The sequence below is a fragment of the Marmota marmota genome, unplaced genomic scaffold (genome assembly GCF_001458135.2).
Source record: "Marmota marmota marmota unplaced genomic scaffold, marMar, whole genome shotgun sequence".
Lineage (NCBI taxonomy): Eukaryota > Metazoa > Chordata > Mammalia > Rodentia > Sciuridae > Marmota > Marmota marmota.
The window spans coordinates 7,431,638-7,575,816 of NW_026000000.1; the positions used below are offsets into that span (position 1 = coordinate 7,431,638).

Below are 144,179 nucleotides of genomic sequence, written 5' to 3' on the forward strand. Positions count from 1 at the left end.
TTCACAGTTTGCCAACTCTCATATAGATAGTTAACTATGCTTGAGTTATTTTCTCTTAAATTCTAATTTCAAAATATAGATGTATAAGAAGTTGCAAATATAGTACGGCAATCCATTTACCCTTCACCTAGTTTCCTCTAGCAATTACATTTTACATCACTACAGAACAATATAAAAGCCTGATATTAATACAATGTGTACTAGTGCAATTTTTTAAATGTGTAGACTTGTTTAACTAACACTGCTAACAATGTTGGTTAACAGTGAACTATCCATTCCACAGAGATCTACCTCATGCTAGCTTTTAAACTTTCATCTGTATGGTTGAGTCATTTTGAGAAAGTCATATAAATGGAATCACTCAGTAAGTCACCTTTAGAGATTGGCTTTCTTTTTTTCTTCAGCAAAATGCATTTACCTTCAAGAAGTAAGTTCTTTGTGTTCAATAAAGCTAAAAGCTGTAAGTTGAATACTCTATATGGACATGATTTTTGGCTTTGAAATAGAGTTGCTGGTTTACTTGGGACTTCCAAGTTCTCTTGAGGATAAATTTCTATAAATTTTGTGTCTCTGACATCTTTAATTCTTTGAAAAAGGAAAGGACGTGGGGTCTGAAACATCCAGGATGTGGATGCTACTTCACTTTGCCTGTCTCCCTCCAGCTAACTGCTGGAACTGGGTTTTCTTTCTTTCTTTCTTTCTTTCTTTCTTTCTTTCTTTCTTTCTTTCTTTCTTTCTTTCTTTCTTTCTTTCTAAATATATATTCTTTTAAAAAATACATATATATTTTCATTATAGTTGGACACAATACCTTTATTTTATTTATTTATTTTTATGTGGTGCTGAGGATCAAACCCAGTGCCTCAGGCGTGCTAGACGAGTGCTCTATCACTGAGCCACAACTCCAGCCCGTGAACTGGATTTTCTTGTATTGACATGTTTAACCAAAGGTTCTGAGATGCTGGCTGAGGAGTCAGTGGAAATGGGGGTTCACTTGCAGAAATTACAGCACAGTCCTTCTTCCACCCGCTGTGAGCCCCAGGCAGCAAGCCAGTGTTCCCTGTTAGACACCACATGGGTGGCTCATTTGGGAAAGTACACCAAAGGGGACTGGATCCCCTGGAGTGAGACCAGCTGGGGGACCATATTTGCTACCTGGGGGGAAATCTTCAGCTCCTCAGAACACTGGAATGAAAGGAACTCTTTGCAGCAGGGAGGCAAAGATCTCTGCTGGGCAGAGCCAGGTCCACAGAGCTTCCTTTCCGCACCGTCCCTGTCCCTGCCTGTTGGGTCTCAGCTGAGCCCCTATCAGGGTTGGGCAGTGAGTATTTACTTTCTGGTGTGGTGGTCAAGGTAAAGATTTGGGAATTAAATGGATCTTTATTTGATCCGGTTAAAATAAAATTGTAAAATATTTCAAATGTATAGACAAGAGACTATGAGAACAGACATCTTTATATCCATCAACCACTTATCTTGAACAAATCCTGATGTCTATGCCCTATATGCTTTACAAGAGTTTTTTTTTTTAAGACAACAAAGCATAACAGTTATTATTGAAACTCATACTTTTTCATATTGAGTTATAGAAATTGTTTGTAAATTTTAGAATCTGATCCTTGGTGGTCATACATGTTAGAAATATCCCTTTTTTAAATTGTAGCTTATTTCTCCATTGTTTTTATCCTATTTTTTGTTGAATAAAAGTTTAAAATTTTTCTGGTAGTCCAATTTATCCTTTGCTGATTTGGAAGCAATAAATATTGATATTCGTTTTATTATACTTTTTTATGGGTTTGATTTTATTGTTATTTAGTATTTCTATCCTCCTCCTTAACAAAGGAATTTTGCAAAATTTAACTACGCATTTAAAAACTCCCATTTTAGTCATTTTCAAAAAAACTATAAGCATGATTAAACACAGAAATTGTTATTTTAATATGACCAGATTTATTATTAATTAAATTTAATTACCTGTTTATTCATCACCTTTGCCTAATATTGTATCTTAAATCCTCTAATTTCTCTCAGTTCATTTCACTTTAACTGAAATAGAATCTTGTAATTTTGTTTTCTGTCTTTTCTGATGCCTGACATCTGGGGTCTTGCTAACCTTGGAGGGACCAGTGTTAGCCCACTTCTGCAGAGAGTCAACAGATCTCCTGAGAGCAGGTCTTTCTCATGCAAACCAACTAAATCAAGGACTTGTACCTCCAACTACCTCTTCTAGTCCCTCAGGGCCCAGAACCAAACAAGACAATCTCTATACCCCATAATTATTCACAGCTTGCTAAAATTATTCAAACTAGTGATCCTAAACCTGCTTACACTACCTTTCTGCTTCCTCCCATGGAAACCATTTTAAAGGATCCTGCCCACATTCCCCCCTCACTCCCTCTGCTGGCCCTGTGCTTCCCACGTGGCTGCATGGCCTGCTCTGTCTCCTGTTTGTAAGGATATGTGAGAATAGCAAACATCTTCCTTCATGACAGTCATTTCCATGTCTGTGTCTTTATCATGCTTGATTAAAACAAATCCCAGGTACCCCTAACATAAGCCATTACTTTAGTGTGAGTCTGTAGGTGCTAAACCCTCTGAATCTTTTAGGTATTTAAAAAAAAAAAAAAAAAGTCTTTCATGCCACTCACAAATGATAGTTTATCTGTCATAAAATTCTAAATTGACAAGTTTTCATCTTCAGCCCTTTTGAATGTTATGCTCGGATTCGGGACCCCCAAAAGACCACCAGAGACCAAGATCGATGTAAGCAGCAAAGAGGTGTTTATTGCGAGCTAGCTCGGTCCTCCACACACACACACAGCAACTGGTGACTCTGAGAGGCCCCGAGCCCAGGGTTTGTAGCAGTTTTATACACTCTTTGGGGAAAGCAGGGACTTCACATACATCATAGCATCTCTTAGCAAATCATCACACACCGTGGGAAAATCATAAAACAACTCTAAAACATAATTAGCACATTCACTGGCGGGAACAAGTTGGGTAAGGGTGATTGGTCAGTACAAGGGGGGGATTTGTTTGAACTGATTGGTTTAAGCTACGAGTGGAGTACTTGCTGAAGTACATGATTTCCCAACATGTTATCAACCATAAACTACTGGGAGGGTCATCTAGCATCCCAGGTATTTTCCCTGTCTCATGCTGGTTGGTGGTTGCTAGGGGGTTGCTATGGGTCCTCATCTAGCCTGAGTCAGGGATACCTGGAGCAGCAGATCTCTCCTGTTATTTGTAGATAAACAACTCAGCAGGGTGGGTATGTGTCTAGGAGTGCTCTTTCCAAGGACAAGGGTCATGCCCCCTTCCTTGGACATGCTTTGCTCTGAGGTAGAGGCTGGTTTTTCATGAAGAAAAGACTCCATTCTCTTTGGCTCTCATTTTTGTGGATGGAGAGTCTCCTCTTACTCTTACTATTGCTCAATTAGCAGTTTGTTTTCCCTGTATGGTAGCATTTAACATTTTCTCTTTCTTTTCTTTGTCTCTCTCTCTTGCTTTTCCATTGCTGGGAATTGAACCCAGGGCCTCATGCATCTTAGGCAAATGCTGTACCACTGAGCTGTACCTCCAGCCCGTCATTTCCTTTTACCCTTGATGTTCTGCACTTTTGTTACAATTTCTCTAAGTTTAGATTTCTTTTCTTTCTTTTTTTTTTTATTCTGTTTTATGCTCATTATGCAGTCTGAGATTGTTTTACTCAATTTTGGAAATTTCTCTTCTATTATCTTTTTCCAAATTATCTATTATCTTTTTCAAATATATTTCCCCTATATATTGCCTCTGTTACCCCTATCAGATAGATGTTAGAAGATCTCAAAGTAGACTTCAGGTCTCATAACTATTTTTTCAAATATATCTTTTAATTTCTGTCTCTGTACTTGTGTCATGGGTGAATTTTCCGATACTATCTTCCAATTCAGTAATGTTTTTCTCAAATAGTTTCAATCTAGAATTTATCCTCTTTAGTGAATGTTAAAAATTTCTGGGCATATACTTTTTAAAGATTTCTAAATTGTTCAAAGCTATTTAATATTCCAGTAGGCATTATTCATTTCTGCCTGTTTCAAAATATTTCCTTTTATTTTGATGACTTTTATAAATCTCTTTGAGCAGCTTATAATAATTTTGAACTATTGTCAAGCTGCTTTAAAAACTTAATTTTCTCTGAAGTGAATTCACGTTCCAATTGTTGATTTTGTTGGCTATATGTTTTCTGTATTTGCATTCTTCTTTTGTTTTGGAATGTTGATTTTCTGGCTTCTTTTAAGTGGGATGTTTCATTTTGTTTTGTTCTCTTTTTTCTCCTGCTTTATCTAGTGGTTTTTCATTTTTGTGGTTGTCTTCACTAAGCCACATTAATCATCCAGGACTGAGTTCTCAACAGCAGTCCCCCCTCATCCTTGGGGTATGCATGGATGCTTGAAAACTTGAACAATATATTGTTTTCCCCCTATACATACATAACTGTTTTACAGTTTAATTTATAAATTTGGCAGAGAAAGAAATCAGCAACAATAATTTACAATAGATCTTAGCAATCTCAGTTTATAATTTTTCTCTTTTCTTGTCAAATCGAGAACTTTTACTTTTTTGCTTTAAGGAAGCACTTTACAGCTTTCTTTGACACATCTGAATTTCAAGAATCACTACTCTTGAATTGTGGGGCCATTATTTAATAAAATAATGGCTAGTTGAATATAAGCACTGTAGTGACCAACAAGTGGGTAGTGTACACCCATGGATATGCAGGACAAAGGGATGATTCACAGCCCTGGAGGGCAGGGGCCAGATAGAGCAGACAGTAAGAGATTTCATCATGCTTCTGAGGAAGGCACACAATTTAAAACTTATGAATTATTTATTTATGGAATTTTCCATTTGATACTGTCAGACAGTAGTTGACTGTGGATAATTGAAACTTCAGAAAGCAAAACTGTGGGTAAGGGAGAACTACTGTAAATTAAATTTTATCATAGCTATGTGTAGTACAGGAAAAACAGAGTATGTATCGGATATGGACTATCCCTGGTTTCAGGCATCTGCCAAGAGTTTTGAAATGTATCTCCCATGAATAAGAGGCAACTACTGTAATGCAGAATATAGATCTTGTCTTGCAGTGATGATGCTAAAGAGATCCTAGGCCCAGACATGAAGCCAGCAGGGAGCCTTGATTAATTTAGCTTCTTTGCCCAGTCTCCTATTTAGGTACAGAACCTCAAATAAACCCATCTTCCAGGCAGTGCATCAATTTTGTTTTAGCCATATTTCCTGAGAAGCAGATCTGCATTTTGACACCTGACTTTAAACAAAGATACAGATGCCAGTCCCTCACTTCATATGAAATATCTTATGTCCTGTTACCCTATTAGAAGCCAGACTCCCAGATTCCTTCCCTGCTATCTCCAGTGCTCTGATGCCTTGTGGCTTCTGTACCATCTATTACATTGACCTTATGCCTTGTTTCTGTTCTCAAAGATATTTATTTATTTTTTCAAACTGACTATGTCTTAGAGAGCTCCTTTTTCAAAATTTTATCTGTCACTGTGATGTATTTGGGGTAGAGTTATGTGCTAAAGTAAGATGATTTCTTGAAGGATGTCTTAGAGCTTTTTTCATTGCAAGCCATAGAAATGACCTCTGGAATTTGCATGTAGAAAGTCTGGGAAGTAGTTCATGAGGTGGAGGGATGTGACCAGAATAGATCTGGGCATTTGAGCAGCAGGAGCTAATGGACATGCTCTGTTCCCAGGACGAATTCCTTGACTTTTAATCATTTTCAGTCATTTTATCACTTTTCCTAAACAGTTGAATTTGGGGAAAGAATATTCCTTTGGCCATTCATCTTTCTTGGGATAACTTGATTGACAGTTGACCTAAGAATATGTGTAATGAATGGGGGATAAAATTGGGGTATGGTTTTCAGAAGGAGGGATATGGATGTTGGGCAGAACAAACTGTAGGTGAGCATTCTATCTGGCCACTGAAGTGGTGTGAAAATAATAATAACAGTTGATACATATCATATATTTTCAACTCTTTACTATGTGTCAAATACTGTTCTGGGTCCCTTCTACCTGATTCGCTAATCCTTACCACATTCCATGAGGCATGTCTTATTTTCATGCCATTGATTAAGATGATGAGATTCAGAGACATTAAGTAACTTTCTGAAAGTCACGTAGTTGGGGATTCACACCCGGTTGACTATGTCTAGTCCTTTGAGGCCCTGACCCTCACTCTCTCTGGACTCAAGTGCTTCCTCATAAGGTTGTTGTGAGAACTAAGTGAGGTAAGGAGAGCACTGAGCCCATGGTGGCTACTTTATGCCCAGCCACATTGGTCAAAGTGGGTCTGATTGGGACTTACTAGGTTTTCTCCATACGTGGGGAACGGGAGAGAACAATGAAAGCTGTTTTGTCTTTGGATATCCAAGGAAACTTCTAACATAACAGGAGGGAAATCTCAACATCTGGAGGCCAGAGTGGAACTATGTTACAAATTATCTACCTCTGCATGCTGTTTGTCACTTCTCTTTCCAGCCAAAGTGCAAAATGAAAATATCCTGTGGGCATTTCCTTTTCAGAACTGCGGGACCCAGAAAGGCCAGAGAAAACAGATGCTAAAGCTTTATTGCAGATGATCCTGAAAACCAAACTTTATGCTTTTCCTGATGGTAGAAGTAATATATGTCCTTTGAGCACAAATGAGAAAGTACAAAAAAACAAAGAAGAATAAACACTGACTTTTACCGATGACTTACCAGTGTACCAGTGGGCGGTTATCTTTGTAGACTTTTATTTTGTCCTCATGATAGTCCCAGGGGGGAGGTGTTATTGCCACCTCCATTTTATAGGTGAGAAAACTGAGAAGTGAGAGTCCGAGTAATTTCCCAGTAACTCAGTAAGAGGGGAGCTGACATTCACATCCCAGCTCTGACTCTCCACCCCTGACCATGCAGATTGCGAGTTAACAAAGAAAGCAGCAAGTGTGTCTTTTTTTCATGCTCCATTTCATAAAATGATACAGACACTTTTATATGAGCAACCCTGAAAACATTTTTCCAAAAATACAAATGTGTCCCAGATTGTCTTGTTCATAAAGAGACTGGGGCACTTTTTGCTGGGATCATAGCCTCCGAAATGTGTGTTTTGAACAACATGGCAGCCATCCGTGCTGGGTGGGGTCGGGACTCCTACAACATGCAAGTGTGAAAACAGCAACAGTTGCTGTGGCAAACTGAGCAACATATAGGAAAGGGAGCTATTTTCCCAAACATACCATAGCTACAATCATTTTTCTCAGGAAAACCTTCACAACATATACTTTTTTCCTTTGCCAAAAGCCCTAACATGTTCTAACACCTTTTCTACTTCTAATTAAGTGAGTCCAAGTGTTCTCAGCCACCTCTGCTGCTTTCTCCCTTGTTTACCAGCAACCCCCTACAGGAGCCATTTTCTCTGCTCAGTCTGGGCCACAGAGACCAGGATTTGAGCCCTGTCTCTCCCCCTAGCTAGCCTTGGGCCTGTGGGCTGTTGCCTTCACTGTTGAGCTACTGTTTGTCTCATACAATCAACATAGCTACAAGAGAGAAATTTGTTTTCATCACAAAGAAATGATAAAGAGTTTGAGATGATGGGTAACCTAAGTGTCCTGAGTTGATCAATACACAATGCATAATTGGACTAAAACATCACACAGCACCCCCACAAACATGCACATGCCAGCTTTTTAAAAAGCCCAGATAATAAAGCTTGTTGCTCACAGGTTATAGAGAATTCATGATTGTATATGAAGAGCTTGGCATGGTTACCTCAGTCAAAACAGGCAACAGCTTCCAGAACTGTGGCCTATGTTCCCTGGAATGGAGTCAAGGGGAGGAGTTGACTGAAGAGAAAACTGAGGGAAGGGGGAGGCTGAGGACATATGGGGAGCAGGGAAGGGCTAGACTGGGTGGATGAGACAGAAAAGACCCTCGGGGGTAGGATGAATCCAAGGAAGACTTTTTTCTTTAATTTTTTTTTTTTTACTTTTAATTGACACATAATAATGGCACATACTTATGGGCATGGTGATGTATATATATATACATTGTGAAATGATCCAACCAAGCTAATTAATATATCCATCACCTCAAACTTTTGTAATTTCTTGGTGATGAGAGGATTTAAAATCTTGTCACTTAACTATTTTGAAATACGCAGTACATTATTGTTAATTACATTTATCCTTTGGGTTTGTCAGTGTGTATGAAGTTACAGTTAAATAAGAGGAATAAGTTCTGGTCTTCTGGGAAACACTTTTAGAGCATTTGCTGTGAGTATGGAATAGAAAAGCCTTCTCTTTTCTCCCTGGAGGGTCTTCTACAAATTCTGCTCTGTGTACAGAGGCCGTGAGAGAGTGGACTTATCTGGAGGTGCCCGGAAATGAGGGGAATGGCCATAGCTCCTATAGGAGTAGGTGATTGATTCAAGTTCCAGACTGGAGCAGGATGTGCCTGGAGCTGCAGGGAGCTGCCCCAGTTTCTGTGTGAAAAGTGGCCCGGGATCTGCACTTTGCTCTGGGTACCAGATGATTTCATCTTGCTGAGCACCCACTGTTGTGTTTAGTGATGGATTTATTGAAAAACATTTCGGTTCTAAATAATAGGAAATTTAATTCATTCTAACCTAAGAAAAGTTATGGCCTGGGGAAGGTGGTGCTCTGATTGGCCAGACACGAGTCTCAGCAGCAGCAGAGCTGGGCATGGAGTCCCAGGGACCATGTACACTGAGTACACCACTGTCCACCACAGTGGTCAAAGGATAGAACCGAGTCTCCCCATACCACAATCACAGAGATTTTCCAGCTAGCAGGACCCAATGGGGGCAGTTTCTTCCAACGGGTCATCAGATCCCCAAGGAAGATACTGAGAAGCTGTAAGCAACAATGTGAACTACACACTCTCCCCTCAAGGCATTTAGACACTTCCCAACATGCTTTTTGAATCAAGAATGCCTGCTGCCCCTCAAGCAAGTATAGGGTATCTGTTCAGGCCAGCAGGGTGGAATATTAATTGCCTTCAGGTATTGATCCATTTGATTGTGGAGAATTGATAGGCAACACATGCTGTGATAGGCTCTGGGGAAGAGGCACAAGGATGTAAAAGATGACTTGAATGCTGCTTTGAGGTGCTCTCTGACCCTCCCAGGAGACAGACACACAAATGCAAAGTGGTAGGCATTCACTCAGCCTATGTAGCATGAGGGCTGCAGGAGACCAGAGGAGGAGCCCACCATTCTGTTGGGGGAGATAGGCTGAAGGAAGATGACACCAAGAGAAGTTTGAGTTGGGCAGCATCTTACCTGGTGAAGCTGGGATGATGGGAGGGCAAAGACCTGTACATGTATAGGGTCCAGCTGCTGGTCTCTTAGAGCTGTGGGGTGGGCAGTGGGCCAGTGAAGCCAGATCATAAAGGGTCCTTTCTTTATAACCAACTGAAGAGTTTAGACCTGATTCTAAAGCCACTTAGGGATGTCTTGGTCAAGGTCTATCATTGTGGGCATTAAAGTCGACTCTGGCTGAGACAGGTCAAAAGGGAGTTGTTTGAAAGGAAACCAGGAGAATCAATTACCAAGAAATCTGGAGAAAGAAGCTGAATAAGAGACAGGGACAAGGAGAAGCTCTGAAGCCAGAGGGACAGCCCAAGTCACACCACAAAGTCAGGCCTGGGATGAGCCTACAGACATGACTATCAAGGTCAAACATGGCAGCTTGCACCATGGACCATGGTGGGACGTCAAGGTCATAGCATGCATGGTTGGTATGCTTTCCCAGGCTACACCCAGAAACCAAGCATAACTGTCACTGCCAGAATCACAGATTGCATCATCCATTCTTTCATTGTCCTCATGCCACAAGTCCCAAAGACAAGGTGTAGGGCAGGTGCACCCAACTGACCAAGTAGGCCATTTGCTCCTGTCGCTCAAGACTCTGCTTCTACCAAGATGCATAATGTGAGGAGGTCTCCACATATAACATGATGACAGGAAGCTAAAAAAGATTATTTTAGCAATCCTGTGGAGAGTGGTTCACAAGAGACCACAGAGACTGAATCACAAGCTAGGAATTGAGTGAAATAGTTCAGGTAGGAGATGTTGCAATTCCAACCTAGTGCAGAAGCATGGTATTATCAAGTGCTGTAGTTTGGATCTGAAGTGACTTTTAAAGGTCCATTTATTAAGGGCTTGAACCCTACAGAGGTGTTATTGGAAGGTATGGAAGGTAATTACGCCTTTAAGAGGTGGAGCTTAGTGGCAGGTGTTCTAGTCATTGGGGATGTGGGACCAAAGTCCCTTTCTCCTCCTTTCTTTTGTTCTCTGGCCTTGAGATGAATGATTGACTCTGTCACGCACCCTCACCATGGTGTGCTGCCTTGCCACAGGCCTAAAAGCAATGAGGCCAATTGATCAGAGCCTACAGCTCCAAAATTGTGAGCCCAAATAAACCCTTTCTCTTTGTGAGCTGATTATCTTGCCTATTTGATATTGTGATGGAAAGCTGGCTAAAACATTGAGGGAAGGACAGATTGGTGATCTTTCAGGAGGAATAATATGGTAAAGGAGTAATTGTGACTGTCCCCAACTTTCCAAACTAGGTCGATCATTGATCATAACTTTAATTAATGTGGGGGTTGTAGTTGGGAAAAAGAGCATTGGAGAGAAGATGTATTGGTTTTACTATGAGTCGTCTGTGAGTCAACTGTTGTTTGTGGCTACTCAGCCTCTCTTCTTTCTTACTCTGGAAACAGATCCACCATTCATTTTCTCCTGGAAAACTAATTCCTTTCCCACTATCAATTCTGTTGGTTCTAATAGGATTGAGTTTCCATCCTCTCTACCCCAGAAGTGAACATGTGGTTCAGACCTGGCCAACTCAGGTCACAGAGATTGGTCTTAAGTGGACACAGGACTGATCCAATCTGAGCTGATAAAAATCAGGCTGTGCTTTTATTGGCACTCTTGGGAAGAAAAGCTATTCTTTCTATTCAGGTTTCTCAGCCAGTGAAATGTCAGCCTGGGCCTGCTGGTGGCTGTCTTGTCACTACTTGGGGTGAGCTTGCCTGAGAACAAAGTCAATGCTGAGGACAGCAAACAAGCAGCGGAGACAGAGCCCTGCTATTGCTTATTGATCTCTTGTGTTCAGTTATGCTAGAAACTGGACTTTTCAGTTATACTAATCAATATATTTTTTATTTCTTGAAGCCAATTGCAGTGGGCCTAACCCATTTGAAGAGGAAAATTTCCTGACTTGGCCATTGAGATTTGGAATTTTGTGCTTTACAAAGGAGTCAGGGCTAGAGAAAGATCTCAGGAAGTTAGAGCTGAAACTGTGGGTGTGACCTCAGGATGTACGGGGGAGAAGGTGGTTGTGGAAAGACCCACAAGATGGGCCAATATTTGGGAAATACATCCAGAAACACCTCTAACTTCAAAGCACTGAAACCTTCTTATAAAGTCCTGGAAACTTCTTATAAAGGGCTAATGTTTGTAGCAAATTGAGAGAAACATTAAAATAGTTAAAAACGGTAAGGTTCTATTGGATGTTTTGGGAGCATTTTACAGAAAAAGGGAGAATAGATGACTCTTTAGAGACAGCTTCCAGAGTACCTCTACTCAAATGCCACTGTGCTGCCTAGATTTAGTGCTTCTCTGCTGCTTTCTTCAGAAAGTACAGCAATCAACAAGTAGTTTGGATATTTTTCCATTGTGAGTTGAGGCATCGAACTCATTTAACCCATCTTCCCAGTGATGCTGAGTGAATATTTAAATGACTGGCACATTTTGGGGGGTGTACTGGGATTAAATTTAACCACCGAGCCACATACCCACCCTTTTTATATTTCATTTTGAGGCAAGTTCTTGCTGAGTTGCTTAGGGCCTTGCTAAGTTGCTGAGGCTGGCTTTGAACTTGCAATCCTTCTGTCTCAGCCTCCTGAGACTAGCACATTTAAGTTTTTCCCCACACTTTTTATTGGTTAATTTTAGTTGTACATATTGATGGGATTTATGGTTACATATTTGTACATGCACACAATATAACACCATAATTTGGGAGATGGTCATATTTTAAAAGTAAGAATTAATCAACTCTTGGAGTTGCTCTGAGCCTCTTTTGGTGTTATTTAGGCTCTTGCTTAAATTTTGTTCATTTTTGGAATAGTTGCATGAACCTGGTTTGTTTTATATGGGTACTATAGCTGGATTATGTTTATTGTTGTTGAGGTAGAATCCCAGAAGTTTAGTGTTGAGAAAGTTGCAAAAATAGCTCTAGCCCCATTCTAACAACTAAAGGGGATAGAACAAGAAAATTTAGACTTGGGGTCCTAAGCTTGGACATGGACTCTACCCGCAAGCTTGGCCACTTTTTACCTAAATGTGCCAGCCTCAGTAAGTACCTCACCTCCACTAAAGCTCAGTTTCTTCATCTGCTATATGAAGAAAACATTGCATGGGGCTGTGTAAGGCTCTTGCAAGGGTTCAATGGCATTAGCCACATCAGGTGATCACATCAGCTTATGTATAATAGGCAAGGGTTGATAATTGATAGACATCACAGTAGAGGAGTTCACTTCTTGGCTTTGACAATTTTTTATTGTATACTAACAAAGTTCCCTGTGCTCACTGTAAAGATTTCAAACTATATAGAAGTATATAAAATAGAAAGGAAAGTTTCTCTACTGCTCTCCTATTTCTTTAATTTGTTCTTGGATAACTCTGGCAATAACATTCTTTCTGATATATTTTTCCTTGTGCAAACGTGTGTACATTCACTACATACAAACTGTTAATGTATTTGGGAAGCAGTACACAAAAATGGGTTGTTTTAGTTAGATTTTTTTGTTATGACCAAAAGACCTAACAAGAACAATCTAAAGGAGAAAAAGCTTATTTTAGTCCATGATTTCAGAGGTTCAGTCTATAGTCAGCCGACTCTATCGTTAGGTCCAAAATGAGGCAGAACATCATGGCGGAAGGGCATGGCAAAGGAAAGCAGCTCAGGACATGACAGCCAGGAAGCAGAGAGAGCCCTGCTCATCAAGAACAAAATATAAACTTCAAAGTCATGCCCCCAGTGACCTACTTCTTCCAACCACACCTATCCGCCTATAATTACCAGTGAGTTAACTCGTATCCACGTATTAATGCACTGATTAGGTATCAAAAAGGAATCCCTTATTCTTTAGCCATCACCTCTGAGTCCCCCTTCTGTTAGCCCTATACAATTACTTTCTGTCTCTGCATATTTGCCTATTTGGACATTTAATATGAATGGATTCATATGATATGTGGCCTTTTATAATTGGCTTCCTTGACTTACCATAATGTTTTCACGGTTCATTCCTGTTGTTGCATGTATCAGATATTTGTTCCTTTTTGTTCTAGAGTAGTATTCCATTGTAAGGAGACACCACATTTTGCTTTTTCATTCATCAGTTGATGAACATTTGGGTTATTTCCAACTTTTGGCTATTATAAATAAATGCTGCTTTAAGCATTTATGAACAACCTTTTGCATCAATACATTTTCTTTTTCTCTTGGGCATATAACTAGGAATAGAATTGTTGGGTCATATGGTAATTGTATATATTCCTTTTATAGGAACTGCCAGACTGATTTCCCAAATAGCTGCCCAATTAATAGTCCCACCAGCAATGAGTGTATAAGGGTTCTGATTTTTTTCACAGACTCAACAACATGTGTTGATTGTATTTGTCAGTTTTGCATTACTACAATGAAATACTTGAGGTAACTAAGATACTTAGAGAAAAGGTTTATTTAGCCCAAGTTTTGGAGGTTAAAAATCCAAACAGCATAGCACAGGTTGGGCAAGGGCCACCCTCTGACTGCATCACCTTATGGCACATGGTATGGCAACGGTAAGAGTGTGTGTCAGAAGCAAGCAATTACATCTCTATAAGGGCAGTTGGGGAAAAACTCAAGCTTTATAACAATCCTCTTGAAAGAACCACCAAGGAGTACCTTCTGAGGGCAAACATACAGTCATCTAAGGACTTCATTAGACTCCACTTATCAAAGATTCTATAGAGCACTTCCCAATAGCATCACCCTGGACACAAGACTTCAATCTGGGAGTTACTCAGACCATACCAAACCAAAGCATTGACTGTTTTTGGTAAAAGTCATCTTAATGGTGTAAAATGGTATGTCATCGTGATTCTTGTCTGCATTTCTCTGTTGACTAATGTAGTTGAGCATCTTTTCATGGGGCCTATTGACCATTTGTATATATATATATATATATATATTTTCTTTTTTAAGAAATACCTATTCAGATCTTTTCCCCATATTAAAATTGTTTTGTCTTTTTGTTATTTAGTTGTAAATGTTCTTTTTATATTCTAGATACAAGTACTTTATCAGATAATATGATTTGCAAGATTTTTCTCACATTTTTTGAGTTTTTACTTTCTTAATGATGTCCTTTTAAGGACAAGTCTTTTTTTTCATTTTGATAAAGTCCAATATATATATTTTTATTTTTACTGCTTATACTTTGGGTGTCATATCTAAAAAAAAACTATGGCCAAATATCAGATTATAAAGATTACTCCTAAGGTTTCTTTAAGGGGTTTTATGGTTTGGGCTTATATGTATAGATCTTTCATCCACTTTGAGTTGACTTTTGTATCTGGTATGAGGTAGAGGTCCACCTTCAGTTTTTTGCATGTGACTATACAGCTGTTTGAGCATCTTTTCTTGAGCCAAGTGAATTTTGAATATATATTTTTTCCAAATACTGAATTCTCTCTTTAGTTCAACACTCTTTCAGTTGCTTCTTGGTCTTCATGTCTTCAATGACCCTCTGCTATGCTAGAATCTGGTTTCTCTGTCAAGCTAAACCCAGATGCTTAATTTTTCACATTACTTTTTAATAGCAATATATGTACAATTTTAAATTTAAACACAAACTTAAAAGATAAAAGTGGTGTAGAGTTAAAGGTCTCCCTTTCATTGCTGTCCCACAGCCACCCTAGGTCTCCCTCTTTGGAGGTAGCTACTCCCTGTTTTTTGATATTTTATAGAGATCTAGCTTATATACATATGTTCTTTCTCATTTTTGCATAAACTGTAACATAATATAGATATACTTTACTATGCTCAGGTTTTTTTTTTCCTTTTTACTTAAAGCAATGTATTTTGGAGATCTTTCCATAACCATACTCCAAAGGTCTCTCATTCTTTTGACTGGACATGTTGACTTCACTGCATGAATGAAGCAGAGTTTATTTAATTGGTCTCTTGTTCATGGATATAGGGCAGCTTCCTTTCATTATTACAAGCCAGGCTCTAAAGAGTTTCTTTTTTCCTATGTAAATAAGTATATGTAGATGTAGAGCTTTAGGATAAGTCGCTTAAGGGGAATAATACTTAATCACGAGATACATGCTTATAAAAAAGAGATACATGCTTTAAATTTTTTGGCAAATAATGCTAGATGGCTCTGCAGACATTTTATCAACTTATACCACTCCTACTGACTCAGGAATGCCTGTTTCCCACATCCTCACCAACAGAGAGTATTGTCACTTTTTGATTTAGTATCTCAGTTTCAATTTGCATTGATCTGATTATAAGTGAGGTTAAACACTTTTTTCCTGTGTTTAAGATCCATTTGTGTATTCTTTTCTGTGAATGGTCTATTTATTTCCTTGCCTTTCTTTTCTACTCCTGTTGGCTGTTAGTCTTCTTATTGATTTGTGGGAATACTATATTGATTAAAAATAAGAGTTGAAAATACTTTTTCCCCACAGGTATTTTAATTTTTTAAAATATTTATTTTTTAGTTGGAGGTGGACATAATATCTTTATTTCATTTTTATGTGGTGCTGATGCCTCATGCGTGCTAGGTGAGCACTCTACAACTGAGCCACAACCCCAGACCGATATTTTAATTTTTGATGGCAATTTATCTTTTTTTGTTTAAACACAAAACCATATTTATTCTTATGGAATTGAATTTATCCATTTATTCTATTATGTCTTTGGTTTTTTGACTCATAATTAGAAAGGCCTTCTTTATTCCAAGTTTATAAAAATTTCAAGTTTATAATTTTATTTTTCACACTTAAATATTTGACTCATCTAAAATTTATTCCAGAAGAAGGGTAGGTATAAATCCTGCTTTCCTATAGATAGCTTTCCAATTTTTCTGACAATATTTAGAAAGAATATTCTTCCCTAGTGATTCAACCTTTATCATAAGATATGTTCCTTTGTGTATCAAGTTTGGATTTCTACTCTATTTTTTGGCTACTATTACTTATCTATATTTCAATACAAACTCTATAATCATTTTGTTTTATTTTCAAAAAGTCCTGTTGGTATTTTTACTGGGATAACATTAAATTCAGTTTTACTTAGGGCGATTTGATGGTTTTTCAGCAGCATGAGGGAGATAAGATGAGAAGGGTTTTAGAACTGTCTAGAAATGTTCCCAGACCTAAAACAGTTTGTCCGAAGACCAGCATCATAAGCCCTCAATGATGACCAGGTCCCCTTTAATACAGTAGCAGACAATCCGTGAACACCTACCAGAGCCTGCAGGTGGCAGAGGCTGCTGGCCTCCTTTCATTCACCATCCTGCCCAGCTACTTTATTAACATGGTGTTTTAGCAGTGCGTTGCAACTTAGCTGAACATCTCTAACCTCCAATTCCTTTGGAAGTAGGTTTAGCCATGTGAGTGGAGGATCAAGTGGGGCTTCTGAGAATTCTTAAAAGGGAGTGGGTAAGCTAGGCAAGGTGGTGCACAACTGTAATCCCAGCTACCCAGGAAGCTGAGGTTGAAGGACTGCAAATTGGAGCCCAGCTTGGGCAACATTATGAGACCTTATCTCAAAACAAACAAACAAACAAACAGGGAACATGCCATCTTCAAGCCCTTCTTGTCCCTTCCTCTTTCTAGCTGCCTGCAACACACACCTGATGACTAAAACTCAGTATCCATGATGAACCAGAGGGCTCCAAGCTGAGATGCCAGAGCAGAGGGTCAGATGGAATCAGGGTCTCTGGAGACTGAGGAACTCTAGACTTTCATACTCCGTGTTCTTGAGAGAAACAAACCAATAAGATACTTATATCATCTAGGGCTGGGGTTGTGGCTCACCAGTAGAGTGCTCGCCTAGCATGTGCGAGGAGCTGGGTTTGATCCTCAGCACCACATCAATCAATCAATCAATCAATAAATGTATGTGTCCAACTACAATTTAAAAAATTTTTTAAAAAGATATTTATATCATCTATATCTGTATCTGTCTTTATAACTATATTGATGTGGCATTGGCTTCCACAGTTATAAAGGCAGAGATCGTTTCACTATCTTCTATCTGCAAACAGGAGAACCAGGAGAGTCAGTGGTGTAGTTTCAGTCTGAATATGAAGGCCTGAGACCAGGAATACTGGTGCTATAAGTTCCAGTTTGAGTGTACAAGAAGACCAGTAATCCAGTCTGAGAACATTTGGCAGAGAAAGCAAATTCTCTTCCCTCTTCTTGTTCTATTCAGGTCTCCAATGAATCAGATGAGGCTCACTCACACAGGTGAGGAGGAAGTTTGCTTTACTGAGTCCACTGATTTGAGTGTTAATCTCATCCAGAAACACCCTCACAGACATACCCAGAACAATGTTTGACCAAACATCTGGGCACTCTGTGCCCGGGTCAAGCTGATTCATAAGATCAATCCTCAGAACTTCTCACCACCAACTGGTTTCAACTAATGTTATTTTGGATATTTTCTCAACAGGCTGCTGAACTTGATTCTATTCTTCAAGAGCACAAAGGTGGAGAAAAGAGAGTGCCTCATTGCTGAGCTGCTCCTGCAGAGGTGGCAGGGAATAAACCAGCATCTTCAGCTTGTGGCAGGAAGTACCTGCAAGGTTGTACCTGGTGCTGTAGGTCGGGGTGGAGTAGGGGCAGGCAGGGCTATGAGGAGGGTGTGATAGATGAGCCTCTAGGGATCTGAAGGCTTCTGTCAGCCAGAGAATACAGCATGGGTATTCCAAGAGGAGGCAGAACCAGGAGAAGAGCAGAAAAGAGTAAAAGCTATGATTTACTTGGAGGAATTATGAGAAACTTAGAGTAACCAGATCATATGTGTATAGGATAAGTCGTATAGGTCAGTCGTAGGACTTAAAAGTCCTGAAAAACCATAATGAATCTGAGGAACAATTTGTGATACAATATTGGAGCAGTTCCAAAGCTTAAAATAAAAGTTAATGGAAAAAGGAGTGCTTTATAAAAAATTTGTAGCCATGGTTCTTAACCTAGTTTTGCCCATTCAATGTATGATTGATTGCATTGGTATTAGAGGTTGACTGAGGCCGCATATTCATGCCCTGGATATATTATATCAATCTCCATCAGAAGTGTCTGCAGATTGAACAGGCTGAAATCTGATAGTCCTTGGGGAGGTTTCCCTCCCTCTCAATTTCACTCCTTCCCTCAAAAATCACAGTTCCATAGTGCCCTTTTCTCTAAATAAAATACAAAATAGGTCTGGGGATGTGGCTCAGTGGTTTAATGTCCCTGAATTCAATCCCCAGTAAAAGACCCACTAATATAAATGTATATTTTAACAAGTAAATGTGTATAGAAAGGTAAATGATTTTTATATGTATAACCCAAAGTCTGGCCCTGTCTTCTTGGTTTATGGGTACAAGTGAAAGGTTTATCCATAAAACTCCAAATTTGCTCAGAAGTATCCTTCTGCATGGTCGAAGGACAAATCCACATCCTCCAAGGTGCCCCTTCTCTGGACAGAAGTGGTAGGGGCTGGGTGCTCCCACACTCTGGGTGGCCTGCCTGTTTTGACCCACCTCTAGCATGTTCCAGGGCTACTGACTTCTGAGGCCACCACTGCTGCTGTGCTCATGTTGGGAGTACCCTTCCTGCTGGGCTTTGCCTCCACCTGAAGAGTAGACACAGCCTTTGCAAAATAAATCTTTCCATGTCACAGCTCAGTTGTTGCTGTAACTGTTAGCAAGAGCTGGCTGGAGGCTTAGGGACAATCAATCATGCTCAAAGAGCACCAACCACAGGATGATTGCCAGCCTAACCCCAACATATCTCCAAGCTCTGAAAGCAGCTTCCCTCACCCCTCAGGAGTATTTCCAAGCTTTCTAGGTTACCTGGAATCCAGACCCAAGAACATGAAACCAAGAGGGAACAAATAGCCCATTTCACTTATCTAGGACTAGCCTTCCCAGCCCTTCTTAGGCTGATTGATATAGGGCAGCTCCATTTTCCTTGGGGCAAGTGCCCATCTCTATTTGTAGGATGTGGTCGTGTCCTGACACCCCAGTGCCAACTATATCAGAACACAGATGAACTGTGAGCAGCAGAATCACCCAAAGCATGTGTTACAAAGGCAGATTCCTGGATCTTATCCCAAATCTATTAAATCAGAACCTAGGAATGGGACTTAGAATCTGCCTACAGGAGAATGTAAAGCCAGTACATTCCTTAGAGGTAGAAGTTTGGGTCGTAAGTGTTACATATTGGGGGCATCGATAGTACAATTTGGACTGAGCTCCTCCTAACTTGTCACTCCCATGGGAAGAGGGGACTGGGAATTACCATTTTTCTTCGGTCTTCTGGGTCTCAGTTCTTGACCTCCTCTGAAGGACCACTCAAACAAGAACACACATTATCACAGAGATCTGCGACTGTGTATGCAGATGTAGTCTAACACTTCACTAAGAGGCAGTCCCCATCAGAAAATGTGAGCCAAGAGAAGCAGCTCTGCCTAAAATGCCCTCCCCCAATAAAATGCCTTGATCACAGGAACAATAGACTTTCAGAGTCTCAGCTTTTCACGTGTTATTTAAGAGATCTGTACTCTTTGCTTTTTATTTGCATAACCAAATGGTTGGGTCAAGCGGTTTCATTGGAACAAAAAAGTGTCTACACACATCACCATTGTAGACAGGAAGGCTACCAGGGTAGAGAAACCTGTAGACAGGGGAGAGGGACCATGGAATTTATGTGGAAAATGATGCCCATACAATAAGAGGGAGAAGAGAGGTTCAGTGGATTAGACAATGGAGACTGAAGGGAAGGAAGGGGGGATGGGAGTAGGAAAGACAACAGAATACCGGACAAAACTTTTCTATGTTCATATGTGGATGCACAACTGGTGTAACTCCACATCATGTAATACCACATGAATGGGATCCTAATTACAATAAATTATACTCCATGTACGCATAATATGTCAAGATGCACTGTACCGACATGTGTATCTAAAAAGAACAAATAAAAATTAAAAGAAAAAAGAAAATGATGTCTAGACCAAAGAAGTATATTAGAGTGAATGATCCACAGATGCGCTTGTTTTTCACTTGGCATTACGTTTTTTTTTTTAAAAAAAATTGAGCCAAAAGTTTGAGGGACTGGGGGTATAGCTCAGTGATAGATGCCTAGCTTTCATGTGGTCCTGGGTTGGATCCCCAGTACAGACACAAAAAAAATGAAGTTTGAAATAGAAATCCAGATTCCTAGCCTTTTTGGAAAAATCCAGAAGATTGATACCACCAGACCAGTTTCCTCCTGCACAGAAAACAGTGGTTTTGGAGTTGAGGGGTGGTCACCCCCTCTAAGCCCAGGCACCTGTTCTGCTAGTTCATACCATTCCCCCTCCTCCTCACAGTCCCCACAGGAGGCGTTATTCATGGTCACTCCTCATGCTTTACCCCTGTTTTCTTATCCTAGCTTAGCACTCAGCCTGTTGCTGCCCGGACTCTGTAAGCCTTAGGGCACAGGGCCCCAGAACAGTGGTTCATAGCTGGTTACACTGAGTGCCTGATTACACCACAGTCTAATATGATCTTTTCCATGATCCTTTTAAATGTTCACACAGTTTGGCAAGAATCTCTCTCCACCCTTTATGTCAGACACCTGGGCTGGTAGTTTCTTGTCTTTCACCTGGATTTGGCCAGCTGATGTGTTTCTCCTGGAAACTTGGCATCCACAAGATGGACACACATTGTCATCTGGGATGTTCTTTCCCTATAACCCTGCAATGCCTGCTAGCTGGAGGTAAATGTCACTAGCTAGAGGTAAATATCTAAAGGAGGAGGATTTAAGCACCACATTTTACTATTACTTTGTCCAGAAGATGTATCAAATGGAGCAGCCTTTGCCACTGAAGGAATGAGGATTCTTTTGGGTTCTTCCCCCATCTCCCTACTGCTCCCTATCCCCAGTCCCTCAAACTTTTTTTTTTTGGTATTGGGAATTGAACATAGGGTGCTCTACAACTGAGCTACATCCCTGGCCCTATTTCCTTTTTGTTCTGGAACAGGGTCTTACAAAATTGCCCAGGCTGGCCTTGAATTTGTGATCCTCCTGCCTCAGCCTCCTGAGTAGTTGAGATTATAGGCATGCAGTGCTGTGCCCCATTGGGAACTGATTTTGAACACAGTTCTCTTCTACATGGCTTTTTCACGGTATTGGTTAAGATTCTATTTGTTTATTTATTTATTTATTTAAGATTTTAAAGGCCAAACCTAAGGAAGAGAGCAGGTATAGCCAGTGAGGCCCCAGGCAGCAGCCCTGGAAGACCCCCTGAAAAATTATTCTTTTTAACTGTTAAAAGCCAGAAGAAAGAAATGGAGCAATCCCAAATATCTTTTTAAAACTATTGAGAGTGATATTTCTAATTTTATTCTAAAACATCACTTTCTTTATATGTTCCACTAATAGTGGCATTGATTTGACATTTTATAAAACTTAAAATGTGATCTAATTAAGTATTGTTTTAAAAGTGTTAAATGTATCTGTGTGTCTAGGTTGTTAAGCACAGATCACTTTTCCCTTGATAGGGAGCAAGCTGGTGTTTCCTGGCCCTCTGAGGGAGGTATGTTCAAGGAGGCAGAAGATAGACGAAGGTTCTTCAGATGTTTCCAAAGAAAACCTAATGGCAGAGGAGGGTTAGATTACTGCTAGCTGGAGGTAAATGTCACTAGAAGATAGATGGCTTCTACATCAAAGTCTTAATTCTATTTTCAATGTTTATTTGAAAAGTACCCCTTCCAAGGTTTGGATATGGTTTCTCCTAAAGATCATGTGCTGGGAGCTTGATCTCCAACAAAATAGTGTGGAAAGGTGGCTCAATTTTTTAAAAAGAGCTGACTGGGAGGTGACAGGGTCATGACCGCTCTCATGCCCTCCCCTCCCTGAGTTCTTGGGTCTCTCAGGAGTGGGTTGGTTTCCTCAAGGTGGGTCGTTATGAAGAGTGAACCTTGTTTCTTGCTTTTCTCTCACATGTGATGCCATCTTCCATGTTGTGATATAGCCAGCAGCCATCACCTGACTCTGATGTCATGCTGTTTGAATTTCCCAGTCACAGAATTGTGAGGTAAACAAACCTCTTTTCTTTATATATTATCCAGTGTTGGGTATTTTGTTATAGCAAACCAAAGTAGATGAAGACAACCACTTACACACACTTATGAACAAGGAAAAATCAAGGCACTGAAAACATTTATGATGTGGAAGGAATGATAGGCTTACTCTCTCTTCCCCGTTCCACCCATTTCTTCACCTCTGTGACTTTTCCAAGTAATGTTGGATCAAACATCATTTGCCTCTGATCTCAACTGGAGTGCAGAGCCCTGGGCACAAGCATTTTCCAGAAGCTTTTTGTACTCTGTATTTTCTTATAATCTGCATGCAATTTTTCCTTACCTGCCCTTCAGTTCTGGACATGGAGGGACAGAATAAGGAGGCTGCATGGAGCACCTGGTACCAGTTCAACATTAGGGTTACAGAGCCCCCAGAGAGGACATGGGATTCCACAGTGCTTGGAGCTGACATTACCATTCCCAGGGCAGATGGGGGGAACACTTGTAATTTTAGTATTCAGCAGAAGTAGTTTTGGCAGTGAAAATGGGAATCATTGCACAGGAGGAAGAATTTTCCTGATTCAATGCCTGTACTCAGCAAAGGCTCAGTCACACAGGAAGAAAATCAACATAAAATGTTAAGTTAAAAAAAAAAGTACAAAATTGTGTACAGATAATGTGATCCCAAATGGGTAAAAATCAGTTTCTGTACCTGCCTATCTCTTTATGGACATTCAGACCATAAATAGAAGAAACCCAAAGTAAAATATATTAAAATGTTATTAAACTTTTCATCCTTATCTTACCTTTTCTTTAATGAAAACGTATTTTTCTTGTACTAAAATGTTTATATTGAAACAAAGATAGAATCCCATAGAATCTATAGAAACTGAAATTGGTCTTTGGAAAAAAATGAGACTGAATCAAGGGTCACTAAAGGCATGAAAATCAACACAAACACTGAGAGAAAGAAATTTTTTGAGCCTGTTTCTTACTAAGGCAATGATTAAATATGTTCAAAGGGTTCTAAGTGATTGGTAATCTGGGTCAGCTCTGGTAAGTGATGTTTGACCTGGAGTTTTAAAATTATATCTTCTATTTCATCAAAAAAAAAAAAACCTGTACAAGGGGTTTCATGGAGTGTCTGTTGGCCTTTGGAGTCTGGGGTGTGGGAGGGTTTGAGGCTGTCCAAGTTCATGAGAAGGCTTGCTCCCCAGGTATGTGGGTTCCCTACAGGCCTTGAAAGTCCTGCTCCTGCAACACAGGACCCAGTCTTCAGTGGGGTAATCTGCCTGTCTGAGGCCTTTTTAGCAGGACTTCACCTTTAATGTCATTAGACTGGTGTCTACATATCTCCCCTCTTCCTTACTCTATAACTAAGAATTTATCCTGCAGTTTGTGTATAGAACCTGGTAGCAAAAAGAATATCATTTTGACATGACTTATTTTTATCCTGACCATAGCTACAACCCTCTTTATACAGTGCTATGTTCCCCTCCAAAGGAATGGGCTGCTACTTCCTGCTTCTGCTCAGGACTCTTCCTGCCCTGTTCAGAGCATCCTGTTGGACTGGCTAATATAAGAGAAGGCAGATACTTTTCTTATTTTAAAGGAGGATAATTGAATGTTTATTTCAGTTAATTTTATATTATCAATTTAAAATATTTATTCCAGTGGGAACAGGAAATTAATCTATAGAAATAACCAGGTTTCCAAATACTGTACTGACATTGACTTTTGGTTCAGACTTCCAAAGGCCTAAATTCCTGCCCCTATCCCCAACCCCAACCTTTTCCTTCCCTTTAATTTTATCTGTTCCTAGCTCTTCACTTACTATAGAATGGAAACTCAAATGCTTCTGGCAATGATGCGTTATTAGTAAGGCATGGTGCTTTGTTATTAGATTGCATTTTATTATTTCCTTCAGCTCAGTATGTACCTGATATTGGAGGGCTATTCCTATGGGTCAAGATTGAGAGATGCTGCAAATGATGTGGTTTTATTATTTTTGTGGCCCCTGTGCAGCCATACAGGAAACCAGAGGCCAGCATCGCCTTGTTCTGATTGGTAGAGCCCGATGTCCATGTTCCGGAAGGCCACTTTGCTGGCATCCCAGAATGGCCAGAGGCAGCTGACATTGTCTGTTCCACGAAGGGATCAGTCGGCATTTAGCACGGCTATTCTGGCCTCTTCACACAGTGGATCTAGCTTACCATCACCTCCTTGGGAGAGAGAAATCATTTTCTTTTGGCCACCTTTACACTCAGTTTGATATTATATTAAATACAACTGGGGCTTACACCAGGAGTGCATTTTCAAAGGCCACAGGCATTTAAAATGTTAATTAGGCTTTAACAGAGTTAGTGGATTGTAAAAACTCTTACTTCTGAGCACAGGGATGCATGCATAGTGCCAGTCTTCCAGGCCAGAAGCCCTCCAGGGCAAAGAACTCCCTAGAATGTTGCTGATGATGCCATATACTACAAGCATATTGACTTTAATTGTCTTAGCAAGTTTAGATAGAACAAACAAGTGGAACAGAAATTAATTTAAAAGCAAATAATTATAAAACACACCTTATTAAAGAGCAGAAAAAGCTATTATCTTTAAATTCCCCATCATATATTTGAAAGCTCAGGGCTTAAGTTCATTTTTTTTTTCTTTTCTGTTTTCAGTGTTCTGGAAACAAGCTCAGTCACAAGCATTTTACTGTGTGTGGTTGGAATGCTCTCCTTCATGTGCTACAGGTTGCGGGGCTCTTAGTTTGAATTAAAAACTCAGAAAGAAGCTTACCAAACTCCAAGTCCTTAATGTTGCAATGGAAGACGATTTCTTCATTCACCATGAGTTCTACCACATTCCAGTCTTCTATCTTCTCTAGGAAGACATCATGTCCATCTTTGGTCAACACAGCTGGAAAAGAGAGTGAGATGGGGACATGCGGACAGACTCCAGACTAATCTGATTGTAGTTGTCCTCATGGATGACAACAGTTTGTTGGCCCGCTCATGGCTGTAAGTTAACCAGATGGTGAGCACGTACATGGACTGACCTAATGTGTACTCACCCTGACTGGGAAGCACAGCTAGACATGAAAAATTCAGATCTTGGTTACAAATTACTCCAGACCCAGAGGATCTGCTGGGCAGTAGCCTTTCTCTAGGAAAGGGTTACTGACCTTTCCACAGGTTTAATCTCATAGAGATGATGCTCAGTGTCAAGGGGGACTTAGGATTAGGCAGCTTCATTCTTACTGAAGAAATATAATTGGTAAACTGTCCAGATGGAAATTAACAAACCAAAAGCTTTAAGAAGCAATTCTAGTCTTTGGCCCAGGAAATGGCACTTAAAATAAATCTTTTCCTTTTTCCTATAAAGGAAAAAACTAGAAAAACAGGGAGATTTTGGCAACAAGATGTTCTTTCTTTCCATATTATTACAATGGCAAAACTCCATGAAAAAGAGAATGGTTGGGTAAACTGTGATATGTTCATAGGCTGAGATTTTATTTAGATGTTTGTGAACTTTTTCCCCACCTTTTTTATTGGTGCACTATAGTTGTGCATAATGATAGGATGTGTTTGTTGTTGTATATTTGCACATGCACACAATGTAACAATATGATTTGGCTACTATCGCTTCCCAGCATTTCCCCACTTCCTCCCTACCTCTCACCTCTTGGTCCCTTTCCTCTATTGACCTCCCTTTGATTTTTAGGAGATCCATCCCAACCTGTTTTCCCTTTTCCTCTCTAGCTTTTGCATATGAAAGAAAACATACAGCCCTCAACCTTCTGAGTTCCATTCATTTTCCCACAAATGCCAAAATTTCATTTTTCTTCCAGCTGAGTAAAACTCCATTGTGTATATATACCACATTTTCTTTATCCATTCATTCTTTGTGAACTTTTTTAAATAGCAAGAATAATACTTGTGATATAAACAAAAATCAGGCAATAAATATGTATAATTCCATATTAAAAATACATGCCCAATATCAATTAAAGTACATATTCAAGAAAGAAGAAAAATACCCAGTGGTTATCTCTCTGTGGTGAGCTGCGATGGAAAGAGAAATCAGATTGGGGACATATTTTTTTAAAAAATCTTAGCATTTCAATCAGTCTTCAGAGGAGAAAAGCAGACATTTATGTCAGTTAATTGCATTTAATTACAAAGACAATTGCTGTTTCAAAATGTTGGCGTGTCCACTTCTTCATCTTTCAATCAGTTCAAGAACATCTAGCCCCAACTGTGAGCATTTTAATTGTGTGATTTTAATTTCACTTGTGGAAAGAAACTTCAGAAAGACTCAGTGAGAATCTCTATTAACAAGATAACACTGCTTGGGCCCCTGATGGCAACCCTAATTGACCTGCGTCAGCTAATGCCTCTCTCTACGGAATGCCATGTCATTTTCTTTGGCATATTTATGTTATTGTATCCTGTTTAAGTGTCTTGTTCTTAAACATCTTTGAAGAAGGTACTCAGCTTGGACCAATGACTTGTTTAAATGAAGCAGTCCTGCTGGTGTGGAATGGTAGTTGATTATCTACCTTTGATTATTTGGGGAGACATGCAGGCAGGACAAAGCACAGGTTTTTTTGGGCTTACAGTTCCTCAAGCAGCACCCCCTGAGGAGAGAGCATCAGTGGAAAGGTACAGTGGGGCCTCCATGTTTGTTGGCTTTGCATTGTACTGCGGAGGAATGGACTTCAATCTGACAGGAAGGCATCAGGAAACAGCTCCCTCTTTGGGGAGCAAGGTGCTGCTACTCTCCTAGTCACACCCAAGGCCAACTCTCCAAGGTTTGAGGGATTCTGGAGAGAATGTTGGCCAAGGAACTTGGAGGAGGAGTCTAGGGGGCATGAGCACCCTGCAACTTGCCCATATTCCCCTCCCTGAAGGGCCTAGCTGACACAGCCTCACTTTGCACTTGGGTTTGGAGTTTGTTTTATGGGGACAGTGTCACTCTTACATGACATAGTGTAGACCTGGAAAGAAACAGGATTTGATCCACCAAATAACCCACCGTATGAGTTAGGGGGTGGTGCTGATTAATGCAGGTCCACCTTATCTGTGAGCAAATGAAGCTCCTTAGGAAGAACCCTCTTAGGAGAGCATCTCCTTTCACCTGCCTTCCATGGGGTTACCAGGAAAGGCTCTTTAAGAGCATGTGTCTCCCTCTCTGACCACAATCCCTTCCCTGCCCCTCCTCCAGGTGCCTAGTGTTAATACAGTCTCCCTGAGTAAACACACAGAACGATGCTGGGCATCAGCACCTGTTCTTGTGGATCAAGGGACGTAAGTCTGATTTGTATTGGAGTGATAACTGCAGCAGGGTCTACATCATACATTCAGCCTCAGGACACTTGTCCCCTTCCAATCAGTCCAGGATGTGATGCGCCCAGCTAGCTGCATGGCCAGGGCAGGCTTAAGGGATCAAAGAAGAAGAATCCCCAGAATTCCAGCAGCTCATCCAAATGCCACCGCTCTATGTGGAGGACCCATTTTTTTTTTCCTGAGCTGCTGTGTAGTTGTCTATTCAAAGAAAGGTCAGATAAACATACTTCCTGAAGCAAAGTCTGTGCAAAGGCAGTGGCTAAACTCCAGCATAAATCAACCAGAAGCTGTAAGGCCACCCGCAGAACACCCACCTCTTTGAAGTGGCACCACATTCTTCAAGAGGGATCTGGATAAAGTGAAGGGACTCAGGAAGAGCTCCATCCTCTTGCACCCTCAGTGGATGATTTAAATGCTGCTGGAAAGGAGGGCAAGGCATACAGACAGGTGTGGTTCTTTCCTTAACACAGATGCAATGCGAAAGGCCATTAATGAGTGCAGCTAATGTATAGCTAGGGATAAGAGAATGGCGCTTGAGGTGGCTTAGCTAAATAACAGTGGTTCTAATTTTAAGGGTCAGTTTCAATTCCTTCCAATTGTTTTGAATGAGTCATTTGGCAGATTTAAGTACAGCAGGCAGGGAGTAACCCTGGCCAGGACAATTACTTAAAACTCATTGTTAAACATCAGTATTGAGGCTAGAATGGAGACATTTTTGCTGAGCTATTATAACTCATGGATAATAAAGAAAGAACAAATCTTTTCAGATTGTTTAAGGCAAGGTAAGTTTCAGAAAAGATTGGGCATATTTCCAAAGCAGCAGGGCTTCAGGAAATAATAAAGGGTTATGAGTTTTTAAAAATAATACTGAGAATTCAGATGCAGATTTTACGGAGGAGGGCTTGCAAATAGATTTGCTTGCTGTGATGTTAGTGTTTGGCCTAAAGTGATGGTGTGGCTGGGTCTGGAGATGGGAGGGGAGAGCATGTGCCCCCTGCTTTGCTGCTATTAACACCCTGGCTCTTGTCACCTGTGGTGACTTGTTGGCAGCCTATATTAGATGAGTTATCATGCATAGATATACAGAGCTTACTTTACCAATCAACCACCTGCTGATACCACACAATCCTCAAATCTCCTTCAGCCATAAAAATGCTCCTCTGGATTTTAAAACTCTCCTTCCCCTCCATTACTGGGGGAGGAGCAATCTGCGCCTGTGGTCTGGGTCTTTGCCTTAGCTCCACTGACTCCTTTACCTTCTGCAGAATGTCCCTAGAGGAAACCACCCACATTCAATGACTCACCCAATTCTCCCCCACTCTTCTCTGACCATTCTCCTTTCTTAATTTTTAAAAGTACTTGTGTTGGGAAAAATTGGTTTTAATCTCTAAAATTTTTGTTGGACTATAAAAGTAATGCAGATTTGTGATTAAAAATTATAAAAATAGACAAAATTTTTTAATCATCCATAATTCAGCCCTAGTCTCCTCTTGGTCTAAAACAATAGAAATGGGGTGGTGGTATTCATGGTATTCAGGAACGTGCTTTATGACCTTAACACTATGTCATGGGGACCAAGCCCTGTCAATACACATAGTCCTGCATTATTTTTCACTTCCACATTGTACTTCACATGCTGAATGTGCTCCGATTTATTTAACCATTCCAATTTCTGGGCTTTTTTCCCTCCCAATTTTCACTATCTCCAAGAATGTTGCAGAAAACATTGATGGGCATACCTCCTTGTTTATGTGCAATTTTTCTTTAAAACAAGAAGTAGTTAGAAATGGAACAGCTGGATTCTACAGTATGGATTACATTTTAATAGACACTGCCAAGCTTACCTCCAAGGTCACTGTCCAATTTTCCTTCCCACTGAGAGAGTATGAAAGCACTCATTTTCTAAGTCCTTTTCTCAGCCATAAGTTCATATATCTCTCGAGATAACTTCTGCTCAATAGTTTGGTGTTCACTGGCCATTCTCTTCTTGAAATTCCTGTCTCACCTGCCTCCTTCCACATCCAGTGCCCATTCCTTCTCTGGCTTCTCTTAACACTCTGCCCCTCAGAGCGAGTCCTGTCAACATACTGCTGTCTGCTTGGTTCTGTCTTTCATTGCTTCATTCCCCTTCACCTCCTGAGATTCCAGCATTTGGCCTCATGCAGGTTGACTTACTTAACTAATCTTTATTGCTCCTTATGATATGCCTGGCAGAGTTCTAGGCACTGGGAGCTAGAAGAGAATGGAACAGACAAGAATCCCAGCTCCCTGAAGCACACATCCAAGTGCGCAAGAAGGATAATGAGGTAAATAGGTGAAATATATGTGGTTTCAGGTAGTTATGAACAGAAATAAAGGAGGAGGGACGAGACGAAAGAGAGAATCAGAAAGAAGAATTGAGATTTTAGGTGGGAATACCCAAAGAAGGCCCGCCCATGAAGGTGACTGTTGAAGAAGATCCAAAACCTGAGACAGTGAAAAGTGAAGAAAGTGTTGGAAACAGCTTTCCATGTGGAGAACTGCCAACACTTGGGTAGAAGTTTGCAAGGAGTATTCAGGGGTCCTCGAGGAGGTGGGTGTGGCTGGAGCCATAGGGTAAGCAGTGGTGGGAGAGAGTAGGTCAGGAAGGCCATGAGGAGTCTGGCAGCCATTGCAAGTTCTTGGCTTCTACCCTGAGTGAGCTGGGAGCCACTGGATGTTCTTAGAGGCAAAGGTCATGCTCTAACTCAGGATTAACAGTGTCACCTGGCTTTGATACTGAGACTGCAAGGGGACAAGCAGGGTCACAGGAGCCCAGTCTGGAGGCCAGCGCAGTAATCCAGGCAGAAGATGATGGAAGCTGAACAAAAAGGTGGAGGAGGGAGGTAAGAAGGGGCAAGAGGGCTGGATTGTGGACATGCCTTGGGATAGAGCTGACCGGACGGACTGACCCACTTGGTGGGGAGTGTGAGGGAAGGGGGAGTGAACAATGACTGCAAGGTTTTTGGCCTGAGTAACTGAAGGAGTGCAGCTGGCATGAACAAGACAGGGAAGCACCCAGGAGTTGCGGAGGTGAGTGTTAGGAGTCCAATTTGGAAACCTTGGACACACAGAGACTGAGCTGCCTTCTCAACATTCTGGCAATGAGAGCTCCTGATTAAAGATATAAATTGGGGAGTCATTAGTCTGTAGATGTCATTTAAAGTCAGGCACTCTTAATTCAAATTTCCTGCCTTCATTTTTCTTCTGAATTCCAGAACATAATTTCTAACTGAAGCTTAATTTTCCCCCCTCTCTTCTTTGTTTCTTGCTGGGAAGGAAGCAGGAAGCAAACCCAGAGCCTCACACATTCTAGGCAACTGCTCTACCACTAAGCTTCATCCTCAGCCCTTAATATTTTTTTAATAGTTCATTTTCCCCCATTTCTCTTGCCAGAAGCTTCACCTTCAGAATTGGCTTCTTAGAGGACAGTCCGATCTCATCATGCTTCAGTTCAAGAACCTTTGCTGGCTGTCCATTGGCATGGGCAAAACAGGCCAGACTCTCTTTCTGGACACTGTCCTCCATCCCCGACCCAATCACTTGCTGTTCCCCAAACATGATCCAAGCGGTCCCCTCCTCCCTTTCCCTAAGTTGACCTGCTCCCCTGGAATAATAAGAAATGACACTTGTTGAGCCCTTACTATGTACACACATTTCTTAGGAGAATCTCACTCCTTGAGGTGGGGATTCACATTCTTCTTTACCAATAAGTAAACAGAGGCTCACAAAGGCTAAATGACTTTGGCTTTGCCCACAAAGCTACTGATTTGATGGGGACAAGTTCAAAACCAGATTGGTTGGACTTCAGAGCCTCTGTTCATACTGTCTCCCTGCCCAAGAGTATAGGAGACAAGCGGCCAGGGAGGGGTGACAGGTAACATTGACAGGATTTGTGGACAAACTAGAGGAGGGATTTTTCCCCTCAATACTAATAAGTTGTATATTATAACAAAATGTTCATTTATGCTTTCTGCTTTAATGATTTTGGCATGTAAATGATCTAATTGAATTTTTATGATTGTGCCAATTATTGGAGGCAGTAACGAACACAATTAAAAGGGCCTGCAGACATCAGCAAAATGGCAGAGCAGATAGCCCAAAACTCCCATATCTTTGCAGTAACATAAAAATAGACAAAAATAATCCTTCCTCCCACCACTGAAACTGTGAGAACCAACTTTGTCATAATTCTAGAAAATAGTCAAAGGTCTATAGCAATAAAGTGAGCACTAATCAAGAAAAAAGCAACCTGAAAACAGTAAGCAAGCTTTGTGGCATTTTTACGTGTCCTTGACCACTTTCTCCCTGACTTGGTGTCATCTTGAAGACTGTAGCTCATGTTCCCAGTATGGACCCTCATCTTTAATTCCAGAGAATGCAGAGCAGATCCTATTGGCAGATTCTTGTGTTGTATGTTCTAATCTATTTGGGGACTTCCTGAAGGACTGACACAAGGCACTTGTCTTTGCCTAACTTAGGATTCACACAGGGTAGAAAAGCCATGAGAAGGGTTTAAAAACATTGTGAGGCAAATGGAAAATCTACAGTTGCCTGGACAAAAGTATCGGGACATACAATATAGGTCATAAAGTCCAAGAGGAAAAATCAGAGAGAGAGAAAGAATTTCTTTGAGAAGTTAGGGCTTTCAAAAGCATTCATGTATCTGAACAATTTAGAAAACAGAGTGCATGCCCAGTGTGGGATGCATGTTCAGAAAAGACTGAAGATCCTACCTTTCACCACTGATCTATAGGCTCAGTGAAAGCAGGGGGTAAAGGCGGAGGCAGAATTGTAGACAACCTGGATAAGTGCTAAAAAGTGTCTCAACCGGGCACAGTGGTGCATGCCTGTAATCCCAGTGGCTTGGGAGGCTGAGGCAGGAGGATTGCGAGTTCGAAGCCAGCTTCAGCAATGGCAAGGTGCTTAGCAACTCAATGAGACCCTGTCTCTAAATAAAATACAAAATAGTGCCAGGGATGTGGCTCAGTGGTTGAGTACCTGGGAGTTCAATCCCTATACCAAAAAAAAAAGAAGAGTTTCTCAACAGAGCAACCACACAAGAAATGGAAGGATTTTTGTTTCATTTTAAAGCTCCTGGCATTCAAGGAAATCTTTGTCAAAACACTGATTAAATATAGGCCAAGCCTTCAAAAATTAAGAAGAGCAAACTCTGGGGAAAAAAGGAAAATCTCATTTCCAGGAGGAATAAAATAAAATATTTGCTCTCTTGAGGGGGTGTGTGTTTGTGTTGCTGAGGGTGAATCTGGGCCTTGTGAATGCTGGACAAGCACTCTGCCACAACATATTATAACTTTTGGATGTGTGATTTTCAACAAAAGCAATAGCAATAACAAAGCATACACAGAAAGAGGAAACAAAACAAAACAATTGTCGAAAACTGTCCCTGAGGAATAGGAAGCATTGAACTTATTTTAAATAAATTATCATAATATTCTCAAGAAACCAAAGATAACTGTAAACAAAAACTAAAAGAAACAAGGGAAAATGATGTATGAACAAAATAAGAATATTATGAGGAAAAAACAAACAAAAGAAAGAAAGAAAGAAAGAAAGAGAAATAAAAAAGAGAGAGAGCCAAACAAAAGTCCTGGATTTGAAAAGTACAATAACTGAAATTAAAAATTCACTAGACAGTTTTGACAGCAGATTTGAGTAAGTAGAAGAAAGAATCAGAAAATCTAACGACAGATAAGAGAGGAGCAAAAAGAAAAAAGAACAAAGAAAAATAAACAGAACCTTGGAAAACTGTGGGAAACTTTCATATATGTATGTATGTAATGTAAATAACAGCATATTCATAATGGAAGTCTCAGAAGGAGAGGAGAGAGAAAGGGACAGAAAGGATATTTGAATAAATAACTGAAAGTTTCCAAATTTAATGAAAGCCATGAAGATACATATCCGAGAATCTTGACTAATTCCCAGCAGGATAAACTCTAAGAAATCCATATGAAGACATGATACAGTCAAACTGCCAAAAGACAAAGGCAAGCAGTGAGAGAGAGGAAACTCATCACGTATAAGATGTCCTGAATAAGATCAGTAGCTGATTGCACATCAGAAGTCAGGGCAGCGAGATGCTCACAGCAAGACTCATTTAAAGTGCCAGAAGAGGGGACTGGGGATGTGGCTCAAGCGGTAGCGCGCTCGCCTGGCGTGCGTGCGGCCCCGGTTCGATCCTCAGCACCACATACAAACAAAGATGTTGTGTCCGCCAAGAATTAAAAAATAAATATTAAAAAAAAATTCTTTAAAAAAAAAAAAAAAGTGCCAGAAGAAAAAAGTAAGCCTGGTGCATTGGTCAGAGTTCTCCAGGGGAACAGAATCAACAGGACACTACATTCATCATAAGTGAAAATATTTAAGTCACACAGGCACTTTATACACCCCACTGCCAAGCATTATAGCTTAGCAAAACAGTACACCATAGAGTGTCCGTGGTTTCCTGTCACGATCCTGTGGCTGACTGGGAACTGCCACTTGCTGCTGCTGCTGTCTAGCATTGCAAAGGAGTATCATCACTAGCCCAGGAAAAAAAGAAAAAGATCAAAGTTTAAAATTTGAAACACAAGTTTCTACAGAATGCATGTTGCTCTTTCACACTATTATAAAGTCAAAAATTTGTAAACCAAATCATTATAGATTGGAGACAATCATCTATGGAGAAGAGTTTTAAGGAATGGACTCAGAGACATAGGTATGGTTTCTATGTTGCGGTCTCAAGGAAAACTTTTTCTTCTTCAGGAAACCTGAATCTTTTTTCTCTTAAGGCTCTAAACTGATTGGAAGAGGCCCATCCACATTATGAATGGTAATCTATGAAGTCTAATGATTATAAATAATAATCACATCTAAAAAGATACATTGCAACATGTAGACTATGGTTTGACCAAGCAATTGAGCACCATAGCCCAAGTTGAAAATGAAGAATCACAACTGTCAGCCAGTATATCTGACAAAACTATCCTGCAAGAATGAATGAGAAGGGGAAAAGTCCTGGGGAATGATATTGGCCAAACTGTATTGTTATATTGTGTATCGTGGGCATGTAGGAACATGTAACAACAAATCTCATCAGTATGTACAACTATAATGCACCAATAAAAAATGTGAGAGAAAAAGTGAATGAGAAACCAAGACATTACCCAATAAATAAAAGTTGATGGTGTTTGTCATCGGTAGATCTGTGCTACATGAAATGCTAAAGGAAGCCCTTCAGGATGAATGAAAGGACATCGGAAAGTGACATGGAGCCAAACGAAGAAACAAAGAGGACGGGTAAAGGCAGTGATATAGATACATAGAGGAGCAAGTGTCACTTCACTTTTTGTTCATAACATCTCCTTCTTTTTGCCATATGATTAAAAAAACAAATCAATAACAGAGTAATTATAAATCTATGTTAATGGGTACATAATGTACAAAGATTGGATCTGTAACATAACAACCTAAAGGAAGAGGGACATGGGACACCAGGCATGGTGACACATACTTGTAATACCAGCATTTGGGGAGGTTGGGGCAGGAGGGTGGCAAGCTTGGCCAACCTCAGCAACTTAGCAAGATCCTGTCTCAAAAAAAAAATCTATATATGTAGGTTACTGGTAAAGAGTCCCTGGGTTCCATGTTCCATTCTCCATTTCCAGGAATACACACACACACACACACACACACACACACACGGGGGTGGGTGGGGGGGTGGTATTTGTATACTAATTAAAATTAAATTGGTATTATTTAAACAAAGTCTTTAAAAGTTTAGGATATTAATTGTAATCCCCAAATTAGTAACTAAAAACATGCCAGAAAGGATACAAAAAAAGTAAAGAAGAGGATCAAAGAGGTACATTACAAAAATACAAAAATAATAATGGAGAGATTTAGAAACAAAATCATGTAAGACATACAGAAAATAGCTGATTGGCAAAAGTAAGTCTTTCCTTAGTAATAATTACTTTAAATGTAAGTAAATCAAACTCTTTAACTAATCAATTTACTGCTAATAAATGAAATTAGCAAAGTTAAAGGATACAAAATAACACATAAAAGCAGTTTTATTCTATACACTGACAATGAAGAAATTTAAAAGGAAATTAATAATTCCATTTAAGATACCATCCTAAAGATAAAACACCTAGAAACAGATTTAAGCAAGAACTGGGGTTGTGGCTCAGAGGTAGAGTGCTCGCTTAGCATGCATAAGGGACTGGGTTTGATCCTCAGCACTGAAAAACCAGCTTCTACCTCAGAGCAAAGCCTGACCATGAAAGGGGGAATGACCCTTGTCCTTGGAAAGACCCACAGAGCACTCCTAGGCACATACCCACCCTGATGAGTTGTTTATCTACAAATAACAGGAGAGATCTGCTGTGCCAGGTGTCCCTGACTCAGTCAGACTAGGTGGGGACCCATAGCAACCCTCTAGCAGCCACCAATCAGCATGAGACAGGGAAAATACCTGGCAGATGACCCTCCCAGTAGTTTATGGTGGTTGATAACATGTTGGGAAACCATGTAGTTCAGCAAGTACTCCACTCGTGGCTTAAACCAATCAGTTCAGAGGAATCCCCCTTTTTGTACTAGCCAATCACCCTTACCCAACTTGTTCCCACCAGTGAATGTGCTAATTATGTTTTAGAGTTGTTTTATGATTTTCCTGCAGTGTGTGATGATTTGCTAAGAGATGCTCTGATGTATGTGAAGTCCCTGCCTTTCCTAAAGAATGTATAAAACTGCTGCAAACCCTGGGCTTGGGGCCTCTCAGCGTCACCAGTTGCTGTGTGCGCACCAAAGACCGAGCTATCTCGCAATAAACACCTCTTTGCTGCTTACATCGATCTTGGTCTCTGGTGGTCTTTTGGGGGTCCTGAATTTGAGCATAACAGCACCACATAAAAATAAAATAAAGATATTGTATCCACCTATAACTAAAAATTTTTTTAAAAAAGAAATAGATTTAAACAAAAAGATGCATGTCTTGTACACTGAAAAATGACAATAATTGCTAAAGAAAATTAAAGAAGACCTAAATAGATGGAAATACATCCTGTGTTTAGGGAATTAAAAGACTTAGTATTGTTAAGATGATGATACTACCCAAAGTACTGTACAGATTCAATGAGACCCCCATCAAAATCCCCTGGCATTTTTTTTTCAGAAGTGGAAAATTTATAGAGAATTTTAAAGGACCCAGAATAGCCATAATGAAACTGGGACTCATTATTTCTTGATTTCAAAACTTACTACAAAGCTACAGTAATCAAAACAGTGTGGTACTGGCACAAGGATAGACATATAAAACAGTGGAACAAAACTGAGAGCTGAGAAATAAACCTGAGAAATAATTGACTGAGGTTAATGATTGGACAATTGATTTTTGAAATGGGTGCCAAGACCATACAATGGGTAAATAGTCTAAGAGCAAATGGTGTTGGTAAAATTTGATACCCATGTGAATACCTCTTGAATGAAGTTGAATCATTATATTATACCATATACAAAAATTAACTCAAAATGGATCCAAGATTTAAATTTGGAAATTTAAAAACTCTTAGAATAAGACAGGGGGAATATGCTTGAACTTAGATTTGGCAATAGTATCATAAATACCAGAGCACATGCAACAGGAGAAAACTACAGATAAACTGGACTTCATTAAAGCTAAAAATTTTGTGCATCAAAAGACATTATCAGGTGCACAGGTGCAGCCTCGGGAGGCTGAGGCAGGAGAATGGCAAGTTCAAAGCCAGCCTCAGCAACTTAGCAAGACCTTGTCACAAAATGAAAAATAAAAAGTGTTGGGGATGTGTCTCAGGGGTTAAGCACCCCTGGGTTCAATCCCAGTACAAAAAAAAAAAAGATCAGCCATATTTCAGCAGGCAACCATCTCTACGTCACTGAGCCCCAATACAAACTCTGGACTTAAAGTTCAGGCAAATTTAACCTTGTTGGCAATATTCTGAGTGTATCGTCACACACTGTTGCCAGGAAAAATGAACACCACTTAATAATTCCACTGTGAGAAGAAAATTGGAAGCTTCACACTTGGAACTCTCCTGAACTTTGCCCTGTGTATCTCCTCCCTTAGCTGATTTTAGTCTGTATTCTTTCATTGTAATAAACTATGAGTAAAATTTTAAATATTTTTTTGTAAATCATAGGCTTAATAAGTATCCAGTATCCAAAATATATAAAGCACTCTTCCAATTCAACAATAGAAGAGCAACCCAATTTAAAAATGGGCAAAGGACCCACACAGACATTTTTACAAAGAAGACACACAAATGACCCATAAGCCCATGAAGGAGGCCTAGTATCATTAGTTATCAGGGAAACAGAAGTCAAAACCATGAGAAACCAATTTATACCTACGAAGATTGGCAATAATACAAAACAAAACAAAGAAACAAAATAATAAGTATTGGTGGAGAATGTGGAGAAACTGGAATCCTCATGCATTGCTGATAGGAGTGTAAAATGATATAGCTGCTCTGGAAAGTTCTTCAAAAGGTTAAATGTAGAGTTATCATATGACTCAGCAGTTCTACTCCTTTGAACAAAGGGACTCAACCAGACTCTTTGTAAGGTTCATAGCATCTCTGTTGGCAATAACCAAAAGGTGGAAATGGCTCACATGTCCATCAATGAATGAGAATGAGCAAAATCTGGTATATACATAACATGGAATATCATTCAGTCATAAAAATGAAATATAAATACATGCTACAACATAGATGCTAAGTTAAAATAATCCAGACACAAAACAACACATATTATGTGATTTTACGTATATTAAATACCAGAATGGACACATGCATAGAGACAGAAAATATATTAGAGAATTTCAGAGGCTGGGAATGGGAGATAGAGAGTTATTGTTTACTGCATATAGAGTTTCTCTTTGGATCTTAGAAATTTTTTGAAAACAACTAAGTGATGATGGTTCTATTACACTGTGAGTAGAATTTGTGTCACAGAGTTAAAACTTGAAATGCTTAAAATGTCAGAGTTTGTTATAAATATTTTACTCAATAAAAAATAGGAAAGAAAATAAATAGCTGAACTGCCAGAAAACATGCAGATGGGATGTGGAGGGTGAGCTTGCATACCTAGGACGGGGGCAAAGAGTTCTGCAGAAGTACAGAGTCTGTGGACAAAAGGAGAAAGTGAAAAGGGATAGAGATCTCTTGAATTCTTTTTCAGCAGTCTAAGATTCCTGCTATTTTTAGAGAAGCACTGTAGCTGCTCAGTCTTATCATTTAGTGGACTTTAGCTAGAGGTGGTTGCGAGGTGAGAGGTGGGTGGGGGATCTTATCAGAGGGGCAGGAAGAGAAGTCAATTATATAGGTGGGGTCCTTAGCCAAGACTACAAAACATTTTAAGCATCATCATGTAACAGTGCTGTGGACTGAATTGTATCCCCCCATAATTTGTGTATTGAAGCCCCATCTTCTTTATGACTGTATTTGGAGAAAGGACCTTTAGGAGGTAACCAACGATAAATGAACCCTAATCTGATGGAATTAGAGTCTTTATAGAAAGAAACACCAGTCTCCCCACCATGGGAGGGCAAGAGAGAGGGTGGCTGTCATCAAGCCAGAAAGGGAGCTTTCCCCAGAAACCAACCTAACTGGACCTTGATCAGGGAGTTCTAGCCTCCAGACTGAGAAAACAGACTTCTGTTGTTAAATCACTAGTATGGGGCATTTTGTTATGGCAACCCAAGGAGACTAATGTGCACAGTATCTCTTTACAACAGAAATGTCTCAGTCAACTGTTTTCTCAGAGCAAGTAACTTTCTCTGTCAATTGAAATTCTACTTGTCTATCAAACTTGAACAAAAAGCATTTCTTCTAGGATTGTCTTCCCTGAAGGCCATACCAAGACTGATTTTTTTTTTTTTTTTTTATTCTCTGGACTCCTACAGCATTTTGCCTGGAAGATCCTTACTTTGGGTCAAGACTTAGTCCTGGATTCCCTTTCATTTGGAATGTTCTCTCTAAATTACTGGTGCATCCCTTTCCATCTCCAGCTTGGGCTTTTTCTCTGAACTCCAGAACTGCAGATCTGACTGACTACTTTCATCTAGGAAGCTGAAAGCACACAAAATTTAATATGTCCAAAATGTTCCTCCAAATGTCTTTGGTGTTTTTCAATTTTAGTGACTAACACCTCCATTCATCAACATCTTCTCAAGCTAGACACAAACTAGATGTAGTTGGCATCCTCTTTGCCCTTGCCTACCACATCCATCCTCTCATGCAGTAGCACTACTTTTATTATGACCCATTATCCCCTTTGTGGCTGTCCTGGTCCAAGCTACTCTCATCTTGATCCTGGACCACCCTCAGCTTGTCCTTTCTTCCACATTTGACCCCTCTAATTTGACCCTTCTAAACAGTTCTCAGACCAACCTTGGTTTCGTCTCCCTGCCTAGAGTTTTTATGTGATCCTGGAGGATCTGGCCCCTGTCTATCTATCCAGATTCATTCCTTCAACAATTCTATCATTTTCCCATGCCTCCAACTTTTGCAGGTATCAGTGCTTCTGCCTGGAATGCCTCCCGCTACCTCCTGGCAGTGGTGAGGATTGAACCCAGGGACTCATACATGATAGGTAAGCACTTCACCACTGACCTATACCCCCAGGCCTCAGGATTTTTTGTGACTGTCTTTATCTGGTTAGTTTCTATTCATTCTTTTTTGAGGGTTGGAATTGGGGATGGGAACTGAACCTAGGGGTGCTTTGCTACTGAGCTACATCCCAAGACTCTTTTTATAATTTTTTATTTTGAGACAGGGTCTCACTAAGTTGCATGGCCTCAAACTTCCCATCCTCTTGCCTCAGCCTCCTGAGTTGCTGGGACTACAGGCATGCACCAATCATGACCTGCTTCTACTCATTCTGTAAATCTCAACTCAAATGTAATTCCTCAAATGAACCCTTTCCTCCACCCTATCTCCTCCAATTGTGGACAGACACTGGTCCCACTATGGGTAGGCTCCCTCCACTTTCTGTGCTTCGGCACACCTGTCATTTAATAGTCAACAATGAGAAGATCACTTAAAGGATATACAGCATGGTTCAACAGTGTATCCTAGGTACCTGGAAGAATGACCCACACATATTAGATGTTCAGTAAGTGTTTGCTGCATAAATGATCAAGGAACAAAATCTCAGCACTCCCATTTTCCATCCATTTGACTTGGGAAAGTCACTTAATATTCTTGATTCATAAAGAGAGTTTATTTAATTTTTAAAGTTTTATATTAAAAATTAAAGAAAAAAATAAAGTTTTATATTATTATTATTATTATTATTATTATATCAAGGTGGGCCTTAGGCTCGTGTTTGCGTCCACTCTTATGTCCAAACAATGAAAGCCAGAGGAAGCTGTTTAATCATCCTGGGTAGTGTGGGCTCTGGGAAGTCTTCCTGGGGGAGGTGGCACTTGGTTAGGGTCTAAAGGGGTCTAAAGAAATCTAGGCAGAGAGCACGCACTGCATGGATACTCGGAGGCTGCGGCTCACAGAAAGCCAGGCGTTGGGTGGCCCACCTTGCAGGCCCTCCAGGCGGAAGGTGCGGTGTTCCACTGAGAGCCCCGCCGCGCTGTATGGCCCGTAGCGCAAGATGACCACAGCGTTCCTCGGCATGGCGCTCGCTGCCGCCTGAGGCTGCAGCCTGGGATACCAAACAACGCGCGTTGCTGGGTAACCGCTCTTCCTGCCCCCAGAGGATTGGGCGAGGCCTCGAGTGGGCGGGACTAAGGCGGGGCCCGGGAATTCCACCCCAACAAAGCTCCAGCCCAGGGGTGGGTTCGTTCTCCCCACCCTTAGGGGCAGGGAAACCAAGGCAGTTTCAACCTGCGAGGCAGGTGTCGAGGATAAGTAACAATAACCGACATTTACGGTGAAGATATAGGAAGTTTGTGTCAGGCTACAGTGCTAATCACTTTACAGATTTGTCATATATATATATAATTTTTAATATATTATATATATATTTGTTTTATATATATATATATATTTTTTTTTCCTTTTTTCTTTTTTTTTTTTTGTCCCAGGGGATTAAACTCGGGGGGCATTCGGCCACTAAGCCACATGCCACATCCCCAGCCCTATTTTGTATTTTATTTAGAGACAGGGTCTCCCTGAGTTGCTTAACACCTCGCCTTTGCTAAGGCTGGCTTTGAACTTGGGATCCTCCTGTCTCAGCCTCCCGAGCTGCTGGAATTACAGGTGTGATTTCTTATAAATTTAACTATGATATTAACCCTATGAAGTAAGTTGCATTTTGTATTTTTTATTTAAAAAAAAAAAAAAAGCAGATCAAGCAACAAGCCAAGCAGGGGTTTGGTTTAGAAAATTTTTGCATTTCCTCTACTTTTTTGCCTGCTTTTGGATTGATTCAATATGTTTTTTTAATCATTCAGTTTCTCCTCGTTTGAAAGTTGTTTCTTTTCTCTAGTTAAAGAACAGAATGGTGAGCCCACAGCTCAGGTTTGTCCCAACTCTTGTATCCAAGCAGTGGAAGTCTATTTGGTGAAGACAAAAACTATAGGTTCCCCAAACTTCTATTCATTTGCTGGGTCCTGCCGGTTGGAATGCAGACCTAAAAGACATCCACTACTTCTAGCTCTGGCCTCTAAAACCTCTTCTGCACTCCTGCTGGCTCTCTCCTCATTGTCAGTCAGACACAGAGGATGCTAGGAGGACCTGGAGGTCCCATGGATTGAGGGACCCAAAACATGTCAGGCGACTGTCTCTCTGAATATCAGCACTGAATAAAGCCTTGCAAACCTGCATCAGTCTGTGACAGGAGCAAGAAGGAACATTTATTCTGCAACCACTGAGATTTTGAAGTTGTTTATTACAATGATTAGTGAAATCTAATAATTACACCCTTGAAATTACAACATATATCTTTAATTTCCAAAAATCAATGGTAGCTGTTATTTTTTATCCTCCTTTTGAACAGTAAAAAGATTTAAAAACCCTTTATCATTACTTTTTCTCCCAGCATATGTTCTTGTTTCTGTGTTTTAATTCTTTCTGTGGGTACAATCTGTCCTACTATGACACATATTTCTTTGAAGTTAGTTTATACATGTTTGGTAAATAGAGGGATGATGCCAGTAGAATTCTGAATTGGGGGAGGTCATAAATAGTTTCCCCCAGCACATTGTTTTCACCGTCAAATGACAGCAACTGAACTCACCAACAGAGTTGAGTGCAGTAAACTGGGGAGGAATGTGGAACTGTAGTGACATTGTTAATCTTCCTGCTGGCTCAGTATGGCCGGGTGTCCTGTCTTACAGGGATTCATATTGTCTGGTTCTAAGTTTTATATACTTTTTATGAGGCAAAAATCATCATTTCATTTTAATGTTTTTATTTATTAGAAATTTAACTGTAGCATTAACTTTGCTAAAAATTTTAGAAGTATCATTATTGCTTTGTTGTTGTTGTTACTGTTCTGTTTTCATGTTTATCACTTGCTTTCTACGATTTCACTGTAAGGTGCCTATGTATAAATTTCTTTTTATTTATCCTGCTTGGAATTTGTGGAGATTCTTGAGACTAAATGAATGCCCTTCATTAGTTTTTGGAAAAGTTTTAGGTATTACTTTTTTCTTCCCCATTGGTACTGGTGATTGAACCCAGGGGTGCTCTACCACTGACTCCATCCCCAGCCCTTTTTATTTTTTCTTTTGAGGCAGAGTCTCACACTAATTTGCTTAGGACCTCACTAAGTTGCTGAGGCTGACCTTGAACTGTGATCCTCCTGCCTCAGCCTCCTGAGTCCATGGGATTACAGGTTTACACAACCATGACTGGTTGAGCCATTAGTTCTTCACAGGCTACTTCTGTTCCATTTTTACATTTCACGGACTCTAAATATGCTAGACCTTCTTACCATATTCTTTATGTTTCTTCTCTTTGGTATTTTTTTTCTCTTTTTACCCCTCTTTCCCTGCTTTTTTTTTTCTAGAATGTATATATGCTTGTACACTATATATGTGCAATTGTTCATTTTTATATACAATCCAGTTTACTAATTTTCTTTTCATCTGTGTCTTCACTTATGTGAAAGCCATCAACTTGGTTATTTATTTTCCAATTCTAGAATTTTAGTCTGTTCCTTTTCAAATCTTCTGTGTCACTTTGTATAATGTTTCCCTCCATATGTGTTTGGTGTGTCCAGGAAAGTGGTTTTGTATTTGATTCTGCTGAGGTCCTTTGGGTCTTACTGACACAGGCCATTTTTTTTTTTTATGCCAGGTTTTAAATCCGGGACACTTAACCACTGAACCATATCCCCAGCCCTTTTTTATTTTGAGACAGGGTCTTGCTAAATTGCTGAGCCTGGCTTTGAACTTGTGATTCTCCTGCATCAGCTGGGATTACAGGTTTGTGTACCACTGTGCTGGGCCCAATTGTTGTTGTTTTTTTTTTAATTTTAGTCTTAGAGGTCCTACTTTACAAAGAAGGTGTGTTGATTCAAAGTCCTCATGTGGCACAAGTTTGTGGTTTTGATTTCTCATGATTGTGCTTCCTCCTCTTCTACAGCCCCAAGGACATGGCAGATTTCTTCATTGCTCCCTTGAGCCAATGGAAAGGGTTTTTCTGGGCTTTTTCACAAGGTGGGATACCTCTAGGAGGTCTTGGTTTTGTGGAGGGAGTTCCTAGCTGCTTTCCCCACCTTCCATGGGCTACGTGGCCTTTCAACTGGCAGCAAGGGTAAACCCCACCAGCCCCACTGCGGTCTGGGTCTGTCTGACGCACCTTTAGCTTCTGCTTATTGTTGTGTTTTGAACATCCTTCAGTTTATTCTGAAATGTGAAGATTCCTTCCTTCCTTCCTTCCTTACCTCCCTACGTCTTTCCTCCCTCCTTTCTCCCCCCCTTCCTTCTTTCTTTCCTTCCTCATTTTCCTGGGGATTGAACCCACAGTGTTTTATCTCTGAGCTACATCCCAGCCCTTTTTTCTGGGGATTGAACTCAGGGGTATTCAGCCACTGAGCCACATCCCCACCCCTATGTTGTATTTTATTTAGAGACAAGGTCTCACTGAGTTGCTTAGCACATCACTTTTGCTGAGGATGGCTTTGAACTCAGTATCCTCCTGCTTCAGTCTCCCAAGCCACTGAGATTACAGGCATGTGCCACTATGCCGGCCCCTTTTCTCTCTTGACCCCTATAGCTTTTATTTTTATTTTATTGTTTTTTTAAGAGATAAGTTCTCAATACAGTGCCAGATTGGCCTCAATACAGGCAGAGATACTCCTGCCTCAGCCTCCCAAGTATCTGTGACTACAAGCGTGTACCACTGCATCCAACTTCCCTATATCTTTTAGACATCTGCCACTATTGCTGGCAAAATACAGACAAAGGCCAAAGAATTGTTGATCCAGTTCACAGAATTTACAGCATTATATTTTATAGCATTTGTCAGTAGATACAATGACCGGTGACATCTTTCTTGGCATTAGGTTTTATTGAATACAGAGTTACGGTCTTTTAAATAAGTTGAATAGAATGCTTTCAATATACAGTCCTTTAATCATACATATATTTCTTTACAGCACAAAACTATAAATTAAGATGGAAAGGCTATAAATACACATGTACATATTGCCATAAATCTATAACTATTTTATAAAAATAGAACTCAAATATTAACTTTATATATTTTGGCAACTTAGCAGTATTGTAAGGTGGCCACATTTATTATGCATCATTGTTCCAATGACTGTCTCATTTTCCATCTCTTTGGGGACACATGGAACAATCTCCTTTCCCAGAGTCCCCACAGAAATGCCCTGGGCCATGGCTCAGTGTTGCCTTTGCATAAAGACGTAGTGGACCCATCTGTTCTTGGAGGGGGAAGACCAGCTTCCAGCCCCTTCCTCAGAAAGAAGAGGTGTTCCCTCCAGCCAAGTATCTGTCACCTATGATTCTCAAACCCTCACAGTGAATGGTTTAATATCTGAATATACAGAGTGAGTTCCCTTTCCCTATATTCAGAGAACAGCAGCTATGAACTTGGTTCTGTCTGAGCAGTGTGAACAATGCCTGCTGGGGAAAGCCATTCTGAAGGTGGGCGTTACTGTCCACCTGCCACACGAGACCTTTGCGCACGTGGTCTCCATCCCTCAGAGCCTGGCAAGATGGGGAGACTGTTGTTCTCATTTGACAATGGAGGGAATTAAGTCTCTGGGCATTTAAATCACTTGGCCACGTTCAGTGTGGCTGCCTGACCCTACTGTCAGAGAATTTTGTCTGCAGAAAAATCCACTGAGGGAAACTGGAAGAGAACTCAGATCTGGCACTGAGGTCACTGAGTGAGATCAGACAGGTGGCTAGCATTCAGAAGGTAGACTGCAGGTCCCCAGAAACCCCAGGAGTCTTTGGGCTGCAAGTTGCCAAGAGAAACTGGAAGGTAGGCATCAGGGGAAGCCACAGGGATCTACAGACCAGTGGCTTAAGTTTAAATGTTAGAAGCCAGTGGCCAAATCTCCCCCATCATCCAATAGGAGCTCTTCCTCCTAAAACCAGGGTCTCAAGGACTCCTCTCCTTTGGGTTGCTTGTGTTCTCAAATAGCTAAGCAAGGTCAAATGCCTGCCCCACCTTAGCCCACCTGTGGCAACCCAAAGCCAGGTGCAGACAGCTTTCACAGTGGCACAGAGAAGGGACTCTTGTAGTATCCCTGGGTCAGAGTGGATGGAGCGCTTAGAATGACACAGAGCTCACCAGGATTGGGGAGGGGGCTTTTCTAGGAACTCTACAGGAGGGCACAACAGCATAGTAGGGGGTGGGCTCTGCCTGCTCCTTGTACTTTAGATGTTTTACTTTCCCATTCTGCGTCCTCTGCCATTTAGACTTCCAACTAAAAAAATTGATCTGATTTACAGAAGCTGAGAGTAGAATGATGATTCCTAGACATAGAGGAGGGTGGGAGAAGGAAAGAGCAGAGGCGGGTCACCAGGTACAGGGTTATGGTCAGACAGAGGGGTGAGTTCTGGTGTCCTGTTGCACAGGAAGATGACTGGAGTCCATAGCACTGCGTGGTTTACTTCAAATCTAGAAGAGGGGATTTGGAATGTTCGTACCGCAAAGGCGTGATAGGTGCTGGAGGTGTTAGATCTGCTAATTACCCTATTTGATCATCACATAGTGTATACGTGTATTGAAACATCACATTGCATCTCATAGTAAGTACAATTATTATCTGTAACTTAAAGAATTTTAAGGTGCCTCTCACACCTCCTGTACAGTCACAGCCCTGCAGGACAATCGTAACCTCACCTCCCTGTCTGGCTCTCTGTCAGCTGTCCCCTCAGGCCCCAGAGGCCAGAGGAGAGCCTTGTATTGGGCTCCTTCAGAATCCCTGAAGGGGAATCTTCCAAATAAAGAAGCCCAGACACTTAAAGGTATCATGCTTGAGCCATGGAGGTCATTTCTGAAATTAATGTCAATCTGATTTTCTTTTTCTTTTCATCCACCCCCTCTCCTTATCTACCTCCCTTTTTGGTACTGGGGGTTAAACCCAGGGACATTTTACCACTAAGCTACATCCTGTCCTTTTTATTTTTTTTTATTTTGAGATAGGGTTTCACTAAGTTGCCAAAGCTGGCCTCAAATTTTTGATCCTCTTGCCTCAGCCTCCCACATTGCTGGGATTATAGGTATGCACTGCCATGCCTGGACAGAATGGTTTGCTTAAAAAAACTCTCTTGAAAACAAACAAAAAAGAGTAAGGTGCAGTGGCACATGCCTATAATCCCAGGAACTCTTTTGAGAGGCTGAGGCAGGAGAATTACGAGTTCAAGGCCAGCCTTGGCAGGTTAGAGAAACCCTATTTCAAAATAAATACAAATTTTAAAAGACTGGGGATGAGCTCAGTAGTAGAGCAACCCCCCTAGGTTCAATCCCCAGTACCACAAAAATATGTTTTTAAATAAAAAGTTTTAAACAAAAGATAAATAATAAAATAATAACAACAATAGAAAAACCTAAAGCAACTCTCTTTGGCCTCCACCTATTGGCACCAATCACACACTGGGCCTGTTTAGTGTGAAGCAGGGGTGAAACAAATAGAAAAAAAAAACTGCAAAAGGCATGACCTTAGGAAGTGAACCTGTCCTCCACATGTCCACTCTGCCTGCTCAGGGCCACATGGTTTGCTCACTTTGAACCGTCCCTGATGCTGCCTGAAAAGCTGAAGAGTCACAAGTCACAGGGTCAAGGGAGACAAATTTTTTTTCTTTCTGAATAGCTGGATAAGATTTTTTGAATGCAACAGAAGGTTTCTCCCAGGGAGTGAAAGGAGAAATGTGTTTGGGACATAGGTCACTGTATTTTATGAACTTGGGGTGTGGTGTGTGGTGTGTGTGTGTGTGTGTGTGTGTGTGTAGAGGGTAGAGCAGGCCTTGCAGGACTGTATGGCTCAATGGAGATGCTGTGAATGCCAAGGTCTGATACTTTAAATCTGAAAACAAAGCCCCCTGTCCCTCCCCCAAATAAAAGAGGTAATAACCCAGAGCTAGCCTCTGCCTTCATGCTTCATTTGGGTACACTGCATGTAACTGAGTGACTCATTATTTCATTGGGCAGAAACATTACCTGGGCACGCTACGTCCTGCTGGGGAGGGACACATGAGCATTAAGCTTCTGAGGACTATGGAAGGAAGACCTTGATGGGGATCTCCTACCTCCAGGCCACCTTCAAGCCAGTCTGGTTTCCCTTCCCAGTGCACAGACCAGAGGGCACCTTGATGAATAGTGATGATTCCCATGCATAACGAGGGACCCTTTCTTGCTAACACTGCAGCCTTGTGTGATGCCTCTTGGTGACCTGTGGGTTGGGTCCTGAGGAGAGGGGAGCTACAGAAAGCTGGAGTGAGGGATGGGAGCAGGGATTTGGCAGGGTCTAGCAGCCTCAGAAGGCTGGGCTCAAGGAGCTGAAACCGAGTGGCAGGAGTCAAGGCTGGTGCCCCTGGCTGGGCCTCATGGCTTTTTCCTTTGTTGCCAATGACTTGCCGTCAGCTGGCTGCAGCGAACTGCAGAGGTCTCTCATGTCGGTAAGGCTTGCTCCCACAGCTTTTGCAAACTCTGTAGAAGAGGTTTCCTTGCAGTTGTGAAAACTGGAGATGCAGAAGAGGATGGTCTCAGGCTGAGGGTTGTAGCAGGCACCGTAGCCATTGGGGACCACAGGACCATAGCAGCAAAACATTTCCATGGTTGTGGGCACCTGAAGAAGAGATCAGGTCAGCAGCAGCTTGTTCTGAAATGCAACCTGTGAACCTGCTAGAATGTGGGGCGTTCCAATATCCCGGGGCCTCTGCTGAGTATTTGCGTCCATATTTTCCACTCCTGGGGTTTGACTGAATTAACCAAATCAACTGATTGCTTCAGCATGGGTGGACACAGCCAGAGTCATAAAAACAAATGCATCTAACTGCATGATTTCAGAGGGAGAGGGACCCCAAGCCCACTCCCCAGTGTACAATCTGCTCTACTTGTGGAATTGGAAGCTCCCAGGATGACCTGGTGCTGGGGCTTGGGCTGAGTCTCTTCTTCACCTGGGGGCCATTTGAGGCACAGTGGCAATCAGGGTAATTTACTAAATGGCACCCTGGTGGCACCCAACTGTTAGATGGCTTCCCACAGGGAGTAATTTATGAACTGGAGGAAATCTGGCCCATCTTCTCTGTTGATTTTCCCCAATCCTTAATTACTGTCAGTATTGCCTGGCTGGTCTGATTTTTCTCTCCACAGCCTGGCCATGCACAATTACCCAGGATCGGGCTTTTAAAAGGTTGCCATCAGCTGGAGTTTTAGTTTTGTGCCTGATATGTTTTAAAGTCAGAGTGCTAAGATTTTGTAATCTGGATCATAAACACAGTAAGTGTGTTTCAGAAGGCATTCAAGTCATGAATGCTACTTTCCAGTGGGAAAAACAACCATCAAAAAACCCACACCCTAATTAATTAATTAAATTAGCTGTCCCTAGGTGTGGGACAGGGTTTGTTTTTAAACCTAACAGGTTTCTGGTGCTGAGTTCTGGTGCTATGTTCTCTGCCCTTCTTTAGTGATACTGGCCATTTTAATGGGGCAGAGCAAACCATTAGTCTTACTAATAGAGTCACCGCATTGTCAGATAAATTTGCCGTGCAATAGCCGAAGGCCATAAAGCCATTCCAAAGCACTTTTTGCCCATGGATGGTTTCCTGAAGAATTTATGTTGTTATGTTCTGTCCTCGTTTATTCATGTCGGCAAGCTCACTGCCGTAATGACAAAATCAAATTACTGAGTGGGCTTTTATCCTCAAACACAGCTTTATCAGCCCCTTTTATTGCCCATGTCCAGCCGTTCACAGATGAGGTGGAGTTTTAGTAAATTGACGAGTGTGGGGGTATTCCTCCCCTCGACTGCTGCCTCCCGCTAATGGATTTCATTCTGTCTCTGTGACAGTGGTCCTCCAACAGAAGGGGCCTGTCTGTAACACGGATTAGAAAATATTGGGCTGGCCACTCACCTTCTGCTATTGGTGGCATGACCCTTTATAATAATGCCTGTGACTTGTGTGGAGGGCCCATTTAAGCCTGTTGGGCTTCAAAGTCTTTGGTCCCCATGGTGGGACACTACCTCTCAGGTTGAAGGCAGTGCCGCATAATGGTTAGAGTACCGGCATGGGTCTGTGTCTACCTTGGCTAAAATGGAGTCTGTGGTTATTCTCATTTAGGAGATGGCAAACCAGTACTCTGAACTTTTAGATTATTTTGCCAAAGGTGACATAACTTGTAAGAAGCAGAGACAGGCAGAGGAGGGAGGGATGGAGAGAATGGTTAATGGGTATGGGGTGAGGGGGTGGTTAGATAGGAGTAATCAGTTCTAATGTTCTATGGCACAGTAGGGTAGATGGTTGACAACAATTAATGAAATATTTCAAAATGGATAGTAAAGAAGGTTTTCAATGTTCCCAACACAAAGAAATGATAAATGTCTGAGGTGATAGATATGTTAATTATCCTGATCTGACCATTACACATTGTATATAAGTACTGCATTACACATTGTATATAAGTACTGTACCCTGTAAATATACATAACTACTATGTGTCAATTAAAATTTTAAAAAAAATTTGAAAGAGGCAGAGGTAGAGTCAGAACTTGCCTGACTCCAGCCAGTGGGCTCTCAACTACTGAGCCCTCTAGAAAGCTCACTGCTTACACTCTGGGTTCTCTTGAGTCATGACTGTGCATACAGGGGCTGTACCTGGCTAGTGGAGAGGACAAATCGGTTGCTCATCAGATATGTCTCATCTGTAAACATCTCAGGTGGCTCCTTGTACAGATCCCAGGCCAGCTCCCGCAGTGCTAGCAGGTGGTTGTCGATGGCCATTCCTGTTATGGCCTGGGTGGTTGGGGACAAAGAACAAGAGATGGGACATGGGCTCCTCTATGCATCCTTTTCCCTTCCTCTCTACTCCACAACACTAATGGTGACTCCAACAGTCATGGCTCATGCTTACCCAGTGCTTGCGGCAGCCAAAGTATATGAGTGGCCACTTAGTATCACCACTTTACCTCTGCCCCTTGGGCCCAGTGCATTTCTGCAGGTACAGGATGAGTCCAGAGCAGGTTGGACTGTACCCTGAGGATGTCTGAGTTAAAGGTCATCAAGCATCCACTATACACCCACATCCACATGGTGCTCTAATGGAGGAGTGAGGTTAACCTGGCCAACCCAAGTACCAACCTGCTCAGACCTGGGAGGGAGTTTGGGGAGAAGGTTGTGTGCTGGGTCCAGGGACTGCTGAGCCCCATTCAAGCATTGGGAAGGGTGTCTCTGATTGTCGTGGTGGGGGTACTCTCTGATCACAATCAATGCTTCATCCTTTAGCAGGAGACTAAGGAAGGCAGGCCAGAGAGCAAAAGGTCTGTTGCTGAAATCTTCGCCACTTTGTGGGCCCCAGATCAATTCACTTTATCTAGATTCGTAATCTAAGAAATCATTTTGAGTCAGGAGCTAGATAACTTAGCAGAGGCTCTGCTGACATTTTCAAGGGGAAAGAGCTACTTGAATAATGAGATATTTTCTCTCTCTCTTTTTTTTTTAAAAAAATTACAAAGACAAACTCTTATCAAATCATAGGCTATAGAGCTAGGGCTTCAGAATTTTAATGCAGGAGGGACTCAGAGGGATGGTGTGTCTGGAAGTGGGACCAGGGCACTAGTTCTGGCCTTACTTTATTTGCATACTGTTATTATTATTATTATTTATTATTATTATTATTACATGTTTATCTGGGGGCAATTGGGGGACTGTGGAGACTTGCAAGGAGGGCTATCCCATCCCTATAGCAGTAAACTTCAGATTAACTTCAGGGTAAATGTAAATTTGGGGGTTTCATAGTTCATAAATTGGCCATTTCCTGCTATAGCCTGTCACAGGGGGAAAACTTCCTTCCCTGTAAACTTTGCTTAGGTTTACAAAGCACGTTTTTGGGATTTGACAGCTGTTCTCTTTCAGTTGAGAATGAATGCATAAAGATGATGCATAAGGTCTTTCGCTAAATCTTGGCCACTTTGTGGGCTCCAGATCAATTCACTTAATCTAGATTCATAATCTTCAGAGGCCCCAGGCTCTCTAAAGGCACCTAGTTAACAGTCTGAAAAGACAAGGTATACAACCAGCTCACTTTATATGTTTTATTTATTTATTTATTTATTTATTTACTTGTTTGTTTGTTTTGCAGTGCTGGGGATTAAACCCAGGACCTCATGCATGCTAGGCAAGCACTCTACCACTGAGCGACACCCCCATTCCCCCATCTCACCTTAGATGTGCTCCATTAGGACAGACAGGAAGAGCTATGAGCCTGTCCATAAAGGAGATGGCTCTTTTCATTTCTCAGGCTACCTCTATTTAAGCTCTGATTTGTGTTGGTCCAAAAAAGCAGCCGCTTTCTAGAGCAGCTGATCCACCTCTGTTTCACCAACTCTGTATCAACTGCAGCAAGAGCTGAGTTAACAGGATGTTTAGATTAGAGCCATGAATAGTTATGAGTAAAACGACTCATTTAGGGAAACTTTCAGTGCCCACCATATGCCTGGTACTGCGAGGTACTGAGCAACAATGGAGAACAGAGGAGTCAAAGTCGGAGCCCTCATAGAGCTTATGGTGTAGTGGGGGTTGGGGGACAGGGAGCCACCAACCAACAAAAAACATATCATCATAAATGAGGAAAGAGATGGGAAGGAAAAGTATAAGGTGATAAAAGAGTTCATGAGAGGGCACCTAAACCACATTGTCTCTGTTATCCAGTCTCAGGTATTCAGTTATAGCAGTTAACACTAACAAATCAACAGCCCTCTTCTTTTCAACCCCCATATCCACCCTGTTTTGGTGAGTGTCCACAATGCCTGAGACACCCCAAGGCTCTGCAGTGCAGTTAATTGGGGACCCTGGCTTCTCTTGCTGTTTGCTAAGTCAGTTGCTAGCTGTTCTATTTCTAGCTTGGACACTATGATGTCACCTTCTTTCCCATTCTCTTTGCCCTTCTGTATTTATGGGTCAAAAAATTCCTGTCTTTTTAGAGAGTTTCAGAGTGAGTGCCTTAAACCCTTGTGTTCAGTTTGGCATGTTAAACCAAAAGTTTGCGTTGTCTTCTTTAACCCCTCCCCACGTTGCCCAATGGAAGCCCTTAATCAATTCTCCTTCGGTGTCATAGAGCTTCCTAATCAGCATTTCTGCTGGTTGGCACACCACCTACCAATCCCACTGGTCCTTTGTATACTCCATACTGGGGTAAGCTTTTAACAGGAAATCCAACATCTCCTGCTCCTCTGTCCTTTGTCAGCTGTACACACAGAGCTACTTTTAATCAAATGTATCTTATTCTCCCAAGACTCTTTGCCTTTGCACCTGATGTTCCCTTCTTGGGTTATCCTCTCCTCTCTTCATCCTTCAAGTCTCATGTGAAGCGCCACTTCTTCTGGAAAGTCTTTTTTGGATTTTCCAAGCAGAGGAAAGAGCTTCCTTCTCCATGTTTGCTATTTCCTCCTGAGTGCTCTTTTCACAAGGGATTGGACTTGACTTTGAACAGCCTCTCCTCCAACTATATACTAAGCTCCCCAAGGATAGGGTTTATAGGCTTCATTTTTGTTTTGTTTTGTTTTGTTTTTTTAGTACCTAACACTTCTCCTGGCCTATAGCAGGAAAATACAACAACAACAACAACAACAACAAAATATCCACTGAATACAGAATATAAACTTGCTGTAATTTGAATCTGAAATGTCTCTCAAAGGCTTGTGTTAAAGGCTTAGTCCATAGGTTGGCACTATTGGATGGTGGAAATTTTAAGAGGTGGGCTTCATGGGAGGTCTTCTGGTCACTGAGGAAGGGGTGTGTGCCCTTACCAGGGATAGTGAGAACCCAACCCCTCCTCCTCCTCCTCTTTCTCTTTTGCATTCCACCATGAGGTGAATGGCTTTGCCCCACTATGGGCTCCCATCATGATGTGCTGTCACCAAAGGCCTGAAAGTCATGGGGCCAACTGACCATGGACTGAAACCTCTGAAACTGTGAGCCTAAGCAAATATTTTCTCTTCCTATATTTATAATCTTGGGCATTTTGTTATAATAATGGAAAGCTGAATAGCAGAGTATTTAATTTTTCCCCTACAGAACAAACATAACTCTTCAGATAAAAGGGACATAGCAACTGAGAAGAAGTTGCTAAAAATCCAGAGCCAGGTACGGTGGTACACACCTGTAATCCCAGTGACTCAGGAGGCTGAGGCAGGAGGATCACAAGTTCAAAGCCAGCCTCAGCAAAAGCGAAGTGCTAAGCAACTCAGTGAGACCCTGTCTCTAAATAAAATACAAAATAGGGCTGGGGAGGTAGCTCAATGGTCAAGTGCCCCTGCATTCAATCCCCAGTACACCCCCCCCCCAAAAAAAAAAACCCTCAGAAATGTATTATAGTTGCTTTCAAATATATAGAGTAAAATTTGATCAAAACTTTTCATATTATCCTTCAAAGACTGTATTGGAATGATTTTCTATCAATATATTGATTATCAGCCCAAGCAGATGCTTATTCTCTATTGTTTGCATGCAAGTGATGTCTTTGCAGTGCCAGAAAATAAATTATTTCCCTAAACCAGGGAAAAGGCCCCCTTACAGTTTTTTTAAATATTAATTTTTTAGTTATAGGTGGACAAAATATCTTTATTTTATTTTTATGTGGTGCTGAGGATTGAACCCAGTGCCTCATGCATGGTAGGCGAGCACTTTACCTCTGAGCCACAACCCCCACCCTTCCCTTACAGTTTGAATTCATGATTAATTTTCAGTGCGGGTAGCATAAATAAACACATGGAAATTAAAAGCAAAAATCAAACCTAGGTGGGAATAAATACTGCCTCCCTCGCAAATGCAAGTACAATTATGAAAGGTACACAAGCTGCTTCCATTTGTCAGCCCAGAACCCCGTTCCCTCACATTTGACCTCTTTTGTATAAACTGTAAAGTTCTATGTATATTATATGTTATTATTAACATTATGGTTGTTTCAAAGGACTCCTAATACTCTTATAAAATCTGAGGAAAATAAGGAACAGGGTGCTCTCTATGTTCTAAAAACAAGAAAAGAAGACTCTGAGAGGGAGGTGGCCAAACCACTGGCAGTTGGAGATGCTGTTCTCACCCAGGGTCTTGTGCCACAGCCCCAATCCTGGCAAGCTCTGGCTCTGGGCACAGACTGTGGTCACGAGGAGGCACAACATCACTCACCATGACTGTGTACTCAGTCTGGGCTCGAATGGCATCCTTTAAAAGCAGCAGTTTCTCAGAAGCCTGTCAACAGAGCAGAGGGTCAGCACACAAGGCTTTAAGGAGCTGATGTCCAGGAGCCCAGCGGATGGACAGCTCACAGTGGCCTCAATGTCTCCTTGTATCTCCTTAGGATGGTATGGGACTTACTGGAATGGCAGCCTTGTGGTCAGTCATGGCTCTCACAAAAGTCAATGCCTGTGGGGTGGCAGATCTGATGTTGTCCACTCGCCCCTCCCGGAATCGGCGAATGGATGCACTCTCATAAGTGGGCACCAGTCTCTGGTGGAGCCTGCAGAAGATAAAGGATGAATGGCAAATGGTAATTTATTCTCAAGGAATCATAAACACTGAAAGAAAAATAGCCTTGGCAGGCTTTATTTTTACAGTCCTGACTTGACTTGGCATAGTATTTCATTTTAATGTTAATAGAATTCTAGAGGAGAATTCCCGAAGATGAATGCTAGGGGGTCTCTAATAGGAAGAGCTGTGTACATTTTTATACATTGGAAATGCTGTGTTGATATAAAATAAGAGATGACTGGTTGCTTTTTAAAGAATTCCCAATCTGTTGGAAAACCTGGAATTTCTGGTGAGACCTGATGAGTGAGTGATTAATAGCACAGAATGGAATAATTGCACCATTAATCATTTACACCCAGGAGGGAATCCTATTTTATTTAAAACAATTCAGCCATGGCCTCTGCATTAAGGCAGGGAGGGGTTTTAGTGATGTTGAGTGTAAACTGCTGCCCAGGTCACCCTTTCATAGCTGTACCTCTCCTTTCTTCACAAAGCAGACCTGAAAGAGGTCGTTCACTTGACCCACGTAGGAAGGTGTGTCTGGCATCTGTATGGATTATTTTGACAACCTGGTTATCCCAGCAGAGCTCATGATAGTGGCCAGAATAACAGTAGCTACTCCCCACGACAATCAAGGGACACTTCTTTCCTTGTGTGTGAGAACCAGGTAAGGATCCTCAGGTTTGCAGCTTGGCTGGCACACCCCCTTTCCTACCAGTCAATAAAATCCTTAGTGTTGAGGGTGAGAGAGCAAAAAAGATACAGAGCTCAGAAAGGGATAGGGATCACCCAAAGTCACACAGCAAGTCATGCCCCTGTATCTTAGCCCTCCTGCACTGGGTGGACTTTTGAGGGGACAATGAGGTATGACAGAACTGGGTGGCAAGGGAGAGCCCAAGGTGGCTACTTCAGGTAAGAGTGTCCAGACAGACCTCTGAGGGCTGACACTTGGGCTGGAGGTGACTGGGGTGGGAGGGCAGAGGCATAGGCAGGGCAAAGTTCTAGAACTAGAAGAGAGCTTGCAGGAGGGTCTGAAGCATGGTGGGAAGCCACCAGGAAGTTTCAAGGGGGTAAGGGATGAAGTCTGGTTTGCAGATTTCATAGTTCATATTTCATGAAGCGGGGGTTACAGGGGACAAGAGGGGGAACAGAGAGCCCTAGGGAGTGTGCTGCAGTGGGTTAAGCCAGGGATAAAATTAGCTTGGGAGGGGCTGATGGCAGTGGCAGTGGAGGGCAGAGAATGGGCTTGAGAGACATTTGAAGAACTGACATGGAGAAGTGGCAGGGTTGGGGGTGGGGGTGAGAGAAAAGGTAGAATCAAGAATTAGTTCCAAATCCTTGACAGGACCAACTAGGGGACTGTTGGTCCCATTTCTTTATCAAGGTTGGGGAACTGGGGAGGAGCAGATTGCCCCCACAGGAACTCAGGTGGGCTGGGTAAAGTCGAGATGCAGAGCAGCATCCATAACTTTGTGGTCCTCCTCACCTGCCTGGCTCTCCTTAGCTCTGCATGCCAGGCCCTTTGAGCTCTGTGCCATGGCTCAGGCATGAGACATGAGACAGAGACACCCTTCTTTTTCTTTCCTGAGGTTGGATTTTTACTCAAAACCCAGTTCAGTGGCATTTCCTCTATGCAGCTTGCTTTGGTCATCCCCAGCCCACTGGGCCCCCAGAAAGCCAGCTCTCCCTCTAGACTCCAGAAGCACCTTGTCCATCAACTCACTCGGACTCAGGTCCATCTCATCTTTGCTCACCTGTAGAAGGCCAGCTGTAGGGCCACCTGGATGAAGGCATCAGGGCTGCATTTCTGCTTCTTAATGAATGTTTTCCCATAGTTGTCAAACTTATAGACAACGAAGTCAAGATTCTTTACTATTCTGTAGGAAAGAAAAGATACTTTTATTGCATGTTAAAATAAAATGCATATACCACAGAGCCCACCCAAGTTTCTCACTCCTGGCTCACATCTTAGTCCTCCAGAAGATGAGGACACAGTCCCTGTCCACCAGGAATATGCTGGGGTGTCAGAGACATGCCTTGACCTATATAAGTGTGCAGGACCAGGGCTGTCCTGGGCAGATGAGCTCAGCTGGACAGGGGGTGGCTCTGCTCTGGCAGGGACATGGTCCTAGCTGCATAACAAGGCAGGGAGAAGCATGGGGAATTAGCGATATTTGCATAGGCAGGGCCAGCACTGCCCACAAACCAAATCCTAGCAGCCTGCTGCCCACAAAGTAGGCCTACAGAGGCCATTCATTTGACCCAAGTAAGAAGGTGTGGCTAACATCACTGTGGACTCATCTCTGGCTACCCTAGCAGAGCTCATTTCTTAACTGGCTGCCAGCAGCGTTACCTCACCAAGACTCATCCTCAGTGTCCTGTAGGGAAGAAGGTCCTGCAGCCTGCCTGACTGCTTGTCACAGTCACCTTAGTAAGGGTTACTCATCTGGAGCTTTAACAGTGGCTGAAAACCTGGTTTATCCATGATATGCCCGGGTCTTTATCAGAGTAATAGGAAACTTCCCTAAGTCTACATGAGAATCTTAAGCTCCAGCCACCCTTAAATAAACCAGTCTCCTCTTTCAGACTGCCCAAAGGAGCACTGTCCAGCAAGGTCCACACCTTCTACCCCTATTCTTGCCTGAGCACAAAGCGCTGGGAATGCCGCCCAACCCCTGCTCAAACCCTCCCTTGGGCCTTAGTGTGCTCTCTTGGGCCTCCTTGAATTATCCCTGCCTCACAGGAGCTCAGCTCTCAAGGGGCTCCATCAGGTGCTGGGGACACAAACAGACTTAGAGGGGACCCAGTTTCCTCAGTATTTGCCCCTCAGCCTGGCCTTTGACAAACTCTTTGGACAGACTGAGCTCTGTCACCATAGCCACTTGGAAACCTCCTCCCCAGGGCTCTGCCCATTCAAACCTCATCCCCCTTCCAGGGGCTGCTCAGGACCCCCAGGGATCCTCCTGATTCCCCACCCACAGACCTTACCTTGGTCTCCAGAAAGAGGAGCCAGGGGCCTTGTGAGCACATGGGGCCTGCTTGGGGACCTGAAAGTGAGCAGGCTCCTTCTTCCCCCAGGACTCATAGGCCCACCAACTTATTCCTCTGGCAGCCCACTTATCCCCCGAAACCACCCTGTGAAATTGAGACGTCAGGATCATTCTATAGAAATCCTGAGACCTCTGCTCTGCCCTGCTAAAGCTAAGCAGCCTCCACAGCAGCTCTCAGTAAAACAATCATCTCCATCTTTGGGCCTCCCAGCCTGACCACACCCTGTCCTTATCATCTGTGCTATCCCCACAGACTCCTTCCTGGCTCCTGCAAGTTTCCCCACACAAGTTCCTCCAGGGGCTTATCACCTCCAGCAGGGCAAGCTCCAGAGCCCATGATATGAGGACAGTGCAGTTCTCCACAGTATGGCCCCACTTTCCCTTCTGTGCCCTAATTCTGGCCATTCTGCCTTTGCTGATCTCCAGACCAGCCTGGATATTTAAGAACTGGTACAAGCTTGAACAATCTTCCTTTCTACCTCTTCCCCATCTACCTGCCCCTGGAACTCCTATTCATCCTTGAAGGCCCACTTCTGCAAAGCCCTTGCTCACTGTCCAGGCACAGTTCAATTTCTGTCTCTCTGTGGGTTCAGGTCTATATGCCTCTCTTTCATTTGGGCACTTATCTTCCTACTTCACACGTTTGGTCCTGGAATCTGCTTCCTCCACTAAAATTATAGGCTTCATGGCACATTAATTTCTGTGTTCCCAGAGCATTGCCACAGTTCTGGCTCAAACTAGAGCTTTGCACATGTTTGATGAATGAATAAGTGAGTTGATGAATGAATTCCTACATTCATACTCACTTACTGAATGAAGAAATGAACAACTACAGTTGTCCAGATATGGTTGCCAGTCCCCAGCTCCCACCACACATTACAACTGTCCTTGGCCAAAGCCCACCCAGAAGGGCTCACAGCTGTCCCTGGCCCTCCTGCCTGGCTCCCTCCTGCCTGGCTCCCTCCTGCCTGGCTCCCTCCTGCCTGGGTCCCGTTAGGGCCTGAACCACCCTCTCCCCTCAGGGAGAAAGGCCCCCCTTGTCAAGTTGTAGTGTAAACTCAAGCAAATTGAATAGCTTGGATTCAAATGACCTATTCAAACCAGTTGTTTATTACTCTCCCAAAGCAGGGGATGATTTCCTGGCCTTGACTCTGCTCAGTCAGGTGAAACCTGCAGAAAAAAATAGCTCCACGTTTGCATTTTATGGAAATGACAGATACTTCAGCAAGGTTATTTCCTGAGAGTTATAACTCCCTTTTAGTTTGACTACATTTCCATGAGGGGTGGGGGTGGGGTGGGGGTGGGGTGGGGGTGGGGTGGGCCCTGGAGGGGAGGCCGAGTTGCTGGGGTCTTTGGAAACTTCCAGGGTGCATCAGCAGCTGGGGGAGGGGCAACTCCGGGCAGCCCCTGGAGGATGACCCTGGAGGAGACCTTGAGTTTCTCTTACCGTTGAAGTTTTTCAGCGGAGGAGGCTAGGTGGCCTTGAATTTCTGGAGAACATTTCCACCTCAGCCTCCTGGGAGCTGGGAGCTCACTGACAGAGTCTGCTCGGACCAGCTTCTTGCTGTTCTTCATCCTGTGAGCACAAAGGGACCACCTCCTGAGGCTTGGAGGGCTGCAGGACAGCATGGTTCCTCTGCCACTGCAATCATCTTAACTATTGGTTGGTGCAGCCTTGGAGTTTCAGAGGGTATAAGCTGCCCCGAACTGATAGGTAACAGATAGCTATGAGTGGTGGGAACTTGAAGTTAAGGGGATAATCTAATAAACTGGGCCTACTGTGCTGACCCCCATATGCTTTCTGTTAAAAACCAATTTACCTGCAGCCTGCCAGTCTTAAGTCAGAAGCATGTTACATTCCCCAGCAAACAACCTGTTATCTGCAAAAGAAATGCAGGCCCAAAAAGCCAATAAGAGGAACACAAGTTATCTTAGAGGGGGGGATTTTGTGACCCTTAAATAGGGAACTCAGGGAGATAAGGATAATTCTCCCAACCATAAAATCTATAAGAACAAGTTCTAATTAGAACCAGTCAACGTGGACCAAAGCAACCTAGAGTTGCCCTGGACTGTTAACCATGCTCAGTGGGGACTTGGAAGTTTGAGGCAATCCTGCTGTCAGTCAAAAGTCAAGGGATAGACCTGGGTAGGACTTTCTAGAAACATCTCTGGGACCCCCATTAAAACTGGAGGGTAAGAGTGGGTATGAACTTCCTTCTCATCTCTGAGAGGACCCACTCTCTCCCTTGAGAGTGTCCCCTTTTCTTTTTTCCTAATCTTTCTAATAAACTCATGTCTACTACATAAAGTGTCATGTCTGAAATTTTTCTGGTATGATTGCAACAATTCATGAGAGAAGACTGCTATGGCTGCCTTGGCTCCTTGGTTCTGCGGCAGGTCCTCGCTCTGTTAACAAACCACTGTACAGATGAATAAACTGAGACTCAGAGAGGCCACCAAAATTTGTAAGAGGCAGAGCATGATTCTATTCAGTTCTGCCTGACTACAAAACACATTATTTTAATTTTTTTCCTGTCAGTCATGTCATACCAATAAGATTTACATAAGACTTGGAGAGAAATATAGGAGCAAGCTGTTGTTCTATTTTCAAGGATTGGTTTGGGTTCTAGTGATCCCAGAGAGTTCTGTGAAAGAGATTGAGAATTTAGAACCAGGGAGAAGGTGCTAGAAGAAAATGATCAAAACTAAAAGGAAGAAAAAATGCAGTGTGTTGAAGGAATAGAGAAGCAGAGTTCAGAGGCTGGGGAAGACCCAGGCTGGAGAGGGAATAGTTGTCACTCAGAGACCTCCCTCTGTGTGGGTCAGTAGTTGGCCCAGTCCTGACTCAGGACAATCAGCAGGTATTGGTCTGAGCTTCCTGGACTACAGCAGATGTTCCTGACAATTCTTTGCCCACCTCTCCCTGCCGGCCCTACATCTCTTGTCCGGTTTACAACTTCCATCTGGCCCACATTTAAGCTGCTTTCCCCCCAAACATCTTTTACTAAGCCATTTTCCAGATGGACACAGAGCCCCTCTCTGGTGCCACCCCAGTTTTTCCTGGCCTGGTGTGGCAGCTCTGGGTGATCTTCCTGTGTTCTGCCCCTGGACTCACATGTGTTTGAGCAGATGCTCTGTGCACTGCACCAGAACGATGCCATCAAATGGGGAGTGTTCACACACCACGCCACAGGTACCATCTCGGCCCACCACAAACTGCAACAGGGAAGAGAGAGGTGAGCCTCTGGGAGTCGGCCTTTCACACCAGCCCCTTGGTTCCAGGTCGGGTTCCCCTGGCGTCTTGGGGTACCTCTCCTCCAAGGTACTTTATTTCCTAAAGAGAATGTTGCATGTGATTGCAGTGGCCTGAGCCACTGCATGTGAGTCTCAGACAGCTCTACACTGGGCGACCTCTTTACCACAAAAGCTAAGTGCAAAGGAGACCCCCATGTTCCCCGAATGAGGCAGTCCAGGGGTTCCTAGTGAGCACACGTGGAGCTCCTTCTCTGCCTCGTTTCCCCTTCGTTGCACACGTCACAGACACCATCTTTACTGTGATCTTTGCCCGATGAACCCTGTTTGTTTTGGCCACCACTGATTTTATTCCCAGGATCTAGACCCGTGTTCACTCCAGAATAGGTGCTGGGTTATTGCAATGAACAAATGAATGAAGATGATGATCTGATCTGGATAGTAAGCAAATTCCTAGGGAGAAATAAAATACCCCTTGACAGGGGTGAAGGCAAGGTATACTGAGGATGCTCTGCTCCTCGCTGTCAGGAACCCGGTTCTCAGTTCTGCTGCTGCCAGGGGAGTGGGGAGAGCTTCAGCAAGATGCTTTGGATCTTTGGACTTCAGATTGCTTCACTTAATACAGGCCCAGCTCAGCCCAGCTCGGCTCAGCTCCCAGGATTAAGATGAGATTAGAGAAAAGGAGTAGGATCCATAGACACCATAAAGATTACTTGACTTTTTTAAAATGACTTTACAAAACTATATTTATCTTACTTGTGAAAGGACCATAATCAGTGCAAAAGGTATAGGAGGAGATGATAAGAGAGATAAAATTTGGTTCTTAAAATTTAACTCAAAGTGGGTCTGGCATGTGGTTCATCACACCGAGGAGACACAAGTCCTTCATCCATAATGGAACAAACAAACAAATAAAAGCTCACTGGGTGCCAAAGTGCACACCTATAATCTCAGCAGCTCAGAAAGCTGAAGCAGGAGGACTGCAAATTCAAAGCCAGCCTCAGCAACTTCGTGAGATCCTTTCTCAAAATTAAATACATAAAAAGGGCTGGGGTGTGTGGTTCAGTGGTTAAATGCCTGGGTTCAATCCCTGTTACAGAAAGGAAGGAAGGAAGGAAGGAAGGAAGGAAGGAAGGAAGGAAGGAAGGAAGGAAGGAAGGAAGGAAGGAAGGAAGGAAGCCAACAAGCTCTTGAAATCTCTTTCAGTGAACCAGAACATATCACACACACCCCAGGGCTTCTTTCCAGTCTTTCCTATTGAATGCCACATACTGGAATCTTTACTACTATTCTACAAATGAAAAGAAAATTAACTAACTTCCCACAGAACTTCTCTCAAAAGACATCCCTTGCTGACTTTTCTCTTTCTTTCTCCTACCACTCCCTGCCTTTCTGTGCCGAGACTCATCCTTCATCTTCTCAAATTCAGATTGATGGAGCTTCTCTGGACTTCCTGGCTCATCTGATAAGCTGTCCTGCCTATGAAAGCCACTTGGAGGCCAGCACAGACTCTCCACATTAATGCCTTCTGTCCCTGCCACTCAAAGGAAGGAAGGAAAACAGTATCTTTTAAAAACTGCTCATTGCTGGGTGAGGTGGAACATGCCTGCAATGCTAGCTCTCAAGAGGATTATGAGTTCGAGACCAGCCTCAGCAAGATAGCGAGATTCTATCTCAAAATAAAAAAGGGCTGGGGATGTAGCTCAGCAGTAAAATGCCCCTGCTGCATTCAATCCCCAGAACTGAAACAAAACAAAACAAAAAAGATGCTCCCAAGGCTTATTATGTTCCTCATCCTGGGCATCCATTATATCATTTCATTCTACAGCTGCTCCATGAAAGATCACAAGCAGTTAGCTACACTGTGACAGCTAAAACAGCCAGCACACTGGCAGGAGAACCCATCAGAAACAACAGAATTGACAACGCAAACCAACAAAAAGGATAACACAGGAACAGAGATTGAAAAATGAGGTGTTCCTAAGAAGTGCTCACCAAATTGAGCCATGCCAAGCCGAAGAGGAGCCATGGTTTGCCTGCTTTTTAAAATGGTTTACTGAGTATAGTAGCTTTAAAACTGCACACGAGCAGATCTGGGAATGGTAAGTTGAGGGAAGAAAAGATGGAGAACAGGAATGAATGGCCTAAGTTCCACTTCTTCCTCACCTGCCTGGGGGTTTTCCTTTAGGTGGAAGTACATATTGTGTTCTAGGATGATGTCATGTGAATGAGAAAACATGAATTATTTGGTTTCATTTGAGGACTTTTCTTCTGCATGGATGCTAGGCTGCCCCATTTCTCAAGGATTAAGTAAGGTATGTTGAAACCAGGTGGTAGCCATTAGGAAAAGCTGACATGATTCTCGATCAATGTGCTGGGGATTTATTTGGTAGAAATGTGGCAGTCTCCCATCGCTTTTATGTTCCCACCTTACAGTGTATGATGGGGGTGGGGGATGAGACCCAGGTGTGACCCAGATCTTCCTGGCACAAGCTGCAGGAGGCTGGGATTTTCAGCTGGGCTCAGTTACTTACTCCTGGAGAGCTCCGGCCAATCCAGAGGTGACAGCAATAGCACATCTCAGGACCCTTCAGCTGCCCCACCCCCACCAAACCCAGCACCCTGGGTACAGAAGCCAGTGGATGCACGTGCTGGCTGACAGTGCTGGACTTGGCTCTGCAGAAGGGGACACTTACCTGCAGGGACTTGTCATACCAGCGGTTTGCCCCATTCTTGCTGCAGCCTCCTCCATGAAGGAGCTGGAGTGCCCTGTTGGTGTCACTGAGTTCCCCACCACCTGGGGCATCCAGGCACACCAGGCAGATGCAGCGCTCGATCATGTCCAGCGAGTCCCGGTTGGTGGAGTCTGTAGGACAGGCAAACATGGCCTCAGCACCTGCCCCAGGCCTGGGGTCCCCCTTCCAGAGCCCACACACTGAGGACAGCCTTGAAAACCTTAGGAGGGCAGTGAAGTCAGCTAGACTGTCCTGAACCTTTATCCTACCCTAGTGGTCTCTGCAAGAGTCCTGGCCTTCAGCTGTGGCCAGTTCTACCTCCAGTGTGTGCACCATTGGTCCTCCCTATTAGGGTAAAAAGAGATATACTTGGACCCTCAGTTCAGCCCCCGTTGCAGAGGGACCCTAATTCATCCTCCACTTGGGCACCCTTGAGCCATACCTATGCATAGGCATGTTTATTTGTCTTGAACTATGATTTTCAAACATTTAAATTAGTGGTTGAAGTTTTAAAATTAGGCAATAATTTCATGCAAAAATCTGAAGGAAAGGTTCTGCTTGCCCCTCTCTCCAGTTCATGGTTTGGAGTCAGAATCATAGACAGAAGGGCCAGGCTGCCCCTGAACCTGCATCTGGATGATCATCTGGGGCCATTTCAGGCATGTGGAACTAACTCATCAAGACAAATAAACTAAAAGCCACTAGGTGTGCAGGAAACATGTCACTTGGGAGCCCCAAGCCTGGCCTACAGCTTGCTTTAAAAAATTCTCAGGCTGTTGGGCATTATCCTACAGGAAGGGCTTTTTGAAAGCCATGCAGGCCCCCAAATAGTACTCCCCCCCACCACCACAGTGGCACTGGAGGAACTTAGACAAGGATGGCTCCTCTGGAGGGGGAGTTAAGCACTGGGGTCTTGACTTCTCCACAGAGGATACTGAGCACAAGGTTATTCCTGGAAAGTGGAGTCAGGCCAGCCAGAGGGGCTACCCTGTGATTCTTCCACCAAACATAGGTTTTTTTTTTTTTTTTGTTGTTGTTTTAAATCTCCTGATGGGGCCTGATTACAGATGCCAGTGGCTGCTGCTGCTGGAAGTGTTTGCCCTTCTTCCAAACTGAAGTCTCTTTTGTGTTGGTGCGTGCTTTCTCCACCATCCCATACTGAGTGAGTGTGGGAACAGACAACCTATCTTTTGGTTGAAAGTCCACCAAAATTTTTAAAGTCCACTAAAATCAAAGTTTAATATTAAGTTCAAAATTCTAAGGAGCCACATCAAGACCCACAGGACAGGGCTGCACATCTCCCAAGATCCTGAGCTTGGGGCTAGATACAGTGGTAAGATCTGGTGCAGGGAAACTAGCCTCCCTCAGCCCCAGGGAAGGGCTGGGAGTGCTCTATGCATGGGAAGACAAAGTGCATGGTATTGGGAAACAAATGGCCATTGTGTGGCAGAGATTCCTAGCTGCATGCCAGGCCTCCTTTCTCCCCTTATTCATAGGACCCCTGGTACTTAGCTTGGCACAGAAATTACCAGTTAAAGCTACATTTCCCAGTCTCCTTTACAACTAGGAGCTACCAAGTGTCTAAATTCTGCCAACAAGATCTAGAAATACTATATTACAGCTTCTAGGAAATCTCCTTAAAGGTAACTAGCCCGCACTCTCTGCCCTTCTTCCTACTTTCCTCCCTCCTGCTGCTTGGAACACACATGTAGTGGCTGGAGCTGTCACCTCCATTTTACCTTCTTCAAGCATGCGGTGTACACCTCCCCTCAACCCCCAATGTGGTTGCTCGATCCTAATTTCTTGTGATGGGTCTTCTCAATAGCTGCTGGATATGTGGCCACCTGTGCTGGTTCCTGCTCTGCCCAGGTGATTTCTTCAGGTTCATGAGAGGTGTCCACAGATGTCCTTGAATGAAAGGTGTCACCAGTCCCCAGTTATTCCTTTACTCTATTTGCAAATCTTTGGGGAATGAGATGTACCCCACAGCAGGCCTTCCACTTTGGGGAGCCAACCCATCTTTGGGACATCCATTCATCCATTCCTGCTTCCTGTCTCCCTTGTCCCATTATACTCCTGCATTGACCTCATGGTCAACCACCTGTACCCCCTGGTCACCTGTGTACATTCCATTTCCTCACCAGGGCCCTTCTCCTATTCTGCCTATCAAATCCTGCTGGTTAATCTCTTTTGAGCTCCCTGATCCCCTAGCAGTGCTGGCCCTATCCTCAAGGACTCCTGACACCCAGAATACAACTGTCTCTGCAGCCAGCTCAGTACAGACATGAAGGCCTCACTTTACCAGCCAGGATGGACTCCCACAGTACCTGAGTCCAGGGCTGGACCAGTTCTCTCTATGCCCACTTCCTCCTACTGTATGGCATGTGACCCTGCCAGACCCACAGCCCCACACTTCAGGCAGTCACTGCTGTCCAGCACATGCAGCCCCCTGAGCACTGATCTGATGCCGTTCCCATGTCTGTGAGCTCACCAAGGACAAGACCTGGACCTCTATACAAGGTTGGCACGGAAAGTGTCCATGGTTCGTAATGGACTTCAGTGTGCTTCTGTTGGTCTGGCCTGGGTGGGGCTGAGATGTGTGAACTCAGCACAGAGAAGGGCCTGGAGGAGCTCTGCTAGCTAATGAGAAAGGTCCATGGTTCTTCAAGAACAGGAAAACACTATATTTGGGGCATCAAACATCAGGGATGGTGGGGGAGTGCAGGCTGGGGGTGAGGCTGAAAACAAGGTAGGGATTCCCTTTCCTCTGCAAAGTTCCTCTGCCCCCTGCCCCCTCCCCTCCAGTAGGCATCTCTGCAGATGGCCATGGTGCTCAGTCAGTCCTGCACCAAGCTCTGTGCCGGGCATCCCCTTGGGCTTGCAGACTAGCCTGTGCCTTCACAGTATGGTAAGGTCTTGGACAGGCCTCAGTCAGATTCAGAGATGCAGAGAGGAAGACAGTGATGTGTCAAGAAGGAGAAAACAGTATGGGCAAAGGCTTGGGGGACTGGGAGCAGACCCTTGGCTTGCAGGTAGAGCTTGGCCTCCAGCTTATGGATGGAGGCTAGAGGATTTAGAGGTGACTGGAAAAACAATGATGTGAGGCTATTAGCCAACCTATTTGAGCACCTATGATGTGCCAGTACCAACCTAAGCATGCATGTTGGTGAATATGCAGTAGACATCATTGTCATGTCTCATCTGCAAGTGAGAAACAGAGAAACCAAATATCTTGACCTTAGGCAATTTCCAAGGCCTCACTTGTAAATGGGGGATGATAATAATCATCCAGTAAGAGGGAGGAGTAGGTTTGATCCCAGGCATTGAACTCCAATGCTTGTGTTGGGAGCAGATCATCAAGGGCTGTGAATGTTAGGCTCAGCAACAACAGGGAGTCACCAAAGAAGATTGGACCAAGGTTAAAATGGTCAGAGTAGAGTCAAAAATGCCTGGCAGCATAGGAAGGGTGTGGACCTGGAGGCCAGGCAGGGACCATGGGCAACTCAAAAGCTGCACACCTTAGCCCTGTTGGCTATGCCTTGCTGAGCTCCAAGAGCCTGCTGGGTATCTGGCCTCACCAAGATTTCTTGGAAACAGCCCTAAGATCAGTGTGGGGTGGACAAGCTGCAGCTCCCTAGAAAGCCCACAGCAAGCCTGACCTGCTAGGAGGCTGGAGTAACCTGATACAACCCTGGAAAGTAAAGGAAAGACTTTCTGGGCATCACAAGGCTGGCAGCAAGAAAGGACTGTCCTCTGGGCATCAGTGCCCCAGCCTCCTCCAGGCAGGAGAAAAGGATGCCTGAGGAGTGGCTGAGGTCTTGCCATCTCCTGCAGGCTGTGCAGGGCCCAGCAGCTCAGTGCTGCTCAACAGAAGCCAGGTTCTGGCTCATTAGACAGAGTGAAATGGGAGCAGGACAGAGCTGAGAAACCAGGTGGCCTTGCAAATGAACTCCCTGCATACAAGTGCTGATCGTTCAAATGCTGACAAGTTTATCGTGTAAGGCAGAAAATGAACTACACCCAAACCCATCCACCATGACTCTGGCCCAAATGTAATGGAAACACAGGGCGGTGGGATGAAGGCACACGGCAGGAGCTGTTTGTCTTGTGGCATCCTCATGGAGCATATCGGGGCTCACTTAATGTGGTAAATCAATCTTCTTCAAGGAGGCCCTGCTTAATAGTGAGGTATGTGAGTTGAGTAAAAAGAGGAGCTTGCCCTGACACCCATACTCAGGGCATTGACAGCTTCGATGGTGCGGAAATTCCAGAGACTAAAAGGCCTTGGGAACCCCTGAGGCTTCTGTTAGAGGTCGAAAGCTTTAAGACTGACTCAGGTGAGCAAAGATAACAGGCACATCTAGTATCTCTGTCTTTGGAGGGCTGCATGACTCTGTGTTGCTGCTCTTTAACATGCACATCTGTGCATGAGCACATAAGGACATACATAGTCCTCTCTAGGACACTTGTCATCCTTGATCTGTTACCAGGGAAATGGGCACAGGTCAGATTTCTACTATGCTGACTGTCCCCCATCACACAGGGAGATGGAGGTACTGACCTCCTCTTCAAAAGCATAAAGCTTCTAATCCCTTGGCAACTCCATCTGAACAGCTTTCTTCCCCTGGTGAAGGAATTGTATCACCTTTGGGGAAGTAAATCTACCATCACAAGTCCCATATTCTTCCCTGCTCCATGGCCTGGAGGGTGATTTTTATGTTCCCAATAATCCCCAGAGACTGACAGTCCAACAAAATTATTTCTTGCTCATTGCAAATGGTTCTTGCAAATTAGAACTGCATTGACTTAAGTTACAAAAGCACCCTTTAGAAAGTTCAAGGCAGCAGGTCTTTGGCTTCCAGGAAGATGGAGTAGGCTTTTCTCTATTCCTCCCACTGTAAACCCTGGATGTTACACTTTTTAAAAAATATTTTTTTAGTTGTAGTTGGATACAATACCTTTATTTTATGTATTTTTATATGGTGCTGATGATTGAACCCAGCATCTCACATGTGCTAGGTGAGTACTCTACCGCTGAGCCACAACCCCAGCCCCCCCTGGATGTTACATTTAAAACAAACATGAATCTGGAAGTCAGAGGAAGGAAAACAGACCAGCCTGGGACCTCAGGACCAAAACAATATGGAGACAGTTCTGTGGGTGTAATGGACTGAATTGTGTCTTCTGCAAATTCATATATTGAATCCCAGACCTCTAATGTGAGTGCATTTTGAGGTAGGACCTTTACAGTGGTAATTCAAGTTAAATGAGATCATAAGGGTGGAGCTCTAATCCACTAGGACTGGTGTCTATAAGAAGAAGGAAAGACCAAAGATGTGTGCACAGAGAAGGGCCATGTGAAGAGATTGAGAGAAGACAGCAAGCTAAGGACAGAGGCCTCAGGAGACTCCACCACTGCCAATACCTTGATCTTCAACCTCCAACCTCTAGAACTATAAGAAATGCATCTTTATTGTTGTTTAAACCACCCAGCCTATGGCATTTTTGTGATGGCAACCTGAGCACACAAATATACAGGGTATTTTTCCCACTAAAATACCCCACACTTGGAAGAGGAAAAGCCAGCAACATAAACTCTCAAGTAGGCATAGAAAACAAAATGGAAAAAAAAAATCTCAACAAAAGCCTGTTCTCCATGTCCAGGGAACAGGGGGTTGGGTGTGATGGGAGGCAACCTGGAAAGATATAGACTTATAGATAATAGCTATTCTTGTTCAGTTAAATATCACAGGAAAGACTGTCATTCTACACAAACACACACACACACACACACACACACACACACACCTCAAATCCCAACCCTCCACCATTTACTGCCAGCAAAAGCCAGCGGGTAGCCTAGACTTTGTACCATCACTGGTCCATAATGAGGCATCTCAACCTCTGGGGCTATCAGAGAAGGCATGATATCATATGGAAACTTAGACTTCATCTCTACTGGATGGTAATTAGTCCCCTGGACCCTGTCTGACCAGTATTAATAGAGACCACATAGGGAGCAGGAATCCCCACTCAGCAGCAATAAGAACTACCTGTCCTAGAGTATTGATAGAGCCCAAGTGAAGACCCTGGATTTCTGTTTTTACCTGCTGCAGCAGTGTCAGAGTGAGCGAGCTTAAAAAGAGTAGGTTTCAATAAGCTCTAGAGTCCCAGAACATCATACATCCAAGTTTCAACTCAACAGAGATGACAGATATGTTAGACTATGTGACAGATATGTTAGGACTATGTGACAGATAATTCTAAACCAATAAATATAAAAAAATGTCAAACAATTCTGAAGAAATTTGAAACATATGAAAAAAACCATAAAGTCTCGGCAAAGCATTATAAATCTCAGCAGAGGGTGGGAGAGGAGATATAAAGAGTCAAATAGAAATTTTAGAAATGAAAGATATGATAACCAATGTAAGAAGCTCAGTGGATAGACTCAAGAGTAGAATTTAGGGGGTGGAGAAGAAAATAGGGAGGTTGAAGCTAGAACAATGGAAATTACCCAATCTGAACAACAAAGGAAATAGATTAGAAAAATAAAATATAAATAAATAAACAAATAAGCCTAAGAAAACTGCGGCACACAAGATTTAGCATCCATGTCATCAAATTCCCAGAAAGAGAGGAGAAAGAGCAGAGTGGAAAAGTACACAGAGAAACAATGGCAAAAAATGTCCCCAAATTTGTCAAAAGACATCATAAACCTATAGATTCAAGAAACTGACAAAACCTGAAACAGGATATGTTGAAAGATGTACATATTAATAAATATCATAGTCAAACTTCTGAAAACCAAAGACAAAGAAAAATTTTGAAAGCAGTGAGAGAAAAATGATACTCTGTCGACAGGAGAAAGCAATTGGAATGACAACAGATTTCTTAGTAGAGGACAGAAGGACGAGGCACACATTTTTCAAGTTCTGAAAGAAAATAACTGTCAACACAGAATTCTAAATCCAGGTAAAAATATCTTTTGGAAATATCTTCCTTAGAAGGCTGGGCTCAGTGGTGCATGCCTGTAATCCCAGCAGCTCAGGAGGCTGAGGCAGGAGGATCATGAATTCAAACCTAGCTTTAGCAACTTAGTGAGGCCATGGGCAACTCAGCAAGACCCTGTCTCTAAATAAAATATTTTAAAAAAAGAAAAGAGAAAACAAAAATTAAAAACAAAACAAAAACAAAAATTTAAATGCCAGAGTTTAGCTCTTACATATAAACTATTGCATTAAGTGTAAATTATCTAAATATACCAATTAGAAAACAAATATTGGTAGATTATATTAAAACATTACCCAGATCTGTGCTGTTAATAAGAAACTCCCATCAAATATGATGATATAGGTTTGTTGTGAGTAAAAAGAAAGAAAAAGATCTATCATGCAAACATCATGAAGAAAGCAGGAATCACTATATTAATGGCAGATAAAGTAAAATTCAGAATAAAGAAATGAATCAGTCATAAGGGGAAAATAATTTTAAAAAAGGGTAAGTCCATAAAGCAATCATAAATTCATGTGTACCAAAAATATCACAAATGTGTGAAGCAAAAACTAACAGAATTAAAAGAAGGAATAGATAAATCCACTATTGTAGTTGGAGACTTCAACACCTCTCTGTTGACAACTAATAGAACAACTAGACAGAAATTTAGTAAGGACATAGAACTCAGCACCATCAATTGACAGGATCTAGTTGACACTTATGGAACATTTGTTCAGTGACAGCAGAATGCATTTTTTTTTAAGCATCCATGAAACATAGGTTGAGATACTACCTCCAGGGATAAAACAACCTCATAAAATTGAAAATAATTTAAATAATACAAAATGTGTTTGTTTCTGATCATAGTGGAAGCAAAGTGGAAATTTAAAAAAAACTGAAAAATAACATGAAAAATGTTTAACATTTAGAAACAGAACAACACACTTCAATAATCTGTGAAGGGAGATTTTAGGGAAATTTTAAAAATACACTGAAATAAATTAAAATTAAAATATACATGTCATGTCAACATTTGTGAGATGAAGCTAAAATATTAAGATAAAGGAAATTTATAGTATTAAATGCTCCCTTAGAAAAGAGGAAAAGTCTCAAATCAACAATGTAAGTTCTCACCACAAAAACCTAGAAAAAGGGGCTGGGGTTGTGGCTCAGTGGTAGGGCGCTAACCTGACAAGTGTAAGGCACTGGGTTCAATCCTTAGTACAACATAAAAATAAATAATTAATTAAAATAAAGGTACTGTGTCTATCTATAACTAAAAAAACATTTTAAAAAAAGAACTAGAAAAAGAAAAGTAGGAGGAAAGAAATCATGGAAAAGAGGGGGAAAAAGAAAGAAAGAAAATCAATAAAAAGAAAATAAACTTGGTTCTTTTAGAGGATCAATCAAATTATTAGCAAGACCAATGAGAGAGACAAGAGGGAGAAGAGGGGGAGGCGGGGTCAGGGGGAGGGAGAGAATGCATTACCTATATCAGGAACAAGATGGAGGATATCACTTTAGGTCCTATAGATACCAAAAGTGAATAAGAGAATACTTTGAACAATTCTGCACATAAAAATCTGATAATTAAGATTAACTTTAAACTTCTACCATGCACTAAATATAAAACAGATAATTCATGTATGTGTGTGTGTGTGTATGTGGTGCTGGGGATTGAACCTAGGGCTCTATGCATATTGGCAAGCACTCTACCACTGAGATACCCTTCTGGACCTCTATAGCTATCAAGGAATTGAATTTGTCAGTTTAAACCTCTCCAAAAATGTATCTCCAGGCCCAAATGATTTTCACCAAAAAAAACTCTACCAAACATTTAAAGAAAAATTAACACCATATCTGCACACTCTTTTCTAGAAAATATTACAGGAGGGAAAACTTCCAATTGATTTTATGAACTTGCTATTACCCTAATGCCAAAACGAAACTAACATAGTACAAAAACAAAGCAACTATAGACCAATGTCCCTCATAACCATAGGTGCAAAAGTACTGAATAATACATTAGCAAATAGAACTAAGCAAATATAAAAATAATTATACACGATGTTCAAGTGGTGTTTGACTCAGGGATGCAAGGCTGTTTTAATACTTTAAAAAAATCGATGTAGTTCATCATATTAACAGATTAAAAATGAAAAATCACATGAATATTAACTGTCATAGAAAAAACATTTAGCAAAATTCAACATCCATTTATGATAAAATCTCTTAAGAAACAAAGAATAGAAGGGAACTTCCTCAATTTCATAAAGAGCATCTGCAAAAAAAAAAAAATCTATGGCTAACATCATATTCAAAGGAAAAAGAAGGTATCCTTCCCCTAAAGATCAGGAATAAGACCAAAATATCTACTCTCACCACTGGTACCCAACATAGTACTAGAAGTTCTGGCCAGTGCAATAAGGCACACACACACACACAAAGGTGGGGTGGGGGGGGGAAAGACTTACATATTAGAAAGGAAAAAATAAAATTGCCACTATTTTCATGTAACACAATTTGTTACATAGAAATTCCTAAAGAAGCTACAAAAGCAAACAAATAACAACAACAACAACAACAAAAACCCACCTAGAATTAATAAAAGAATTCAGCAAGGTCACAAGATACAAGATCAACATATAAAAATCAATTATATTTCTATCATTGACAAACACAGAGACATTAAATTAAAAAATACAGTGCCAATTCTTATCATTCAAAAGAAATTAAGTTTTTTTAGTGTAAATCTTGAAAAACAACATATAGAACTTGTATACCAAAACAAAACACAGAAGATATAAGTAAATGGAGAAATACACCATGCTCGCACTTCGAAAGAGTCAACATAGTCAAGATTTTAGTTCTCCTCAAATTGACATACAAGTTTAGCAGTTTCCATCAAAATTTCAGTAGGATTTTTTTGTAGATACAGATGATGTTGTTCTAAAATCTATGTGAAAAAGTGAAGAAGCTAGAATAGCTAAACCAATTTTGAAAAAGAATAAAGTTAGAGGAATCAGTATATCTAATTTCAAGATTAATTATATTAAACTATTTTATCAAGCATGAGTGATACCGGCAGAGGGATAAACACATATCTCAGTGGAAGAGAACAGAGAATCCAAATATAGACCCACAAAAACATGCCCCATTGATATTGATTAAGGTACAAAGATCATTCAATGGAGGAAGGATGGCATTTCAATAAATGGCACTGGACCAACTGGACATTCACGGGCAAAGAAAAGAAAAACCTTGACATAAAACTCATACCTTATATAAAGAATAAATTTAAATGGATTGTTGGCTTAAACATACAATATAATACTATATAACTTTCAGAAAAATATGAAAGAAAAGCTTTGGCTTTTGGTGAAGAATTCTTTTGGCAAAGAACCTTAGATAAAACCAAAAACATGATCTATAAAAAGAAAAAAATGATAAATTGGACCATAACAAAATAAAAAATTTTTACTTATTGAAACACTGTTAAGAAAAAGGAAAGATGGACTGGGAATGTATCTTAGTAGTAGAGCACTTGCCTAGCATATGTGAGTCCCTTGGTTCCATCCCCAGCACTGAAAATAAAAGAAAAAGATGGAAAGACAAGCTATAGAAAAGGATAAAATATTTGCAAAATACATATTCAATAAAGGACTGGTACCTAGAATATATAAATAACTCTTAGAACTAAAAATAAAAAAATTCCAAACAACCCAATTAAAAAATGGGCAAAAGAATATGAAAAGACATTCAATGTTATTAGTCATTAGGGAAATAGAAATTAAAACCACAATAAGATATTACATCACTTCTCAGAATGGCTAAACAAAAATAGTGACCACACTAAATACTGGCAAGGATGCAGAAAAACTGGATTGCACCCACATTGCTGATGGGAACACAAAATGGTACAGTCACTCTGGAAAACATTTATCAGTTTCTTAAAAAACTGAACATGTAACTATCATGTGACCTACCAATTTCATTCCTAGGTATTCTTCCCGGAGTGAAAACTTATGTTCCCATAAAACCCTGTACATAAATGTCCACAGTTGCTTTATTTGTAAATAAACATAGCCTCAAACTGAAAACAACCCAGGCATCCTTGGATGGGTAAGTGGTGGAGGAAACTGGTATGTCATACCATAGAATACTACTCAGCAATAAGAAGAATGAACTATTGACAAATGTAACAACTTGAATGAATCTCCAGAGAATTATGTTGAATAAAGAAAATCAACCCCAATAATCATACATAACGTGTAGTTAAAATGTTCTTTTTTTTTTTTTCAGTACAGCCATTCTCTCTGTTCTGCCTATAGGTCAGGCTGCTGTCTCCATGCCACAGAGCATTCACCACTGAGCATCCTCGGCCTCTATTTTATTTTATTTCTGATACAAGGTCTGATTCAGTTGCCCAGGCTGGCCTTGAACTTCCATCCTCCAGCTTTAGCTTCCTGAGATGTTAGGATTGCAGGCATGCATCACCATACTATGTTTTCGTAATATTCTTCAAACAATAAAATTATAAAAGTGAAGAACAGATCTGGTTGCCAGGAACTAAAGAGGGGTTGAGTGGGAGAAAAGTAGGTGTGGCTTAAAAGGGCAACTTGGGGCATCCTTATGGTGATGAAAACGCTATAAATCTTGACTCTGTCTATGTCAATATCCTGGTTGTGATATTGTCCTGTAGTTTTGCAAGACGTTATCATTTGGAGAAATTGGGAACACGAACAATCTCTATTATTTCTTACAATTGCATGCCTATTGACAGTTGTCCCAAAATAAATTTAACTTAATTAAAAAAAAAAGAACTCAAGAATCAAGATGTTCTTTTTTCTTTTCTTTTGCTTCTAACTACCCTTCCCATAAATACAGAGGATATGAAGATCTTTCACTCTTCCAGAACTTGGGAGAAGGGTGGTAGGTGATAATAAAAAAAAGCACTTCTCAGATGTCTTGTGCCCCAGGTATTATTGCACTGCACCAAAAAAAATGGGAGAAAAAGGCCACAGTGATGGTGACCAGGGAAAAATTAAAGAAAACAGGTATCTGGTATGTGGGCATACAGAGCATGTGATATGTGAAGAGTAGGGGAAGCAAAATTCACCCTAGAGATAATGAGGTTGATTAAGGCTAGGACTGCATGCAAGGATCAATGACCCTCTACACCCAAGGCCCAGGGTCACTGTCTTTGACCACATAGGTATTGCCCATTCAACAGGTTCCAATTTTCAAGTTTGCCAGATTTTTTCAGAGAGGTTGAGGGCATTGGGCAAAGTATCCCCAGAGTATCTCCCTAAATCTATTAAGAACTCTCATTTAGTGAACATTCTTGGTGTGCCAGGCACCAGGCCATCTGCTTAGCAGCCATTCCCTCTGTTCTGTCTATAGGTCAGGCTGCTGTCTCCATGTCACAGGCCAGGAAGCCTGGGCTGCGGGAGACAGCAACAGGGGCAGGTCAGGACAAGCCCTTTTGCCCTGGACCACTCACCCCTCCCTGTCTGAATGCTCTTATCCATGAAGACCTCAGTGCTTCTACTGTGGGGGTGAGGAGGAAGCATGGCCCCAGACCCCCCACCCCCAGAGAAAGAAAATCACATTGCCTAGAGAGTGCAGCAGGTATTTCTAGGCCAATTAAATCAGAGAGGCTGTTATTGCTAATGTGTAATTGGTTTTAAAATCAGCAGACTTGCCTAGCTCTGGATGACAATATTTAAACAGCAAAATGCCCCCATCCTGAGTAGTTCTTGTAAACTATGACCATGGCCTTCTGCAGCTGCAGCTGCCTTCTGTCAGTTCCCTCCTTGAAAGCAGTGGTTCAGCTCTAATTGGCTGCTGGGGATAAATATTTACGGCACTGTGTAAACGAAGAGCATCTGCCTGTGAGGTCTGTTCACAGGATCTCCACGCAGCATCCAGGAAAACCAGCGGGCTCGGGGGGCCTCTCCAAGCTGGCCATCCTTTTCCTACAAATTGACAAGTGCTGCAGTCTTCCAGACTCAAGGCCGAATGTCTAATTAAATTTCCAGACCAGGATAACGGTGTTAACTCCTCCTGGGTTCAAGAAGGCCACAGCTTCATGGCTCAGTGAGGAGGGAGGTCCTAAGAGGATGTGCAGGCCCCCTCTGAGGCCCCTAGCTCATCTTCAGAATCCCATCACCGCCTGCTGGGCGTGCAGACTTCAGGTGGGGAGGTGGATGTCCTGGCCCTACCATCAACTCTAAAGGTGGGGAACTGCTCGCCCCATGGGAGATGTAGCTGTCTATGCTATTCAGAGGGAGGAAATCTCCACCTCCCAGAAGACTTGTGACAATACTGAACAGAAAACACTGGGAACAGAATCACGCACAAAGGAAGGGCTTGAAGCACAGCGGCTGCTAGTATCTGAGTAAGTGGGTCCCAACCTGGGCTGTACATGAAGTCATCAGGGTTCTTTAAAAATAGATTCCTTGGCCCCACTTTTGTCCCACTGGAAAATCACTGAGCCCAGGAATCTATCTTGTTTTTAATGGAATGCTCTAGATGATTTTGATGTCATCAGCCAACCCCAGTCTGCAGCTAGGGCTGAGTCACGCTGACCTCAGCCCACCTGGGCTAGGCCTCAAGTTCCACTTCCTCCTGGGCTAGGACAGGCCAGAAATGTGGCCTCCACAGCCCTTCAGGACTCTGTCTGAAGTGCCCTTTGGTATTAGCCTGGTACCCTGGGCATATGACCCTGTAGGAGGGCACTTGTCATGGTTTGTGGATGCTGGAGCTGCTGACCGTAGTAACCACAACGTGCATACTTCTGTGCGGTGTTAGGGAGCTCTTCATGAGAAGCTCAGCAAGGGCTGTGTGGGGTGAGGTGGGGAAAGGTGCAAGTATCCCGGCTCTCCTGCATGCGCTGTGTCACCCTGGTGGTCCCTCAACCTCTGTGAGCTTCACATACTCAATGTCAGGGCAGAATGTCTGATGGGGTAACCTGGGGACTCATGGTGGGGGGCCTGTCCTGGTTGGAGGTGGGGCTGAGGAGCAGAGACTGTGTCTCAAAGGAGAAAGGATTGATGCAATGAAGACTGTGGGTGGACAAGCCCCTGCCCTGTCTGGTCTCGGTTGACCGGATGAGAACTCAGGGACACTCTTTGTCTGAGCATAGTCACCATGATTCAGCCCTCTGTCAGGATGAGAAGAACCTGGTTGATGGGCCCTCCTGCTGGACAGCACCTGCCTGATCCCTGTGCCCAGATCTCAGGGAATGAGGAGGGGACCTCAGGGCTTCAACTGAAAGAGCTGGGATGTGTGATGCTCTGAAATGTTTTTACTCATCCCAGGGCATTAATGCAGATGCTGTTGTGGGCCTCAAAGACCCTGGGGCCTAACAACCATTTCCAGACTGGGAGAACTTCCCAGAGGTTAAGGATTGGGGAACATTGTTGGCAATGATGATCTCCAATCCCTGGGTACTGGCACTCCCATCCCCCAGCTCCACGTACCCAGCCTCCTCTCCTGTCCTCCTTTCTGAGCCTTCGTGCCTCTGGCCTTGTGACGGACCGGTTCCCAGCATGGCTGACCTCCTCTGTGAGTATTCTGTTCACCTTCTGCTTTAACCGAGTGTGGAGGGACCCAACCCGGCAGTCCTCTCACTGGACCCTGCTGTTTTCCTTCACACTCATGTACCTCAGGGCCAAGCCAGGTATATGGCTCCCTTATCCTTGTTCTCACTTCTAAACAATTCCTCCTGCTGCACCCACTTTCCCTTTGGAGCTGGACCTCTTAGATTCTTACCACCATTGGCATCAATTTCTCTGTTGCTGTGTTGTGCTCAACACAAAGATCTGGACTCCCGGTTCTCCTTCATCTTCCCTATAGTCAATGGAATCCTCATTATTGCTCACTTCAACAGTCATGAAGATGACCCAGCCCACATCCTCTTCTCTCAATTCATTTTTCCACCCACCTTGGACGGTGCCAACTCCAGCACCCACTACCAGGAGCACTTCTGGGAACTTCTCACTACCAGAAACCCAGTGCCTCTGAAGTCTAGCACACACTAATGTATCCTGACTTCCTGGTTCACGTACTGTCAGCTACTGAATAACCAAACCTCACCAGGACCTCCCAAACCCATTGGCCTCTTACCTACTCTCACCATCCATGGGATACTGTCCTTCACTTGTCTCTTGTTATAGGCTGATGGTGTCCTCCCCAAATACATATGCTAACCTCTAGCACCATTCAATCAGAACATGTATTTGGAGCTTGGGGGGGGGGGGCTTTAAACAGCTAATTAAGTTAAATGGTGTCACTAGGGTGGGCCCTAATCCAACACAACTGGTGTTAGGCCCCAGGGAGACAAGAACACAGGCTCACACAGAGGGAAGACCACGTGAAGACAGAGGGAGAAGCTGCCATCCATCGACAAGCCAAGGAGACAGGCCTCAGGAGAAACCAACCCAGCTGATGCTTGGATTCTGATTTCCTGCCTCCAGAACTGTGAGACAAGAAATTTCTGTTGTTTACTACTGAGTCTGTGGAACTTTGTTGTGGCAGCCTGAGCTGACTAGCACAATCCCAACTCAGCTCAGATTCCAACATTACAACCATTCTCTTGCTGTACCTCTCTCCCTCAGTTGTATTCACCAACTCCGGCTGAACCAGAGTAACCCATCTACTTCTTGCTGAACCCAAGAAGCTGAGCAATGTATGTGTGTATGTTGGGATGGGGTCCTATAGCAACTCTAATTAATGTGCTAAAATTTATGACCCCAAACCCTCCTATATGGCCCAACACAGCTCATAAATCTCAGTCAAATTTCCTGAGCAAGTTTACTTTCCTTTCTACATTTCAAGAGGCTCTATCGTGGTTTTTTTTTTTTTTTTTTTTAATGGCTTGAGAATCCCACCCCATCTCTCAGCTCCTTCTGTGACTCTGCAGATCTGGGACCAGGTGGTACCAGTTGAGAGCCTCCTCACACTCTACTTCCATCACAGGTATAGTCCTGCAGGTCATGGGTTCAAATTTTCTGTTTCCCTGTAAAACAAATGTCTCTCCAGCTCCTTTTGGTCCTTCATTGGTCTCCTCATCCACCTCCTTTTACTGGATTCCTTCCTTGATTTGTCTACGTACAACCATGAATTTGCCTTTCCTTTTAGAAACACTTCCCTTGACTGTCATCCTCTTCCAGAAATTCCCTTATTTTTCTGCTTCTTTTAATACCAACTCTCTGATCAGAGTCACCCGCGCTTGCTGGTTCTACTCACTCTCCATCAACAATCTTTTTCTGCCAATGGACCATTCCCATCCACATCCAACCAGTCTTTCTTCCTACTACTCCAGCCTGATCCTTGTCAGGTTCACTGACAATGTCAAGGCTGCCAAGCTTAATATCTCCCCTCTTCCTTGAGCTCTCTACAGAATCTATATGGCTGGCCAGTCTCAGCTTCCCTCTTGAATCTGTGACTCATCTCCTGTTTTTACGGGCTGCTGTTTCTCACTCCCTTTGCATCTTTCTCCATTTGACCCCCTGTCCCTGTTCTCCTGTTTCTAGATGATCTCATCCAGGTCGGGGACTTTAAATATCATTTAGGTGCTGATGGCTCTTAAATTTATATCTCTGTGCTGACCTCTCCCTTGAGCTCCAGACACATAGATCTAACTTGACATCTCCATTTAGATGACTCAAAGCATCTCAAATCCAACATGCTCTGACAGGATCTTTATGCCCATTCCCCACCTTGTTCCCCATCTCAGGAAATGGTGCCATCATCCACTTAGTGGCTTATATTAAGACATACAAACAAGCACAGGAATCTCTCTCACTGCCCTTTTCCTTCCCAATGTATCTGATTCGACACACAGACCTACGCACATCTTTCCATCTTCACTCTCAACCCTCATCCATACTATTATCCTCTTTCATTTTGAAATGGAAACTGTTTCCTAAATGGTCTCCCTGCCCCTTTGTGGGCAGGGGCTGCTCCCAGAAGGAGGGCTCTGGGGAGGATTGGTTTCCTGCCTTGCCCATGACACAGTTGATGGTGCTAATTCAATTAATCCGTTTGCCCAAGAGGCGGTGCCTGTGTTCCCTCCTTTCTGTTCAACTTGCTTCAGAAGCAGCACTTCCATTCACAAAGCCAGATCAAGTGCCATTAACAAATTAATTCTGATTAGCACAGCCCAAGCACTCAGACCTCAAGGCAATCCTGGTCAGTCATCTGGGGCCTGGCCTGCTAATAAAGTGGAAACCGTGCTGGAAGCAGAGGCGATTATTTTGATGCCTGTCTACGTCCCTGGAGGGGAGAAGAGTGGGATGTGATTTCACTACAGTCTCTAGAGGGAATTAACTCACTTTCAAATGATAAGTTATTAATTCCCCAATGTGGTGGTCAGCTCTGTGAGAACAGAATCGGCGCTGCACACCTCCCTGTAGTCCCTGAAGCTTCTATTTAGGAATAAGTATTCATCAGGTGCCCAATAACTGGGAGAGAAAAATAATTGGTAAGTAAGAAATAAATCTAGGGCCTGGTATCATTAGTAACACTACATTCTTTTATTTAACAAATGCAACTGGGCTGCTACTCTGATTGGCACAGCAGATTCAGAACCAGTCGGTTCTATTTAGACAGTGCCCTGTCCTCTTGGACCACACAGACTGTGGGAGGAAGGCAGAGAATTGGCATTAGCCAAACAAATGCAAAGCTGCCCTCAGAGATCTGGCTAGCAATGCAATCAAGACAGGAAAAGTGGTGTAGGTGCCAGAGTGCTGATGTGAGGGAAGGATGCTCTGGGAGAGCCTGAGGCCCTGACCTAGGCTGGCTCTGCAAGAAGCCAGGAGCCAGCTCTGGAGAAAGAACCTTCTAGAGAGGGACCATAAAAATGTAAATGCCTGTTTTTTGGAGAGCTAGGTGCATCCATCCAGCATAGCCATCTTTGCCAGCCAGCTGTTCTCCTTGTGGTCCCCAGGGCAGGAGACACATGTCCTGCTGAAAGGCTGACTTTGTCCACACTCATTCCACCTGTGTGGATGTCATCCCTCCATCCTTCCTGCCCCTCTCACTCATGGCACAGGGCTTTGCTCCATACCTACCTTGTCCAACAAAGCCTTTCAATATTCTAACTGTAAGGACTCCTTGCCCTCTCTCAAGTCCTGGAGCACTTGCTTGGCACCTGCTGTCTCCGTTTCTCTGCAATTGGGCCTCCTCTCCTATGCTCTCTCTTGCCCTGTTCCTATCACTGGGTGGCTCAAGGGTAAGGGGCTTCATCCCCTCTATCTCTCATACTCCCAGGCTAGTCACAGATTCCTCAGTTGTTAACACACAGGGAGTCTGAATAGATTGCTTGGTCCAATGCAATCCCTAACTGAATGAAGACTCCTAGAAGTCTTGCTTCTAGAATGCCTAATGTGGACAAGAAAGGAAGGCACTCCATAGAATTAAGGCTGCTTTGGTTGGAAAGTAGTTTCCAAAAGGACGATTAAAATTTTTTTGAGACTCCAATAATATTAGCTTTCTAATAATAATATTTGGATTCCAATAATATTAGCTTTCTTATGGGAATGCTTGGAAGCTCTTATAAGAATCAATCCAGCCAGAGGGATAATGATTGGCTTGAAAAAGACCCAGGGCTAAGAAATCAGGTGAAGAAAGAGGCCAACTACCCTCCCGGAGCCCAATCTGACCATCTCCCTAAGTTCAGAACTCACCATAGCCAAGCCCATCAGTAAAACACAACCTTCTTCCCATTCAAAACCTCCCCTCTCCCGGTATTCCCAGAAGCCCCACAATTCCAGTACTCCTTAGTGTCACCCAAAAAGCTAGAATATCATCCAACAAAACACGAAGGTACAACAGGGTCTTCAGCTTCAAGACACCTTGCCATCCCATCTTGAGTTGAAAGGCGTCCTGAGCACCCAGTGCTATGGCTAATGGGGATGAGGCCATGGTGCCCAACCCTGGAAGAGGGAAAGCCAGTGGGCATGAGGATGAGATGAACGTGGAGATGTGCTGGGCACTGCTGCTAACCTTTCACGAGGACCGTCCTGGCCTCAGCCCACTCGCTCCTCCCGTCTGACGTCAGCAGGCCGATTGGAGGTAAGCGTTCATCCTCGTTGGAAGCCATTTTGACTATCTTTTTCAACTGAGTGAACAGATCCCCCTCACTGAGACGGCGGAAATTAATGACAACATCCAAGACAAAGAACTGTGGGGGAAACAGGTCAAACATGTCACTCATGGCAGCTGGCCCAACGTGCCAGGCCTTCACTGAGACTCCACTGGTGAGCTAAGGTTCGGGACTACTCAGGCCCAAGGTTCCCAAGGTATTTGGTAATACTGAACTGTCCCAGTTTGGGGAATGACCCAATATTATTGACTGTGTTGGACTTCGATGGTGTCTCCTGCCACCACCGAAGAAAGCCAGATTAAATTTAGCCAAAACAAAACTGGCTTTTGTGGTTTCTAGTTCATGTAAAACCATTATGTCTTGGAAGAATGGTTCAACCCCACTATGGGAGGGCAGTGTCTATCAAAACTAACATATACATACCTATGACTCAGCAATTGCTTTTATAAGTACATATTGTTTAGCCTACGACTTGGAGAAACATGTGTATCAGGGAGATATGAAGGAATGTGTGCATATCAGCCTTTTTGCATTGGCAAGACAGTAGAAAGAGCATCATTTTTCTCCAGGAAGGGAACGGATAAGTAAAATACAGTGTTCTTATATAGTGCAGAATTAACTAGAATGAACTAGTTAGAGTTATGGGGATAGATCTCAAACACACTGGTGAGTGAAGAAAAATAAGCAAGCCAGCAGATAATATGCAGAGGAAGATTAAAGTAGAAAACCAATACACAAAACACTCTCTGCAACCAAGTGCACATGCCAGTATGTCTGCATGTACTCTGTATGGTGCTGTCATTCTGTCACTTTGAAGGTCAGAGCCTTCATAAAGGGCTTCATAAAGGGCCAATTCCCAGGTTGAAACATCATTTTCAGCTGATTGACATGCGCATCTAGCCCCTTCCCTGAGCAGTGTCTACATGGCCTGGTCTAGAGCAAGGGTCCGAGAGATTGTTTCTGGAAGGGGTGAATACTGTGCCATATGGGGGCTAGGAAATCCTGGGTTTGACTTGTGAGTGAAGATGGAAAACGGCTTTTGTTTTATGGCTGGCTGACCAGGTGCCAGGTGGGCTTCATAGCCTCTTGCTGGCCTTCAAACCTGGGAACAGAGGTCTCAACCATCTCAGATGGCAGACTTTCACTGGGCTCCCCACTTATTAAAAATGTGAGATGAGCCCAAGAAGGAAACACTGTGGAACAAATACAGGGGGCTGAAGATCCATGGTATGGTTGTCAAACTAAGGTTTACCATTTAAAAAGCAAAAACAAGAAAATAATCCCCCAGCTCCTTTTTTTTCAGGTGAAATACTTTTGTGAATCCTCAAAATATAAAATATATTATTTATATTTATATATATATATATATATATATATATATATATATATATATATATATATACACTAAGAAGGGGTCAGGAACTCATCTTGGCCTGTTTCCCAGAGCTCCATGGAGCCCTTACTAGCTCCTCCGTGGAACGCTGTCTGAAGACCTGAGCTGCAGGGCATAGAACATTGGCCAGACCTATGGGGTCCTTTCTTCTCTTGGACACACCACTTTCCTGAATCTCACTTTCTTATCTGTCAAAAAAAGATTCAAAGATCCCTTCTGGAGGTTCATTTTGAGGACTAAATGGAAAGAATGAGCGTTAAGAGCTAGACCCATGATTTAGCATAGGGTGTCCCATCCGACAGTCCTTTACAGAGTTCACCTCTCTGGGGGGTAGTCTCCAGGGAGGCCACAGCCTGGGTAACTACATGGAAATAAACAGATATGCAGGTGGCAGCACCAAGGCCATGCTGGGTTTCACTCATGATCCTCATTCTTTCTGTCACTCAGGAGCTTGGCATGAGAGCCCAGGGAGGGCATTCCCTATCTGATGACTCTCCTTGCTAACTGGTGAACAGAAATAGGATTGACTGGAAGTAGGAGAGCCCACTTTGCGGAACTGTTCCCCAGTTCACTGTGTGACTCAGGGAAGTGGGCTGAGCACCCTTGGAGAAGCAAGAATGGATGAGCACACTTGGCCACTGTGTACCTTATTCCCTCCCCCAAGTTGGAGAGGCTGCAGAGGTGACAAGGGGTCATTTACCTGGTTGCAACAGGCCACAATGACATGTTCAGGCTCAGGCATGATGCTGCTTTTTTGGGCCACCAGTGTGTCCTGGGTGTGACCAGGGAGCCGGTAGGAAGAGAAGAGCCCATAGTACTGCTTCATACAGAGGGGCTGCCCTGAAAGCTGGCCCCTGGCACTGTCCGTGGGGATGGAGTGGCTGGAAGAGGAAAGCAAGAGAGAATCAGGCAGCCATGAAAGAATGGACAAGGGGGAGAGAGGATACTGTTCCTCTGTGAATGTGTGTGGTGTTGGGGATTAGACCCAGGGCATTGTGTATGCTAGGCAAGCACTCTACCACTGCTACACCGCCAGACCTCTATTGCAACTTGATTAGGAAAGATGGGGTACCAAGCCCAGAAGTGAATTTTTATGTCAATTTCAAAACTCACTTCTCTACTTTTTTTTTTGGGGGGGGGGGCGGTGGGCAGTACTGGGGATTGAACTCAGGGGTTCTCAACTACTGGGGCACATCCCCAGCCCTATTTTGTATTTTATTGAGACATTGTCTCACTGAGTTGCTTAGTGCCTCGCTTTTGCTGAGGCTGGCTTTGAACTTGGGATCCTCCTGCCTCAGCCTCCGGAGCCACTGGGACCACAGGTGTGCACCACTGAATCCAGCACTTCTCCACTTTTTAAAATAGTAGAGTGACCCATTTCTGTGGCCCAGAGAGACCCTCAGAGTTTTCTCAAATCTCCCCTAACCCACCCCATCTCATGCATTGCTTATGTGCCCTCTGTGCCTTTGCTTATGCTGATCATTGATTAACACAGTTTTGTTCTTACCCCTGTATTCTGCAGTTCTATTTAGAAAACTCTCTCCTCTTCTCCAAAAGCCTCCTGCTTATCACCTCTTCTTAGAAGCCTTTTTTGATTTCCAAGCATAAAGTTTTCTTCTATGGTCTCTGTATGACTGTGTCTATCATTCCTCCCACCCACCTGCCACCCATGTATCCATCCATCCATCCATCCCTCCATCCATCCATCCATCCATCCATCCTTTCATGCTTTCAGCCAACAAATAGTTGCTATGCCAGGCACCATTCTAGGGTCTGGAATATAGCAGCAAATAATCCTACTATGATGGGGTATGAGTCCTAGGATATGTTGGTGAGGGGACAGATCACATATAGCAAATTGGTAAACAGGATAACATCAGGTAGTAAGAACAAATGACTGGCAAGAGCAGGAGGATGTAGCCAGTCGGAGTGGGGAGGCAGTCTCACTGAGGCCCCAGTTCACTGAGCTGCTACCATGTAGGCAGGCAAGGTGGAGTGTCCCACCACCCTGGCACCAAAGGTGCAACATTTGTAGCGACATTATGGAAATTTAAAATCTCGAATTCCATGATAAAACACATTTTGTCCTTGGTGACATTTTTCTAGTAATTCATTGTGGTTGTGTTTTATAAATTTTTTTTTTAAAAAGTCCTCCTTAGAAATAGTTTGAGAAGCAACTGTGGAATGCTGAAGGCAGAAAGGAAACCAGTAGGGTTGAAGTTGAGGGAAAAGAAGAAAGGTAGGAAAGGCCAGGTCCTGTGGTTGGGTTTTTTTTTTTTGTTTTGTTTTGTTTTTTTTTTTGGTGCTGGGAGTGGAACCCAGAGCCTCACCCATGCTAAACATATTCTATACCACTGAGCCACACCCCAGCACTGTTTTGCTTTTGTAATGAGCTGAGTGGGAAAAAGGAGACCCAGGAAGAACAAGGAAGAGAGCTATAGCTGAGATGGAAAAGTGGGCTGTGGGCTGTGAGGGGAGGGAGAGGGAGAAGAGTAGCTGGGGCAGCTCTGAGGGAAAGTGACCACACCAGAACACAGTGAATAGATGTGGGTGAGGAAGAAAGAGGGACTTCATAGTTCCTAGACTTACCAACTGGGGATGTGCTGGTGCACTTACTGAGACAGCAAGACAATGCGAGAAGCAAGGTGGGCGGAGGAGGGGCATCAGAGTTCATAGAGGCTCTTCTGTAATGACTGGGAGATGCCTGGGGGGGTGCCTGGGGTTCAGCGGAAGAACAGAGCTGGACAGCTGTATTTTGTGTCTATGTTTCTGTCTTGCCCAGTATCTGAGAATCTTTTGAGGACAGGGATGAGGCTTTATTTCTCATCAGTATGTTGCAAAGTGAATTAGTTAATTAATTAAGGGTCCAAAACAGGCACTCAGGCAAATGTTCCAACCTTATGGCATTCACAAACATTGTGCAGATAGGCATGGATGTGTGGTGTGTGTGTGTGTGTGTGTGTGTGTGTGTGAGAGAGAGAGAGAGAGAGAGAGAGAGAGAGAGAGAGAGAGAGTTTGCACACACAGAGACCATACACCCCTAAGAGTTCATGTTCAGGACTGTCCATGATAAATGTCTTCAAAGTCCCTAGGCCTAGTGGGCAGGGTCAGTGCCCTTTCTCCACTATGTGGCTGGGTTGCTGTAAGTGATGAGGTGCTCTGAAGACAGAGATGGGGCTGTGAGCTAGAGGACTAAGTTCTGGGAGGAGACAGAGTATTACCAGTGAGGAGGGAGATGGCCGAAGAAACACCTGAGGGGATAGAAGTTCTGGAGATCCAGTTTGGGAAGGTACAGTGACCACCACATTAGAGAAGAGTGAGAAGAGTGTCACAGCGAGCATGGTTGGGTGCACACTGGGGAGGCTGCTGTGTGCCTAGCTTAAGGCTGAGAGATTTTAGGCCTCAGAGGACAGTCATGGTAGCCCACTGGAGAGGCTACTGTTAATATTTCCATTTGACAGGCAGGGGACAACAGCTAGAAGCTGTCAGACTCTGAGGTCCACACTTGCCGTTTGTGGCAATCTGAATTCAGATTCAGGTTGATGACCCCAGGGCCTGACCTCTGAGCCTTTCTACCCTTTGTTTTCTGAGAGTCCTGCCTCCTCCTCTCTAGAAGGTATGTGGGTCTGATGAGCCTCAAGGCTGGGTAAAGCCTGAGTTGGATCCAGTTGAACAAAGAATACAGGTTGGTCTTTGTTCCCTCCTTACCCTGTCACCTTCTGGCTGTGTGAACACAGGCAAATTACTTAATCTCTCTGAGCTTTGGTTTTCTTAATTGTGCAAAGGACACTACTTTGGGTTCCTCTCTCTTTCTAGCACCTGATGCCCTTATATACTATGCCTCTGCAGACCTGGGTCTTCAAGACATCCTCACTCTCCCTGCTGTTCCTAGGAGCCTTGGGGCTTGGCCAGGAGAGGCACTTTCCTTCTAAAATCACAGATAACCTACTGTGCTTGTACAACTCTTTCCATCTGTGGGAGCATCCCCATGTCCACTGAGTTTGGTGGGATTGAAGAAAGAAGCTCAGAGCAGGGAGACCACTCCCACCGTGTAGCACAGCTAAGTCTAACAACTCTTCTTTCTCCACCCTCCACATGTTATGTAGACTCCTGACAAATTCACACTGTGTGAACATCTAAGTTTTGGAGGGAGGGAGGCATTTTAAACAGACCAAGGAAAGATGGTGCTTATTCTGGGAAGAAGAATGTTCAGTGGTCAGGTCAGCTGGTTAAAGGTCCTCCTGATGCCGAGGAGTGGACAGGAAAACACTGGCTCTGTGACTAGGGTCAGGAATCCAGATGAGGAAAAAGACAAGATCCCTGCCCTCTGGAGCTCTCTGTCTAGCGTGGCAGGGGGATCGATGCATGAACAGGCCGTGTCAGAGCAGAACACTACCCATCCGGGGCTGGGCCCAGTCCTACCTGTCCAGCAGAGTCTTGTAGCTGAGCACACCCGAGATGAGGCTGGCTGCAAACCTGCAGAGAGAGGCTGAGTTTGCCTGCTTCTCTCCCTCCCTCCCCTCTGCCTCCTTTCCTCCTCCTTTTTCTCTTCCCTTCCTTCTTCCTCCTCCCTACCTTTGTCTCTGCTCTTCCTGCCCGCTCCTTCTGTTCCAAACTCAACCATCAACCCACCATATGCCAAGTCTGTGTGTGCACTAATCAGATGTGGCTTCTGCTGTCCCTCCCCCAATGCTGTCAGCCCATTACGAGCCTTGCATTAAAAATGGTCCCTGGGGATGAAGCAGTTCTTGGGGAATGGAGAGGAGAGGAAACTGGAATCTCCTTGAGGATGAGAAGGAGAAGGAGGAAGAGGGGGCCAGGAGAGGCTCCAGAGTCAGCAGGAAAGGGCTAAATGGTGAGGGGTGGAGTTCTCCCTGGGAAAGGCCACTACGGGGGTTGGGACCCTCAGAGTTCTGGAAAATTCAGTCTACTGGGAGAAGACCATAATTTCATTCTTTTAGTGGCTAATGAAAAGGAAAGTGAGTAGTGAGTTGGGGGAGGCATGCCCCACAGAACTGTGCCAGGGGACCATGTCATCTTAATTGTCCATGGATGATGAGGCAGGGCTTAATTGCATAGCGGGGGAAAGTGCCCCCTCAGATGCAATTTGGAGAAGTGTTTTCAGAAATTCATCCATCCACACTCTTGCTTCTGCCCCAGTGAAGTTCTGGCTGCAGGGGAAGAGAAGGTTACCCCCATCACTACAGTCAGTGGAGCTGGCCTTATGGAGAGGATGAGGGTTGTGGTGAGGGACTTCCCAGCATGGCTGAGCCCTGCCCAGAGACTTAGGGGCCCTGTCTTTTCTCCTCAGGCCACTTTGGCCTGCCTTCTCTCTGCATTGTCCCCATTCAGGTCTTGAGAGCAGAAACTGAGACTCTAGCAGGGGGATCCTTCTACCCCCTCCCCCTACCCTCACCAGTCATCGTCATCAGTGGGCCCAGAGGCCCTTCCAGCGGCTCAGTGAGCTCTGAAATTGCAGCAGATGGCAGAGACTCTGGCAGCAGCGGCTGGCAGGGAGCTATGTTTCCACCCCTCTGGAGTCTCAGTTTGGAACCTGGGCTCTGGAGCAGCAGGAGCTTCACCCTCAGGCAGTCTGGGGCAGTGTGTCCCAGCCAGGAGTACTGGTGAGTGGCAGAACACATGCCTCCTCCCAGGGACTCAGCCAGGTCAAGACTGCTGTGGGGATCCCCAGGGCCCATGACCTCCATTTAGAAGACTGTGTGTTTATTACCTGAGTGCAGCTATGCCTAAACTCCTTTCAACCCAATGCTTTGGATAGCCACTGTCTTGAGGCATTTGGCTCCAGAAAGCTCAACCAATACACAAGCTGTGACCTTCCTTGTGCTGGGGCCAGACTCCATACCTTGGGCAGGTACCCAAGCTGCAAATTCAGGGGCACAGTAGCCTCACCTTAGCTGGTCGTTGGTGTCTTGAAAGTGCTGCCGAGCAAAGATCACAGCTGGGCTGGAGTTGACGGGCAGAGCCAGGCGGTTATTGAGATACATGTCATTGAGCCAGAACTCAGACACCTGCCAGGAAGCACAGGGAAGAGGAGCCATTCTGGATGTTTGGTGATATCCCTCTGTTGGCCACACAGACCCCTCCCAAAACAGGGCCCCTTGCCAGTAGAGATTACCAATTCTATTCTGGTGGTCCCAGGAGAAAACTGGGGCACCTCATTGGATTATTTACTTCATTCATAACTGAGCCCCAGTTACGTTCTGGGGCCCAGGTGCTCCCCAGTCCACCAGGCCCACCCTTCATCTTTGTCCCATTCGGGATGGTTAGTAATACACCCCTGTGCCCTGCCTGTGGGTCTCATTTCTGCTTTTCACTCTGCTCTGCTTCTCTGACTTCATTTCTATCTCCATTTCCCCAAGACTTGTCCCCATCTTTGTATCTTGTCTCAATCCCCCGTCTCTATTCCTATCTTTCCCTTATTCCTATCCCCCACCTGTCGTATCCCCATCTCTCCTCTTCTTTCTCCATTCTTTTTTCTCATCTTGCCTGCCTCTCACTCTTGCCTTTTGTGGTCCCCCAACCCATGTTACCTATCTGTTCCTGTCTACCCCCATCCCTGTCTCTCCCTGTGTCTCTGCATCGGCTTCCTGCCCCTTCCTCATGGGACCCTTGTCAGCCTGTCCCAGCAACACTTACCCAATTGGCTGTCTTCTCCTGTAGCTCCAAGAGTTTCTGTTGCAGGGTCTCACCAAGGCCACCAGGGGCCCCAAATCTCTGCACGATGGCCTGGCTGTTTCTGAACTGCTCCTCAGGGACCAGGTGTTGCATGCACTGCAGGTAGGTGGCCAGCGTCTGCTGCAATGGGGGCACTGGCAATTTGGGCAGCTCCTGGAAGAGGGGGTTCACAGGCACTCAGTGTGCCCATGACTGTCCCTGAGATGATCCATAGCATGTGTCTCATTCTGTCCTCTTTGTTCCCTATTCTGGGACCTGTCTGTTTCTAGGATCTGGCTCAACAGAATTATAAATTAAGGATACTTCTGTTTCCTTTTCCTGTCTTTCACTATGCTTGGGTCCCAGAAGGTCACAAAACACAGAGGAAAATACCTTGATGTTGGTATCAGCGAGACCTTGACCCTCTGGCTGATAGTGGTATGACCTTGGGCAAGTTCTTTTCCCTCCGTCAGTATCCGTTTCTTTCCATATAAAATGATCCTCTTATAGGATGAAAGGGATAATGCATATGAAAGTACTTACAAAACATAAAGGGTAGGTCTAAGGTGAAAATTACTGACATTGTCGGATGGGAAGGGTGCTACTCTTGTAGAGATTTGGATGGGTCAAATATTGCTTTGGGTGGGAGACATGGTTCAGTGCTGCCTAGATGACCAGAGTCATTAGTGCTGGGAATGTGCTGACAGCCACACTTCAAAATCCCCAGGTCCCCAGCAAGATGTCTCATGCCCTGAGCTCCTTGTTATATCCCTCCCAGTTATGAAACCTAGGAGGAAGATTTTGTTCCATGTGGGGATGAGGGGTGGGAAGGTACAATGGAAGCTCAACCAATACACAAATCTCTCCAAGTCTTGGCTTATCATCCATAGGACATAAATAACAACTCTTATCTGAGAGGGTCACACAGAGAATCAAATGAGAAAAATGAGTGTCTACAAATAGGCCCATTTGGGATATTACCAACCTTATCCCTCCAAAAGAAATTCTAAGAGGAAAACTGTAATCTTGGGGTGCTCCAAAGTGTGGCTAGAGTCAGGAGAGCATCCCAACTGCTGAGAAACCCCACCACTGAGAACCCAATCATGGTCCTTACATGGGCACTGTACTTCCTATTTGCCCAGTTGCATTTCATTTAGGGGTGTCATGTCTGTCTTCAACTTTGTCACCTTGCCAGGCCACAGTTTTTCGTCCCATTTGCAGAAGAAAAAACTGAGGCCCAAAGAGTGGAGAAACTAGTCCAAGGTCACAAAACAATTTGATGGCAGAGCCTGAACTGAAACCAATCTGTACCCAACATCCGGGGATTTGCTTCTTTCTCTCCAGTTGTTCTCTCTCTGTCTCCCTTTTCCACTCCTTCCGTCCCTGCTTAGTCTCTGACAATAGGAAAGCTGGACTATTGATAATGTCTAATTTGTAAAGTTGGCAGACAGTGGGCTGCCTTCCTTGGAGGAATTTCTCCTCTGGAGGGTGGAGAGCTTCCATGAGGCAGCCAAGGGTTCACCCCATCATAGCTGGTTGAGAGCGAAGAGGCCCCTGGAAAGCATTTCCTGCTCTGTTCCTGCTCCTGCACCCTGGGCAGAGCAGAGTGCTGATGGATGAACATAGTTCCCTACCTGTCTGATCCTGTCTCTAGAGTTCATTGCTTCAGCAGGGTGTGGGGGTTTGGTGCCAACTATGGGCTGCTGCTGCCCTGGGGACATGTGAGAACGGGTTTGGGCAGTAGCTGGGTTGTTCAGCCCACTCCCAGAAAACCAAGTCTGGTTCCCTACCCAGCTGCTCTGGTCTTACTTCTCTTGCATTTGGTGGGGGTGGTCTCTTAGTGGTCAATAGGTGAGCAAGCAACTACAGAAAGCTCAGCCCAGGTGGTGACCTGGCCAAGAGTGCTGGCAAGTCTGACAGGAGCCACTGCTAGAAATGGCTACCCTTCTTCCAGGCACTCATTGTGGGCTAGGGCTCAGCCTGGGTAACAGGGAATCAGAGATGGGTAAAAAGAAATGAAGCAGGAAATTTCAGCTCAGGCATCTCAGGTCCAGAAGGGCCTTTTTCCAGGCACTTCTAGACTTCTGAACTGAACCAACAAAGGACTTTGGTACCTGGAGTCTCTCTCAGGTCCATACATGTTTTCTAGGGAGTTCACAAAAGCCAGGCTCTGGATTGGACTCAGAGATGATGGAGAGACAAGAGCCTGCTTTCCAGGAAACCACAGTCTAGGGGAATGGGGGCCTCAGCATAAACTAGAGGTAACAGTAGAGGAGTTGATCAACTGCAGAGGTTGGGGCAACATTAATGAGCAACTTCAAGATCAGAAGTCAGAAAATTCTGATTAGGGTTTCAAATGAAGGCACAGGAAGGAAGAAGAGTAGTGGCAAAAAGATGTGTATGGAAGAGGAACCGGCACAAGCAACAACCTGAAATTAGATATCTTGTTCTATCACTTGAAGGATGCCTACCCAGGGAGAGTGGCATTGTCGCAAAGCAGTGGAGAACGTGGTGCTTGATGTTCTAGGGCTGAACCATGACAGCAGCTGGTGCTGGGCTGTGGCAGGGTCAGCCTCACCCTAAACAAAAACACACTGGGCTCAAAGTCATCTGAAATAGAATTTGGTCTGGGGAGGTGGCAGGGGGAGTAGTAGTGTGTGTCGGAGTTCAAGGGTTTTCCCTGATCTGGTGATTAGGAAGTGTGGCTGTCAGCATTCCCCAGCACTTCTGAGCCACACCCAGCCCCTCCAGGGCCTCTGGGCTCCTCTGCTGGCCTGGGGCAGCACTGCAATCTGGGCCTCATGCCCAGGAGAGTGCAGCATTGGGGAACAGGAAAATGCTGGGTGTCAGTCCCACTTAGGACTATTCTAGGGCATGTGAGTGAGGAGGGTACAAGTAAGATAGAGGGCTCTAAAATGACTCACAGTTTCCTCCTCACTGTTTGAAGTTTTTTCAGGCATCTTATGGGGTTTTTTTTCCAGGATAGGCATCTTGGTGACTCCTGGTCTCAAGTAGCAGAGGTGTAGATCTGGGGACAAAGAAGGAGAGTCATTAATACAAGGAACCCTCCACTGCCCACAGCCTGACTTCTGCCCCATGCAGAGGTTAGAATTTGAAAACAGTATCTAGGGGTCACATTGAAGATATGGCTCTAATCTTTGATCTCATGCCTATTCCTGTGAGCACAATGACCTCCCTGAGCCCCCAAGTTGTAAAGAGTGGGTTCTGAAGTGAGCCTCCAACTAGGACTTACTCTATCAAGGTTGCAGCTACCAAAGGCCAAGTGATCACCCCAGGGCAGCATTGGAGGAAGCAGGGCTGGGTTTGCCTATTTCCAATCCATGAGAGGTCACTACTGAATTCTAGCTTTGCTCCTGCCTGGAATCCAATTGGTATGTGCTGTGTTAATTGAAATCTCTTTTTCTCATTAGATTTTGAGCTTCTCAAGAGCAAGACTATATTTGCTGTGCCCAGTGCTTCATCCTTGGTGCTTGGCCTGGGGTGTGGCATGGAGTAGGGGGAATGCTAGTCAGCTGAAGAAAAGAAATGCTTGTGTGAATTAACATGAGCATGAATGACTCCAAGGTCCTCTACGGCCTTTTGCTCTAGAAGGCATTCTGGGATGCTTGGGAGTGGCCTATGGCCAAGGCAGGAGGGACCTTAGGGCCTGCTGGAAAGGTTATGACTTAGGCTATCACTGGTCAGCAGGCTCCAAGGGTAGGTACCATAGGAATGTGGATGGAGATGATTTAGGAAACTGGATGACTAGGGTCCTTAAGAGCCACCTGACAACCTGGGGGTACACATTAATTTTGAAAGTAAAGTAGAAGTGGAGCCAGCTCAAGAGGGGCAAAGGCCAGTTTTTAAAGCTGTGGGGGTACAGTCTCTACCCCCTGCAATCCACTTAAACCTAATCTACAGAGGTATACAACCAGGATTTCCATTAAACCATCATCTATTTTTTTCCCAAGAGCCTGAGGCATATGTTTAACCCATTCTACTGCTTCTACCCCTAATCAGAGGCAAGCACAGACCTGGTGCTTGCATGTGGGTCAGTTGACCTTTGGAACACAGCATCCAGAAAGATGGATGCACTAAAGTCCAAGGTTGGAGGATCCTGGAACTGAATGGCCCTGCTGGCAGAAAGATGTAAAGTATTTGCAGGCAAGTGTAGGGCACTCCCAAACTAAGCCCAGAGATTGCAAAGACTGCCTAAGACTGTATGGCCAAAGTGGCAGTGTTCAGGTGAGAGTCCACCCTAGCACTATGCTGTTTTGAGGAGGCCATGAGGGCAAGGTCAAGTTTATAAAGTCCCTGCAGAAGGTGCAGCCAATGCTTTCTTCTTCCTTTGGTTCCCCAGAGGTGCCACATGGGTAACACTAGTCAGGCCTCATATTAGGAGCACAGACCTCAGCCATTGATTTCCTGGTGGTCTCCACCTGCCAGCTCTTCTTCTTCATGGGGCCAGCACCTACATATATATGAATATATGTCTTTCTATCTTTTTTGGTGCCCTCCCATCTGTATTCCTGCTGACCTGGTCGTGAAAGCCAGGGAAGGGATCTCTCCTCTGCTCTGTTGGTCCCACCCTACTCTGGTCGGGCATCACAGCGTCTCTGAGCTGCGACCCAGGTCAGAATTGCCACCTGCTGTCCCTCCTTTCACTTTTCTGCAAGGGTTTGAAGTCAGCTGGGTGCTCCCAGTACTTCAGGAAGCTCAGGTTGGGTCACGCGGACCCTCCCAGAGGCCACCGAAAGTATAGTCCTCTGCGGTTCTAGGTGAGATGAGAACACACTCGCGGAGTCCGGAGCCCTGATGGTGAAGCCCTTCCAAGCCCAGGCACCCAAGCTGCGTAATGCCGCAGCCTCCTGTGTGTTCCCCGACGGCTGTTCCTATCATGGGTAGACCTCCGAGGGTCCTGGAGCCTCTGGGCCCCGATGCCGTCGCTCCTTGGATAGTTCCTCCGAAGGGACAGCACCTCTGTACCCTGCCCTCCGCTTCCCCGGCTCCGCTTCCTGTGCCGCCCTCTGCCCGACCGGCCCAGCCCTTCTCACCTGCTCTCCTGGACTCTGTAGCCTCCGCTGCCGCAGCACCACCAAGCAGGACTGGGGGCGGAAACGTGAGCCAGAGGGATGGGGCTGGGGGAAGGCGCGTCAGCAGCGTAGAGGTGGGGGCTGCCACCTAAGCGGGTAGTGGAGCCTCCGACGTCGCCGGGTCCCCGCGGCAGCCCGACTGGCGGCTAGCGAGCCGCCGCGCCTCTCCTCTCCTTCCAGTTCCTCCTCCCTCCCCTTTCTCCTTTTCTCTCCCTCCCCTGGCCCCTCCCCCCGTCTCTCTTCCTCTCGGTCCTCTGGCTTCTGCAACCCATCCCCCGCGATCCCACCTCCCAGTCCCGGAACCTGCCTGGACGGCTTCCCTGATGATGTCTCGGACCAGCTGCCGGATTCAGACACAAGAACTGGGTGAAGAACGCTGGCCTGCCGGCGCCGGTCGCCCCCAAGCCCAGTCTTTCCCAATCTCCGCAATCCCCCAAGCCCCCCATCACTCACTGCTGTGTTTGCATAAGCAGAATTCGGTGTGTCGATCTGAAGGAAATGACTGTCCCCCTCCCCAGTGGCTAGGCCAGGCTCAAACCCTACATTATACCCCCTTTCAAAATAATAATAATGAATCAGCTTGTGGATCCCTGCAGGACATTCTTCCATTTGCCATCCCATCCTTTCTGGCACTTTGGGGTGGGAGGTGGAGTTGAGGAAATGCAGATTTGGGCCACCCTGGATGGCAGACCTGAGCTGCTTAGGACATTTGGCAAGAGGCACACATTCCTCCCAGACAACCCCTTTCCCATATAGATGCTCTCAGTAGAGTATATATAGAGTCACCACAAAGACAAACCCTGCTCACACCCACCTTGCCAGACTCAAAGACCAAGGCAGACATGCGCACACCAGCAGTACAAACACCCCCCCCACACACACACACACACATGGATGACCCTAACCCAACTGCCTTTTCTCTCTGGAATGGAAGGACTTGCAGCAGTGGTTGTGGGTTCCGTGACAGGGAGAATCCGGCACACTTGACCCTGGGGCTCCCAGTATCAGGACTCAACAATGGGAAACTTCTCTTCCAGCTCCCACACTCCCATCTTTTCCCTTCAGGACCCAAACCTGCTCTGCAGGGACACAGCAGAGGTGCTGACAACTGACAACTCCTTGTAGGATACAGTCTGCCTCTCTAACATACACATACTCCCTGAAAGATGGGGCCCATTTTCCTCCCTCTCTCCACAATAGCTCTATTCCTACTCCTTTCTGCAAGCCTGGATGGATCGGAATACTGGTAGGAAGGGAAGCCCAGCCTAGGATCCTAGGAGCTCTGGCCTGTTCCAGGAGTTGTCCTCAAGGGCTGGGTGGGGTACCCAGGCTTCCGCTGGTGCCCCCGGGCCATCTGCTGAACTTGAATAGGAAGGGCTATCTCTGGCTGAGATGAATGTGTGCTCTACTGTGTATGTGGAGAAAAGTCCATGATGGGTTTGCTTCCTTTGTATCCCCTTTCCCAGGTAATAAAAGAACCACAGATTCTCACGCGGCTACCAAACTCAGGGCTGAACTGGGGTTTGGAGTCCCAGATCACCCACCCTTCTCCCGGGCTTTGTGCCAATCTGCCCACCCTCACCAGTAAAGAGACTCGGCCTCCTCGGACAGACATGGTTTATTAATTCGGCCGGAGGTGCCGCGGGGCAGCAGGCCAAGTTTGGCACTGGGAAAAACCAAAGGGAGTACAGACAAACGTTCTGCTCTACGCTAGGGAGCGCTGAGGTGGCCGCTCACACACCTCCATCTCTGCCAGGAGTGCAATCTCTTCTCATACCTTGGTGCTCCAGTCCCCATTGGATAAGAGAAAGGGGAATAGGGAATGGGTAGCGGAAAGGGGATTAGGACAAGGAAAGAAAAGACTGGGATGGAGCTGGGGAACTCGCTGGAGGAGGCGGGCCCCGAGCCCGAGTTGGCCAGTGTGCTCGCAGGGCACCTTGACTCAAAGGGGGTAGGCTGGGTGGCTTGGAAGAGGAGCGGGGCTGCTAGCTGTGTGTGTAGTAGTAGTTGTAGTCATCCTCGCACCGGTCAAAAGGGCCAGGCGGGCTGCAAGGCTCGCCATCCGGGCCAGGCACAGAACGCTCACGTAGGCGCACCGCGTCATACAGACCCTGCGGCGGCTCGTCGAGCAGCACATCCCGTTCCGACCGGGAGCGCGTCAGGAGGCCCACGTTACGCAGGAGCAACAGGACCGGCGCATAGAGCAGGTTGGCCAGGCCCATGCCAAGGCTGAGCTGCTCAAAGCCAAGCGAGTGTACAATATGGCCAGCTACTATGGGCCCGAGCGCGTAGGCCACGGAATAGGAGATGTCAGCGATGGCATAGACGCTGCCGTAGACTGAGACGTGGCGCACGTCCACGAGAAAGGCTAACGTGGGCAGCAGCGCGGTGTCCACTAGTGCAATGCCGAAGCAGAGGCCACAGAGGGAGACCACTAGCGGCGCGAAGGAGCGGCAGGCTGGCACAATGCACGAGCTGGCACCAATCACTGCCAGCCCCAGCGCACCATACAGCCACTGCAGGTGTGGATAGCGCGCTGCCAGGCGTACGGTGAGGTAAACACCTAGCACGTGGGGCACAAAGGCCGGCAACCAGGCCATTCCCATCTCCCACTCCGACGCCGCCATCGTGTTCTTCATCCACGTGGCGATAGTGGGCTCGAGGAAGGCTAGGGGAATGTTGCAAGTGGTCAGCGCGCCGGCTACCACAGCGATGTAAGGGTCCAGCATGAGGCGATGGATGGGCGTGCCCACTGGCAGGTTGGCTCGAGCGCGTGCAGCTGCAGAGAAGGGCTTGGCCACCGCCAACAGCAACAGCGCGTCGAAGAGTGACACCGCAGCAAGCACGAGAAAGGGCACGCGCTTTCCTGCGAACTCATAGAGGATGCCCCCGAAGGGCGGCGCCACTAGGCTTCCAAAACTGATGAACGCCAGCGCCACGCCCAGCGCTCGACTGCGCTCGGGCTCCTCAGGATACTTGTCCGCGATCATGGCAATGCCGGACGTGTCGGCGAAGGCTGAACCCAGGCCCTGCAGGCTGCGTGCTGCGAACAGCGTGGCGTAGTCCTCAGCGAAGGCGAACATAACTGTGGAGGCAAACATAACGCCCAAGCCAATAAGCAGCGGCACATCGTAGCTCATGCGGTCAATGAAGGGCCCGCTCAAGGGATTCACCAGCAACTGCAGTATGGCCTTGGAGGCAAACAGAACCCCAATTTTCACATCTTCACTTTCCGTGGGGTAGCGAGGCCGCAAGATCGATCGGGCAGGCCCGGCAGCCGTCGGGGACGAGGTGTTGGCAGTGTAGGCGCTAGCATTAGCCAGAGTGGGCGGCGGCAGGGTGGGCTCCCACCCCTCGGAGGTCAGGGTGGGGCTCTCGCTGCCCCCGCGCATGTGAGCGATGTAGTCGGGCACGATGGGTACGATGACCATGTACAGCATGTTGTCCAGTAACAGCGCCACGCACACGATGACCAGCACCAGGCGCCGCTGCCTCTGGGGCTCTTGCAGTGCCGCATCCACCGCTTCCGACAGCTTGGTGGCCGCTGCCCGGGCCTGGCCGGCCGGTGCCGCAGGTTCCATGCCCCCACCTAGCTGCTCCTCCGAGGACGCCTCCACCGGAGTTGGGCACCAGCGTCCCGCAGTGCAGAGACCAGGGCGCGGGACTTCGGGGGCGCGGTCCTCGCCGCGCAGCGCCCCCTGTGCCTCAGGTGGCTGTGGGGCTCATGCCCCCGGGTCCAGGGAAATGCAAAGACTCCGTCTGGCAAGGAGCCGCCTCCGCTTTGAGCAGATCCTGGGACCCGCCGCCAGTGGGCTCAGGTGCGGCTGCGAAGGCGGGTGCGCAGAGGGGTTGGGGCAGAGACTGGGAGTGCTACGCCTGGGGAGCGCAGCAAGCACTCCCTGCCGTGCCGAGGCCGCTCGCGCGGGCCGAGGGGCATGCTTCTGCCGCCCGCCGGTTCACTCGCCCTGCCGCCGCGTTCCCCTCCCTTCGCGTCGGCTCTTGCCTCCTCCTCCGCCTCCTCCTCTTTTTTTCCTTTCCACTCGGGGCTGTGACGCGGCGAGTCCCGGCCCCCGAGTGGTGCCCCGGCCACTTGCGTCGCTCATGCTAATGCAACGTCGGCGGGGCGGGGGCCAGGGGCGGGGCGCGGCCGGGCAGGGGTCTTCTCCCTCGGTGCGCCGGGGCTACAAGCTCCTGGAAGGGGTCTTAGTGCAGAATGGTCCTGCACAAACCCCTAGAGATGTGCGCACCCTGAGAGGAACGGGCCCTCTGTCTCTTCCAGTTCTAGGACCTACGGGGTCAGCCCCCGCTCTTCTCATGGGAAGAGGGGCGCGGCCGCCAGTTCCCCGCAGCCCAACGGGAGACTGGGCAACCCGGGGCTTGAGATCGCCACCTCAGAAGGATTTCGGCGCACAGCGGGCTGGGAGCCCCCGAGGTGAGCCGTGCTGCGTCCATCTGTTCTCGCAGCTGGAATGTGGAGCCGCTACCCGAGGGGCGCTGGGCACTGACCCCCAAGCCCTTTCTCTGGCCCCGCCCCCTGGCTCCTTCCACCCCCGCGGAAAGGGAGGGGGAGGCTCAGAGACTGCTGGGCCTGCTGTGGACTGACCAGCCCTTCTTCAGAATGTCACCGCAGCTAATTCCCGGCTATGAAACAAGTGGGGATTGAGGGGGAAAGTCGATCGCCCCCAGGCAGGGTTCGCTAATACAACCCTGTTCCTTGCAGTCTCCCGCACTGCCTTGGCACCCTCCTCCCTCCCGCTTGCCTGGACTCTCCCTTCTGCTCTCTCAGTGCGGGTCCCCCAGCTCCGCCTCTTCTCCCTTCTGTTCTCCTCACCCCCTCCCCACTCTTAACTCCTCCCAGGCCCTCGCCGCACCAGACCAAGCCCTCCCTCAGCTCCTGCGAGTCTCCGCCCACTTTTCTACATACCCTGATTCGGCTTCCCCCAATTCCAGAGCCGCTTCCCAGCCCCGGGTGGGCTCGTCAGTTATGTCGTCCTCTCTTGGAGCTGTAAGAAACTCCGCCTGGGAGCTGCGCCCACTCACTACGCAAGGCCCAGCAGCCTTGATGTCTTGAGAGATTCAAGGGAGGCTCACCTTTAGAGAGAGTTGCACACGCCGAGGTGCCCCATTCTCAGCTGATAGGCTGAGCTGTCTAGGAGTGTATGCTGGGCCTGATGAGTCCCCAGAAGAGCTTTGACCCTGGATGGCACGTAGAGCCTGTGTTCCCCTCCTCAGATTGGCAGGAGAGAAGCTCGAAGGCAGCTGAGGTTGGGAGATTGGTGTTGTTGAGATTACAATTTGTCTCTCTTCCAGAGTCTCCAACCTCATTCTTCTGGCCTCAAAAGCAAACTAGCATTTTATTAGATCCAGCTTCTCCCACTGTGACTCCCACCTTGCAGGAGGCATCGTGATGCAGTACAAAGAACGTGGTCTTTAGAGGCAGACAACTTAGGATGGCCAGATCTGCCACTTACTAGATAAGGGGACCTAGGAGGAATTATTTTGCCTCTGTCTGTTGGTTACTTTTTCTGTAAAATGGAACAATGCTTAGTGTTCCTGGCTTAGTAAGAGCAATGTAAGTACTTGCTATTGTGATTATCATTGTAAAATGTGCTGTTTTATCCTCATGTCACAGTTGAGGGACATGTGAAGAGCAGATAAGACGTGGAGGCACCCTGGCTAACTGGATGGGCCCTCTGGTTAGGTGGGCATTGTGATTTCAGGCTCTGTCTGGGCTGGTGGAGGGTGCAAAGGGAACTGGGAAGTTGGCTTCTGTCCCTGAGCTCTCTGTGAGATGAGGCAATGGAGACCAGAGTGTCAGTGTGAGAGGCAACAGCTTTGCCATCTATTGCCCAATCTTCCCAGGCATCCCAGGGAAGGAGGAGAAACTCCTTTACTTGTGGCATTGCTGGCACATGCTCTACAGAGAACCTCCCTTTTGTCTGGGGGAGGGAAAGAACCCTATTGTGGGGACAGCTCGGCTTTGACTTTCCTTGGGTGATTCATAATCCCTATCTGGGACTTAGCCTTGGCCTCTGTCTAGTAAGGGTTTAGGTGGGAGTCCACTCCTGCAGCCATCAAATGGAAATGTATGTTGTAGAAGGACTCTTTTAGGGTAAGAGAATTATTTTAAATTTTATTTGAGAGTCTTTATTCATTACATATAATTCTCCAGCGCATCCTAGTCTCACCCTTAGCTGACTTTTCACATTTTTGTCACTTGCCTGGGTCTAATCATTTAAGACTTCTGAGCTCTTTGGACATTCCCATTGAGGCTTTTAAAGGGGGCTGTCTTCCACCATGCAGTGATTGTTTATGCATATGTTACTTGCCCTGTGTGATTAAAAACAGGAGGCAGGAAAGAATTTGAGGCTTAAGTTTTCTGTCTTGTGGCTAAAAAACAATGGAATATTAGAGAAAATTTCCCAGTAACTTCAAGGTGAAGACCGTTTCTCCCAGCTCCCTAGCCCACATAATTCATAGCTATTTCTGAGCATGAAGCCAAGTTGTCTCTGGGATCATGCTTAACTCTCAGTCCTCCATTCCTATATGGCAAGAATTAGGCTCACTTATTAAGCACTTGTTCTGTGTCAGAGGCATTGTGTGTTCAGTTTTACTTCGTTCTTTCTCAATCCTGGTGCAGTATAAATGCTATCCCCCTTGTCTTACTGGTTGAGGAAACTGGGCATAGAAGACCTGGATCTTAGCTCAAGATCCGTGTAACAGATCCTGGCTTTAAACCCAGACTGTGGAACCTGCCTTGTGGTCCTCATGCTGAGTCTTGTTATGCTGCAGCTGCTTTACCCACACCTGGTGGCTTAAGCAGATGAAGACCCAGGAGAAAAGGAAGGTAATGGGCAAGTTCCTTCAGCAGGCCCCAGGGACACTAAACTTCATTCCTCAACTTCCAGATCTGAAATCACCCCATCCCTTCTTCAATTAGCACCAAGGACTGGGTACAGGGGTTAGAGGTAGGCAATGGCCTTCTTCAGCAAAAGGTCTTAGGGAGAAGGATCCCCTGATCTGGGACCAGCTGTGGGAACAATCCTCTTTCCCTGCTGAGGATGTCTGGAGCTGTCCGTGGTGCTGGCCCTAGCGCTGTCACTTGCTAAACAGTCTCCAAGGGCCCAACTATCTTCCTGTGCCTGTGACTTCCCTTCCTTGAACTCTTGGTAAGTTTTTTCCCCAAGATTCCTCTTTCTAAGCATAACTTATAGGTGAAAGGAAGCTTCCCATCCAATCCTGGGAAAATGGAAGCTTTTTTTTTTTTTTAAACCACATATAGCCATTGTTACTGCAGGGTACATCTGTAGCACTAAGTTTCAGTTGAATGAGTTAAAGGAAGAAATTAATTTATTAAACACATAGAAGTACTTATGATGTGCCAGGCACTGTTAAAAGCATTTTACAAATATTAACTCATTTAATGCTCTCACCAACATTTGTATTACCTTTTTATGGTCAAGGACACTGAGGTGAAGTAATTTATCCACAGAGAACTCACAAGCAGTGGGGACTTATTCAAATACAAGGGATCTAGCTTCAGTGTCCATCTTCTAGTCACCATGATATTCTGATGCAAGACAGCTGAGAATGAGAGGACTTACCTGACAAGATATACCCAAATGCTTGAATCTTAGTAGGAACTTTATTATTCTTTGTGGCTAGAGATAGTTTGGTGATTTGGGCTTGACAACATTCTTTTCATTTTATCCAGTGGACACAGCTGTGGCCTCAGCCTGATAGAACAAAGTCTGTCTCCTGCTGTACTAGTGCCATGGGGAGCTGATTGGGGACTGGGGATTCCTGGTGTATGGGAATTTGGGGAGGGAGGGAAGGACAGCCATCCTGCACCATGCCTGGGTGAGGTCTGCTATGTATATGGGGGGCTCTTGAGTGGGTTGCAAGGTTGTGGTAGCTTTAATGGAGCGAGCTACCAGTCCAGCCTGGCCTCATTTCTGAGGAGGACATAGGGACACATCAATTCTGGGATTTTTGTCATTTATTACCTCACTAAGACATGGGTCCCTGAGAAGTGAAATGACTGTGTTTTCATGAGGAAGCAGGCTGGTGTGGTGGTGGCAGCATGTGGGCGGGGTGCCTGCTCCTGATTTATTATTTCTTTGTCTCCCTGGAAGCACTTAAGTACAGGCTTAGTTCCAATGAAGCTCATGAGCCTCTTTGGATTCCGGCACAGGGGTGAGGGGTATAGTTTGCCCAGGCCTAGCTACATCTCCCCTATATGCTGCCTTGGGAGGGCCCCAGGGCTTCAACATCACCTAATTAATTTAGGCTTCCACAGCCATGTATTTTCAGATTCAAAGGAACATAGTGGCCTGTGTCAGCTGTTCCCGGAAAACTGTGAGTCGGGTGGCTGGAAGCCAGAGCGCTACGTGCCTGCCTGGCTGCCCTTGGCTAGTCCATCCCAGGGCCCAGAAGTGCCTTGTGCACAACATAGAAAGGGACTGTGGCTTCTGCAATGTAGGTGAACCTCAAAGCCTACCTGCTTTCCTTCTGACTCTCAGATAGTTCACATGAACCATTGATTCAAAGCAAAGCCTCAAAAATCCCTCTGGTTTCTGCTCCCACACTTATTTCCATTCCAATCCAATGAGTCTTTCAGATTGATCTCTCTCCTCCATTGAGGCAGACTCCTGCCTGCTGTCAGCTCAGACTCTACATCTCCTCTTAACACTATATACCTCCCTACACTATACCTCCCTACACCCCTGCCTCCTCACTCAGTCAACCCACTCCTGCATGGACACCAACTGTTTCTCTGTAAAGTTCTAGGCAAGCTTCCAGGCTCACAGACCCTGCATAGCCCCCTTGCTTCCTGGGACTGCTGCCCAGCTTCTTCCCTGAGCATTGTAGCCTTCCAAAATGCCTCTTTCCTCCCATCTTCCCTAATTAATCCCAGAGCTCTTACCTGTGCACCATTGAACCAATGTTCTTACGGCTCCTGCTTGTTTTCCTCTCCTTGGTTCCTGAAATAGTGTAAACAGCTCCCCCCAAGCCCCAAATTCCATCAAATTTCCTGCTCCTCTGGAATCTATCCCACATAACATTGAAGCTATTCTCCCAAACCAGGCTTGAAGATAGGTGCTGTGGCTTGCTTGTGACAGCACCAGCTGTAGCACCTTGCATGGGAACTGATGGGTCAGTGGTGTTTGAATCCACTTCTACATTTATTAAAATGAAAATTAATCAAATAAGTAATACAGAAAAATGTTCTTCTTATAGAAACTAGAGCATGATAAATATTTGGTCTCCTCTGCCACAATTATTCTTTTTTCCTTCTATTTTTTTATTTATAATTTTTAAATTAGTTCATTATAGATTCACTGACTTTTTGTTAGTGCATAATAGTTACACATAATATTGGGATTCATTTGGACATAATTATACAAGCATGGAATATAATTTGTTCCAATTCAATCCACAGTTCTTCCCATTTCTCTCTCCTCCCTCCCACTGTTCCTTTTTTTTTTTTTTTACTTTTTTTCCCTCAGTCCCAGAAACTGTATTTACTAACCCAGTACAAACACCATTTCAAAATTATGTTAATTACATTTATGGCAGCTGATTCCTCTTGATGTCAGTTCCTTTAACATCAGTGATAATCCACTGACTGAGTTTCTTAGGACAAATATGACCTAACTCTACATACACAAAATTACCAGAAACTTATAAACCTGCAGTAACAGTCCAGGAGACACAATTACTCTTTTCAAAGTATATTTTTCAACCATTTTCTTAACTCTTTCCATACATATATATGAGCTCATATAAAATTTAACAAACATTTTGCTCACATAAACATATTTAAGATTTTTTTTTTTTTTTTTTTGGTGGTGGTGGGGTTTGAACTCCAGGGCTTGTGCATGCAAGGCAAGCACCCTACCAACCGAGTTATATCCTCAGCACTATTTAAGAATATTTAACATGAATTTTGTTATATATGTCTCCTCTGCTCTCATTTTTCATTCAACACTCTATCCACTTTAGTCTCTAATTAAAATAGCTCTATTTTCTTAAGCTGCTGAATAGCTTTTGTGTCATTTTTGTTCTTATGAGTAAACCAGTGCTTTTTAACGTTTCCCTATCAATGGACATTTAGATTATTTCTGATTTATAGATGTTACAGTGTGACAATGAGTCTTCTTGTGCTAGTGTGGAGATGCTTAATGATGCACTAGTAACTGGGATTGCTGAAACCCCAACAATCTCTACCCATTTTACATTTTAAAAGAAATTTCCAAATTGCCCTCCAGAGTGGTCGCATAAATGTATCATTCTTCGAGCAATGTGTGGGGGGTACAAGTCCCCCATGCCCATGCCCGCATTCACTCTTTACCAGTATTTTCCCCTTTCATCAGTCTGATGGGAAAAAAGTGGTATTCAATATCATTATAATCATTTAACTTTTTAGTTGGCCAAAAAACTTTTTGTATATTTATTAGCCATTTGTTTTTCCTTTTTCTCTCTTTGCTTTTCTATTAGGTTGTTTGTCTTTTTTTCACCTGAGTTGTAAGTAATCTCAATATTTAAAACTGGAATATCTTTGTCCCAGACATGTACATTACAGATTAAAATTATTGATACTTCTTCATTACTAGATTTGATATTTTTATTTATTGGGCAGGATAAATGAGAGTGGATATGACATTGCTGCATCAGTTAAAACCCTTCAGAGACTCTTCATCAGCAATGGGAGAGAGTCCAAGTTCTTTAATTTAATATAAAAGGTCCTCTATTATTCATCCATCTCTACAGTCTCAATGTGATGCCCATATTTGATCCTGATTTCATCACCTTCAATCTCTGTCTGTCTCTTTAACTTGGAGCAAGTTGACTTAAATTCTCTGGGTCTAGGATCTGTCATTTAAAAAAAACTTACAGAGTTGTCCCTCCTTTACAAGTTTCTAACTCTGATCTTGTGCAAGTTACCTAACCTCTCTGAAACATACCTACCCATCTATAAAATGGGTGCATTTACAGTACCTTATAGGGTTCAATATAGATGGAATGAGATTACTTGTAAATTTTGATGCTATTGTTCATTATACCACCTCCTGTTTGCCTAGAGGACTTCTACTCAATTTTTATGATCAAATCAATCTCCACCCCAAATAGAATTATTTTTTCCTCCCTTGTGTCATGACCACATACTTCTTGCTGTACATATCACAGTATTTTACAATGATGTGCTCTGCTTCCTCTAATGAAGTGTATACCCTTGACAGTTGGGTCTGAGACAGACAGGTCTCACTCCCTGACTGGTACAGAACACCCTGAATAGTTAACCATGGAATGGAAGAATGCACCTGTTTATCATTTTAAAAGAATTAGGGCTTTCTCATTGTGCCAAAGTTCTGTTACCCTGGAATGTACTGGGAAATCCTTAATGGGAGGATGAGATTTTCCTGAAAAATACTCTCAGATATACCCTGAGGAAACCGGGAAATGGTTCCCCTGATTGAATAGTTGAGTAGGCAAAAAGATATTAAAGGAAAATTGCATTTTGCTATCAGAGCTGCCTCTGCTGCGAAAACCAAGAGTATAGATGAAGGCCACCAGTCATCTTTCCAGATTCTGAGGCTTGTCGGAGCTCAGTCCAAGCAACCAGAGTCACTTCCATTTTTAGACTTGACAAGCATGGGTTTGGGGTAAGGACAAGCTAGTTCTGAGGACAGAGTCATAGACAGGGGACCTGTGTGGGAGGATGCATCTGTGTCTCCCTGGCACCCAGCACACTGTGGTACATGGAAGGGCTTTGTGAGAATCTAAAGGAGATACTCATCACCGAGCCAGTCATTCTGAATGGGTAAATAGTGACCATCTACTCTATGTGCCTGGCTAATGTGATCACAGCTTCAAGATTATCTGTCTTGAAGTCTCTGAAAACAGGCTCCCAGGTGTGGACATGGATGGTAGAGATGCAAGAAGAAGGCCCCATCTAGTGGGAAGATTGGGCTTTGAAGAGCCTGTGTACTGTGCCCACAACCTCACTGCAGAGGGGCTGAGTTTTGTACAGGGGTTTCAAGAGGGGCAGTCGTGCTTGTAGTCAGCCCTGTGTCAATGACTTGTGTCTGTCTGAGTGGCTGGAAGTCGGGTCTTTCCAGCCTGGCAGCTGGTGCCTTGTCCAGACAAATCCGTGATGTGAGAGAGGTCAAGAGCAGCCGCAGTGCCAGCTGCAGCACCATGCCAGCCACGGTGGAAGGCTTTTATCATTATTAGTTTTCAATCTCATAACACCCTGTGAGGTAATTCCTCTTCTGGACTCTTTTAGCTGAAGATTGGCAGGGCGGGAAGATGGAGTAAAGTACCAAGGTCACAAGCTGTCTGACTCACTGTTTGGTCATGTGGCTTTAGTGCTTTGGGGGCCTGTGGTATTCTTCCACGGCCTTCAAAGCCCTGTTTTTTCCACAGCACCTCCACTTCCGAGGATCGATGCCGCCGTACTCCCCCGAGTGCTGGTCCAACCCCAGGTACCTAGGAGCAGGTACCCTTTATTTCCTTCATCGTCAGACAGATTGACCTCTGTCCTTGTGAGCTCTTGCTGGGGCTATTGCAACAGCCTCTTGGGAGGTCCCCCGACTCTAGTATTGATACCAGTTCTTGATCCCCCAAACTGCTCTAAGAGTCAACTTTTAAAATAGAAATCTTCCCCACAGTAGGTACACAATGGAGAGTTGTTAAAGTAATCAGCCTCCTGCTTCAAATTCCCATTGCCTGGGGTCGGCCACCCACTCATCATGGTTTCCAGGCCTCCTATCTGTGGTCTCCAATCTCCCCAATGCTGCTCTTCCTAGCACTCTCTGCCACTTACAGCCTCGGCTGCCCAGGATGACCGGGTCCTGCTGGGCCAGCCCCACTGTTGACTATGTCCTCTTTCCCAGATGAATGGGTTACTCCCTGCAGGGAGCACATGCCCACACGTGGATCTCCACCCTGACATCACGGGGAGGGATTCTGGGCCATGTTCAACCCATCTCACATCTCCCAAGCCCACCATGAGGCCCCAGACTGAAAAACACCTGGAAGGGTTCTCCACATGCATACATGTCTGTATGGATCCCTCTGAAGTGAGGCACATTCTTTTTATCTTTATTTTCACGTTAAATGTTGGTCACAACTCACCAAATTGGTTCTATAATCAACAAAAGGCTGTTGACCTGTACCTCCTTACCACATCTTCGTCATGTCAGTACTGTCACTCCTTCCCATTTTATTTGAGATGAAACTGAGATGCAGAGAAGTGAAGTAACTTGCTCCAGCCCACACCACCAAGAAGATAACAGAGCTGGGCTGGAACCCTGGCAGGTGGCCCCCAGCCTGCTCCCTACCACCCTCAACAAATGTGGTTTTGATGACGATTACAAGCCTCAGGGCTAGGTGATGCGTGGGACACAAGGCCACACTAAGCTTCCTCAGAGATGTCCTGAAGCTCCTGTCCACCCTTGGGAATTGGCAGAAGAAAAGAATGAGCTGGAGCTACCACCCTTCCCTCTGGGTCCAGCAGTAGCTGCAGGTGATCCTGCCCAGAGCCCTGATCTTGCCCTTGTGGGGAGTTAGGGACAGTCAGCTTGGACTGAAGCCATTGGTATCCAACCCTTTCCTCATCTGCTATTTATGCTCAGGGACAGAACTGGGCCTAGGGTGAGAGGTGAGGCAAATCCCCAGTGAGCAGGATAGGTACCAGAGCAGTTCTGGGAGTGCTGGGCATCTAACAGTGGAATACTGGACCATGACACCCCCATCACTACCCAAGACTACATGCCCATGATGGTTACTGTTTCAAGTACATGATCTGTGATCCTCTTAAGATCTGTCATGACTGTGTTCCCAGCACCTGGCACATGTGAAATGAACACATAAAATGTTGCTCACCTTGGAGACTCTCAAAGAGAAGAAAGTGTCCAGAGTTCTCATCCTCTCTTGTTGAGGTTCAAAGATGTTAAACATATCTCAATAATCTTAAGAGATCTCTACTGTGTCCACATGGTACAATGAGGCCCCAGGGGAGATCTCTACGAGATCAAAAGCTCTGGGCTGATAAATTGAGAGCCTAAGGGGATCTGACCCCTGAATTCCCAATGATGTTTAGGGTGGGGATAGAGAAAAATCTCTATATTTATGTTGAAATAATTAGCCCCTTGGGGTATGGAGAAGTGGTGCAGGACATCCCTGACAACCCTGACTATGACCTGTCCATATTGGTCAAGTTCTTTGGCAAACCCTGATTCATTGTTCTCTGAGCAGGGGAGGGAAAGTCTCTTGAATGGCCTTGAAGGGTAATGTGAACAGGAACTCTGAGACTTCGCAGGTAGAGATGGGAATGTGGATGTGGCCTCCATCCTTCCACAGCTGTGAGGAGACAAGGCAGCATGGGTTGATGGCTGTGGGGAAGGTCACCCAGGCACTCTGATTTAGTTGGAAACATGATCTACTTTGAGTGTCAAGAAAAATAACCAGAGCATTGTTTCCCAGCTAAGATGTAATTGATTAAACTGCATTTAAAGTTAGTGTCAAACTAAAGCTTGATGACAAACATATGGCAGGCATCGCTTACAAAGGAGGGTGCTGCCTCCCTCAGGTTGTGCAGTCCCACTACATGAGTCAGACCACTGGTGGGCTTCATGCCCCACCATACTGGCTCAGAGTGGACTGCCTGTAACTGATAGATGCCATTTCTTTACTTAAATTCCTTTGATATCATCTAGTAGCACACAACATGGCCCAGAGTGTTTTCATTTGAGCCCAGATGTTGTGTAAATTTCAGACTCCCTTGTGCAGTGTTCAGTCTGCATGGTGGTTGATTGGTTCAGAATGCCTCTGTCCTGCCCCTGTGGCTGGAGAGAGGAGAACAACAGGCTCTTGACTAGCCCTTCTCAGCTGTCCCTAGTGAGAGGTAGGATCACTGAGAACACCACAGGGCTCAGGAGGGGCCAGCCTATCCAAAAAAGGGTTTCTACTCATGGTGGGAGCAAGGGGCTGACCTGAGCTGTCCTCCCTCTTCTATGAGACCTCCATGAGAGGGATGCGGAGAGGCCTCTGGCCCAGGACTGAGGCTATATATGAAAGGGGGAGAAGAGGACTTTTCTGTGCAAGAGTGGAGAAAGGCTGCTCTGCCTGAGGGCAGAAAAGAACAGCACACCCTGACATGGTGGAAGAAGACTGAGGTCACACTAAGGTAAGTGCTCCTGGTGGTCATGGGCAGGGGTGTTGTTGGAGTGCAGACTCCCAAGGGCTGGAGGGGCAGTGTACCCAGTCTTGGTGAGCCACAGGGTTTCCATGGCTAAGCAAAGGGACCAATACAGAATTCCCACAGTTGGAAATCTTCTTAAGCATGCAGTTCTAGATACAGGATGTTCTTTCCAAAAGGTAGGACCATTTTTATATCTCTTCATAGATAAAGCCAATGGTCTCTAAAAGCCTGATGCTGAATTCCACTGCATCTATTGTGAAAGGTGACTTTTTAAGGTTATTGCCTTAAAGTTATTTTGAGGGGAGGGTACCAGGGATTGAACTCAGGGGCACTTAACCACTGAGCCACATCCCCAGCCCTATTTTGTATTTTATTTAGAGACAGGGTCTCACTGAATCGTTTAGTGCCTTGCTGTTGTTGAGGCTAGCTTTGAACTGGCGATCTTCCTGCCTCAGCCTCCTGAGCTTCTGGGTTTACAGGTGGGTGCCACTGGCCTGGCTACCTTAAGGTTATTACCTTAGAGGAACCAAAGAGCTAACAGGAGATCCTTGCCATCTTGTTTAATAACTGCTCTTTGATGATTAGGGATGTGGGTGTCATGCCCTTCCAGGCCCTCTGATCTAGACTCCACTTTTGCCTCAACTCAGCATACCCTTATCTACTGCCTTGGGTCTTTTGTGTGACCTCCTGCCCACCCACCCCCAAAGGCATTCATTTGCCAGTCTCATTCCCTGCTGTCTGTTCTCGACAGTGAACCTTCCCAAACTTCCTTATTTAAAACTCTACCCCAGCACTTTTTATCTTCCTCAGTTGCTGACACATGACATGGTTCATGGATTATGTGTACTGTCTGTCTCCCTCCTTAGAAGGCATGCTCCATGAGAGTGGGGTGGGGGGGAGATGGTGGGGAGGTAAAGAGTTGAATGTCAGCTAGAAAAGGGAGAATCTGACCACCCATGGCCCAAGGAGAGCTATAGAAGAGTTGGAAGCTTCTAAATTCCTGTCTAAATTTGGGTGCTAGTCCAGTCCATGGCATGTAGTCAAGGCTGAACACCTGGTCCCCTCTGATGTGAGTCCTGGGAGTAGCAGCTGCTGGCATGCAGAGACCCTTGAGGAGCTGCTGAATTAACTCAGAGTGGAGGTGGTAAAGAGATGGTGTCCTACCAGAAAGCCAGGATTCAGGAAAGCCCCAAGGTTGGGGGCATGTTCAAGGAAGGTGGGCTTAGGGAGGAGTTAGCTGCCTGTAGAAGCAGGTTTGGTAGGAAGGGGAAGCTGAGCTGATCATAAGGGACTTTGAGAAGACATAACAGAGAGAAAGGGAGGGGGTTCATAGAGGCAAATCTGCCCACTCCTGGGATTGTGAATGCATCAAAACACAACCCAGATGATCTCAGCCTTGATGACAGTCTGGAGAGACTGAACTCTGATCTCATAGTCACTGACCTTCCCCATCTTGCTTTAGCTTGTTCACATTCTCAATAGAACTACCACTGTGGTGGTCCCCATAGCCCCTCTGCCTGGGAGATCTGTGTTCTTCTTTCCTGGGGCCACCTCAGGAGAGGGCAGACCACAGCCCTCCTGGAAGGGGCCTGGTCCCAAGGGAATTGTAATCTGCCAGTTGTGAACCTCCTTATGGGTGAAAATCATAGACTAAACCTTGCAGGTACAGACCACCACCCATGAAGCTGGAGACTTTCTAGAAGGGAGATATTCTGTCCAGCTTCCCTCCTTGGCAGGACTGTGCCCTCCAACAGCCATGCATAGAAGGGAAGGAGGCATAGATGGTCTCTAATGGCTTATTCAGGATCCTGTAGATCCCAGTAGAAGGAGGCAATCAGGAGCTGCCTGGTAGTCTCATGCTTCTCTGCCTCTGCCTGCCGGGTTTCTGTTCTCGCGACTAAAAGGCTCAGAGGTCACTCCAGTTGAACTGGGCTAACTGGGCTGCACGAAATAACCACACAAGAGACACAAATACTTTTTTCTTTGGGGTTGCTGTGACGGCTCCTCTGACCTTAAGGGTCCGCAGAAAGAGAGAGAGAGAGAGCACGCTCTGACCCCTTTTATTGAGGAGAAGCTATTCAAATGAGGCAAGGGGTCAGGTTTCAGGGGCTGAGTCTATCTTCTTGATGTCCACTGTCAGCAGGTTGACTGACACCTGGGTAGGCCACACCTAAGGGCAAAGTAAGAGGAGGGGACAGACACAAGGCACTTACATGGAAGATTCTATCCTAAACAGGGCAAGGGGTTATATTACAAAGGAACAGGTGAGCATAGCTTCACCCATGGGGCTGTAGCAAGACACACCCATTTCTGTGACTGAGCGCCTCAGCACCCAGCTGGGGAGTGTAACTCAGTCACCCGTAAGGTTGGCCTCCCACATCTGCCCCCAACCCTAATAACTCAGATATTGGTTCTGAAGAAGAACTAAATGATCAGGCTGGCACCAGCTGAAGGACCCACCAAATCCCCATCCTTCAGTGTCAGGAATAGGGTGTAGACGGTGGGAAGGGGAAGGAGAAAGGGCAGGGGCAGGCCAGGCCAGGCTCAGGGCTCATGGATATAAAGGATGCCATCTGGTGCCTCCTGGGGTGGGGAGGGCCAGAACTGGTAACAGAACTGTCCTCTGAGGGGAGCCCTCCCCATGGGGACAGTGCAGTACTGGTGATGCTCAGAAGAGGTCTCAAGGGACAGGAAGGAGCTCTGGGAAGGAGAGAATGGTACTCATTATGAGAAGCCATATGCCTAATGGCTGGTAGTTTTGAGTTTTTGCCATGTGCCTCTACATGGAACATCACAAGTAATTCCCCAACCACCTGTGAGCCAAAGATCTGCAAATCCTTATCTGAGACCCTGGAGCCTTATGGATCTTGGAATTGAGAATCTTTTTATTTTTATTTTTTTAGTTGTAGTTGGACACAATACCTTTATTTTATTTGTTTATTTTTATGTGGTGCTGAGGATCGAACCCAGGGCTTCCTCAGTCGTGCTAGGCTAGTGCTCTTCTGCTGAGCCACAACCCCAGCCCTGGAATTGAGAATCTTAAACATTTTAGGGCAATAATATGGTTCACGTACTGTCTGTTACTGTACATTTTATAACTACTCCCAGGATCTGGGGAGCGGCCTATAACCAAAGGCATGTGTATTTGTTTCAGAGACATGTACAAATATTCATATTTTGCAGGGTTGATGAAGATCATAAATAGACTCATGTCTCTTCCGATTAGATTTTGTTACCCAATGAGCCCTGAGAATCACAAGAAATCTGGCTTTTAGTGCTTTTTAAAATTTGAAATTGCAGCCAAAGGACTGTGGATTTGTACTCCTCTCCAAACTGAGGCTTTGCGAACTTAAGTGATGAGGCAAGGTCACTGTTATGGTTTAGGTGTGGTGGCCCCCAAAATCTCATGTGTAAGAAAATGCAAGAAGGTTTGGAGGAGAAATTATTGGGTTATAGCTTTAACCTAATCAATGAATTAATCCCATGATAGGGATTAACAGTGGTAACTGAAGTGGTAGGGTATGGCTGCAGGAAGTGGGAATTGGAGTGTGGTTTTGGGGTATATATTTGTATCTGGCAAGTGGCGATCTCTCTCTCTGCTTCCTAATCATCATGTGAGCGGCTTCTCTCTGTCACATTCTTCCTCCATGATGTTCAGCCTACCTTATGCCCTGAGGAATGGAGCCATCTCTCTATGGATTGAGACCGCTGAAACCGTGAGCCCCTAAATAAAACTTTCCTCCTCTACAGTTGTTCTGGTCAGGTCCTTTGGTCACAGCAGCAAAAAGAACTGGCTAATACAGTCACAGAGCTAGGAAGTGGTAGAGCTGGGCTCAGATGCAAGCTTTATAGCCTAGCAAAGGTCTTCCTAGCCCCAACATTGCTGGAGGGGTGCTATTGTGATTAGTATACCACCATGATTTGTGGGACCATGGAAAACATGGTGCTGAGAAATCTTGTTTTTTAAAATCATAGATGGTCAGAGACTAGGCTATTTGGAATCGTGACTGAGAAGGGGACATCCCAGTTATCTCTGGAGGATCTGTGCCATGGGGTAGCTGAGCTTGATCAACAGTTCCCATTTCCAACCAAGGTGCAGTAGTTTCAGAAACAGCATTCCATATTGGTCTTAAAGTTGCTAGAAATTCACCCTCTTATGAAAATTGCCCTGTACAAAGTACTAACACAATGTTTTTAGAAAAGATTAAGCAAAGGGAGATAAGATGTTTTTAAAAACCTATAAAATAGGTTACATTTCAAACATTATCTATTGATCAGATAGAGGAGACAATGCCAACCTAGAGACTCACAACAGCGAGACCACCATAAATCATCTTGCCGTGGCCAAACTAAGGTCATCCCCATATATTTTCTTTCCCAAGCCCATCTGTTGGGGTAAACACTCGTCAATACCTAGGAAAGCTTTTTGTTCTAGGCAGTGAGATAAGGACTTTAAAGACTGTGATATCAAAGTAAATGGAGAGGGGAAGCTGGCCACTTCCTGTGTCTCCAGTCTTTAGGTGAGGATCAAAGCAGAGTGAACTTGGTGGCAAAGTAAAAGAATGTACACATAGAACATCTATGAAATCTACGTGCACAGTGGGCGTGCAACCTGTCCTATGTACTCCACCTGTTTGTAGGCACGGCATGACTCTCCATTATATATAAGCCTGCCGTCACTGAGGAGCAAGTGAGTAATAAAATCTTCCAAATCTTTCCATTGAGTCCTTTAAGTTCCTTCTTTGAGATTGGTAAACAGTATGCTGGGGGTCTTTGAGGTTCAGGGTTGAATGCCTTCCCTCAACAAGTTTCCTTTAAAAGAAGAAATTGAGATACCAAAAGCAATCTCATTTTGGAGATAGCCTGTATCCTCCCTTGAATGTGTACTTGCCTTCCTGATTAAATTTCTGCTAATGCCTCTGACTCATATTGAAATTCTTTTCTGTGATGTTTGTGAGGGACCCCATCATCCTGATTGAGGTCACCCTCTCCAGGACCTCTTGGACCTGGTCTAATGACAGGGCATCTTATTAAAGGTGTAGCAGGGCAGAGGGGGTGGAGGGCAAAGCACAGAAGCGGAGTTAAATGAAGTCAGCCTATAGGTAAAGGAATCATCCTTGAGATAGTCAGCGACCACCATGGGTACAAAAAGCAGATACATTCCCACATACATGCTATGTGTCCTTCCCTGTCCCCCTCACTCTCAATCTTATCATCTCCAGTGACCAGGTACATCATAAAACATATGATTTATCATAAACATTCTATGTTCTATGTGTACATCATGTTAAGATACCTAACATCTCCAGGAATAAACTAGATGAGGAAATGACAGTATTGGGGTATCACCACAGGACAGAAGGCAAACAAACTCCTGGGCTCTTACCATGTGAACTTGCTAAAGCATGGTTTGTGTTTTCTTCCATCCCCACTGGAGGGCACTCTCAGAAGCTGCAACAGCCCAGTCCTATCACAAGACCACAATGTTTGCACATACTCATGCATATAAAGACAAAAACAAAACCTATCTTTTAAAATCTTGCCCCTGAACAATGAGAAACTACTAGATTTTAGCACACCCCATAAGTCCATAAAAGCTTACATTTTCCATTGTTCAGGGAGCAACCTGCTGTCTCTCTCTCCTCTTCCTCCCTCCCCCCCCCATCAGTGCCGTCTCCCCTCTTCTTGGGAAAGAGTCAAGACATGAAAATGCAGGCCCTACTTCCTGCATGATAGATCATAGGATTCCTTCCCAAGAGGAGACCCAAGACAAACAGCAAAGCCCCCCTCGCAGGTAATCAGCGTGAGAAGCATCAAAGCAGGAGAGGGGGCTAGGCTGGAATAGTCAAGGTGCCCAGGACTGGAACACAGCTAGGGACAAGAGTGACCAGTCTGGGCACTTTCTGCAGACACTGGATTCGAAACCTGCCTACATTTACCTGGTTAAACTGCAGACAAAGTTGGATGGGAGTGGTTGACATTTGAGTCTGATATTGAGTTGACCGCATTTTGTTTCTTTCAAAAAATAAGAAGTTTGTGGCTAGGCAGAAGCTGTTTAGAAAAATAAAGAAATCCGTGATCAACTTGCACTATAGTGACTGCACATTTTGAAGAAAACTGCCTCGTGCTGGGCTGCAGGATTTGCCAAAGGTAGTTAAAACTGAACAAGCATCCAAATCACCTTGTTAAGATGCAGGTTGCTGGGGCCCATTACTAGAGGTTTCAGATTCCTTGGGTTTGAGATTTGCATTTCTAACAAGTTCTCAGCAGGGTTTTATTTGCTCTTGCCTGAAATGCCTTCTGGTGCTGATCAACCTCCTGAGAACCAGGCTGGGATGATCCCATTACTGGTCTTTGCTGCCACCATCTGGTCATTGTGGAAAATGGCATGCTGTTTTTTTTTTTTTTTTTTTTAGAAAGCCAGTTTTTTTCTTTTTATTTGTGAAGCTCTCATAAAATTTCTAGCGAGTGCCGATGGTCACCTGCCATACTCGTACAAGGTTGTCTGTGTAGCCAGCAAACAGGGTCTGGCCATCAGCGGACCAGGCCAGAGAGGTGCACTGGGGGTGGCTCTGCCTTGCTGCTGGTACTGATAACTTCTTGCTTCAGTTCATCTACAATGATCTTGCCCTCCAAGTCCCAGATCTTAATGCTGGGGCCTGTAGCAGCACAGAGCCAGTAACGGTTGGGACTGAAGCACAGGGCATTGATGATGTCCCCACCGTCTAGTGTATAAAGGTGCTTGCCTTCGTTGAGATCCCACAGCATGGCTTGGCCATCCTTGCCTCCAGAAGCACAGAGGGATCCATCTGGAGAGACAGTCACAGTATTCAGATAGCCGGTGTGGCCAATGTGGTTCGTCTTCAGCTTGCAATTAGCCAAATTCCACACCTTGACCAGCTTATCCCAGCCACAGGAGACAATAATAGGGTTGCTGCTGTTGGGTGAGAAGCAGACACAAGACACCCACTCCGAGTGACTCTCATCCTTGACAGTGTATTTGCAAACACCCAGAGTATTCCATGACTTTATGGTTTTGTCTCGGGATCCAGAGACAATCTGCCGGTTGTCAGAAGAAAAGGCCACACTCAGCACATCCTTAGTATGGCCTACAAATCGTCTTGTGGTGGTGCCCGTTGTCAGATCCCAGAGGCGCAGGGTTCCATCCCAGGAGCCTGAGAGGGCAAACTGGCCATCTGAGGAGATGACCACATCACTAACAAAGTGGGAGTGACCCCGCAGAGCTTGCTTTGGGATACCATAGTTGGTCTCATCTCTGGTCAGCTTCCACATAATGATGGTCTTATCTTGAGAGGCGGACAGTATCATGTCCGGGAACTGCGGAGTAGTAGCGATCTGGATTACCCATCCGCTGTGGCCCTTGAGGATACCACAAAGGGTCATCTGTTCAGTCATGGCAGCGGTGGGTGGAGATGTCGCCGCAGCGACGAGGATGGCACTGGATAGCTCAGAGAGACAAGCACCAAGGCCACTGCGCCGCAGCCCTGCAAAGGAAAAGAGCTGGCATGCTATTCTGTCACAGGCCAATTCCATCTTCATCCATCTGGCTGTTCTTTTCAATTTTTATTTCACCAGAAGTACCTTCATTGGGATAAGTTATTTTCCTTAAAAAATTCTCAATAAAGATCTTATTTTTCCATAGGCCTTTGAAATTTTTTTCCAAAATAACTTTTACCTCTGTAAGTTTTCTTTAGGGACAATTATTAATTTATCCAGTTTTATCTATTTTATCTAATATATAATATATAGTATATGTTATATATAATATATGTTTTACATGTGTGTATATTATATAATGTGTACGTGTGTGTGTGTGTGTGTGTGTGTCATATAAGGACACAACATAATCCCAAATTCTGCTTCCTGGTGGCTAGGTGGGAGTGAGATTCTGGGCTGGGGAGGGCTGAACTTCAGGGAAGAAGAAGAGCTGCTGCCAGGCATGGAGACGCCAAGGAGCAGCCCCCACCCACCTTTATACGATCATATTTTCAACTGATGGTGTATACATCCTGCTGTCACGTTTAATTCTCTGGTTCTAGGTGATGATGTTCTTCTTGTCTAGATGATTTGGTTGGGGTTGTTTCTGTGGTGTTAGGAGTATCCTAAAGGAGAAAAGTAACCCCATATGTTCTGGAGGGGAGGAGAGAGATGACATACAAACCAATCTTCTAACAGCTGAGAAGTTAGAGAGAGAAAGAGAGAGAGAGAGAGAGAGAGAGAGAGAGAGAGAGAGAGAGAGAACCCGTGTAATAAGGTAGGTAGAGTCACTTTTTGGGGGGTCCTCAAATTGACCTAAGAACAAATAAGTTAAAACAGACTTAGAGGGGAGGACAGTGATTTTATGGGTAAAGGGACAGCCCATGTGAGAGGGAACCTGCTTGGGTCAGGGATCCATAGGGAACTGAGAAGTGTTGCAGTGTGAAGGTGGGAGAAGTAGAGGGAGAGTATGTTAGTCAGTTTCATGTTAGTACAATAAAATATCTGAGGCATTGACTTTATAAAGAGAAAAGGGTTATTTAGCTCACAGTTTTAGAGACTGGAAGTCCAAACAGCATAGAAAAGGCTTGGTGGCCGCCCCTTGGCTGTACCACCATGGCATGGGTGGCACTGGATGGCCATTTGTGGGGAAACAAGTGAGTGATTGCATCTCATCCAGGAGCAGAGAGGAGGGTAGAACAATTGCAGGCTTTATAACAGTTTTCTTGCAAGAACTGTCAAGGAGTCACAGAACTACTTTCCATGGGCACACCCCCAATGACCTTTCCCACTTCTTACAGATTCCACCACCTCCCAATATCACCATTCTGGGAAACAAGCCTCTAATAAAAGGGTCTTTGGAGGACTTTCACTATCCAAACCAGTTGAGGTCTGGTGTATTTCCCACACAGCGCCTGTTCTCAGCCTGAACCAGAGATCATCATGCCAAGGCTAACAGGAGGATTTCAAGCAAGGCTGGAACCTAGATTGACTGAGATTTGAATTTGCTTGTGTTCCCTGACTCTTCTTTACCTTGCTTTAAATAGCCATATACAGTCATTCGTCCATTGCTTTCTTTGCCCATTCATCCATTTGTGTATCCATCTTGGGTCAGTTTCTTTGCAGGGCAATGGGAATGTAAGAAAAGGAGCCATGAACCCTGCTGTCCATCACCTTTCTCAGAGGTCTTGAGGAGGAGTCACTCACCCTACCTGCTTTTGTCCACGAAATCATACTCTTTCAAGGACCACCCTTCAGTGAATTTCTCCTCTGTGAGGCTCCTGCCGAAAGTGGCTGCCAGAGTTAGCAGTTCTGTATGCTGCTGCCTAGGACATATGGCAGCTGAATGAGTGGATGGACAAGCCAGGTGTGGTCATTTCCTTGTTATTAACCTGAGTTGATCCATTGATTTGCTGTTGGGTCATGAGAATTAAGGAAATGAGGGAAAAGAAACAAAAAGGAAATCTTGGCAGCACTTCTTCTACATCCTGTGCTCATAACTGAGAGCAACTGGCAGACTGCAATGGTCAACCCATAGTTCAGGCTCACAGGAAATATAAATGCTCTTTATTTGAATTCCAGACTCTACTTTTCAGAGGTAAGGAAAGCCTCCCCCTTCCCTTATAGCTGAATCTGATATTTGGGAAAGAGAGGGTACTATGAGTTAAATGTTTCTCTCCAAATATTCATGCATTGAAAACTTAACACCTAAAATTTTATGTTTAATGATATTTGGAGATGAATTTTGGGGAGGGATTGATTGGGTCATGGAGGCAAAACCTCCATTGATTAATAAATCACTGAGCGAGTGAATTAGTTATCACAAGAATGAGCCTGCTAAAACATCAGTTTAGCCGTATTATGTGTATCCCCTTATCATAAAATGCCTTTCACGGCCTTGGGACTTTGTAGACAGTCTGCACCAGCAAGAAGGCCCTCATCCGATACAGAAACTCCACCTTAAACTTCCCAGCCTCAGAAATGTGAATGGAGCAAACATTTATTCTTTATAAAGTACCAGTCTGGTATTCAATTATAGCAACAGAAAACAACGACAGAAGATTCTAGTCCTTGATGTCATTTGTCTTTGCAGTTCACAGTGGTGGAGAGGGTGGCATCCCTCATCCCTGTCGCATGGCCTCTTAGGGGCCTGTCTTCTGGGCTGTTCTTAGACTTCATGAATTGTTGTGTTGAGAGTTTGCCCAAGTTGCTATCTGCATAGACATCTACTGCTGACATTTTCCCCAAGGACAGTCCCTGACTCTTTGCCAGGGTCTTCCCCAGGAGGCCGTCATAACTTACCTGAGCTCATGGACCCCACTGATAAGATAAGTGAGGATTTGATGCCTTTTTCTCCGCTGAAAGTAATTTACAGAACTCCTTTCTCACACTCAGATCTGCATGGGTGAAGAAAAGGGTTCCCCTCCAGAACTATGGGCTGGCTGAGAATTAAAAGCCAAGAAAAGTAGCACTACAAAATAACTACAGGATACAGAAGTATAGTTTCAGAATGTGGGCAGCGATGGGCCAAGCTGACCAGACAGGTACAGCTTCTGACAAAGAAGGGAGCCCGTGCTTGCTTTATTTATATTGGAATAGATTAAAGGGATTTGATAGAAAGTTCATCACCAAAACAGGATAGAGTTGGGGGTCAGGTAGGTTGCTTGGGAACTTTTGGGCAGAGCTGAGAGAGAGTTCACTTTATTTGTGCAGTCTTAATAGTGGGAGTGCCACTATAAGTTCCCAATCTACCCCCTCACTGGCTTCAATGCTGAAAAGGTCCCCACACATTTCATGGGTGGCTTCCCACACCTCTCATCTAAGTGCCTTCTTAGCTTTTGAAACTCAAAGCCAGGAAAGTTTCCCTTTTTATAATTGCTTATAGTCATCTCCTTTTCTGTGGGACCATGAACACCTGTCTTAGTCTGTTTTCTATTGCTATAATAAAATAACCTGAGAATGGAAATCTTATAGAAAATACAGGCTTATTTTGGCTCATGGTTCTATAGGCAGGAAGCCCAAGAGCATGGCAATGACATCTACTCTGTACCTAGTGAGGGCCTCTTTCTGCATCATGACTTGATGGAGGGTATCACATAGTGAGACACAGGAGCTTGCTAACTCGAGTCTCACCTCCTCTCCTTATAAAGTCACTAATTCACCATGGGGGCCCATCCTCATACCTCATTGCTACAGTGTTTACCCGTTTGAATGTCCTTCATATGCCCATTTGTTAAAGGACTGGTCCCTACAGTGGCACTAAGGAGAGGCAGTGGAATCTGTAAGAGATAGGGCCTAGTGGGAAGTCTTGAGGTCATTGGGGACATGCTCTTGAAGGGGATTGTGGGATCACAGATCACTTCCTACTCTCCTTTATTTCCTGGCCCTGGGGTTTTGCTCCACCACACACTCCTGCCATAATGGGCTGCCTCACTACAGGCCCAAAGAAACAGGACACCCAGTCATGGACTGGGACCTCCAAAATGGTGAGCCAAAATAAAAATCTTTCTTCATAAGTATTTCATTAAGCTGACGAACATGTTCATCTAACCTAATTACCTCCTACAAATGCCTACTTTCAAATACCATTGACATATGCCTTGAGGATTAAGATTTCAACATGTGATCTTTTGGGGGATGCATTCAAATTATAGCACTGTCCAGTGGGAAATGACAGGTGGGGTGAGGCAGGAATAGTCAGGGAGGAATATCCTCCTCCTCTCTGTTGCATAGCAACTCAACTCTCTAGGCCCCAGAGGCTCCAACCTGTACCATGCAGGATCCTCTCAAACACCTGGCCATTGCCATGAGTTTGCACCAACTGGTGCTATCCATGTCTATAACTAAAATCCTCTTCCATCACTCTCGCCTCCCTCAGACCCATACTCCTTCCTTTCCTTCCAGCGTATGTCACTCCCTTGGTTTGAAGCCCCTCCTACGGTGGCTAAGGCTGATCAAGTAGGCCTGAGCTGGGGTTTGAGCCCCAGGAGCTTAATCTGGGTCAATTCATCTAAAGGGACTTAATAGGAGGAGCAGAGCAGAATGAGCTACCGACTTTGGGTCACACCTTACAGAGTCATGTACTGCTCAAGCTAAAATCCCTCTAAGAGGACACCCAAAAATATGTGACTTAAAGAACAAAGTTCCCTAGTGAAGTTTCCAAGTGAGCAGGAGGTTCTATTCCATGTGGTCATCAGGGCGCTCAGTTCTTTTCATTCTATTTTCCCCAGTACCCTGCTGGCAGGTATATCAACCTTGACTGCATATTAAAGTCACCAAGGAAGATTTTTAAACATCCAGACATCCGGGTCCCATTCTAGACCAATTAATCTGAATCTCTGGAAGTGAGACATAGGTTTTGGTGTTATTTAAAGGTGCCCTGGCAATGCGAATATCCAACATGTTTGAGACATTATTTTAGATCAAAGGTTCTTAAACTTTAGCATGCATCAGAATTACCTGCAGGGCTTAAAATCACAGAGTGCTAGGTTAAACAAATTAAAGTTTCTAATTTTGTCTGATATATATTCTAATATTAATTTCTAATAAATTTCTGGGTAGTTGCTGCTGTTGCTGCTCTGGGACCACAGTTTGAGAGATACTATGCTGGATTCATGAATAAAGCTGGCTCCTTGCTCCATCTGGGCTTAGTTTGTGGAAAGGGACAAGGGAGGCATTTGTTCAGATTCCAAGGCCATTACCATCCAGACAGTTTCCAGCAGGAGACCCAAAAAAATCCCTGCATAGCTACTTAATTGTTTGGCATCCAGGGCTCACTTTTACCAGATGACCAAGGATTTTATGCCTTTCTGTTAATTATTTCTCCCTCTAGGTTCAACCCAGTCTAGCTACTCGTTGCTAAGAAGGCTGTCTTAGTCTGTTTTCTGTTGCTATGCCAGAATACCTGAGACCGAGTAATTTATAAAGAATAGAGATTTATTTTGCTCACAGTTCTGGAGAATGGGAAGTCCAAGAGGTTGGTGCCAGCATTTAGTAAGGGCCTTCTTGCTTCCTCAGAACAAAACAGAAGATATCACATGGTGAGACAGAGCAAGTGAGCCAGAAAGGGCTTACTTTTACAACAAAGACACCCCTCCATAACCTGTTAATCCATTCATGAACCCAATTGCCTTTCAAAGGTCCCACTTCTCAACACTGATGCACTGGGGACTAAGTTTTCAACACATGAATTCTGGGGAAGTACCCAAATCATAACATGGGTAAAGAGCTGAAGGGTCTGGGTTTGCAGCTCAGTGGTGAAGCTGCTTGCTTAACATGTGTAAGGCAATGAGTTTGCACCAACTGGTGCTATCCATGTTCAATCCTCACCACCACATAAAAATAAACAAATAAAACAAAGATATTGTGTCCATCTACAAATAAAAAAAATTTTGGAAAAAAAAAAAAAGGAGCTGGAAAACAGTGAAGATGATGACCGTGTTCTTCCTCAAACAATTTCATCTTCCAGGTGTCCTCATCTGAGATAGGGAGGGACCAAGACAGAGAGTAGTTTTAAATTGGTTTAATTTATAAAATGGTTATTACACTGGTATAAAATGGAATTATATTTTTATTATACTGGGCTGCCAAGGATGTATTTATTTATTATCTAAGTATAACTAGAAATGTTATAGAATCTATCTAAGATTTTAAATTTAGGGTTAAAAATAAATGGCCTGCAGAGCAGGTTTAAAGGCACAAAGGAAAAGTTATAAAGTTAGTCTCTGCTGACATCCCATGAATCCTGTTCATTAAAATAACTGATTAAGTGATGTAAGTGAAAATACTGGAGTAGATGGTTCCCAGGGCCCATTTTTCCACAGAAAAAGGGGAAAACCCAGCAGACGCTGTCTGAGTCGACTTCTTCAGAACTCTGAAAAATAGCCAGAAGTTTACAGCAACCAAGAAAATCCTGAATCAAGGGGGGTGGGGGGAAGAAACTTAAGAATAGTTAGGAAAGCTCTGCCCTGGCCTGTCAGTGGCCTTAAAGACGGCAACCTGAGCTCCCAATGTGGGACCCTGGCCCATGCTTCCAGAGCGATCAGAGTTGACCTTTTCTGATATAATTGTGATTTCATGCATGATCACGCCCTGCATTCTCTATCTTATCTAAAATCAAGCTGTATGAAAAGAACAAAAGATGATACTGGCCTATTATATACATCTGCTCAGGTATTGTGAAAAAATGCAAAAATAATAAAAGCTTTTTAGATTTTAAAGATTGTTGATAATGGAATAAAAGCCAGATTCCTGAACATGCAGCACACAGTCAATGCACTCATGTGGAAAACACACAAGTGAACATGCATTACAGAACTCTAGCTTCTGTCTGGTCTATTCCTATTGATTTACTCTGAAGTTTTACATGACCTAGGATGCAGATAGAGATTTAATAAAATAAAGGTACATTACATATTTCTGATCTAATAACCAACTTTAAGAAGAAGTACAGGGGAATGATACAAGATGTTTTGTATCTTTCCAAACATTTAAAGCTAATTTGATTTTTGTTGTAATTTGATATTTTAATTAACAGTATGCTGAAGATGAAATTGACTGAATGATAGTTGGGTCCATAGGGTTCAACTGTCTTATTGCTAAGTATACAAAATGAATCCAGTAAACACTTTCCATTTCTAATGGCCTGAAAAACCTACTTTTAAAAAATTCAGGTACAGCTAAACTGGGCTGAGGATGGCTACAATAAATGAAAGTCAAGCAACCAAAACTCTAAAACACAAACACTTTCTATCCAGGATTTAAAAAAAAAAAAAAAGAGCACCCAAAGCAAAGAGAACCAAGACTGACCAAGTAGCCAGTCAAAAACCAATTCTCTGTTATTCAAACTAATAGTTACTTCATTATTATTGGTGGTTCCTAGAGTCACAGCTTTGATGTCAAATGTGACAGTGGATCCATAGGTCACTGCAGGCAATTTACTGGTCGTTTCTTTTCCGTTTATAAAAACTGCACCATTGGTGATCTTGCTGCAGAGATTCCTATCCATTCTGCTTCTCTCTGAATGTTAATGTCTGTGCCAGAAATAGGTTGGAGCGCTGTCATAGAGAACACCTGAGGATTCAGAATCATTCCAGAGTGCTGCATTTCTTCAGCTGTTCGGCTGAATCCCTCAGAGCCAGTTGTCCACTCATGAGGCACCTATGTGGGGGATGTTCCAAGGACTCCACTCCTGTCAACCATCTCGTCCGGTGCAGACCCTAAAATGATAATCAATATTGCGGTCTCTGTGCAATACTCTGAATTCAGTTTCAAAATGATTTGAAGTATATTTATAGAATTGGAGCCTGTCATCTGGGCTTAAAGTGGTCATCCACCTTACACCATCTTAGTATGATGCCTCCAGGTTTCTCTATTAGTTCTTCTATCTGCACTGGTAGGTGAGATGCTACTGTTTCATGCTTTAAAATAATGTCTTTATGTTAAGAATTGAATCATCCAACTAAGCAGATAAACAAGGCATATAAACCAGTCAAGGCACTTCTGGTAAACTGCCCGACTGAATGTGTGAAGCCTTCATGGTAAAGTTCCACTGTTTCTCATTGTGCTTTTCTATACCACTAAGAATGGCAATCTTCCCTTCCTGGACCAAGTCCTCTGCAGTGTTAACTCCATGTTTCATGAGCTTCTGGCAGTCATCTAGTGGTTTAATGGTTCCCTGTTTAATGGTGTTTCCTACTTACAAAAGGGTCACAAATCATTTATCCAGGAGCTTACCAGGCTTCCCTTTAAGTCATTAACCTGCCATTCGAGGACATCCTTTGTCTGTGATGCACTCTTTTTGATTTCTGTGCCTCCTGCAGCCCCTGCAGTCTGCGGTCCAGCGCAGGCTGGTAGCTCTACACATAGTCCTCCATGTTCTTGCGAGCCTCCTGCAGCAGGAACTCTGGGTCAGCTCCATTGCTGCTCTCATCAGGCAGTGTAGCTGCTGCAGCATATAGCCTAGAGCAGGTAGGCGGAGCAAGTAACCCTTATTTTATTTAATAATGGCCCCACAGTGTAAGAGTATTTATGCTGGCAATTTTGTTATAGTATATTGTTATAATTGTTCCATTTTATTATTGGATATTGTTATTAATCTCTTACTTTGCCTAATTTATGCATTAAGCTTTGTCATAGGTATATATGTATAGGAAAACACACAACACACAACAAAAAACACACACAGAGGTATACTATGAGGAGTTTGGGCATCCACTGGGGTTTTGGAACATATTCTCCCTCCATTGATAAGTAGGGACCACCATAATGGCCAAGAACTTTCCAAGTTTGACATTAAATTACACACATAAGAAGCTCAACAGACTCAAAGGATAAACACAAAGCTACCCATACAGAGCACATTATAATCAAATTGTCAAGAGCCAGAGAGGACAAAAGAATCTTGAAAGTAGCAAGAGAGAAGCAACCTGTTATACACAAGGGTCCTCCTTAAGATTAAGAGCTGAATTGTGTTCAGAAATCAAAGAGCCACAGGGAGTTGGATGACAGATCTAAAGTGCTGAATAGAAAAAAAAATCCTGTGGACCAAGATTTCAGTATTTAGCAAAAGCATCCTTCAAAAATAAAAGAGGAATTGACATTCCTAGATAAACAAAAAGTAATAGGGTTTGTTACTAGTAGACCTGCTCTACAAGGACTGTTAATGGGAGCACTTCAGGCTGAAGTGAAGACACTAGACAATAATTCACAGCCATACAGAGAAATATAGAATTCCAGCCAAGATAATACAAAGGTAATACAAAAGCTAGTATTATTAGATTTTGATATGTAATTCTACTTTTTGTTTTTTATATGATGTAAAAAAACAAATGTTTAAAATAATACTTATAAATCTACGATAATAGACAATATATAAAAATGCAATTTGTGACAACAGCAATATAAAATGAGTCAGAAAGAGTAACAGAGGTGCAAAGTTTCTGTATACTACTGAAGCTAATTGATGACAATTCAAATTAGATTGTTATAAATTTAGGATGCTAGTAGTAATTCTCATGGTAACCACAAAAAATAAAATCTAAAAACTGAAGAACAGGAAATGAGAAAGGAATCAAAGGGGTAATTACAAAAAGAAACAAAAGGCAAAAAGAGGAGTAGGAAAAATATAAGATACACAGGAAAAAAAATAGTAAAATGACAGAAATAATTGTTTCCCAGTAAGTAAATACTTTAAATGTAACTTGATCAAGCTCTCTAATCAAAAAGCAGTGATTGGCAGATAGAATTTTAAACAATGATCCAACTATTATAAGCTATCTACAAGAAACTCATTTTAGATTCAAAGATGCAAATAGGTTGACTATGAAGGTCAGAAAAACATATTCAATATTCCATGCAAATTATATTCAAAACATAGAGTGGCTATAATAATATAAAAAAACAGACTGTAGGGAAAATTATTACAAAAGATTGTTACAAAAGATAAAGAAGGCATTCTATATTAAGAAAGGAGTCAATTAATTAAGATATAACAATTAGCAGGGTGTGGTGCATGCCTGTAATCCCAACAACCCTGGAGGTTGAGGCAGAAAGATCACAAGTTCAAGGTCAGCCTGGGCAACTTAGTGAGACCCTGCCTCAAAATAAAAAATGAAAAGGGCTGGGGATGTACCTCAGAATAAGGCGGGCAGTCCAGGTGAGGATGAGAGTCATCATTATGACCTGAAGAAAAATAGGGTTGTACAGGAGAAAATAACACAGGAGAGGGGTTTGGAGCCTGGGGTCTGTCCATGGATAGAGAGGACAGTGGTGGAAAAGACCATGGAGAGGGTAAACATCCTGTAAGTGGGGCAAAGGTAGATCACAGAAGTGGTCTATGTGAAAGTGTGGTTTTGAAAACACAACGTGAGCCAAGGGGGCAGATAAGACAAAGGAAAGCAGTCCAAGACAAGAGTGAGAGTTTGGCAGGTGCAGCCAAGGACAGAAGTTGAGTAGCAGTGGGGCTAAGTTTGTCCGGCTCATCCCTCAGGTTCCCACAGTGATCCAAGCCAGGTCCAAGTTATAGAACCATATATGGTACCAGGTAGAGGGTCCTCAGGTCTTGTTTTCCTGAAAGAAGAATTTCAGCTGAGAGACACAGTTAGAAAAGCATAAAGGGTTTATTTAGTGGAACAGAAGCAATGCTCTGAAGTATATGGAGCACACTGCCTCCAAGAGGAAAGGGGTGGGTTTTCTTCTTTCTGTACTCTAGGGAGTACCATATAGGGTCTTATTTACCTAGGTACAGTTGTATTTGTAATGTTAAATTTAAAAGTCAATAATATGTTGAACAAAAGAGGACTGGGAAGGAGTGAAAGAAGAGAGAGAGACTTAAGGAGAAAGATGCATGATACAGTACTATATCACAGAGAGAACTGATTTTCAAAAGGTTAATTTATCACCAAATTTAATGATCTGATTCTGTCTCCAGCTCTCTCCTTTGTGCATGTGATCTCTCTCCCTCTCCCTCCTCCATCCTCTCTCTTTCTCTTTCTCTCTCTCTGTCTCATTCACACACATACACATCACAAAGTCTAGCACCTGAGGTTCATGGTTTGAAGTTTTAGTTGTGGTCTGCTCAAGACATAGAGAAGCAGTAGAGATCTTTGGAAATGATTGGGCCATTTGATATTTTGAAATAATGGTTTAATCCCACATCTTCTCTTATAAATGGCTAAAAATTACTCAGAACTCTGTGTTGACCTACCTACCCATCCATGCTCAGCCAGGGACTGACTAGGTATAATTTAGCTCTCATGTTCTAATGAGGTTTGGAACAATCTTTCACTCTTTGGCAAAACTTGTTTTCTGCAACCTTGGTGAAAATTCTTGTTCTTAGCCATGACATTTATAAGCCTTTCATTCTTGTTTTCTATTTTCCTCCCCCATTTGATAGTTCTGGCCTCATTACACTAGAATTTTACTGTTTGCCAGTGACCACCACCCTTACTTTATTTAATAATAGCCCAAAGTCCAAGTGTAGAGATGCTGGCAATTCAGATATGCCAAAGAAAAGTCATAAGGTGCTTCTGTTGTGGTTTAGATGTGGTGTCCCCCAAAAGCTCATGCGTGACACAGACAATACAAGATTTGAAAGAGAAATGATTGGGCTATAATCTTAACCTAATCAGTGAACTGATCCCTGATGGGATTAACTGAGTGGTGACTAAAGGCAGGTAGGGTGTGGCTGGAGGAAGTGGTTCGCTGGGGGTGTGGCTTTGGGGAATATATTTTGTATTTGGAGAGTAGAGTGCCTTTTTCTCTCTGCTATCTGATCATCATGAGAGGCGCTTTCCTCCACTACATTCTTCTGCCATGAAATTCTGCCTCACCTCCAGCCCTGAGGAAAGGAGCCATCCTTCTATGGACCAAGATCTCTGAAACTGTGAGCCCTCAAATAAACTCCTCTTCTTTTACAGTTGTTCTGGTCAGGTCTTTTAGTCACAGCACTGAAAAAGCAGACTAAAACAGCTTCCTTTAAGTGAAAAGGTGAAAGATCTTACCTTAATAAGGAAAGAAAAATAATCATATGCTGAGGTCGGTAAGATCTACCAAGAATGGGTGGGGGTGGGGGAGAAACAGAGAGCACATTCATATGATCATTACAGTATATTATTATAGTTGTTCTATTTTATCATTATTATTGTTAATTTCCTACTGCGCCTAATTCATAGATTAAACTTTATCATAGGTACATAAGGGGAAAAAACAATAGATAGGGCTTGGTACTATCTGCTGTTTCAGATGCCCACTGGGGGACTTGGAATGCATCCCCCACAGATAAGGGGAGATCCCTGTAACACTGAATTCACTCTGACCTCATCTTCTCTCTCTGCTCACCCCACTGTAGACCTTCTCATGCTGGCCTCCTCTTGGTGATCGGGGCTCACCTCCAAGATCACTTTCTCAGAGGAGCCTTATCTGACTAGTGACCAGTCTTTCCAAGTTTCCTCATCTCTCACCAGGCACAGTCCCTCTATAGGGCCTTCCTTCAATGTTCCTCAGGGCATTTACCTCTGTCTGACTTTATTGCATTATTTTCTTTCTCTATTGAAACATATCTCTCCAAGAGAGCCAAAAAATGTGCTTTTGTTATTTGCTGTCATATCCTCAGTGTCCAGAGCAGTGCAGGTTTGTAGGAGGCAAGGTAAATATGCACTGATGAGTGAAAGAAGGAAACCGAGGCTCAGAGGAATTTGTTTGCTTGCCAGGATACACATCAGTGCCTGAGCTGGACACCAGCCCACATGTTTCTACATTTGCTCCAAAGCTCCTGCCCTTCCATGGGCTCAGTGACTATCAGGAGAAGAGCCCCAGAAACTTCTCCTCTATAGAGCCCAATGAGGTGCCCTTGCAGAGGACTTTCAAGATCATCTAGGGACACATACTCAGTATCTTGTAGTTGAGTCTTTGGAATATTTGAGTAGCCAGCTTTGCTGTGGGCAGGAGTGTTCTTGAGTATGGATGGTGTCAATGGTGGTGCCCAGCAGTGTGGTCTTTACAGGGAGGACACTGCCCCACAGAATCTGGCTGCCCATGGGATCTAGGGCCTGGCTGTTCTTCCACAAACCTTCAACCATAGAGAAATGATTTAGTGAACCATCTGGATGGTCAATAGCAGGAAGGTAGGATTCAGAATTTCAAGTGTTTAGAGAAAGCTTTCAAAGTACCTGGGTTGTATATGGTTAAGGAGTTGTGGTCTGACTTGCCTTAAAACCATATATAGGGTTCCTGGGGTTAGAGATTTACATTTTGATGGCTAAGTATGGCAGGGGCAGGGGAATCTGAGGCACTGAACAGAATAGGCCATCTTGTAAAAGGGACGTTTATGAGGATAGTACCACAATCCTCAAATGATCCTTAGCTGAGTCTGAGGACTCAGGATGGAGGGAGAAAGGACATGAAGATGTTTTCAAGTCTAAGAGGTTATGTGAGCAAGAACAAACGAAGGCAGAGAGGTAGGGTTAATTCCACACGAGCGCTGGCCCACAGGATCTAGGGACAAATGGAGCATAGAATCAGCAGCAGGAGTGAACAAAGGCCACTCCAACACTTTTCTGCAGGCCAGGAAACTTGGAAGGTCTTACCCCTCAGAGGCCCTGCCAAGAATAGAAACCTGGGCAAAATCTCCCAGTGGGTCTTAGTAGACCTGAGCTTCATCTAGTCCTTGATGTGTGACTTGGGAACCTCGGCTTTTTCACCTGAAAAGTGGGATTAATAAAAACAATGAAGAATTGTCCAACAATGAAGAATTGTCAAAGGATGTGATGAAAACACACTGTGAAAGGCTGCAGAGCAGTGTCCAGCCCCAGGCCTTCCCTGAATGGCACACCCCCAGCTCAGCTCTGTGTACCTCCTTTCCACAGACTTCCGGAAGCCAGCAATGCATCCCAGAAACTCCCAAGGAAACAGCCCCCACCCCCAGATTCACTGGAATAAAAGAAGAAGGGCTCCTGATAGGAGAAGATGGTTGGGCACCAATTCTGCTCCCCCCCACCACACCCCAGCAGCCCACCCCAAGTCAATAACACCTATAAAGCCACCATTTCTTTATGACTTCTTCTTCTCTGTCAAGGCTAGTGTGCTTAAGAGCCACACACTGCTGTGTGCTTGGGCAGTCCCCCCATCTTGCTTCTTCCGAAAGTACACAGAGCTGCCATGCCACAACCTTGTATTTTTCTAGTTTTATGATGTCAAAGATGACTCATTAGGTTGGTGTTAGCTTTACTGATTAATCTTACTTATGCACATGTCTTATTTCTCCCGGAAGATTTACTGGGAGCTTTCATTTCTGCTACACTAGGAACAAAATCATAGGCAAGTCTCTGAAGCATTGTATATTGCAGACTCCATCTCTTTGGCCCTCCACATTAATTTCCTTCAAATGACACCAAGGGGCCAATATGCTGCACGCACACCTTTGCTTTGATGAAATTTTTGCTTTCATTTCTAATCATTTGTGGAAAAAGCTCTTGCTTGAGTTTGTTTAGACCTTTTGGGCAGGGAATTGATCTCCAAGCCACTTCCAAATTGCTTCCACGTTGGAAACTTGCTGAGCCCAGCATTTTCTCTGCTGGACCAAAAGATTCAGTTCCTTTATCAGATGGAAACCAATACTCACCACACTGGCTATGATTTCCAGACCTAATCCTTAATAAGGATTTCAAATCTTTAAATTAAAGCCATGATCCCAAGGTATTAATTGTTTGAAAGGAGTTTACATCTTTTTCTTGAATATTGGTTTGAATTTTTCCTGGCACATTTGCTGAGTTCTACATCCTGACTTCTGCCCCTACCTGTGTCACTTCCATGTGGAACCCCTAGGCTAGAGTAGCCAACTACAAATAAATATTAGATCTCTTCAGTGAGAAACATGAAACAGTATACGTTCTGGAAAACAATATTACCATAATACTCCACAACAGTTATTCTGGTGAGCAGGAAGTCAAGATGATAGTCAGGAATAGCCACGAGGTAGAGGGAAACATAAGAAAACATTGGTCAACAGAGGGAACCATTCTGAGGATGTCACATAGGAGGAGGAGCTTCCTTGAGAGAGATGGAGTCAGAAATGTATCATCACCCATACTTTCGCTTTGCAGCAGGAGAAAATGTTAAAATGGATAGGCAGGAAACTTGGGCTCCTTAGAGGGCAGTTCTCCATGTGCAGGGCTGTTACACTACAGGACAGAAATCAAGCCTCAACAAGGTCAGGAAAACTCCCCTGTAAGGGACTGGGATGGATGAACTAAATGATAGTGAAACATATACTGCCTGGTGCTCAGACCCCCACCAAAAAAGGGGAAGACAATAACCTGATTGGACCACAGAGCAAGTGGGTGAAGAGCTCCTGGACACTGAGTGCCTTACCCAGGATTGGTTAGTAGGCTAGCTCTCTTGACCCTGTTTGTATGGTTACACCCTGATACCTTTATTTTAATTTATTTATTTTTATGTGGCACTGAAGATTAAACCCAATGCCTCACAAGTGCTAGGCAAATGCTCTACCACTGAACTAAAACCCCAGTCTGGAGAGTGAAATCTTTTATATATGTATATGTGTGTGTGTGTGTGTTTAGTTGTTGATGAACCTCTTTATTTTATTCATTTATTAATAGGCGGTGCTGAGAATTGAACCCAGTGCCTCACATATGCTAGGCAAGTGCTCTACCACTGAGCTACAATCCCAGGCCCAAGAGAGTAAAATTTTTTTAACACTTTGAACAAACTTAAAGTTTTATGAAACAAAAGCATCATCCAAAAGATGATAAAATGAGGGCTGGGAAGCTGAGCTCAGTGGGAAAGGATTTGGCCATGCCTGCACAGGGGTGAGGCTCTCCCTGGGTTAATTCCTAGGGGAAAAGGGAAGATAAAATAAAAGAGAAAGGCTGAAGGTGTGACCCAGTGATCTAGAGCATTTGCGCAGCATACACAAGGCCCTGAGTGTTTTCCCCATCATAGCATCACAAAAAAAAAAAAAAAAAGAGAGAGAGAGAGAGAAAGAAAGAAATATATTATTTAGTGTGGATCCTGGAGGCCACCTCTCAGCTTCTACCCGGTCTCCAGGTTGCTGGGGAGATAAGCCCTTTCCCAGCAAACTCTGAGGATTCTTGTTGCAGTGGCCTGAAGTTGGCCTGGGATTCTGTATTTAATGTCAACACCAATAACAGTTGACATTTGATAAGAGATATATGCCAGTCATTGTCCTCAATTTTTCATATATATATATATAGTCCCTGATTTATGAAGGTTTGACTCATAATTTTTAACTTCACAATGGTGGAAAAGCAAGAGGCCTTCAGTAGAAATTGTACTTTGAGTTTAGAATTCTGATCTTTACCTGGGCTAGTGACACACAGTATGAAACTTTTAGCCATGCTGGGCAGTGAAAGTGAGTTGTAGCTCCCAATCAGTCATGTGGTCATGACAGTAAACAACTGATATGCTACTGTGCTGCGTTGCTAAGTTAGGGTTTTGATAGGCTATAGGTATTAAGTACATAGTCAACTTATGATATTTTCAACTTACAATGGGCTTATTGGGACATAACTTCAGTGTAAGTTAAGGAAGATCTATATATTAAATTATTTAGTCTTTACAAAATCTCTGTGAGGTAGGAACTTATGATAATTGGAATTCTAAGATAATCCCCAGTGACCCTTTGTCCTTGTGTGAGCCACTCGTTTGGAGTGTGGGCAGAACCTATGCCTAGGTTATCTCTCCCATGATTTTATTAAATTATATGGCACAAAGGGGCTTTGAAGATATAATGAAGATCTCGAGTATATTGACCTTAATATAGGGAGATTATTTTTAGTGGGTGAGCCCTAGATGAGTCCTTAAAAGGGCTTGGTCTCTTCTTGATGAAAGAGATTTGAAATGTGAAATGAATTGGACACAAGAGAGGTTCTCCATGCCTGGCTTTGAAGATGGAGGGGGCTATATGGCAAGGAATGCAGGTATCATTCTAGGAACTGACAATCAGCAAGGAAATGGGGGCCTCAGTTCTACAGCTGCAAGGAACTGAATTCTGCCACAACAGGTGATCTTGGAAAGGAGTCCTGGGCTCCACATGAGAATGTAACATTGGCCAATTCCTTGATTTGAACTTTGTGACATACTGAGCACAATTAGAATACAGTCATGCTGAACATGAACTTCTGATCTACAGAACTATAAGCTAATAAATAGTTGTGTTAAGCAGCTAAATTTGCAGAACCTTGGGCTAAGGATGTAGCTCATTGATAGAGTACTTGTTTAGCATGTGCATGCATACACACACACACACACACACACACACAAATATGGCACTTCTCATAGTAACAGACACCCAAGATGGATTTTGGTTCTGTAGAGCGGCATACATCCATAAAAAGTGCCCAAAATGTGGGCTGAGGCTGAAGGAATTATTTTGGGGGGAATTTTGAAAATCATGATAGAAAAAACTTAAGTCATCCTGAACAGACTTAGTAGAAATATGAGATTTAGTGATGCTACTAGCAAGGGCTCAGAGAAGGAAATGAGGACTATTTCATTGGAAACCAGAGGGAAAGGACTCCTAGTTATGTAGTGACAGAGGACAGAGTTATCTATTGAAGTTCTGTGGAGAATTTGTGATAAACTTGAATGTTTATATATTCTTAGAAATGAAAATATATGTATGTGGGGGTATATTTCTCTTTATACTCTATCATATATATTATTGGTTATATTTATATTCTTTTGATTCTGCTTCTTTGGAGAACCCTAATTGATATAGACTCATTTCCCTAGTTGTGACATTACAGACTTCTCTGCTATTCAGACCTTCAGCTGTGGACTCTCCAGGAAGGGCTGGACCTCAGCCCTCTTCTCTGGGGATGCTCTCAGCTCTAGGAGTTACAGCTGCACATTAAAGCCACTATTCTGATATTCTTTAGAGTTCTCTCTATGTTTTTTTTTACCAGCTAATCCCTTATTACTCTAATCCCCTGTTATATTAATAATTCTTTATGTCAAAAATTTCTTAATAAATGATGGTGTGGTTTTCACTCTTCTATCTGGATCCTGATTGATACCAGGAGTCCTCCCAGGAGAAAGACAACAGAGACAGAACTTGGAGTTGCTATGGTCAGGTCTTTGAGCTTGAGTGCAGTTCTCAGCTCCTTGTTCATGGAAGATGGAGTGCCAGTAACCCACAGCACGTGGATCATGTTGTCCTATGGTTGGCCATGATGAAGTATCAACAGAAGCAAGTTCTCGGTTCTCAGGAGTCCAAGTGCTTGTTGGACTGACCTGCTTTGGTAATGATGATGATTCCAAGGACTCTGATATAAGATTGTTTTCTATTTTAAGCACACTTGAATACTTACAAATAAAAAGTAGGCAGCACAGGTTCCCTATCAACTCAAGTCACAGTCTGAAAACTGGATTGCTAAAAACAAAACAAAACAAAACAAAACAAAAAACTCATTCCTTGTAACTGAGCTGATAACATTTAAAAATCAAACAGAAAATTTAATTTTTTTTCAGAGTTGCACTTAAATTTTAGAGCATTGGTGGGTAAAGAATGTGATTCTGAAATCTAGAATGGGAAAATCTTGTTGGACTCAGAAAAGAATGACAATCATGAACCTCCAAACTGCTCTGCAATGCTCTTACCTATGGAAGAATTTTGCCCTCTGGTAACATGAGGTTTCCTTTGTCTGAAAATCTTGTGAAAAACTTCACCCAAGGCAGAAGTCTTTAAGAGGGGTGCTCATATTCCTCAGAATCTACCCACACTACCTCCTGTTGCCACTAGATCCCTAACTAATGTCAAATCTCAGCATCCTTCAGGGGAACAGGTATACACAATGACTTCTCCCCCTTGAATAACTTACACATAAAAAATTACAAGATTTTATTAGTGTATATGGTCAGAAGCCTGGGAGACATGAATAGGAGTAGATCCTAGGATGTTAGATCAAGCAGAGTAGAATATCACACTAAACTAAGCCTCATTCATTGATATGGGTGCATCTCAATGGGTGCAATACATTCTGGACTTAATGCATTAGCACATGCAGCTGGAGGTGATTCTAATAGCTTTCTTTTTTGATTGAAACTTGGGCATGATTGACCTATATTTAGTGAGGATAGCATGCTAGAACTTCCCTGGCATGATACAAAGAATGAAATTCAAAGGCTATGGAGATAGAAATGTTGGACAGGACTTATCTACTCCCTCCCAACTACATTCTCAGAGAAGGTACAAAAGATATTCCAGTCACTAAAGCACTGAGAAATACATCAGTGAGCAAAGCATCTGCACTCCTGAATGGCTCTGGTTCATTTCTTTAATAGATCACATATTTCTGTAGGAAATGTTGATAACTAAGATGAAATCCCTGAATAGCACAGACCATAACTGTCCAAGACACATATACCCTAAAGGGCAGCATAGATGTTAAGGCACTCAGAATGCCTTGACCCACAGAGATCTTTGGCAGTGGCCAACTGATCATGATATTCCTAGGAATTTCATAGGTGGGCAGTCTACTTTAATACTTTTGGATCTATATGGTAAGAAATACTTTAGGTCGGGTAGCCAAAGGTCTGAATCAAGCCTCAGCTTCTCACTCCATTTGTAGACCTAAGACAACTCACTTGCTCAGATATTGTGACAATAGCCACACCCACCAAATGCCTGAAATTCATGCAGAATGTCCCTGTTCGGGCCCAACTATGGCCCATGTCCTGCGCAGTGATGGATTCAGGGTCACTCCGTGTGAATTGGGCTGGCAACTAAAATACCACACAAACAGAGAAATACCTTTTTTCGGGGACAGGGCTGGCTCTGAGACCCCTGAGTCCATGCTGGGGGGCAAGAGGAGCAAGGGAGGCAAGGGGCAAGAGAGCAAGTGCACCCGAATCTTTGTTTTTATTAGGGGAAAGACATTCTGTAGAAAATTCTACCCAAATAAGGCAAGGGGTTGTGTTACAACAAACAAAGGGGTGCAGCCCAGTCCCAATGTGTGACACCTCATCCCAGAGCTGCACTTCCTTGTGGAGGGAAGGTAAGGCCCTTGCTTCGCATTGCCTGCAATGCCAGCTCCACGCCCCATTACTCAAGGATAAGGGGGCATGCTTAGCTCCTGTTCAGGGCGGACAATCAGAGCCCCTTGAACAGAGAAGTCTCTTGAGGTAGAACCCTATATCACACCACCAATATACACTGTAAGTCTTTTTAAGTCTTTTCCAAAGCAACTATTTATCAGAAATACTGCATGTGAAAGAAACAAATTATAAGACCTTTCCAAGGTTACTAGACATTGATTCTGAGTTGACAGTAATATTTTGGGGACCCAAAATATCACAGTGGTCTACTAGCCAGAGTGGGGGTTCATGGCAGTTGGGTGATAGACTCTTGCCTAATTCTGACTCACAATGGGCCCTGTGGTCCGTTGACCCACTATGTACTTATCCCCTCAGTTCTTGAATATATAATTGGGGTATACATACAGAACAGCTGTGTGTGAATCCCCACTTGGCCTCCTGACTGCAAGGTGAAGATCATTAGGATAGGAATAGTTAAAGAATAACTTCTACCTTCTTTAAGGTAGTAAACCAGAAATAATACTACATCCTTGGGAGAATCGCAGAGATGGACATTACCATAAAATACTTGGCGGGAGGAAGGGTGATGATGCTGTCACATCCTCATGTAATTCATCGTTTGGCCTATGCACAAGTCAGGAGAATCTAGAGAATGTGGATTATTACAGACTTAATCAAATAATGTCTCCAATTTTATCTGTCCCAGATGTACAGCTTTTCCTGATAAAATAAATACAGCTCCTGGTGCTTCTTACACAGTCGTTTACCTAGCTAGTACCTTTTTTTCCGCATACCTACTGCTATTGTTTGGGCATAACTTGAGTGTCCCAAAAAAGTTCTTATGTAGAGTTTTGGTACCTAGAGTGGTACTGTTGGAAGATGATGAACTTTGGTAGGTGGGGCCTTTTTTGGGGTCCTTACATCACTAGAGAATGGCCCTGAAGGGGACTGTGGGACCCAAACTGGTCCCCTCTCTCTCTGTTCCTGTTCCAGACGAGACTGTTCATTCTGATATGTGCACCTGCCATTGCCAATTGCCTGTGTTCCTCATCAGAACTGAGTTGATGTGGTGCCATGCCTTTCAGTCTCCAAAACTGTGAGCTAAATAATGCTTTTCTCTTTATAAAGTTAGTTGCCATCACAGCAACATAAAGCTTACATATCCGGACTAGCAGTATCAGTTTGCTTTTACCTCTCAGGGTGAATAATACATGTTCATACTTTTAGAGTCAATTCTGAGCTCTGCCCTATTAGAATCCACTAAGATCTCAATCATCTTAAAATTTGACAAAACATCATAGCCTTCCACTGCATTGATAATATCACAATGATCAGATCTGATGAATAGGAACTAGCAGTTTCTTTAGATTCCTTAGTATGATGCATACAATTTTCATGACTGCACATCTACATGAGCAGTGGTTGTCAAATTCATTTGTCCAATGTACCCATTTCTATAACAAATAGATCTTAATACCCTTTACACACACACAGAGAGAGTTTTCAAAATCATGATGTTCTAGCAGAAAAAAATAAAAGGGAAGTAATTTATAATGAAAGAATATTCATTTCAACAAGTAAATGCCTGGGAAGGCCTATACTCAAGACAAATAAACATTGAGCTTATATACAGAATCATCATGAGTGTGATAAGCCTCAACAAAGACCAATACAGATGTACTATACCAAAGTTGTAGGTACTAGAAAGAGTGTTGTTATTGGGGATGTCATTTTAAAAATGCTGCCAAAGTCCTAGCTACTCTCATTTCACATACCAATTGCATTTCTGGAAAATCCTTAAATATTAAACTGAGCAAACAGGACTTTATGTTTTGTTTGCAGTTCAATTCTATGCTCAAATAATTATACACAGGTTTATCACCTATAGGATGTCTGGGATATAGGATGATTCTTCTTTCTCACATCCTACTTATTGAGAATATTAGAATTTCTGACCCCTGACCACCAAATGTCTATGGTGTGCCCCCATCATTGTACCCACTACTCCCCTTCATGAGGACCAGAAATGGATGTGTGATGCCCCATCCATTTTTGGAATGGCCATGCTGTGAATGATTTCTCTAAAGTTCGTGTGTTAGGAATTTAATCCTCAATGCAACAGTATTGGGAGGAGGTATTAGATACAGAATTGAAAAAAACTCAAGATAGTGTGGCCTAGGGAAAAGGAGTGAAAAAGAAAGCCATATATTGGTAGCTTTCATCTCTTTCAAGATAAATCCTTTCAAGATGCTGGCCACAAACCCCCAACCCAAAAAAGCTAAATTCCTTAGTGCCCAAACTGACTTGCTCACCATATCACCTCTCAGTATAACCTATATAAGTCCAAACTCCTCCTTTGGCCAAGGGCTCATTTTCCACCAGGAAAGTGAGTCCATTGGAAGTGTAATCCTGTTCCTGAATAAAAGGCTGAGATAATCTGTGAAGTTTGCATCCAGTCCAGTCTTTTTGTGCTAGCAGGTGGGACCTTTAATAGGTGATTAGGTCATGAGGGCTCTTCTCCATGCATGGATCAATGTCATTATTGTGGAAGTGAGTTCATTATAGCAAGAGTGGGCTTATTTTATAAGTGAATTTGACTCTCTCTCTTTCTCTCTCTATTCCTCCCTCGGCCCCTCCCCCTGCTCTTTTTTCTTTCTGTCTTCCACCATGGAATAATGCAGAAGGTCCTTGCTAGATGCTTGCCTGATTCTGAACTTTCCAGCCTCCAGAACTGTAAGAAATGAATTTCTGTTTATTAAAAATTACCATATGGTATTCTGTTACAGCAGCACAAAACAAACTAAGACCAGCCAGAAAACTGGAATCATTCCTGCAGAATTAGTTACTAAGACACAACAAAATGGGGATCCCACCAACTTACAAATTGCTCCCAGAAGGAGGAGCGCTCTGTGGTCTCATTTCTGCTGCCCTTACGTTTTTGCTAAAACACATCACTTGATGTGTGACACTTTCATTATTTACTGCTCTGAGTCTCGGAGAGCAAAGCGGCCAGGCTGGTCTCTGCTCACTCATTCATTAGTTTTAATTAAACCCTCTAATTTTATTTATGCTGCCACAAACTGATTAACAATTTGCCAGCATAGAGCAGGAAGTCTCAAAAAGTACCTCAAGGAATCTGTGGGTCTCAAAACACAGACCTTACAGAAATGTGGTGGGCTGTGGGAAAGGGTTTCTGCCAGGTTGGAAAATTTGTGTCAGCCGATGGGTCTGAGATCTGGGGTTCCCCAGGGGATGGGACATTAGGAGACTGTCTCTCTCTGCAATGCTTATGTTCATGCGGCTGTGGGAGAGGGAACATGCCTGGGCATGATATCCTGTGTCCCTGGAGGGAATGTTGTGTGAGCAGAGATCCTATTCTCTGATCATGGGAGAAATGGACTTTGATCCAAGTAGTTGGTTACAAGAGTCTGGTGAATACTAAAGGGGAGTTGTGAACAGACAAAAAAAGGACTCCAGACAGCCTGAAAATGGTATTGGGAAAGTTTTCTAAAAAGTCTGGAATTGAGCTAACCTATGAACACCAGATTTACACTCTGAAAGAAAGAACATGAGCAAAGAATCTGACATTTATTCCTCCACTCTTCAAGGGCCAGGCACATTGCTTGTTCCAAATACTTGGGAGATAAAAATGAATGAGTGAATGTTAACCTGGTGGATTTTAATCCAGCAATGTGCAAATATGATTCTCTCTCCCAATAACCACTCTATCCATTTTACTTTTTCAGATTCCTTTTCTGTTCCTTAAAGTGGGAAGAAAAAACCCTCAGTCTCTTCCATATAATATCCAGGTCATTTTTGATAAGTTTGGTCAGTATTCTGACATGAGAGTAAAACATCTGCATCCTTTCAGGCAAATATTCAGCTTACTTGGCTATTAAGTTCCCCTGTCCAGGGCTGGGAATGTAGCTCAGCTGCAGAGCACTTGCCGAGCATGTATGAGGCCCTGAGTTCAATCCCCTGGGGGTGGGGATCCCTTGCCTAGGTCTTCAGAAGCAGTGACCTGCTGGTAGAGACCATGTGGCCTAACTTCCTTCCCAGATCCTCCTTCTTCTTTATTTTTCTCTGTTCCCTGCCTTGGGTGCCTGAGCCCCAAGTGTGGCCAATATAGGGGAGATGTGAGGAA

General features: G+C 44.0%; 4 protein-coding genes and 1 pseudogene across 6 annotated transcripts; all 5 read right to left on the minus strand.

Annotated features, from left to right (window-relative positions):
* Positions 1–24,324: 24,324 nt before the first annotated feature.
* Positions 24,325–41,455, minus strand: CUNH10orf53 (chromosome unknown C10orf53 homolog). Of its 2 annotated transcripts, none has more exons than XM_048807599.1 (3): positions 41,354–41,455; positions 25,208–25,327; positions 24,325–24,636 (listed from the first exon to the last, which is right to left on the minus strand). In XM_048807599.1, exons 1-3 carry the CDS (start codon positions 41,448–41,450, stop codon positions 24,572–24,574), a joined length of 282 nt encoding a protein of 93 aa, XP_048663556.1. In that variant the 5' UTR covers positions 41,451–41,455; the 3' UTR covers positions 24,325–24,571. The 2 variants fall into 2 exon arrangements, with proteins under 2 accessions (XP_048663556.1, XP_048663558.1); XM_048807601.1 differs by lacking the exon at positions 41,354–41,455 and adding an exon at positions 28,071–28,175.
* A 6,238-nt stretch (positions 41,456–47,693) lies between these two features.
* Chat (choline O-acetyltransferase) lies at positions 47,694–95,185 on the minus strand. 2 transcript variants are annotated; one of them, XM_015498969.2, is made up of 14 exons: positions 95,086–95,185; positions 92,144–92,335; positions 91,397–91,515; positions 89,909–89,962; positions 86,187–86,367; positions 83,994–84,171; positions 64,947–65,116; positions 62,114–62,214; positions 60,446–60,574; positions 57,703–57,825; positions 55,796–55,937; positions 55,607–55,669; positions 51,080–51,217; positions 47,694–49,050 (listed from the first exon to the last, which is right to left on the minus strand). In XM_015498969.2, the coding sequence occupies exons 1-14, from the start codon at positions 95,149–95,151 to the stop codon at positions 48,781–48,783; spliced, it is 1,926 nt and encodes a 641-aa protein (XP_015354455.1). In that variant the 5' UTR covers positions 95,152–95,185; the 3' UTR covers positions 47,694–48,780. The 2 variants fall into 2 exon arrangements, with proteins under 2 accessions (XP_015354455.1, XP_015354456.2); XM_015498970.2 differs by having other exon boundaries at positions 92,144–92,332; positions 95,086–95,166.
* A 3,676-nt stretch (positions 95,186–98,861) lies between these two features.
* Slc18a3 (solute carrier family 18 member A3) lies at positions 98,862–101,666 on the minus strand. The gene has a single exon (XM_015498971.2). The coding sequence runs from the start codon at positions 100,833–100,835 to the stop codon at positions 99,240–99,242; it is 1,596 nt and encodes a 531-aa protein (XP_015354457.1). The 5' UTR covers positions 100,836–101,666; the 3' UTR covers positions 98,862–99,239.
* Positions 101,667–118,850: 17,184 nt separating this feature from the next.
* Positions 118,851–119,983, minus strand: LOC107153456 (receptor of activated protein C kinase 1-like). The gene has a single exon (XM_048807479.1). The coding sequence runs from the start codon at positions 119,876–119,878 to the stop codon at positions 118,997–118,999; it is 882 nt and encodes a 293-aa protein (XP_048663436.1). The 5' UTR covers positions 119,879–119,983; the 3' UTR covers positions 118,851–118,996.
* A 7,224-nt stretch (positions 119,984–127,207) lies between these two features.
* On the minus strand, positions 127,208–130,135 carry LOC107153426 (annotated as a pseudogene).
* Between the last annotated feature and the right edge of the window lie 14,044 nt (positions 130,136–144,179).

Excerpts from the sequence above, each read along its gene's own strand:
- Chat (XM_015498969.2), bottom strand. The coding sequence starts at position 95,151 with ATGCCTATCCTGGAAAAAAAACCCCATAAGATGCCTGAAAAAACTTCA. Across the intron at positions 84,172-86,186 it reads TTGTGGCCTGTTGCAACCAG|TTCTTTGTCTTGGATGTTGT; the intron begins GTAAATGACCCC and ends TTTCCCCCACAG. Across the intron at positions 51,218-55,606 it reads AGACTGAGTACACAGTCATG|GCCATAACAGGAATGGCCAT; the intron begins GTGAGTGATGTT and ends CCAACCACCCAG.
- Slc18a3 (XM_015498971.2), bottom strand. The coding sequence starts at position 100,835 with ATGGAACCTGCGGCACCGGCCGGCCAGGCCCGGGCAGCGGCCACCAAG.
- CUNH10orf53 (XM_048807599.1), bottom strand. The coding sequence starts at position 41,450 with ATGCCGAGGAACGCTGTGGTCATCTTGCGCTACGGGCCATACAGCGCG. Across the intron at positions 25,328-41,353 it reads CCGCCTGGAGGGCCTGCAAG|CTGTGTTGACCAAAGATGGA; the intron begins GTGGGCCACCCA and ends TCTCTTTTCCAG. Across the intron at positions 24,637-25,207 it reads CATTAAGGACTTGGAGTTTG|GAGGTGATGGTAAGCTAGAT; the intron begins GTAAGCTTCTTT and ends CTCTCTCCCAAG.
- LOC107153456 (XM_048807479.1), bottom strand. The coding sequence starts at position 119,878 with ATGACTGAACAGATGACCCTTTGTGGTATCCTCAAGGGCCACAGCGGA.